Source organism: Phyllopteryx taeniolatus, chromosome 16, assembly GCF_024500385.1.
Source record: "Phyllopteryx taeniolatus isolate TA_2022b chromosome 16, UOR_Ptae_1.2, whole genome shotgun sequence".
Taxonomy (NCBI): Eukaryota; Metazoa; Chordata; class Actinopteri; order Syngnathiformes; family Syngnathidae; genus Phyllopteryx; species Phyllopteryx taeniolatus.
Genome location: NC_084517.1, coordinates 20,683,329 through 20,826,740, shown reverse-complemented (window position 1 = coordinate 20,826,740; position 143,412 = coordinate 20,683,329). Strand labels below are relative to the sequence as shown.

The 143,412-nt window shown below is 42.1% G+C and overlaps 6 protein-coding genes and 1 long non-coding RNA gene across 25 annotated transcripts; 3 read left to right on the top strand and 4 right to left on the bottom strand.

Annotated features, from left to right (window-relative positions):
* Positions 1-381: 381 nt before the first annotated feature.
* LOC133466501 (uncharacterized) lies at positions 382-44,323 on the bottom strand. Of its 3 annotated transcripts, none has more exons than XM_061750288.1 (15): positions 44,150-44,323; positions 43,558-43,758; positions 42,596-42,772; positions 40,751-41,855; positions 40,543-40,664; positions 40,194-40,338; positions 40,014-40,123; positions 39,812-39,928; positions 39,076-39,177; positions 38,880-38,996; positions 37,683-37,756; positions 37,488-37,553; positions 37,276-37,332; positions 36,518-36,605; positions 382-844 (listed from the first exon to the last, which is right to left on the bottom strand). In XM_061750288.1, exons 2-14 carry the CDS (start codon positions 43,702-43,704, stop codon positions 36,521-36,523), a joined length of 2,424 nt encoding a protein of 807 aa, XP_061606272.1. In that variant the 5' UTR covers positions 43,705-43,758; positions 44,150-44,323; the 3' UTR covers positions 382-844; positions 36,518-36,520. The 3 variants fall into 3 exon arrangements, with proteins under 3 accessions (XP_061606272.1, XP_061606271.1, XP_061606269.1); XM_061750287.1 differs by lacking the exon at positions 382-844 and adding an exon at positions 34,716-35,174; XM_061750285.1 differs by lacking the exon at positions 382-844 and having other exon boundaries at positions 34,716-36,605.
* Positions 44,324-46,576: 2,253 nt separating this feature from the next.
* Positions 46,577-52,026, bottom strand: LOC133465973 (uncharacterized). 2 transcript variants are annotated; one of them, XM_061749206.1, is made up of 4 exons: positions 51,794-52,026; positions 50,031-50,644; positions 49,815-49,958; positions 46,577-49,529 (listed from the first exon to the last, which is right to left on the bottom strand). In XM_061749206.1, exons 2-4 carry the CDS (start codon positions 50,628-50,630, stop codon positions 48,633-48,635), a joined length of 1,641 nt encoding a protein of 546 aa, XP_061605190.1. In that variant the 5' UTR covers positions 50,631-50,644; positions 51,794-52,026; the 3' UTR covers positions 46,577-48,632. The 2 variants fall into 2 exon arrangements, with proteins under 2 accessions (XP_061605190.1, XP_061605191.1); XM_061749207.1 differs by having other exon boundaries at positions 50,031-50,640.
* On the top strand, positions 51,914-56,261 carry LOC133465974 (RNA-binding protein with serine-rich domain 1-like). Of its 3 annotated transcripts, none has more exons than XM_061749210.1 (7): positions 51,914-52,029; positions 52,916-53,062; positions 53,798-53,956; positions 54,035-54,158; positions 54,246-54,399; positions 55,620-55,761; positions 55,931-56,261. In XM_061749210.1, exons 1-7 carry the CDS (start codon positions 51,929-51,931, stop codon positions 56,034-56,036), a joined length of 933 nt encoding a protein of 310 aa, XP_061605194.1. In that variant the 5' UTR covers positions 51,914-51,928; the 3' UTR covers positions 56,037-56,261. The 3 variants fall into 3 exon arrangements, with proteins under 3 accessions (XP_061605194.1, XP_061605193.1, XP_061605192.1); XM_061749209.1 differs by having other exon boundaries at positions 53,795-53,956; XM_061749208.1 differs by having other exon boundaries at positions 53,771-53,956.
* A 604-nt stretch (positions 56,262-56,865) lies between these two features.
* Positions 56,866-64,086, top strand: LOC133466123 (arf-GAP with dual PH domain-containing protein 1-like). Of its 2 annotated transcripts, XM_061749506.1 has the most exons (11): positions 56,866-57,063; positions 57,787-57,917; positions 58,071-58,162; positions 58,942-59,024; positions 60,302-60,414; positions 61,081-61,227; positions 62,077-62,160; positions 62,300-62,362; positions 62,434-62,505; positions 62,573-62,801; positions 63,405-64,083. In XM_061749506.1, exons 1-11 carry the CDS (start codon positions 56,973-56,975, stop codon positions 63,431-63,433), a joined length of 1,134 nt encoding a protein of 377 aa, XP_061605490.1. In that variant the 5' UTR covers positions 56,866-56,972; the 3' UTR covers positions 63,434-64,083. The 2 variants fall into 2 exon arrangements, with proteins under 2 accessions (XP_061605490.1, XP_061605491.1); XM_061749507.1 differs by lacking the exon at positions 62,077-62,160 and having other exon boundaries at positions 63,405-64,086.
* A 34-nt stretch (positions 64,087-64,120) lies between these two features.
* LOC133466124 (ras-related protein Rab-26-like) lies at positions 64,121-86,531 on the bottom strand. 11 transcript variants are annotated; one of them, XM_061749508.1, is made up of 9 exons: positions 83,219-83,895; positions 81,662-81,772; positions 73,397-73,438; positions 71,450-71,516; positions 71,261-71,313; positions 66,117-66,182; positions 65,283-65,339; positions 64,789-64,865; positions 64,121-64,705 (listed from the first exon to the last, which is right to left on the bottom strand). In XM_061749508.1, exons 1-9 carry the CDS (start codon positions 83,384-83,386, stop codon positions 64,606-64,608), a joined length of 741 nt encoding a protein of 246 aa, XP_061605492.1. In that variant the 5' UTR covers positions 83,387-83,895; the 3' UTR covers positions 64,121-64,605. The 11 variants fall into 11 exon arrangements, 9 of the variants coding, with proteins under 9 accessions (XP_061605492.1, XP_061605495.1, XP_061605497.1 ...); XM_061749512.1 differs by having other exon boundaries at positions 64,586-64,705; positions 64,785-64,865; positions 83,219-83,907; XR_009784850.1 differs by having other exon boundaries at positions 64,643-64,705; positions 65,283-65,497; positions 83,219-86,513.
* A 1,512-nt stretch (positions 86,532-88,043) lies between these two features.
* Positions 88,044-124,978, bottom strand: LOC133466591 (uncharacterized). Of its 3 annotated transcripts, none has more exons than XR_009784973.1 (5): positions 124,806-124,977; positions 124,467-124,558; positions 123,775-123,994; positions 92,576-92,715; positions 88,044-91,405 (listed from the first exon to the last, which is right to left on the bottom strand). It is a non-coding gene; the product is annotated as an uncharacterized LOC133466591 (long non-coding RNA). The 3 variants fall into 3 exon arrangements; XR_009784974.1 differs by lacking the exons at positions 88,044-91,405; positions 92,576-92,715 and adding exons at positions 104,138-104,647; positions 104,739-104,789 and having other exon boundaries at positions 124,806-124,978; XR_009784972.1 differs by lacking the exon at positions 92,576-92,715 and having other exon boundaries at positions 88,044-91,409; positions 124,806-124,973.
* Positions 124,979-130,170: 5,192 nt separating this feature from the next.
* On the top strand, positions 130,171-136,249 carry sox8a (SRY-box transcription factor 8a). Its single transcript, XM_061749803.1, has 3 exons — positions 130,171-130,874; positions 131,476-131,765; positions 132,591-136,249. Exons 1-3 carry the CDS (start codon positions 130,456-130,458, stop codon positions 133,280-133,282), a joined length of 1,401 nt encoding a protein of 466 aa, XP_061605787.1. The 5' UTR covers positions 130,171-130,455; the 3' UTR covers positions 133,283-136,249.
* The last annotated feature ends 7,163 nt before the right edge of the window (positions 136,250-143,412 follow it).

The window sequence follows — 143,412 nt, the reverse complement described above, 5'->3', positions numbered from 1 at the left end:
TGTTAATTTACATTCATTAACTGAATCTCACACGTTGTCAAATATTTATGCCCGATGATAGCTGGGATAGTCTCCAGCACGCCCGCGACCCTAGTGAGAAGAAGCGGCTCAGAAAATGGATGGATGGATATTAGTATAAAAATAATAACATAACATAGTGATAAGATAAACAATAACAATGGAATGAAGTTATGTTCATTCATTCAAAAAAAAAAATCGCTAACTGTGCCTTTGAGTCCCTATTAAATTGATCAGAATCGGGCTTTGTTTTGAAAGCTGTAGAGCTGATGTGGTATGCTTTGGACCACGAGTTGGTTCCTTTCCATAGCTAGACAGAGTCGCTCGATAGATGACGGATGATGTGGTATGCTTGGGATCATGAGCCGGTTCCTATAGCTAGCTAGCTAGCTAGCTATCTAGCTATCAAGCTATCTATCTAGGTAGATAGATAGATAGATAGATAGATAGATAGATAGATCTCATTGATCCTATTTACAGCCTTAAAATTCCATCACACACGATCTATGCAATCCGGGGGGAGGGAGAGAAAAAGAACTCACAAAAATGTCAACATTTTGTAAAACACGAGCAAGTGGGATAATGTGTTTCTTTGTAATTCGGGTGAAGTGACCCTTTCACCTTGTAAACAGCCCGAGACGTTTTTCTGCCCGAAGCCCCCAAAGCGACAGCGTTTCCTCCTCGGTGATGAAGAGCGAGTGGCGAGGCGGGTCGAGGAAAGACAAGCGGTATGTTTTTTAGCGGGCGAGAGGTTCACAGGTCGCCGAACACAAGCGGCGTGACCGTGCGAGCTCCGCAGGTCTTGTTTTGATTCAGCACGCAGCACCTGTTGAGGAAGGACCGTTGGACATTTGATACAACTCAAACAAAACCTCATGCAGAATAGCTTCCAATTCTCATCGGAAAATACCCCTTTTCCTTTCGCTAATGTGTTTACCACCGGAGGGTTTTCGAGAAGCGTGGGCTATTCCGTTTGTCCAAAGTACAGAACTGTGAGCGTAAAGCTGTCAACAAGTGGAATCGGTGGCGGAACACAGACTCGCCCGTCCCCACAGAAACTTCAGAGGAATGTCTAACATTGCGTCCCCCAGAACCACCTAAACATGTCTGTCCTCTGTATCAACTTGGCCAGGCTGTCTAATATTCAGGCTCCACGGTCTCAACTCTGAGCCCTCAAGAAAATCTATCCAGAGGTCAGTTGAACTGCTAAGGGATAGTCGTGGTGTTTATGTGGCGCTCAAGAATGACCTTTTTCTGCCATGTGCACAAGATGGGACGGGCCGCCCTGTTTTGCCCTGACATTGACGTGTCTTTGATGTGCGACGGAGATCTTGAAGCAATGAACTCACAACGCTTGACAAGCTGTATCGCCTAATACAAGACTTGTGGGAGGGGAGCATAGTTTGGAAACAACATCATTGAGCCTTCCGAGGCTTTGTGATCAACCCTTGGGGGATTTCACAAACTGGGAAAGATGGGGTCAGGTAGAAACTGTTTGGAAAAGGGCAATAATTCTGTCCATCACATCTACTGCAGACCTAACAGATCAACAAGTAGCCAGTCAGGGGATCAGTGAATACATTCTTTCCATTCATAAATGTCTTTTTTTGTTGTTTTTTTGGCTCTTTGTTTAATGAGAAAATGTTGTCCAGCTGCTGTATAAGGTTTTATTTTATTAGTAGTAGTATTAATAATTAATTATTATTATTATTATTACTTTTTTTTTTTTAACCAGCCATAGTCGTGTTACTAGTTAAAGAACAAAGCAAAATTCCCCAATAAACTCAATTATATTTGGAATTCGAATTTCTTCTGGAGTCTTCCAGTGGACATTCTTGTTGTCTCCTTTCAGAAAAAAAAAGTGTCTCAAAAAGCCACCAAAAGCCAAAAGAAAAGATAAAACATAGATGCAGGGTCAATCCTTTGACACTGGCTAACATGAGGTCAAGTCAGGTACATATGCTGAGCTGTTGTTTGATGACAGTTTGAGATCCAAAAATTGTTTCAGTTTAGGCACCTTTTTCCACCACAATTTTGCTCAAACTCCAAATTGCTCAACTTCTGGGGTATTCAACTTCAAGGCACCATGTACTTCCACAAGGTTAGGTGGTTCCCTAGCAGGTAGGCAGCGATCCACAGATAAATGATGCTGTCAGCGATGCAGGATTATTCGCTCAGATCAGCATTAGGCACGCATAGGGATTTGGACGTAAGAAAAACCAACCGGTGTTTAGTGGATTTGAAAGCGGGAAAACCACTCAAACGTTACCTTGGGTGGGCACAAGCTAATCCTTTCGGATTTCCCCGACGATTACTTACTGAGAGATAGGAAATTTAGTAGGGCTGCCTTTTTACACCCTGCATAGCGCAATCAAAGCAACAATCACACTACGCTGGAAGTCCAATCACACCCCAATGGCATGTGATAGCATCACGGGCGCTCTCTTGAAACGTTAGCATCCGAAGCGTCTCGGGCTTAAGCCGCTGTATCAACATGGAAATCGGCCAGAAGCCGCCAGTGCAGCTACGCTGGTTCGGTTGCACTTTGTTCTGCTACTACATTCACTCTCCTGTATTTATTTTCCTGCTTGATACTCTCACTTTAAAGTGGAGTGACACACAAGCTGGATTTTCCAGCACAGGTTTCCTGTGTTTGAAAAAGGGGGAGGCCGCGATATAAAAACAGAGCAAAGGGTGAGAAGGTCACACGGAAAGAGGGGAAAGAGGCTGGAAAGTGTGGAGGTTAATTGAAAGGTAACGCCGCGGAGAGACCTTTGTAGTCAGGATTTTACAGACTGAGTTGCCGACAAGAGAAGGACCAGCGGCAGAGATGTTAAAGTTGGGAATTTAAATGGAAATCTCACAAGACGTGACACGCAAGCGGGTTCAGACGAAGAGTAAGCCGGGTAACGCTCGCTGTAACGTGACCCCCAAATAGCAAGACAACTCAGCCGTTAACTCACGCTCTATCAGCTATCCCACAGACTACACAAGCACGATAGTACCCGGTTTATCTCCGCCAGAGCACCACAACACTGTGGAGTGTGGTTGCCGACATCATCGGCTCGAGATGAACGATATGACACCTCGACGGGAGAGATTAAAGCCGCCTGACTTGTGAAAAGTGCCGAGGCGTCGCGGGCGGCGCAAGGGAGAGCACACAAAAGGCCTCTCTGTTGCAAGTCAATCAAGGCGAAAACTGAGAATAGTGTCCACCATTGGACTAATTTTTGGACCTCATGGTAATCATTTGTACTGTTTCCAGGCTCAAACTAACCGCGTGACTTGACGTTCTACCTCCCAAAGTGTTGGTAAAAGATGATGACTGAGAGTTACTTCATGATGAAAGCTAGCCGAATGGTACGGCAATCTTGATCTGGAACCAGTATTAGTCACAACCCAAATGTCTGGCAATACACTGCCTTCTGTTGGTCAGGAATAGTATGCAATTGTCCATATTATATTATGAACTACGGTGGCATGTCTGCCTCACAGTCGAAGACATTGGTTTTCAATGTCAGCAGTTCTCCGTTGAAATTGCATGTTTCCCCTACTGCTTGCTTCTCTTGGTAATCCGGTATCTGGTTAATTGGAGACTCTAAATTGCACATGGGTGTGAACTGTGAGAATGAATGGTTGTTTGTCGATGTGTGCCGTGCGATTAATTTTGGTCAGTCCCTCTCTTGCCCAGAATCAGCTGGGGTAGACTCCAGCTCACCAATCCCTGAACAGGATAAGGAGTAGAGAAAATAGATGGATGGATTGGATGAACCGCTGTGGACCCTTGATAGTTCACCACAATCCACTCTGTGGAAGAGAATGTTTGACATTCGTGTTATTCTTATTTCAAATAGATTTTTTCCTGAAGAAGTAAAGGAAATAGAGTCCAGGAAGTTATCAGTTTATGATGGTCCCAACCTATGAAGCTCTATGGTTAAGAATGGCGTGCAATGAACAATGAAGAAGCCAACCACCAAACAAATACTGTAATTACAACTTTACTACTGTCTTAGCCTATTGTAGGTTTGTGATAGAGACTACGTGTGAACAAAATGGGGATTACGTTGGTGGAACACTGTCATAAACCCCCCAGTAATCCAGTAGCGTAGGAATATATGGTCACGCGGCACAAGAAGGCACGCTCAGTTACACTTGTACTTAGTGTTTTTCTTTTGATTGTTTGAAAGCTTTCTTTGAAGTGTTACTTTAATTATGACTTTACAACTGTGTTAGTGTAGGTTAGTGATAGATTACGATGCGTTCTGACTTAGGCGGGTTGAGTGGCCGCTGTTAGGATGTAACTCCTTGGTACACCGAGGACCCCCTGTGCTGTCCAGGTTAGGCAACTATAACGAAACAAAACGAGAACCGAGAACCGTTCCTGTAATGTCCATCTTTTTCGGCAGTGTTACTTTGAAGATAAAACATTGTTGTTGCTTTTATCCATGTTGACCCCCTGAAAAGCGTAAGAAAATCCAGTGGAAAAATACAATTAGAAGGCTTGTGTTCCATAATTTTGATCGACTCCTGGATCAAACATTTGTTTACATTTCATGCTGAATTTCGAGCCAAAACGAGTTCCGGGCATAACAAACAAAGAGAGCGAGAGAGTAAATCCTCATCTGGTTTCAATGCCTCTTAGCGAATACGAGAAACAGACACCTGGTGTTGTGAGTCTGTACAGTCAAGTGGTCTTTGCTGTGATTTCCTGAATTACATCTGCAGATTTCAGCACTCAGAGATTATGACAGCATCAAATTAAAACACAATTAAACAGAAAACATTTTAGTGTTTCCTTCGGTAGACGGTTGTCGGACGCACTGGGGGCATCAAGGGAAAGTGATGCATTTGTGCCCTTATGTCTAGCAAAGAGGTCTAATAACTGTGTGGCCTCAGAGCGCTTCCATTAGTCTTCAAATGTCAAAACACAGAAGGGTATAACGTTACCACCCTCCACATCCACAAGCAGGACAACCGTAGACGCACCCCCGCTTCCTTTCACACCGGCGTCCTTTATCATTTTAACAGTCACATTACATGATCTCTTACACCCTCCCTGCTCCCCACTTGTTCCATGTTGTCTGGCTGTTTCCCATTTATTTCCACGTGTTGTGCTTATTGAGTAAAAGCTGGTTGCGCCCTTAAAAGCAGTCACGACACCACTGCCAAGTCATTTCTCAGGTCTTCGTCCGCCTTCTTTGCAGCTTTTGTTAGTTAACCTGACACACCAGATGGTTTGTCTCTTGGATTAATCTGGGAAACAGTTGAGAGAAACAGTTTGGAAAAGGATAGTGACTTCTGTCTGTCACGTTCATTAGCGTCCAAACGGCATCGAACTCAAAAGAACGCCTACCTTTTCCCAACATCAGGAAAAAACAGTTAGTAACTGTAATTACCGCCATTGTTGACACACTGACATGAGGTTACTGCTGAGGCAATTTGAGTTCAGTTGCTAACCAAAACAGCAACACCGACCAAGGCAGGTAAACAGTTTCTCAGTTTATTTAAATTGTAAGGATTTACCACAAGTTCCCTGCAAAGTAATATTATATATGAGCTTACATTGTATCTGTATCTGGGTATCTGCTATTACAAAATCCCACGCAGTCTGTATTTTCTTTTGCGTTAAATACTGTTCCTCCACAATGGCTTGCACGTCGATGTTTATGTTCCAGGGACCTACACGACTTATTGGTGCTGACCGGTTTGCATTGATTAGAGTTCTGGTGGACTCTGACATATGGTCGCTCCACAATTTGACGGTGCGCGTGTGTGTGTGTGTGTGTGCGTGCGTGCATGATAATCTCTTCAAGGGTTTCGTTCGTTTCCAGGCTTGTTGAGTGTTCTTGCTCTTTGAACATTTTAAAGCTCCCCTCTCTAAGCATGCTGAGTGGCCCGATCATTTTTCCGAGTGGCTTTGCAAGACGACATACCTCTCCAGCCTCCTTGCAAGATCGAATGCCTTTTCCCACCACTTTGACAGGAAGGAAAGCAACAAGAGTTGTTGGATACGGACAAGTAACCCGCTGACCTTCCCTGTGAGACACAGGCGGAAAGCAGACATGCTGAGGAATGTCATAACTTTGCAAGAAACCTGCTCCAAGATCGTCACTCACAAGTGCACACATAGAGTACAGATGAGCCGTTGCACATGCCGGCTTCACGAGGGCATTTTGATGAAAAAGGCCTTAAAAAGTGTCCCAGCTGTGGATATTAATTGTGTCTGAATGGCTGATTGATTTCAGATGGAAGGCTTGTGCCGACGCGTTGTTGCTTGAGCCTTGTGCTGACAGACATAAACATTGCCCGGGGCTTAGCTCATAGAAGAAAGGTGTCGTCCCACTTTGTGCCTTGAGATCATTTGGTGAAAGAAATAAAGAGAAGAAGAACGGTTTCAATAAGTTGAAATTAAACACGCATGATGTTCCCACTAACGTTACATTAAACACGTGCCTTTTCGAAACAGATGCGCTCCAAGACACACAAGCTCACACCACCAAACTTTTTGCGGTATGGTTTGGCCGGGCCTCCGCCGCGCATTCCCCTTCTGGCTGCAATTCGCCATGAGAGAGGATGTGCCGCAGACGAAGACGAGCCTCCAACCGTTTTCGCTTCCATCTCAATTCAGGCAGAGAAAGAAAATAAAATCACATCTGCATTCGAGATACACGGGCCAGACCCCGAAGAATTCCAGCATTCAGTTTGAATCGAGAGTTCAAACGTGAACTGCGTACTACCGTATTACCTTCAAGGTACTCAGGATACTTTTACAGTGTTGTCTCATTCACACTGCGATGATGGCATATGAAGAAAGACCGTCCTTTCGTTCTCTGGACTGAGTCTTCTGGTTTTCCATTCATAGCCAGTGTCAAATCTGCATTTGTATTTGTGCTGCCCAACCTGTGATCTGTAGTCCTGGGTCTCTTGCAACCATCCAGTAATGAGTCTTTTCTTTTTTCTTTCTTTTTTTTTACCCTTAAGGACCACTTTACTTCTTGTTTGGATTTGGCGATGCTAAAGGTAATAGGGAGCAATAAGTATACACACACCTGCTCGGCGCCTCTCACCGTGGCTAACTTAAACTGTCAGGTAATTGTAACGGATTTCAAAAGCAGGATAAAGTAGCCTAAATTCCATCACTCACATTCGCGTTCTACGACGCGGAGGGAAAAGTAAACCCCTCGTTAGGGGAAAACGCTCTATCAACGAAAATAAACTGCGAGAGAACGCCGTTCACACACGCCAGAATAAGCGTGCACGGGCACGGCTTTTTGACATGGCGGATTTCGATTTATTTATTTATTTATCTTTAATATCCAGAACAATCAGTGTTTGGGAGTGACGAGTGAGGCTTCATTGATTTCTGAAACAAAATATGGACAATCCGTAACATTAGACACCTCTGTATGATACCAAGTTGGGTAAAGATGGGCATACATTGTAATAGGATTGGTTATAGGGTTAATGTTAAGATATGCTGGGTTTGGTTTAGGGATAAGGTTAGAGTTAACGAGTTAGTCTAACCCTAACCCAACCCTAGGATTATATTATTATATTATATTATATTATATTATATTATATTATATTATATTATATTATATTATATTATATTCAAGATTATCAGGGTAAGGAGTTAGGGTTCGATTTAGTAGTTAAGGATAAAACTAGGGGTGGGTTTTAATGTTAGGATCAGGATTAGAAATGTGGGTTAGTATTTTAGCATTACGGAGATCGGAAGGAGGAGAACAACCAGCAATTGTTCAATTGTGCAAGATTAACCTAACCCTAAACAACAAGCCTTCATTTTCGGGATGACCACTAAACCACCCGAGTCAAGCCGCCCTGCAGTGCGTGTGACGGAGTGTCAGCGAGCTGTGACCGACACAGAAAGACAAGAAGAAGAAGTGGGAATATGATAGCGGTGATAGCATCGGATCCCGGCAGAAACGGGCTTGACAAGCACACAACAAACTGAGGTGGACAGCCTAACCTTTACACTAACCCAAATATTTAAAAAAGGGGAACTTAGTAATGAAGACTCAAACATCAAATGCTAACACGTTAGTGGGGCATCTTCTAGCTTAGTTGACAATCATCATGTCACACGGCACTTGGCAGTGTCTGCTCTGTCTGCTCGGAATTGTTTACAGTTGTCCGGATAACATCATGAAAAACAACAGTGTACTCACGCCACTGCCCTGGAGCACCTCCCCCTCCCCCTCTCTCAGTCTCTGTCATGGTGTAAATAAAAAAACTACCTTCTTACATAACGCAAAAATCACGCATTTTGATTCAGATCTTCTGTGAATGGGATCTTGCATACGAGTCCATCTGGAGAAGAGGGAGCACTGAGTGAAGATGTAAACTGCTACATTAGCTCCTCACGCTAGCTAGCTGCCATATGCGTGTCACTTGCGATCAAAAGGTAGAGTGCCGCTCCAGTTTCAAAGTTTATTTTGAGAATTCCTGTACTGTACTCCTTAATCTTGAATCCTGGTTCCTCCTTAAAAAAACGTTTCACTCAAATTTTTTATCTCTTTCATCCCGTCAGCACTCGCTTTGCGTCCAGCTATGACATAGCGCCCTCAGCTCTTCGTCTGTCTGCACCTTGTCTGCATGTGGAGAGGACCACCAACCCCACCACCCCCACCTCACATTTTTTTACCTGAATTATTTTCACATGCACGGGTTGGACATGTTTCCGAGATGAAAGCGACGCAGCTGGGTGTGTGCGATCAGTTTGTGTGTGCATGCGCTTTTCATCTGACTTTTGGATAAGACCCAGGTCCATCCTAAGTCCTTTTTCTTTCTGCCTCCGCCAAAAGGCAAGGCCTTGTTTTGATCTACTTTCATGGGTTGGTGTGCTAGTCTGATAGAAAAACTACAATATGTAGCAGATTTCCAAGAAATAGCCGCCTTGCTAACTAACAAACCGGCTAAGAGACTAAAACACAGTGCTACAAGATTTTTTTCACTTTTATTAGAGGAATTGTTTCTCTTTTTGCCATATGAATCCTGATGAAACCAAGTGCCCGACCTGAGAATCTGAAATAGTACAGTCCTTTAGTCATTCTCCACAAATCAGGAAGTAGCCTACTAGCTAACAGACAGCCTAGCAAACTGATATATGGCACACTGTGATTTGTTTTCACTTTTTGACAAAATTATTATTATTTTGACTCACTAAAGGACTCTCTGTGAACCAGGTAGGAGCCTGCTAGCTAAGTAACAAATAGACTAAAATACTGTAATAATGTTGCTACCGAATTGGAACCACGCATACTAGACAGTTGAGTAAGCCAATCGGGAGAATTTTGGTGACTAGCCGTAAACTACGTAAGTCTTCGTAACTCAGCTCCACAAGGTCAGAATTTGTTTCAGTTAGCAACATGAAATTTGGTTGACTTGACAACATTGAGCAGAACCACAAAAAGTCTCAAGAGGCCATGCCCGAAATTACACAGGAAATCTGCCATTTTGGTTTGGAGCCATTTTAGAGTCATCTTGGCCATTTCCAAAGGGTTCTCCAATGACAAAGTTGTCTGGGAGATTTTGTCCAATGGCTAGCAAGTATAAACGATGTGTGCTAGACAGGCGAGTGACGTTAAAATTGTGTAAATGTGTCATTTTTCTCATTGAATGTGGGTGCGGCATGGTGTCCGTGTTGGCTGACTCGCCACAGAAACGTAGAGCTTGATCAAACATGCAATCAAATGCTACGACTGCGCTCCTGATGCTCCGATTTTCTTCCGACTTTGCACACTCACATCACACCTCACAACTTTTGCTGCACCACTGAGAGGAATCCTGTGCCAGCCTTTAGCTCATTGCCCTATCAGTCCCTTTGTTTGTACTCCTCTACGCCCCCGTTCCCCCTCATGCCTGAATGTGCTGTAATGATTATCTGTCGGTGCGTCTGAGCCCCGGGCCCGGTCCAGAGGCAGTAAAGGCCTGTTATTCTTTCCTCCCTGCTGTCTGGCATGTGTGGAGAATCGGGGAGAGATTTGGAGGCAGGCTGCGCCGCCTGTAATTTCAGCCCCTCCGTTCCATCTGAGCCGGCGAGTATGCGATAAATGCTGGAATGGGGGGAACAGGGAGGGGAGGGTTCGCCCCCCCACCACACACACACTTTGTTGTGCGTAACAGAGCGACTGACCACACCAAAGCCGAAATTTTGAACCCAAACTGTATGCCCTCACAGTGTGGTTTGGATGAATAGTGATGAAATGGGTGCTGAACGGCTGCGGCTGCAAGTGTATTTATGACCCCTGTGTGTGCGTGTGTGTGTGTGTGTGAGCGTGTGTGTTCCTCATTAATGTAGTACCGCGGTGCATGAATTATGATAGCAGTCACCTGCAGGTGTTATACAATATTTCTGGCTCAAGATATTGCCTTTTGCAAACGTTTCGGAAAGCAATCTGGGAGAACTGGATCAGGGCTGTGTTTGCGTCGTCCAAAGATGACGTTTGTTGAGTGCTGCTTTCACTGAAGACACAAAGTCACTTTCAATTCGAGAATAAGTCTTTGATGACTTGTACAAATCAAATTCGCCACGGCAATGAATGAATGAATGAATGAATAAATCAATATATATTCTTGGGAATGTGATCTAAAAAGTCCAAAGAATAAAATACATTAAAAAATACATTTAAAACATTTAATTATCCATCCATCCATTTTCTGAGCCGCTTCTCCTCACGCGGGTCGCGGGCGATAGCCCATCCCAGCTATCATCGGGCAGGAGGCGGGGTACACCCTGAACTGCTGGCCAGCCAATCGCAGCCTTTCATTATTATCATTTAATATGCATAAGACATTGATAAATAAATTGCAAAAATATGCAAATATATTAAAAGAAAAAAACAAAAAATCCACTGTAAAAAAAAGTAATTAAATAAATAAATATAAAACACAATACTATTATTGCTTGCTCTTCCTTGAAGTAGTACTGCAGACACATTTCCAATTAGATTTAGGTCTAGGCTCCCGGTGAAAGCCACTCCCTTGTCGACAGCTTAGCCTTTTTACTGCGGCGCGTTCGCTTTCTATACTGTACGCCCTGCAGAGGCGTTGAACTTGTAGCGTGACGAATGGATGCCATTTGCGCAAAACGCTAATCACGCCCTCCAGCCATTTTGCTTCTTGAGGTGTCAAAAAGCTCACAATCAAAGCAAATGTTCATGTACAGTGGAAACGCTTGGAGATGCCATCTGCACTGCGCAGCCAGCCCCCAAGCGTGGACGCACAAATTTAACATGTGGGCACGGGCGTTTAAACCATTAGTGCAGGTGTGAACGTGGCGCGAAACCTCGGATTCTGTCAGATCAAACAAGAATTGGAGCTCCGAAAGAGGCCCAGCCAGGCACAGGTGTGTGTGTGTGTGTGTGTGTGTTGGGCTCGGGGGCTGAGTTTAGCCTTTGGATGGTTGCCAGCGTCAACCGTCCACACTGAGCCTGCATGTGCGTATACAGTAACGCAAGCAGACTCATGCATGGTGCTGGATTACAACAAGGATTAGGATATTTGGACTAAGATTACATGTAGATTTAGGGATTAAGATCTCTTTTTCTTATAGTATGGATGTAACATACCAGATATACAGTATGCATCTCAATACATTTAAATATGGTGTAACAATTCATTTATTTCAGTGTGAAATTCAAAAAGCAAAGCTCAAACGACAGCATAGATTCATTAAACACACGGGAAACTATTTTTTCAGAAGGCGGATTCCTACCTATTTTTTGTATTAGAACTTTGTTGAAATTGTGAATTATAAAAATATTTCACTGCGTGATTCTCTTTGTTTGATGTTTAGTTTGACAATCATCATCTTGAAGCCTCTTTTCTGTTAAGCATTGTTCACTAGCTGCCAAAGTGCTGCTTGTTGTGAAATGAGTTGGGTTCACTGCTACAGTGCTCGTATCTAAAAACAAAAAAAATCAAAAAAGAAAATAAAAACACAGTGTGGTCTAAGTTCCTGACCATACATTTCCGAAACGTTGCATTGTACGAATGCAGAGCGACAAGCCGCAAAATGTTTGCTATCAAGAAGAAACTGAAAACAGTGGAGAAATGTGTTCTCGTCACTTTGAAGCGAGCGCAAGAAAGCACCTCCGCCTGCTCGACCTGGAATGCGTTGTTGGCACAGCGCCTCAAAACATCAAATGCGCACGTTTTTTTTTTTGTGTTTTTTTTTTGGGGGGAGATGATTAACCTCTGCGTTTTTGTCATCAACATGACATAAAAGCACCAGCGGGCTCCGTGTAACACCTCGCTGATCCCTGCTCCGTTTACTTTTCCACTTTAAAAAAAAAAAAGTTACATATATGTATACACCGAGGGGTATTGTATGGCAAACCTGGGTTTTTCCCCCTTTTTTACACAAGCGCTGCAGTGGAACATTGGAAGAAAAAAAAAAGAGCAGCTGAAAGGTGCATTGTGTACATTATTCTTCTGGGAGTTTCAGTCTAATAATGTTCCTTTCTTGTGTGGTTTGTTTTCTAACGAGGAAATCAAGGGGTATTAATCACAGAGCCGTGTAACCCCGTCACGCTGGAATAACTTCACTTGTGGTCACAAAGCATTTTTTTTTTTTTACGTCCGACTCTCTTGGAATCCCTCGTGGACTCACATCCGCGCAAAAAAAAAACACCAGTGTGTACATTTCGAACGCTACAAGATAGCAACAGGTAGACTCGTGTTCCCAAAGGCCCGAGGACCGGAGTTACAGAATCACTGTGAATGGAGCTTTGTGACACTTTTCCCTTCAGGATTTTGGAGGGATTTTGTATTTTTTCTATATTTTTTGGGGGGGGCGGGCGGTGCTTATTTACACATGCTGTCACCTCGTAGTCGGAAGGTACGGCGGAAGCCTCTAAAGTCGCACAAAAGTCACACGATACTTCAGCAATTCTCCAAATCACTGGTTTTCAAATGTTTTACATAATTACAACTTCCAAAAATACTTTATAAGCCACTACAACATTAAGCACAGTTTGAACATTAACACTGCAACAACAAACAAAAAAACTGTACTTCAATAATTATTGAGTGAAAATGTACTGCACATAAAAGTTAAATCAAAACTGTACCTAAATAAATGTTTGAAAACACTTCTAAAAGATGAAGTGCAATTTTATCGTACTAAAAAATCAAAACTTCAAGTCACTACAACATAATGCACAGTTTGATCATTTAAATCAGTAATTCTGTAACATACCACTAGAGGGAGCCTGCATACTACCAGTGGTACGCGTACAACACTTTGAGAATCTGAGGGATTCACAGTGAAGCCGAGTCACAGGTAGGTGACTTTTTCTAGCCGAAAAAACCCACGTAAGCAAACAGAGTTCGAACCCAGATCCAAGGAACAGTGAGCCAGACATGCTAATCACTTGTCAACCATGCTACCCATGTGTATACCCAACATTGTGCATTTACAGTGTATTGGATGAGAATGCTAGAAGCTAGAGTACCCAAAGAAAACCCACACAAGCACGACTGAGATCGAGCAAACGAGATTCAAATCCAGAACCTCTAGACTGTGAGGCAGACGTGCTAACCACTAGCGCACCATGTTGAGGGCGCAGCGCTCTGATAGCTAAATTGACGAGTCGCGAAGGAACAAAGAAGCCATGATAAGTGATTTCCCTTTTGCGCGGCCGCGCTCCAAATCATGACGCGGCGTCGGCCTCGAGTTTGTGTTTATTGTCGAGCCGTGACGTTTCCGCCCGGCCGGCCCGAGCCCGGCCGGCCGAGCCAGACGTGTCGGCCGCGGCCGCAGGCTCCACGGCCGGACAAGAGGGCTGCAATTATAGCTCACTTCAAAGACGGCCGTCAGTCAAAGACGGCATTCATGCATTTATTTTGGCAAACCCACCCCCCCTCTGCCTCGTCACCTTTACTGCCCCCCTTTTTCCTCTTCTTCCTCCTTTCCCACTGGCTTGTTTAGATGAGCCATTAAGCAGAGAAACAAGTGCAAAGCGGGTTTAGCTTGGCTCCGCTCGCTATTGACACAGCGCTCACAGAAATATCTGCACCGCGCAATTTTCCTCTCACCTAAATATGGATGTGGTGCGTGTCGGCGAAAGATGAGGGGAGGGAACAGAAAGGCTTTTTAGACCCCCGGTTGGGGCGCAGTATCATCAACATCATCATTATCGTCATCATCATCATCATCAAGGCTCTAGAGGAAGGAAAGAAATGTTTCACCTCCGGAGTGCGAGGTATTAGATGTTCAATTAACACGGTAAAGCATTTAGTTTTGCCCCCAAATATCCGTCCACCCCCACCCCCAAAAAACCCTTCACAGCACCTCTCAGAAAACCACAAAGTAGGCCAACGTTAACTGTTAAAGACAAATTTAGAGCCGTGTTGATTCGCTGTCCACTTCAATTTCTACCAGGGAACGGTGCATGAGAAAGCAGTGTGTTCAATACATCCACCATGCGAGGATACTTCCTACAATTGTTTTTTTGTTTTTTTTGGAGGGGGGGGGGGGGGGGGCGGGGTATGTGAATGGGCAGACTGGCATTTAAATTGTGTATCTCAATTGAAGTTGAAACTAACGATTATTTTGATAATCGATTAATCTGTCGATTATTTTTTTGGGATTAATCGATTAAAAAACAATTTCCTTCATTCAAAAACAGGACATCATTTCAAATTGATAGAAAATGCACAAACATACATTGATTACATCTCAGAAAATCAGCAACTATGTTGATCGTTGTTTCCCAAAGCAGATGTTTGCAAATGTCTTATTTTACTTAAACGCAAAAGTTTTTTGCTTTCATGGACGACTAAAGAAATAGGAGAATATTAACTGTTGAGAAGCTGAAATCCCGACGATTTGGCCAATTTCTAGTTAAACAAAGCTCTCGAAACGATGAATCAATGATCAAAATCGGTGTCATTTGATAATCGATTAATTGTGGCACCTCCAATTTGAATGGAACGAAAATTTGATTTGAGGGGGGCACAGCATTTGTTTGAGGGAGCCGTGCCCCCTCTTGCCCACGTATAGCCGGGCCTGGTTGCCTGTTACAATCGTGTGCTGATACTTGAATTTCACGGAGGACGACGGATGTCTTTGCAGCTAAAAATGTGCGTGACCGCCACCAACAATACCCACTCAACGAAACGAATTTACGAGCGGGTGACTCGTTCTTTTAAGAAAGGAATTTTTTCATGTCCGACTCCACACAAGCGCCTCTTTGTGACAGGCATTGTTACCGCGGGTGTACAAATGCCGCCAGGTGCGTGCGACAAATTTGACAGTAGTGATTTAGCACAGTATTAACGAGCCCGAGCGACCTGCCTAAATGGATGGAGAAGCCGGACCTATAGAAGGGGCTCCAGACCCAGAGACGGCGTATGGCGGGTAGTAGTTGTCCAGGTTCTCCGGGGGACAGGTCTCCGGTGTGACGAATGAGACACTGGAGCCAAACTGTAACACCGGCAGCGCGGTGGGTCCCGAGCCCCCGCCTTCCCCCGAATCATTCCGCCGGCGCGGCCTCCAGGATCGGGTTTCAGATTCCTTGGGGGAGGTTATGGGGCGGGTGTCTGGTTCACTTTAACAACCAAACTGGTGAACATACCACACGCGGCCTGGCGACACGCATAGTCGCATTAATAATGGAGTCGATTTGCTTTTTTTTTTTTTTTTAAACCTAGGTCTCGTTATGGTCACAGGTGAGACAAGATTCGAATCCCATAGCTCCGAAAAAAAAAATGTTAAAGTAGCTAAAAAAAAAACCAAAAAAAAAACCACCTTACTTGTATGTGGATTTTTTTCCCAGTTTAGGCAGACAATGTTTAAATACCAGAAGCTTGTGGTTTGTAGGCTGGCACATGACACAACACATTCACCCGAATCATTCTTCTTGCCAAACTTGTCAAACAATTGTCTTAAAAAAGACCATGGACGGGGACTATCTTGCGTCTCTGAATCTGTTGCTGTCATCGTTAATGTTTTTTCCCCCCTTATAAAGTGGCTTTCACAGCGCACTTGTTTTGCACGGAGTTGCCGGTCGCCAAGCAACTGAGCAAGAAGTAGCCAGCTGCCTTTTCCCACTTGTTTGCACGTGAAGTAGGCTGCAGCTCAGCGATATGGTTTTGTCACCGTTTCAACAAAAAGCCCCGAGGTCATCTAATTATAAAGGCACGGCAGGATCTTGGGGGAGGTCAGGCCCGTCCGTGCGCTATGGCTATTTGAAGACGGCTTTGGCGTGTAACTTAAGGAAACCTGTGTATCTGTGCTTTTTTTAACTTGGTGACCATCCCACCGCCCGCGACGCCAATATATCAATCAATCAATCAATGAAGACCTCAAATAAGGTTGACTCTACCTCTCTCTATCTGCATCTTTTTTATGTTGTGTTGTCATCCGCACAGGTTGAAAAAAATCCTACTTTGACACAGTAAGTTGTAGAAAGTACACGTACTGTATCAATGTAGGCAATACAAGTAAAAAAGTGGTCAGAAAAATAAATATTCAAATAAAGTACATATACCTGAAAATTATGCTTAAATACAGCAACGAAGTATTTCTACTTTCGGTAAGTCATTGGCCCTTCGTGCCTGGAGGCGTCGTCGTGTTGCATACAAGGGAGTGTGTACGACACGCACACACACGAAATAGCAGTCGAAGAAACATGATGCGGCGGGGCAGACACCTAGGTGGTCCGCGTAGAGATGGAGGGGAGACGCGGGAGTGGACGGGGAGGACAGGAGTTATGTGGGAGGCAGCCTGTCAGCTTGTCCGTGTCAACAATAAGGGAATAATTGGCCTCTCGGAGCCTGAGGAGAGGTGCGGGGGGACAGGAGAGGGTGGGGCATGACACTGGCATTACATACAATTAGGCCAACAAGGGGGTCAAATGGGGAGGCAGGGAAGGGAGGTTCCAGCCTTGTCATTCAGGAGAGGTGGGAGTGTCCAGCCCGAGCAGATCACACAACTTCAAGTCAGGCTGCAGATTAAAGAGGAGGAGAGCGGCTACTGGACATAAAGTTGATGAAGGTGCTCGCAACAAAGCGCCATTCACTCTCTGCCTAAATTTACAGCTGGGCAGGTTCTGGATAGCGTCACTGGAAAGACCCCCTTTCATGGGAGCACACCCCCAGCCCCTCCGCTTTGACCTCTCCCTAATTTGATAAACATTCCCAATCAATGGAGGAAACAGGGTGGAAGTGTGGCCGGGATGTGAACGTGACCTGGCGGCGGGCTTCAAACAGGCCGCTGATTTTGTGTTTACGCCCACGCTGCACTTTCATCTTGTCGTCTCATACCAATACGAAGCCATGAAAAATATAAGTTACAATTATATAATCTATACAAACATCCAAAATATTTTTTTTTAATTGCGTTACTAATAAACATGCAATGTTTTCAGGCGGACGGTAGAATTCTTAAAATATATTTTATAATTATATTATTCATTAATTATTATTTATTATAATTTATTTTATTTTATAATTTTAACAAATCTTAATATACACATGACACAATACAGAAAGAAATATATATAATATTGTACCTTTTATTTATTATGTTTATATTCTTTGTACTTTTTCTTTTATTATTTTAATGGCTGCATTTCGATTCAGTTTTCCATTTTTGAAGCGCGGACTATATACATATATATATCTTGACAAAAAATAAATTAATAAAAACTGATCTCCCAAAATAATTACATTTTATCATTTAAAATATAAAATATAACTCAACAGAATATGTAAATACATCATATCTATTTATAAATGTTTATACATTAATATACACTTCATATAATAAAAATAATTATTTTTGTTAATATTGTTTATATGTGAATATTCTTTAAATTCACCAATGTTTTGTAATTTTAAATTTTTTTCTATTATTTTATTGATCAAAGTTTGAGTTTTCAGGAAGGAGGGACCAATTGGCAAAATATATTTATAGATGATTTAATATATTAAAAAATATCTAATTATTAGACCTAGGATATAAAATTATACATTTGATTTATAAATTTAGAGCACTTTAAAATGTATTTAATTCTTTTATTTTTTCACCAATATGCTATCATATTGGCCCCTTCTTCAAAATCTTTTTTCTTTTTTTTTTTTAAATACATAAAAGTCAAATGCCCTATTAACTCAAGGAATGTTTTTCGTTGGCTTTTTCCAAAAGACGGCCTCAACTGGGGTTCTGGTGTTATTTCTTATTGATACCTTGTTTAAAATGGACAAGCATCTCAGAACGAGTCCGGTTGGAACTCGGAGGTTTCCGCTGTACAAGAAGGCCGGGCGCTAAAGAAGACCCTAAGTATTTGAAAAGAAGATAGCGACGTAAGCCACCCTGCCTGTCGCCCCGCAGGAATTCACGGCTGGACGTAACAAAATATACGTCCGGCTTCTCCCGTTACTGTGCGCCCTTTCTCCGCTTCAGCTCGCAGCGGGTGCGGAAGCTACGGCCCGGGGGCCACATACGGCCCGTGAGAGGATTTAATGCGTCCGCCATGTAATCTAAAAACAAATGAACCCTCAGAGGAACTCATATAAAAGCCCCCGCCCACTCCCGACATTAAGAAACTAGCCCGTGATAGGAAAAAGCTGCCGTCAACACAGGGGTCTCTGGGGACCAGACGGGGTTGGGGCCCCTGAGGAGCAGGCAGTGCCGTCGAGACGAAGAGGGGCTCGGGTTTTGTCAACCAGCATCAATCTCTCTTGTCTCTCAGCCCCTTTAAGCTCAAAGTCTTGCCCCCTGACCCCCTCCACCCCTACCCACACCATCCCAACTAAATGAATCCTCAATTAACACATTTCACCTCTTTCATCCTTTTTATTGCTTTTCTTGGAGCCTCTTGACTGCATTCTCTGTTATCTGCGGCTCCTATCGGTTCATTTACGCACGCTGTCTTTCTTCCTCTCTCTCTCTCGCTCTCTCTCTCTCTCTCCAAGGTACAAAGTGTCTTCATCCGGCTCCCTCGCCGTGACTGAGTGATCTGTCAATGAGCGACCTCTCTGAAATGAAGGATGGGTCGGTGGTCCAACAAAGAGGCCCACTTGTTGCGCCTCACATGTGTCGTACTAAAAAGGATCGGAGCCAGTCAGTCAGACACACTCTAAAGCGTTTCGTCTTGCCCCCCTGCCCAAAAGCCAGGACATATGAAAAATACGGGAGATTGTTGTAACATGTAGGGCACATCCAGTTGCTGCAGGCCTCTTTGCAACCTTTTCGACCAGTTTCATTCTTGTCTTTTTGGAGGGATGTCTTGTTCCAATGAATGTTTTCCCACCCTGCGCGATAACCCAGACGTTAAGAATAATACGGAAGCTTGCTGTCACGTTTAGGACACAGCTACCAATTGCCAGAAAGCCCTTTAACGTTTCTGTGGGCCTCCCTAACTTTCTTCGTGACACACACACGTCTTGCCACCCTACCCCATAAGCCGGTTGTATGCAGAATACGGGAGATTGTTGTCACATGTAGGACATAACCACTACTCGCCAGAAATTCCTGCAGCTCCTGTAATGTTAGTGTATGCCTCTTAATAGGTTCCATGTTTACTCCTCATCTTTCCTTTCTTTTTGTATTGTTAAAACGTAGCCGGAGGCTTTTTTGTCACGGGCTCCAAACAGAAGGCAAGACGGAGTACGTCCAGCATACTGGGGTGGGGGGAATGCTGATGAACAACAGCTGGCATGCTCCCCTTCAAGGTATTTCGCTTTATCTTGCGTCCCCTCCCACTTCCTCACGTCATCCTTCACTGTCCTTTATCCATCAGCGTCCTGCGGCGCTCCGATTAAAGGGAATATCTCTTCTTTTTTTTAACCCGCTCCCTCATCCCATCTCACTCCATCTTCATCCATCCTCTTTTTTGTATGTCTGCGCGGCGTGCTCAAACTTAGTCTTCATCGGCCTATTTAGATTTCCCTCGACACACAGAAGTTCAAATCTGATTGGACAAAAAAAAAAAAAAAAAAATCAATCAAGATCCACATACACGTACTGGAAGCAGTGAAATCAAGAGAAACACTATGAACTGTCTGTTGGGAATAAATTAAATTAGCCAGTTTAATGGAACAAATATTCGAATTTAGGTTGTAAATGTCGTTCAAATCTTCTGATAGTGCTTAGGACAGCAGAGACCAGGATTTAAAAATTCTAGTAACATTTCAATCAAGATTCCTTCCTTGGTTGACACCTGCTTAACCCAACCTTTTTGCGTCTCGGCTGACATCAGCGCCACCGCGGCACTTAACCAAAGCCGCCAATCAAAAGCGGGGTTGAGCCAGCATAGCGGTGCTTTGAAGCAAGACGGGGGAGGACCTTCCCCCTACCCTCATGCAGGGCACATCATCCCATCACTCAATCAACACCGGTGGCTTTGATGTGCCATCATTTAAAGGCCCATTGTGGCGGCGGGGCCCATTCAACGGCACCTGGGCCTGCGGGCACTGCTGGTTCATCAAAAACAAGAGCGTGAATGTCAACAAGTTATTGAAATCCACTTCTGACAGAGAGAAAGCAAAATACAAATAATGGACACACACAGTCCCATCCAACGAGAACCCGAAGCGATGGGAAACCTGGTTGAAGAGTGCACCCGTGGGCAGGCAGTGGGCAAGACACGCTGGCACCGCCGCTTTGAGAGCAGCCTAGCTGAGGTCTCGTCGTCGGCCGGCAGCCGGCGTGTCCCCTGAGTGCCTCCTCACCTCTGTGTGGCTCATGAGGGCGAAGGACACAACCTCCCTTCATCACCTGCGTGCAAGGATGGCACCAGCGCCCGTGGAGCCCGTGCCCGGCCAAGTCCGGCCCATGCGGAGCTGCGCCGCAAATGGGCCGTCTCCTGTATGTGATAAGATCCTGAGGAAAGTGCGTGTAAACATTTGTTCTGGCCTAGAAAAATGATTTTTATGAGATAAAAAAACAAACAAACAAAAAAAAAACCTACAGTTTACAAATGGTACCTCGATGTACAAGTTTACTTCACCCTGTGCCCTTGTTCACCCAACAAATTCAACTCGTAAGTAGCTTTGTAGTAGTATTGAAAAACATAACACACAAGACAGTCATTCTACTAGTGCGCCCAAGTCGTTCCGTGTCGTACTAGTACACTCATTGTCCTCACTAGTAAAACAATTGGCATACTAGTAGGCCAAAAGTGGCACTAGTAGTGGGAATAATCTAAATCAATCAGTTGTTCTACCAGGGTCCTAGTTGTTCTACGAGTGCGCTGAATTGTCTTACTGGTGAGGACAGAAAGCGCGCTCGTACATGGAGGCTAAAGTGGATATTTGGAATAAATGCTGAAAGGGCTTTCCATAGTGAATGCTGGTCTCTCAGCATTCACGCCATCTCGGAGACTTTGCTGTTTGCCCTCACGTCGCTCCGTCTAAAAACGGGGGCGAGCACGAGAGCAGCTCTTGGCCTCGGCGTCTTTGATGCGCCGTCGTTGCGCCGCTCGTCTCCTCGGCCGCGGGTCACGGCTGTCCGTGTAACCACCGCAGTCTTTAGCTCGCGTCAATATTAGCTTTGGGATTATTTCTGGAAGGATGAAATCCCTTATGGGATTACCGAGTGTGGCGACATAAAATAATGAGGAAGAATGTGAGGAACTGTCGAGGAGACATTAATGAATATTTAGTATTTGCTGGGTAAATAAAGGTGATTTAACAACTCGGGCATGGTGCGGAACAGCTAAATTAGGACCAAACCTCAGCCCAGAATAGCACAGCTGTCTTTTTTTTTCGTCTATCCGGGGGGGAAGATCTTTTGGATTTTGTCAGCCAAGATTGAACCGGGGGGTCCCGATGCTGGCTGGGTGGTCAAAAAAAAAAAACGAGATTGGGGGGTAAACTCTGTAGCTGTAATTCCATGATCTCGCAATTATTATTCCCAGGTGGAAGGACCTGGCTCCGAGCGGGGGACTTTCTGATTGCTTTGAAGCGCTCCCGTTTTTTGTTTTTTTTACCGGATAAATGACCACAAGTGCATCTCGAACATATCTTCTTTTTCCAACCACGGAAAGGGATGTCCAGGGATGTCCAAACTATGGCCTGGGAGCCATTTGCAACCCGCCGTCCATTTTTTTAGTGACCTAAGACTTATTTGTACACTTATGCATTTGGTTAAACCACACTTAGTATGCAACTAATCTCTTGCTCATCTGGATTTTGGCCTGTTTTACTTCCGTTTCTCCTCTCTCCTCCACGCCTCCTGGCCTGCTCGGAGTGGGGACGAGGTGGCATTGAGAGGCTGCTGTTGTGAAGATTCTGCATCGATCGAACGGTAAAAGATCGTAGGAGGACCACTTCCCTGGAGACATTTCTGAGGAGGATTCTGCATTCACTCACCGGGACAGGTCCTGAGGACAACCATTTCCTCGGAGGCGTCTACCTGCGATTCTCATGATGTTTAACTACAAACAAATTTGACCTGACTTGACATTGATACAACGGACACACAAATCCTAAATCTCAAGACTTTATCAAAGTATTGAATCCATCGCAACTGGACTGTTCTAGTTGTCTTAGAAGCCTCGCCTAGGCTAGTGCTGTCCTAACTAAGCCTTTTTGCATCAACTGATGAAACCTGCTTGGATGAGAGGCGAAACATCTTCTAAGACAACTAGGACAGTCCAGTTGAGAACGATTCAACTCCCTGAGAATGAAAGGACGTGGATGAATAAGAATATTCACAGGCATGAATCTCAAGACAAACAAAACCAAAGCTCCCAAAAGAAGAAAGAGAGCTGAAATCTTGAATCTTGGCAAGTGGAATGAGGTCATTTTCTCTGTGTTTATAAAAACATAGTTGTAAGCGTCACTGTGTGCTGATCTGGAAATGATGTATTCATTTGCACTTGGGTTTCACTGTGTTTTATGTCCACACATGGTGTCAGATGGCACCAATCTGCAAAGCACCCATCTGAAAACATCTTGCCCGTTCATTGACGTGGACTGAGAAGGTAGTGCTACACCCTGTAAGAAAGGGACGCAACGAGTAGAAAACAGGACAGGACAGGACAGGACAGGACAGGACAGAGGTAGTTAGCCAGGCCGTGCTACAGGTGTGTGGTGGGAGTGGCGCCTAAACACCCGTAGAAACTTTAATTGCAAATGAGAGGAGCCCCCCTCTTTTCTCAGGGGAGTGTCGAGCAAAGTCAGGTAAACTTCAGTTCAAAAGTAAGCCTGCAGGTCACCGAGCTTCCTTTCTTCATCACAGAGCGATAATTTTAATGAACAATGGACTAAAAGCGTCTGGGGATTCGTTGACTCTGGCTGCATCGGCTTCTTTGATATGGGATCAGGGCTGTAATTAATGAACTGCTTCCTGTGTATATCCATTTATAAATATCACGGTTACTTAAGTGTGTCTTCCTTTGAAGCCCTTTAGGGAGGACATGCTGATGAATTACTCTGTTTGTAAAAGCCAGTGAATGAAACAGTGAAAGAATGAATGGAGTGAGGCAACTAAGTCAACTTTCCCAGGTAAGGCGTTGCAGGTGAATGGAATGTGTCGCTGAAGTTCAGAAGTTCACGTGACATTTACTGTTCCTGTCTAGCAGCATGGAGGTTAGCGCGTCGGGTTCACGGTTCCGAGTTTGAATCTCGGCTCCGGTCGTGTGCTCGTGTAGCTTTTCCCAGGGTACTCAATCCTGTACCGTAATCTTGAGCATACACAACTACATAACAATTACCTTTGTTCAATTATCTCAAATTGGGAGATGACATCTTTATCGCTGATTAGTTTTCCAGTAGACTCTTACATGTTGTCACTCCACAATGTTGTGGTTTATTTGCAGCAAAACCACACAACCACAAAACAACCACTTCATTTCAATTATCTCACTTAAGGAAACGGCATCGCTAACAGCCAGTGAGCGTTCCAGCACACTCGGACATGGTGCTCGCTCCACAATGTTTTGTCTAGGCAGCATCCTTTTTAATAAGACAAAGAGACACAACAGGATAATGGCACCTGGACTCCTTCAGGACATTGAACTGCACGTGTCTCCACTATCCTTAAAGCACCTCAGGGCCAACGCTTGTCCTTTTACACACTATCCGTCTACTGTGCGGCAGAGTGGAAAAGTCCAAATGGAGAAGTTGGAAAGTACAACCACAAGGATCCAATGCACAGGACACTTATTCATAGACTTTGTCTCTCATACACATATGGAGGTGGTGGTGGTGGAAGGGGGGTGGGGGGTGGGTGGGTATGGGGGTACAAGAGAGGCAGAAGCAGTAAATTGGTACAGGCGTCCGTCAGAAGCCCCATGAGTCACCGGTTGGAAAACTCTCACAAGCCAAAGTCGATATCCATCAAATGTGATTGCGGCGGGGTGCGAGGCCCTTGCGAAAACACAGTGAGATACACACACACGCACACACAAGCATGTGCGTACTCACACACATTGTAATTACAGTGCATGCACGCCAAGAACGAAAACGAGTGTGTATGCATGTGCGTGTGTGGCGGGATAACGGCGTGCAGTGTGGAGAGCCTCAACGAGCCGTCCGTGTCCATTCATGAGGATTTATTTGGGGGGGAGAAAAGTTTACCTGCCACCTGACAGGGTAAACACCGACTCCTTAAATCTCTCCTCTAATCTTTCAACAATCTCTTTGTAAATTCAAAACCGCAGGGAGCTAACACCTGCATAGGAACAGTCTGCGCACATGGAAAGAAATGGCCCAGTTGAGTTACGACTGCTTCCTTTCAGCAAAGACGAGCTCCGGACATTCGCCTTCATGTGTGGCGTTTCCATGTTCTTCGCCTGTTCTTGGATGGGTTCTCTTGTTGCAGTCTACAAAAGGACCCAACATTTTTGTCACATCCATTCATCCATCTTCTTCAGGTTGCGGGGGCAGCAGTTCTAACAGGGAAGCCCAGACTTGCCTCTCCCAGCAACTTCGTCCAGCTCCTCCGGTGGGATCCCGAGGCGCTCCCAGGTCAGCCGGGAGACATAGTCTCTCCAGCGAGTCCTGGGTCGTCCCTGGGGTCTCCTCCCAGTGGGACGTGCCTGGACCACCTTACTAGGGAGGCATTCAGGAGGCATCCTAACAAGATGCCCGAGCCCCCTCATCTGGCTCCTCTCTATGCCGAGGAGAAGGGGCTCGACTCTTCGAGCTGCTCGCCCTTTCTCTAAGGGAGAGCCTGGACACCCTGCGGAGGAAACTCATTTAGGCTCATTTCATTTTTGTATCATTCTTTCAGTCACGACCCACAGCTTGTGACTATAGTTGAGGGTAGGAACATAGATCGACCGGTAAATTCAGAGCATTGCCTTTTGGCATCAGAATCAGAATCAGAATCGGAATCATCTTTATTTGCCAAGTATGTCCAAAAAACACACAAGGAATTTGTCTCCGGTAATTGGAGCCGCTCTAGTACGACAACAGACAGACAAACACTTTTGAGAAATAAAGACATTGAGAAAAACAGTCACTGAGCAATAAAGGGTTGCTAGTTATCTGGTAATGCCGGTAAAAAAAATTTTTGGGACAATTGTGCATAAAGATGCACAGTCCTCCAGCACTTAGAGCGGTTCGAATGACTAATATTGCAATAGTCCGGTGCAATGACCATTGTGCAAAGGGCGCCGAGACTTCAAGCGAATAGTACGATAGTCTGGGACAATGTTGATTGTGCAAATGTTGCAGATACTCCTCAGTCAGTGTGCAAATGGAGCAGATGAGTGGCCAGTATTGGTCAACAACAGATATGCAAATAGTGCAGCGTGGTGAGACTACTACAGTGAGTGCACAAGTAATATATAATTGGCCCAACAGAAATGTGACAACAAACTCAAGACAAAAAGACAAACAATTGCCAGCATGATGCAATGGAATTGTAGGTTAGGTGTTTAAGAAGTTGATTGCAAGAGGGAAAGTCCTTCTTCACCACAACAGACCGATACAGAGTCCGCATCACTGCAGACGCTGCACTGATGCGGCTGTAGATCTCCGGCTGCATACTTGGTGAACAGAATCTAAGATACTTGAAGTTTTGGCAGGATCGCATGAAGAGGACATGCCACCCTTTTCCGACTGAGTACCATGGTCTCCTATTTGGAGGTGCTGATTCTCACCCAAACCGCGTGAAGCGCTCCAGTGAGAGTTGAAGATCACGGCTTGATAAAGCCAACAGAGAGGAAACCTTAGGTTGACCGAGGACACTAACTACATCACAGGCGTGAACGTGAACGTGAACATGAACGGATGTCGGTCCAGGGTGTAGACTGCAACTCTTTGACGAGATGAAAGTAAGTACTAGAATGCAACTTTAGAGATGCACTGTACATGACTTGCAGTGTATGTGATTTGTTTTGGCATGCGCAGGGTGCGTTTCATTGAATTGTGCGCACGGAAAGTGTATGAAAAGAAAAAGGACGAAATGTGAATGCGATGATTCACTGTTGTCGTCAAATCAAAAACTGCACTTTGTAATCTTCCTCTGTGTTCTTGTTGCTTCAATCGGAGTTGTTAGGAAGTCTTCCCCGATGACTTATTGTGCGTCTTTTTTTTCTGAATGCAAAGCTTCTGTGTTTGCTCGCATTGGCAGGTGGATTCCTACTTACGTTATGTGGGTGTTGGAGCATTTGTAGTCGTAAGCGAGTACAATTTGTCCCCGAAGGCCCACACACACACACACACACACACACACACACACACCTGCAGTAGATCTGCAGAGAGCATCTGGAGAGGTGATAACACGTAGAAAGAAGAAAGAAGACAAGATGAAACGGCAAGCAGGACTCTCTCACTCGGCCTCCAGACGTTGTTGTTTCATGCTTTTCCCATCATATTGAGGAGGAGGAGGAGGAGGAGGAGGAGGAGGAGGCCAAAAACGCAGCACATACTCTCACAGGGAGAACGGCACAGTCAGCTCTTTTAGCGAGCCGAGAAGGAAAAGGGAGGAGGGGAAAAGAAAATCAAAGAAGGAGGGATGAGTGAAAGCTATTTCACGAGTATGATGCAAAACATGCATCGACATGATCTGAGCATGAGGCCGCTTTTTGAACTCACTCGTTAGGTTTTTTTCTTCCATACTTTGGAAGAGGTGTGTACAGTAGTGTGCAAAAGCATGAGCACACCCACCAGCGTCATTCAGTGTTCCTCTCACAGTCTCCCATGACAAACAGCCAATCTCTCAGCCAATCACGTTGTACTCGCCACAGTAATACCATATTTATGGCCTTGTTGATGATACAATCAGTGTCAAAGTTTTGCAGCGTTATAAATAAAATATTATAAAACTACAACACGAACCAGTGAGAGTTCGGCCTTAACATGTTTGCCTGTTCCTGTCCTCGTGGCTCTGGAGGGTTCTGCGTCAAGGTCAGCAAGGTGTGAGTTTCCCTGTTTGTATTCTCAGTGAATCGTGGATTAAGACATTCACTGCCAGCCCTCCCAGTTAACATGGATATTTGACTTCTAAAGCCGTCAATGGCAGTGAGTGTCTAAAATCATGATTCACTGAAAACAGAAACGGAGAAACTTTTCAAAAGTGAAATCTGAGCATTTCCTGACCTGCTATATGAGGACCGCGGACCATTGCAACACCTTGGTCAAAGACAAAGCCATCTTCAAAGCCTGACCCTCTCGACTGTGAAGTCTGAAGTTGACTTCCCTAGACCCGGGCTTTGAAGTGATCTGTCACAGTTGAGGTTAAATTGATTATTAGAATCCTTTTCAACTTTTACAGTGGTTCGGTGTTTTGCACTTGGGTCCTTCACCACATTCGCCCCATGTCAGTCCCCATTCAATTTTATTCAGGATTTTCATTATTTACAATGAAGGGGGAAAAAAACATTTAAATTAATTTTTAAAAGGCCTGCTTGTTGCATAAATTAATATTTTTCAATGTATAATATTTTTGGTTTTTTTTCAAAACTGTGTGTACTTTTATATTTTAATGCAAATGTTCTGCATTTTGTCTAACATTTACATGTTCTTTATTTCAAAAAACTACATTCTATTTTTTTCTAATATGAGTGTATTTTTCAATTATTATTTTTGTTTTTTGTGTGGTTTTTTTAAATATAAATTTGCTTTATCTCTCCCAACACCAACCCCCCCTCCAAATTTTTGTTATTTTCCTCATTCACATTCCCTGCCTGACCAACATACACACATCTGGTATTGTTTAGCCAACGGAAATGCACCAATAAGGTGGCCTGATACATCCGTACCGTACGTTTGTGGTACATAGTTGCGTAGCAGCTACAGTTGTACGTGCACATTCCTTGTGCACGTGTGTCTGTTAGTGTGACTACACAGCAATGGAGACACCAGGACACATGGCACCGCACTGACGTGACCCCCCCAGACACACAGTTGACCCCGCGAGCAACAGTGGCATGAAAGATGATGCACGGAAAGGAACAGCAACACGGAGACACAAGACCAGTTTAGCTTGTTGCTGTGTGAGCATTCTGAAGAAAACAATTTTTTTTCCCACTCTGTTTTTAAGACCATTTCATGTTAATTAAAACCAGGTAGCAACAGATGAATGGCGGTAATAGTGCAATAGACAAGAAGGAACTTGACACATGTCTATCAAAACGATGTGTTGGCACAGGCGATTATAGGCAAGAAGCCAGTGACCGGCTTGTGTTGCATTCGGACGCCCTCTACAGGACAGAAACGTATTGCAACGGCCTTTACCAAATCTTTGAAGCCAGTCTTTCCCAAACTTGTGTGTGAGGGGTGGAACCCCGCCTGAAAAGAGTTATTAAACGGTGCAGGAACTGAGGGCAGGTCGAGGGATGCAGCTCAGCCACATGTTAACAATTCGGGCGGGCTGCACCGGTACATCAAATATTGATGCTAACCTGCGGGCTCTCGTTTTTTGGACTGAGGATCTTCTCCACGCGCGCATTAACGAAAGACCGCATCTCTCAGCTTTGACCGACGGTGCCATTACCTGTTCAGTTTTCCGCAAGGTTCCCATGCAACCACCCTCCAGGGGAAAAAAAAACAGAAAAGGAAGTGCGGAATGCGGTTTTAGTCAGCTGCTCTTCCTCAAAGTCTTGTTCTGTTTGTGAAGAAAGCCTGCAGGAGGATCCGAAACACTGCCGCTCTTTAGTGCCACTGTCAGAGAGGAGATCCCACATTCCGATTTAACGTTATTATGTTTGCACTCGTCCGAAAAGTGAAAATCATCGCGCAGACACCCAAGGATGGAAATAGAGAAGAGATCGATAGTGTGATGCGTCATGTACACTGTGAACGCGCTACGGGGGAAAAGGCAATCTTATTTTGCATCGCTCACTCATGTTTGCCACTTAAAGACCTGCAAAGTCAAATCATAGAACTGTTTCTAAATACATTATACATATTCGAAGATAATTGCTGAGAACGTGCAAAGACTGAGAACTATGTTGCGGAGCCTTTAACGTTTTTTTACCATTTGCGATTTCCTGATTTTGTTTCCGCCGTGACTAAATGTATGAGTCCCTACTGCATATAAGAAATGAACGTTAGCATCAGTGGCTATCCGACTCAGTTGCGAGTTAGAATTACTCCGCCCATTCCGACCACTATAGCGTGGAGGCAACGGCGCGGACGCCACTGTTAGCGCACAAGCTAACTGCCGGTTAGCGCACAAGCTAACTGCCGGCTAGCGCCTCTCGTCACGTCGTGGAAAGAATTCAATTGTATTGCAACCGTAGAAAAATATTTCATCGAAATGTACTGTATTACCATAAATGAATCCAAAATTTGAAGTGCTGTAAGTTTGAAACCATTAAAACACGTGTATGATGAGGAAAAAACACAAGAAACATTCAATAACTTATCTTCCGCCCCCAGTAGGTCGTACAAGTTGCTGAACTGCTCCCTTCTTCATTTCCATTCCCCTTTTGCGCCTTCAATGAGCACTCTATCTACTTAATATCGCTCCAGCTGTTTAAAATAGCCCTAATAGACGGTACATAGCAAATGTAGCGTGTATGTTTGTGTTGTATTTCGGTGTGTCCGTGAGGAAAATGGTGGCTCCTCTGTAAGATTTAATACTTCCTCAACACACACACGGAAAGTTGGAAATAAACACAAACACGGCCCATTAAACGAGGATTTTTCTAAGAAGTCTTTTGTGTGCTTATTCAGCAGTTGAACGTTCCATATGCCATCATTTTGTGACCTCCACCTACACACAAGCGCGAATGAATTCAATTTGTTTTCAGTGTAAATGACAAGAGGCATGAATGGTCCTCTCAAATATTTGGCTAGTTTCAAAACGTCCACGGCCCTTTTAAGACTGTTTGGAAATACGCGGATTAAGCGTGCCGGTGCGGTGGGCGACTGGTTAGCACATCTGCCTCACAGTTCTGGGGACCGGGGTTCAAATCCCGGCCCCGCCCGTGTGGAGTGAGTGAGTGAGTGTGAGTGCGAATGGTTGTTTGTTTATATGTGCCCTGCGATTGGCTGGCGACCGGTCCAGGGTGTACCCTGCCTCTCGCCCGAAGAGAGCTGGGATAGGCTCCAGCAGCCCGCGACCCTAGTGAGGAGAAGCGGTAAAGAAAATGGAAGGATGAATTAAATGTCTTTTAATAGCTTTCAAACCGCATCACATAACAGGAGGAAGGAAAAAAAAAAACTTTTCTTGCCATTCCTGCACTTCATCAAGCCAAAAATGCAACTTCATAAATCAGCCGAAGTTAATATACTGTCGCGACATCTTGATTCAATGAAAATCAGTGGGGATCTTGCCATGACATTGGCTTTTAATTCATGATTACGACTGTTGGAAAACGATTACTTCAATGAAAGCAAACATTTCCAGCAAAAATAAATGGTACTGCTGTGAGGAAAAATAAGTCACAAAATGATTATTATTTTAGGTGTAAAAATGGTCATCTTACATGAATACAACTTTACTTTTTCAAGAAAAATAATTTGTTAAAAAATTCATTCATGAATATGACAATGAAATGTATTGCTTTACTACAATAAATAAAATTTAGGAAGGAAAAATATGTAATCTTACAAGAGAATAATTATAATTTAGAAAATAAATAAATAATAAATTATTTGATGAGTGAAAAAAGAATTAACTGAGTAGAATTGCAAATATATGATAATATTTCAGGAGGAAAAAAGATGTAATTTTACAAGACTAAATTCATTCTTTCATGTGGAAAAAAATATAATTTCTAAAAAATATATATTTTTAAATATTTTCAAAATTGTAAATTTGTATTTTACAATAAATCATTTTAACAGGAGAAAATCATTTTAGGAGTATAAAAAAATAGATCACTAAATTTGGAACTTGAGAAAAAGTACAATTAAAATTTACAAGAAAATTGTAATTATGAAAAGATTATTATTATTTAATGAGGGGAACAAAATGTAATTGCACATGCATAAAATTGTAATTTACAAGAAATACTATGATAAACATTAAAGAGGTGTAATTCGACATGAATAATATAATTTTAATAAGAAAACATAATTTATAAGAAACAATGAGCAATTTTATTTCAATTAAATCAAAATTTGAAATACGGTTATGAGAAAAAAAAGTTGGGGTGGTTTATCACTCTAATGCTCAAATCAAATCAATAAAGTCTAGTACAGAATGTTTCAAAAAACATTACTGTGCGAACTAAAACGAAGCAACATTTAATGGGCAGTAACCAAAGCGACATTCTTAATAATAGACGTACACGATTGATGGTTAAACAAACGTGTGACTGTCTATTTTGTTTCCAAAGCTGGCTGGAGGGAACCGGAACTCCACAGCACCTGTTCCTCTCTCTGTTTTCCCTTCACACTCCGCAGATCAGAATTGAAATATAATATTATATTATAATAAGAATATTAAGGTTGAGGTCTCAGAAATACAATGAATTAAATTTCAACTCCATGGGAAAAAAAACAACAACTAACCCTATCATTAGCTTTACTAGCATATAGCATAAAGCATAAGCCTTAATGACTACCAATAAATGTCCCGCATTGAATTCAAATTGGTATTTAAACAGTTCTCTTCATATTTCGACATCGGGAGACCGAGACCGCGACGACACCGAACAATCGCTAGCTTAGACTGTCCGCAGCAAGTTGCAACAGAGAGACTGGAAGAGTCACAGAAAGGCATAGAGGTGGACGTTCATGGTAATTTTGAGGTCAAGGTCGAATTAAGTTCACCGGGAAAATGCAGTTTCGGGTCATCCCAATATTTGCGTACATGTTTGTGAGTAGTGTGTATTTGACAGATGGGTGACTCCAAATAAACCACTGAGAACGGGAGAGGAATTCCTCCATTTTTAACTAAAGTGCAAAGATGAACAGAGAAAAGTCACATATTTCAGAAAGGAAGACTTAATTCCAATTTTGAGAAACAGGCGGCAGTCCATAATTGCACCTTTCCTGATTCTTCAGTGCAGCACCGTGCCAACTCCCATTTCCAAGATGGCCGCACCCGTGAATGTTATTTCTAATCTTTCATGAAATATTGATAGATATGAAGGATGTTTGGACCACTATGGCACTAAACTGTTTTTTTTATTTGTTTATTATTATCTTAGTTTCTTTCTTTCTTTCTTTCTTTTACTTAAGTTATACTGACTGGGATTCAAACTACGAGACTGAAGATGATGACAGCACCTCATCTCTCTCACTCTCTTGCAAAATAGCAAAAAAAAAAAAAAAAAAAAATGGAGCTACTCCACTCTTGTTGTCAGTGTCTCAAATAGAAATATCCCTCAAATTGTGCCTGGCGTGAAAACGACAGTTCTGTGGGGTGTCACGTTGAGAGGGAAGAAGAGAGCAAAAGAAAAAAAGTTTGATGTGGGAAGCGAGGGAGGGGATGGAAGAAGAGCTGCGAGAAAAGGCGACAGTGTTCTCGTTCCCAGAATCCCGCAGGACGCAGTCGTGAGAGCGCTTCGGCCGGCGCCGTCAACATCGGGAAGAAGAGTGCTTGCCCTTCTCAGTCTGGTTAATACTTTGTTTCCTATTCAATGAATGTATTATTATTTTTTTTTTTTTAGGCTTTTGGCACATTTTCTGTTGTTTAAAACAGTGGCTCTCCAACTTTTTTTCACAGTACTCATCAAAAAAAATATATATATATTTTTTTTTTTAAATGGACAGCAGTATTTAATATTACTGTAAGACACTGTAACATTCGGCACATCAACGCTGCTCTTTAAAGCGAGGGGAAAATATTTACTGTACTTTATTCATATAATGATTCAATTAAACTGCATAGCACATAAAAGTTAAATAAAAATGGTACCTAAATAAATGCTTGAAAACAAACACGTCAAATAGATTTATCGAGAAGAAAATCTGGCTATGTAGAAATGATTACAATGGACTCAACTGGAAAAAAAAACTACACGGTCAAGATCCAAGTTTTTATCTCGGAAAATACAACTTGATAAAAGGAATTACAATTTATATCTGGAATTTTAAGAAATGTCCTAATCTAAAAAAATACAACTTTTTAATTTAGAAAACATATGACTTTTTAGTTTGAAAAATAAGACTAGTACAAACTTCTCTCACAAATTCTGCATTTATCTTGAAAAATAAGACTAGCGAGAAAAACAAGACTTATATTCCAATTTATATTATACTGTTTCTTGAAAATAAATAGGACTTTTTCATCTCGGAGAAAATATTTTTTTAGGAAAGAAAATATACATTAATCTCTTTTAAAATTAATTTAAAAATGTTTCCAATTTCTAAATATACTGCACATTTTCTATATAGATATAACATATTATTTTTTCCATTTAATTAAATTATTTTATTTATTTATGATTATTATTTTTTAGATCTGTTGAAGTTTCTTTTTTTTCCCCCCTTTATTATTATTTTTTTTAACTAAGTGTGCTGTGAACAACGCCATTTCAGATCCTGTATTTTCTGCATGGCATTATGTGACAAAAAAGCTGACTTTTGATCACAGTGTAAAACAAAACGTTTGTTATTGGTGCCTTTGGTCTGTTTGGTTGCTAAGGAGAAGTTTGTGTAAAAAAAATAAAAAAATAGAGTAGTGTTACCCGGCCTGGAAGGACCAGCGATGAGAGACGGAAGGCGGAGTGGCGGTCACGTATGAACGGGAGAAACTGCAGGGACGAGGTGGAGCGGCACCTCGTGCCATCCGTCACGCAGCATCCCTGCCTTTTATGGTCCCCGAGTGGAGGGCGAGACAAAAGGAGGGAAGGAGCCACAGAAGAACAGACACAGGGTGTGTTCCCAAGCGGATCGCTTGTGTTTGGTTACCGGGTAACGAATGAAGATCACAATCTCCCGACTCATTCCCTGCGTGTCGAGTGGAGCATCACGTGCGACGCTCATTTATTCGGCAAGAGACAGTGTTGAAGTACAAGACGTACAACTCAAGATTTAAAAAATAAATATATATATATATATATATATATATATATATATATATATATAAATACGCCATTAAAGCCGTAGAAAAGACAACTCAGTGAACATCTATAGGATTAACTCCCCAAGTGTGTTTTTTATGACGCTAGCAGAAAAGGGTGCCCATGATGGCAAAGACGGAAAAGTGTAACCGAATTTGAAATGACATTAGAAGCAAAAGGAGGGTACTAAAGTCAGAAAAGGTTTCGGTCACTCGGCTCGTCATAAAACAAGAAAGCCCAACAAATCATCCCGTTCCTCGTCACCTTTTGCTTCACGTGCGGCAAAAAAATTACTTTTGTAACTTATTTCCTATTCAATTTCATCATTTATTGTGGTCATAGAAAATATATCAAATTGACAGTTGAAATGAAAAAAAATAAAAATTAAAAAAGCAATTTCAGTAGGCGAACAACATCATCACAGCACAAACGTGTGTTAAATGCATGTGATATATTTACCGGTACGTGTACTTAAATATTTGTTTAGATGTAAGAGTGGGGCCTACAAATGTCTATTCATATCAAGACCCTGTTACATTTTGGTACAGATGCCTTCATACACATTTTCAGTTAATAATGCATAAATATTAATCCCAAAATTCAAGCATATGCAATAAGTGGGTACTGTATCTATGAGGCTGCTTTATGATTGTTTTGTTGTTGTTGTTGTCTTTTCCTCTGGAAAGGGGCATTAAGGCCACATACTCAAGAAAAAAGTTGAAATATTCCAAGAATAAAGTTGCAGCTTTGCAAGAAAGTCATAAAATTCTAAAAAAAAAAAACAAAAAAAAGAAAATCAAATACAATATTAACGAGGAAAAAAGTCATTACTTATATAGGAATACGGTTCTAATACTTTATTTACTACTTTTTTTACCCCCCCCATTCCTACTCCACGACCGAAATGTTGGGCTGTTTGACTCCACCGTACTGTAATAATGACGCTGCAATAAAGTGTAGGTGTGCCAGTATGTAAACAAATACATTCAGATTTCATGTAGTGTAAACTGAAGACCAAATATATGCATTAATAAAAGGCCATTTCAATACCATTAAAAAAAAAAAAAAAAAAGAAACAAACGCACACTCAAAGCCCTTAAAACGCTTGACAATTGAAGCAACTTGCATTACACATGGTGCGCCGCGTCACTGTTGCGCGTCTACTTCCAGCGCTGGATGATGTGAACACTACTGTACTGTATCTACTGTACAGTATGCATGTCCGAATAAAGGCATTGTTCTTGAGGCACACTTCCAACGGGATTTATGAAGTAACTTCCTTGCACCGTTGCACGTTATGTCTTTTGTTCGATACCACACTTATTGAAATATTTGGAGATGTCATTTTAAAACCTATAAATGTGTTCAATATATTATTAAAGTTGCCATGGTGAATAATATATGTATATGTTTTCTATTTTATTTTATTACATTTAATTAATTAGAGTGATACCTCGACTTATGAGTGTCCCGACTTACGGGTTTTTCTGTCCCTCGGCCGTTTTTTTGGTTTTGTGTATAATATGCACCATGCTCAAAACACGAAGTATTATCCATATTTTTCAGGTTTTTCAAAGAAACGTTCTGCTCCGTGTGCACGCTCGCGTCGCTTCCTCACCACGAATTTCTACTCAAGTTTTCATATTAATTTTCCTTATACCTATTTGTAATATTGACTTTTGATGATTTTTTTTTTTTTTTAAAGAAAATAAATGCATATTATACACGAGAAATTATGGTAAGCACAAACTGTTTGAGTCTTTAGATTCTACTTAATTATCTGATTACATCACATTTTAATTTGGTGGCGTTTTTTGGGGGCGCTGGAACGAATTGATGACATTTCCATTCATTTCAATAGAGAAGGATTATTTGAGATACAAGTCTTTTGAATTGCGAGCGTGGTCGGGGAACAAATTCAACTCGTAAGTCAAGGCACCACTGAATATCTTTCAGAAAATTATTATTACAACATTCAGCGGGGGGATTCACAATGTTCTACTCTACCAAATATGGTCCTCGAGGGAAACATCAGTGCTAAATAAACTTAGTGGTTAATGTAACATTCTAAAAAAAAATAAAAAAAAGATGTTAAGGGATGTGTTTGCCACCTGTCAGCCCAGAGAGTGCTGCTTCTTCAGGTTCTTCAGGTTGTCCGTGCGCTTCACTCTCGCTTCGGGGGTCTTTTTGTACCAGCTCCTGACAGGACACCACACAGACCAAGAATCAGTGTCTGCTAAATAAATGAAGTTGGACAAGCACGACTCTGGTCGATTTGTGGTCTAGACACACAATGGTACTCCAAAATCTCCTAGTTCTGGAATAAAGTTCCTGCAGTCGAAATGCACTATTTATCGAGGAGTAAAGTTGTAAAATACGTTATGCCGCCCCTTGCGCAAATGTTCATCTAAAATGCTTTGTTCCAATCATTTTATCTCTTTGCAGAAGTTCTTTTTCCATTCTTATTTTCTTTTCTTAATTTCCCACTGTGATGGATTATTATTACATTGATGTGTTGTATTATTTTAATTATTAGAATTGAACTCCATTAACCTTGCATTCAACCTCATGTGAACTAATGCAAATCGAAATCAACAAAATGCTAAATCCAAACTAAAATCCATCAAGTAATACGACGGGGGGGGGGGGGGGGGGGGGGGGCTGTGCGCAAGGAATGCCACCCAAATCTGACGTATTTGGGTCTGTCAAATTTCAAGTGTAAACATTGTGGAATGATTAACGTGTTATTACATCACCAGAAGCTGGCATTCATCATGGCGGTCGCCACTCTACTGGGCTACTTTTTCTATCCACTGTAGCATGGCAGCCAACAGTTAAGTACTGCACAGTGAATGAGACGTGAACTCACCCCTGGCGGTTGAGCTGGCTCGGGACACATTTTTGGACTTGGCTGGACTTTTGAACTCTGGGAAAGGAATAAATCAGTGCAGATTTCTAGGCATGAGGAAACAATAATAAAGAGCAGAACTGGGAAAGACAATAGTGAAAAGGCCGAGTATGCTCAAAGATCTGAGCAGTTGGAGTGAAAAGGCTTCTTTTGTGACCCAACCTTTCCAGTACCTGATGGGAGTGGGACTTTTGGGCTTCTGCATCACCTTTCGAGCCTGCCCCGGTGACTCCCCCTCCCTGAAAGCGAGAGCCCACGGTGATGTCACCACGCTGGATCGCATTACTAACATAAACAATTGGGGGAAAATCTCCCATTCAGAGTGATTTTTTATTTTTTTTTCTTCCTTTCTTCGCTCCGTACATTACCTCTTTTTTCGGTCCAGAGATCTTTGTGTGGCAGCAGACAGGACCGCTCTCTCCTTTTCCTTCTTGGCTTTCTCCTTCACAATGGATACACTCAGTACATGAATAGGTCAGGTTTATAACAAGGCACACTGGTGTTAATGGTGAAAGGCATAATTGACAAGTGGATTTGTGTCACGTTTTACAAGACACAAAGGAATTCATTGTCTCATTTGCTATTTGGGATTGCTGTGAGAAATTTGAATCAAAAGCAACAAGCGGTCCTTGCTTATTTATTTCACCACAGCGCCACTTTACTGAAGACCTTTTATGTTCAGCAGCCTATTTCGTCCAGCACATTAAGCTTTAACATTTCAAGTCAAACATATCAATGCAGTCAAGGGCATAGCCAGTCAATTTTGATATCTTTATTCCCCCCCCCCCCCCCCCCCCGCCTCCCAAGCACAAGACTTGTGTTACAAATTTCAGGTCAAAAGAAACAAATAGTCGTTGATATTTGTGAATGTTCGTCGCTATCGCATTTCTTATTTACGGTTCATAACCATGTTAAAATTTCTGTGGTTCGACAGCCTGTTTTGCCAAACACACTAAGTTGGCGTGAGGGGCCTTTCACATTTTATAACTTTGGGACTTGATAAATGAAAAAGGGCCTTTGGGTTAATTTGCTTTTTTTTTCAAGCTGTTCTTGTGTACAAATGTTCAGGTTTTTAGAGTTAATGATACGATGATACCGAATTAACTATTTAGGGTTTCATAGCTTTGTTGAAAACGTTTCTGGTTCAATAGTCTATTTTGTCACACACATTTTGCTGGACTTCTGTCACAAATTGCAAGTAGAATGCAAAAAAATGGCGTAAATGTGGGGCTTAACAATAGCACCACCATGTGGAAAACCTTTGTGGTTCAACTGACATTTTGTTGAGCACAGAACTTTAACAAATCACCTTTGCTGATGTTTTATTCACTATTTGGGCTTAATAGTGCAAACATTTTAGGGTTCCTTAGGCTTTTTCATCAAGCACATTAAGTTAGAAACTTTTCTCAATTCACTGCCATTCGAATAGCAAAGCAAGTACCTGATGGGAGTTGGCCTGCCCGATTATTTCGACTGTGTGGGAGTCGCCCAACGAAATGTACCGCGAATGCTAACAATGATAACGGCTAGCATGCTAGAAACGTGCATAGACGCATGTTGCTTACCATGTCTCGTTGCCTCTTCTCAGCACAGAGCTCCCTGTCCTGCTGCAGCAGCGCCAATCGATCCTCCAGAGGTATTTCAAAGAAGATTTCGTGAATGTCGTAGAGGGCCGCGCGTAACTGAGAAGGGCAAACGTACGTGTCACCCGTCAACGGAAGAGAACAAAGTTGCCGACTGCCGCTTACGGCGCATTCGTACGTGGGCTTGAACTCTGTCCTGCAGGGAGAGATCCTGTGCGGAGAAAGTGCTTCTCTTCTGTGGACCTTCTGTTTTGAAGGAACTAATGAACTCTTGTGTGTCCTGTCAGGACACAAAAAAAACACAATCCTTAACACATTTTGCCCCAGGCTATCCATGCCAATTCATTTTGGAATGTGATTTTTTTTTTTTTTTTCCTCTTTTGATCTTTGTGAGAGCTTTCACGTCAAACGCATTCATGACTGAAATAGCCTACGACTGAACCCGTTTCCGCAGCACACTGGTGCGGTGTGGATCTGTGCAAAAGTTCTGATCCAGGAGTTTCTTTTATTTATTCGGGAATTTTGTTGCCATTTTCCCACGACTAGATTCCTGAAAGACACTTGAACTCTACTGACAAAATTGCACACACAAAAAAAAAAAAATTGCAATTCATGTTTCTCCCTTTTTTCTCGATGATGTTAGTGACTTGTGTGACAAAATTTTAAGTCAGGCACACTTGACTAAAATACGACCACACTGATTCATTGGTCTTAAATTCTTACTGAAAAGCCAAACCAAATTCTGGTCTTTGTAGATGTGGTTACTTAAGAAATTAGTGTTTCTATTTTCTTCCTCAATGTTAGTGAACTGTACACGAAATTCCAACACATAACTACTGAACTTCTGATTTTGGTTGGCAAGAGTCTTGACTCAAGCGTGCGCTCATGTCGTGAGCGTTTCCTTTAGGCCTCACCGTGACGGTCTGACGCAGATGCTGAACCTTGTGCGTTTTGAGGAGTCTGCGCGTGAGGAAGCCACGGGCAATTGCGCTGATTCGACACAACGCTCTCTGTTCTTCTGCTTTCAGAACCTGAGAACAAACCACGCTACTGTACACATCTGAACATTGATCGGGCTCGGCAAAATGTTTTACCGGTGATCATACAGGTCCTCACCTGACTTAGCCTCGCTTGAGGTTTGTGAGCTGCCCAAGTGGGCTCTCGTAAGTACACGGGGGACTGGGCAGAGGGAGAGGTCACAGTAGAACTAATTGGACTAGGGAAACCTGGAAAAAGAGAACGGTAAGCGGTGAGGCATCCAAATAAGTGTTAGGAGTGAGCATACTGATGCGGCACCTATACTGTGTCCCGGCGTGGAGGCGGACGGGCTCTCAGCTGGAAGTCCGTCATTCACAGACGCGCGCTTCCACTGAGAAGTATCCGAGGTCTGGAGTTTCTCACACTCCTGCTCCCTCAGTCTTCGTTCAGTCTCTTCGAGCTCCTTTCGCAGGACAAACACAGTTGGGAGTTATGCGAGAAAATATTCCATTTGAGAAGGTCCTCGGTTTACGTACAACATGCGACGTCTCAACGGAACACAGTGAACTAGTCTGCATGTTCGACTTGCGGGCAAGTTCAGGTTACGTCAGAACTCTGGCCCTCCGTATGCTATACATTCACAAAGACGGTAATGTCACATGCTCACCAGACGGAGGCGCTGTTGCTCTTTCTCCTGCTCAGCCAGAAGCAGTGACATCTGTAAGGCATGTTCCTCCTCCAGACGCCTTTGCATGTCCTCCAGAATTTGCGCTCGCCTCTGGATCTCCCCTGCGTGCCAAAACGTGACCGTAAAACTTTGACACAGCTTTTCAAACTATTTGTACTTGGTCATCCTTGATCAAACGATCACACACCTGTGTTATTGGCATGTGCGTCTGCAGCATTTCTGAGGGCAGTCGGTGAGGTTTCATCACGAGGCTCATCGGGCTCCGTCCTGAGCTTGACTTGAGGGCAAACGTGAGGCCTCCGCAGATGCGGCGATGGATTCTCTACCTTGCACGACTTGTTCATTGGGGCAGCCGAGTTGTGCCGACTTGCGGTGCACATCGTGACTCCCGCCATGAAGCGAGGCGTTCTTTCTTGACTGCGGTCAATGTGAAGGGATCCAGCTTGGTCAGTGTGCAGCTGACTGTCGAAGGTGTGACAGCGCCGGCGGAACGCTGATGACAGTTGGTCATGTTGCCCAATCGGGCTAGGCAACGAGGGGCTCACTGGGCTATGGGTTTCTCGCATTGGACTGATGGCGCAACGAACAGATCGATGACTTCCGCGCCTGTTTAGAACGCCCGCGCCATTGCTCGACACGGAGCTCCAGTGATCCGGGGACCACGCGGCTCCGGAGAGAGCTTCTTCCCAGTCCGACCGACAGGCTCCTTCCCACGGCATCCCTGGGAACACGATTTGGATGTTCCCCGTGGAGAACGGCCGTGGTTTACGTCTCTGCGTCCGAGGGCTTAAACTGGACTCTGGGCTGGGCTGCCGAATGTACTGATCGGGAAGACTAGGCGATACGGGCTGTTCAGGATCGGGATCATACATATTTTGATGGAAGGGAATCTTCGGAGGGCCGATGGGACTGCGATGCAAACTAAAGCCAAACTCGACACGGCTTTTTGGACTACATATCGCGTTCTCTGAGGCGGCCTCCGGCGAATGTGTCGGAATGACAACTTTGAACCCGTCCTTACTCTGCTCCTTGCTGACATTCTCTTTTGTTTGCTTGAAAAGGCTGTCCATACTCATATCGTCCTCATCGCTCTTCTCTTCTGTCCCAAACTTCAACTCATCCCCAGTAACGAGACCATTGAGGACAGGGCTTGTTGGCTGATTGCTGGTTTGAACGCCAATTCCTGGGTCTTTTGGAAGTCCGGGGGAGTCAGTGATCAGTTTGTAATCACTGAGTCTTGTTGCTCTGGGACTCGGTGACTTACCAGCCTCGCCGCACAGTACTTGACGTGTCTGTTTCGGGATTCAAATTTCAGATGAATTATCTTTGTAACAACCTGCGATCAGTCCGACGTGTTCACACTGCACAGGACAAGAGGTAGAAAATGGCTGGATGGATTCTTTGATAAACAAAGCCTGCGAAAGACCATTTTAAACCACGTTCCGAGAAACCGCTCTCAGCAGCCAGAAAACCAACCAGTACATACTTAAGCAAACAAGGTCCACTTCCACAATTTGGTTCCCTATTTTCAAGTTGAATGTTAACCGAGACCTGAAATTCCAGTTTGCTTTTTACTGCCGTATCCGTCATGTCACTGTCAAATAATCGATAGCCGTGCAGTCTGAACGGACAGAGACGACCTGTTTTCTACTTCCAGACTGATTGAAGTAACTGCACAGGCCTAACAAGCAAACTACACGATTTCAGTAGAGTGGACAAAACAGAGCAATCATCAGGTTAAAAATAAAACGAGATCAACGTCGGGTGGGGGAAATCTGGAGTCGGTGACTACCTTTAGTGAAGTCTGCAAATGTCTTAAAGGGATTCTGGCACACACTGTGTTTGTGCTACATTCTGCACATTTAAAACTACACTTTAAGGAAGTTTGAGATTCATTATCTTTTTCTTTTTTTTTGATAGTATACACATCCATCCACTCTAAACCACTTGTCCTGCTCAGCCGGAGCATATCCAAGGTGACTGTGGACTGAACGAATACATTTGTGACAGCGTTGGAGTGCATTGAATGTACCTCGCAAGCCGGTTTGTTGCCGTCTTTTGTTGCAGACCCCGTGCGTCCCTGCGCCTGCACCGTACACCTCGCGGGGACGTCTCCAACTTTGTTCCTCTGCCGGTTCCGTCGGTCCGTTTCCAGCTGGACCGCCGTCCGCCTGAGGTCGCGCATCTGTTGCCGCTGCTCTCCACTCAACTGCAAAAAAGAAAACACACAATTTCACAATTTGATTGATTGATTGATTGATTGATTGATTGATTGTGAAGAATTCTGTCCATTGTGCGGACTTGATTGTTGAAAAATAAATAAATCACATATTGAAGCAAAGCAGTTTGCTATCGGTATTTTATTTTGTTTTAGGTGCCATGCACTTTTAATGTGACGCGGTTTAATTGGAAGTCAGTCTTGACTGTCAGTAATTTATGTTTTCTTTTATAACTAAAACATATTTTTGAAACAGGAATGGAAGAGAATGCCACTTTTTGTGGCATTAGGCCAGTTAGGGTTTGGGGTCTAAGGTTTTGGTGAGTGTTGGGGGTAAGGTTTAGGGTTAGGGATTCAGGTTTAGGGTTGGGGTTTGGACTTAACTTTCAGGTTTGGGGTTAAGGTTGTGGGTAATAGATTAGGGTTTTCAGTTATAGGGTTCTGGGTTAAATTCTGGTACCGGGTTTTGGTGAGGGTTAAAGGTCATCAATAATAAAGTGTTAGTTCTGTCCCCCAGACACACAAAAAAAAAAAAAAAGGCAGAAAATGCCACTTTTTTTCAAGAGGCTTCCTTGTCCTGTCGTGATAGAGAAGACAAACTTGATGTTCCTTATCAACGGCTGCTCTTTCATTCCCTGCCAACCGCTTATCTGATTAAGAATCCCGAGGTCACGTGTCCCGCAAGGCTTTGCTGTGCCTCTATATGTTCGATTCATTGAAATGCGTGTCAGATAGGCATTGACATAGCAACTGTGAAGCTCTCGCCTGCGTCTTACCAGTGGGGACAGGACAGCTTTCCCACAGAAGAGGACGACAGACGAGTACGCCGCGACGGGCTCACGCGTCGCTCTCTTCGAGTTGGCCTCCTCCTGCAGTGTGGCCGCACTCCGTAAGGAGAATTCCTCATAGCTTTCCATCCGCATTTCTTCTGTTGGATCCGAATGTCGAGTCGAACGCACGCTTGTGTCAATATGTGACTGCGGGCACAGGGTTAACAAAGGGAGGCTCTGTCTGCTTTTGGTTGTTTTCATCACACTCATCAAATTCCTGCCGTTCCTTGCCTGACTCATCTCACATACAGAAACAGTCTGCCAACAACTATCTGAATTATTTATTTATCTTTAACCCTTTTTTTTTTTTTAGAAATGAACATTCACAGTGACCAAGGTCAATGACACTCTTTGGTGTGTCACTCGGTCAAGCTATAATTAATCCAAAGCGGAGTCCCACTGAGCCATATTTCAATTTTATCACATATAAATGGGTAAAATAAGAAGTATGAAATATCTGAGTGCAGCTATTTCGGGATGCTGTAGTACAGATGTGCACGCACAGATGACACAGCTGATCCACCCATCCCATTCATACCCATGCTGCGATGAAACCGCGACGTTTCTCCTCCTTTCCGGTCCTCTTTTGCTCTTCGGTGACAATACACCTCCGGGGTGTGTTTGTAAAAAAAACGATACAGCCACGGCAGGCATTAAAAACCTCGCTTTTGTCCTGGTATTCCCGGTTTTCCCATCACCGCCGCCGTCGACGTCCCTCTTCCGGGCTACAACAGCGCCTCCTAGCAACAGGGCGCAGGCCGCGTTCCAATATGCTTCGCGGAAACACTGGTCGCCTCGCGACATTCAACATTTCTCTTTCAGTGTAATTGAAATAATTAAAAAAATAAATACAAGACTACTTTATATTAGTAAAGAGTAAATTTGTGTCATGGTCAACATTTAAACAAACATAAGAGGAATAGAAGATAGTACAGGAGGTACATCCGAGGTAAATGGAACGAGCTCTTTTTGTTACCTTATCTGCTCGTGCCATTGAACAGCAACACTGAGCTTTGCATGCTTCAATATTAAGAAGTGACTATAATAACGATAATGGAAATAACAACAATAATCTGTTTACCACATGACGACTGTATAAGAGTTAAATAATCCTGAGCTGATTTTATGATTAGCATATTATTATAAATAATATTAACATGGCTGCAAAACCAACAACGGTCCTCAAACATCGTATATAAATATTTTACATGTCCATTATAGTTATTCTGGCTCTTGTGTAAATTAAGCCCAAATGGTAATATCCAGGTGTAAATAAAGGAGTCTTACTTCATTTTTTTTTTGTGCATACTTTATTTATTTCCCCACGAAATCTGTTTTATAAAAGTTGCAAAATACATCCATAATATAAAACATACTGAGGATCAATGGCTGCCATGACGACGGAGGTTCTACTCTTCTTTTCACAAGTCATCTTTTGAAGCGAAATGTACCGGCTGAGCGATGCTTACGTTTCCCTTGCGGCCTCGGAGAAGAGCCTCAACGTGGTCGTCCGTGAACGGGATTTTGGAATCCTGTGATAGGAACAAAAGAACACCGACGCGTCAGCACTTTTCTCCGTATCCTGTATACATTTAGGAGAATTGAAATTACAGCCATGTGATATCACGTTATTATTGTCCAGGCAATAACAGTATGGATTTGGCACCATTTGGTGACATCTCGGTGCCGAGGAAGTACAGTGAAGTGAGTTGAGGAGTTTCATTGAGACATAAGTCGTGCTTTGCCGTCATTTTGCAGCATCTCGGCGGGGAGTCAATTGTGGATATTCACTGTATATTACTGTGTAGCATGGTTGCAAGCAGGAACATAGTGGACAAAATATGCCTGAAAAGCCAAACAAAACGGAGCACAGCCGACCTCGTTTGACCCCGACGCACCCTGTGCACTTCTCGTAGCAAAGCAAGTGCGGTTTGCGACTCAGCAGAGCTGCGTGGAACTGCTCGTAGTGGGAATCCGAACAGCGCAGTAATGCCCAATATGCGAATGGATGAGCGTCCGACCGAACGGCGAGCTCACCTAAGAGTTGCGTGCAAGCGGAGGCCAGCTTGTCAGTCGCACACCTCGCCGGTCGTCCACAAGCGCCTGGTGGCTTTCGACGGGAGCCTCTTGCAGTTCTTTCGCAAACTCTAAAGGGCAGACTATCGCTATCGTGAAGAAAAATTGCATGTTGTTGGATCCTCCGTTATGCGCTTAAAAACGCCGCTCCTCGCTATTTTGTGCCAAGCAACTACGTTGAAGGGAGTTGAGGAGCTTCAGTTTGACCAAAGTATTGCTTTGGCGCCATCTTGGTGCCAAGTAACTACGTTGAAGTGAGTTGAGGAGCTTCATTTAGACAGACGTATCGCTTTGGCACCATATTGGTGCCAAGTAACTACGTTGAAGTGAGTTGAGGAGCTTCATTTAGACAGAAGTATCGCTTTGGCGACATCTTGGTGCCAAATAACTACGTTGAAGTGAGGTGAGGAGCTTCGTTTCGACCAAAGTGTTGCTTTGGCACCATCTTGGTGTCAAGTATGTTGAAGTGAGGTGAGGAGCTTCAGTTTGATCGGAGTATTACTTTGGTCTCATGTTGGTGCCAAAAAAACTACGGTGTGTTGAAGTGTGGTGAGGAGCTCGGTTTTGAGCTTGACATCGCTTGTGGTCACGTGAGCTCACAAGACAATAGGGTCGCATCGTATGTATCTTATTTAATAATTAGTTAATTGATTTATTGTGAATAGAAATTGGTGAACTTATTTCACAATTATATTTACAAATCCCATTTTACTGAAATACAATTATAAATATATTCACAATTTTCATAAATGGTTAATTAATGAGAATCAAAATAATTACAGTTTGAAAGAATGAATTATTAAAATATGCTATTTCGCATAGAGATTTTGACAAGGTTTGCAACAAGCTGAAGTGTTCGTGGACAAGCTTCTCAAAACAAATACAGTACTTACACGTTCATCCAAACCATTTATTTTGCTTTAGTTATATAGATTTTTAAAAACGACCCCAGAACGGTCTATGCTACATAGAGTTTTTCATCAAACCATGACTCTGTTGCAGTTTCCATTCTTCTGGCGATTGGCATCTACAGTACAGTGGAACCTCTAAAGGCCTTGCGTGTTTTGCTTTTTCTTTGGCACAGACGGGTACCAAGGAAGGCAAACAGAGGGCGGATGAGGAGACGACCACGCAGCTGTAAACTTTCCACTGCAAAGCTTAACATTACAGCGGAAAATTTGGGTGACGGGGGGAAACACGCCACAGTGAACGCATCGCTTGGAACGCCAACAATCTTTAAACCTTGGCATGTGGCTGTTTTCCACGGTAAGGACACTAAGGGCCAGCTGCATTAAAGCGGAGACTGTGGAGTGTCATACTGCAGCGTCCAGAGGTAAGGCACACCAACTGGGTAAGCTATCACTAAACTCTGCAACGTTTGCATCAAGGTAACTGGGCCGTTGTTGTTTGTCGCCTTTATTCGACCTTTGCCGATGACCACGACCTGGATGACTGAGATCTACACAGATACTGTATACTACCATCAACACGCACGCTTAGTGAAAAAGGAACATTATTAAGATGTAGGGGCTACTTAGTACAATATGGCGGAAGTAGGTTACACACATAATCAGGCCAAATTGAGGCATTTTGCTTCCCTTTCCGTTAAAGTCAGCAAAGCCCCAATTGCTGGATGCTTTTAAAAGATTATCCTGAGTGACTAACCCCCGGTGTTGAGGTAACCATTTGAAAAAATATATCTCTCTCCACTTATAAAATGTCTTCTGTTAATAATAACATCATATAATGTTTTGTGTAAGTGCGAGGATAAGAAAGTAGACCCCCCCCCCTTCTCTCTCTTATATTTTATTATCACTTTGCTGTGACAAGGCAAGATGTCAGTGGTTGGGGGGCAGTTGCACGAGGCAGATGATAACTGCACGTTAATGTCTATATATGACCTTGGCTAGGGAAAAAATGGGCAGACACTTCTTAGAGCCATCGGGTCTCCTAGCATGCCAGTTTGTATTAAAGCGTACGTCTTATTATTCTCAACAGTGCTTGTCTTGTCACTTGTCTACTGAAGGGTTCATACTTTGACAAGATGTGCCAAGAGTGATTTTTCCCTCACAATCGAGGCCGATATAAAAAAAAAAAAAAAAATTAAAATTAAAATAAAAAAAAAAGTTAAACCTGTTCAACATTTCCGATGGCAAATGCTTATGGGTGAGGTCAACACCGAATCGGTGCTGAAAATGTAAAACTGAACGAAAGCCAATCAGGAAGCCACTTGATTCTTGCGCTGTTGGCATACACAAATAAAGGAGAAAACGGCGAGGTGAATTTTTGTTTGGGTTAACATCATTCAGAAAAATAAAATGAAATCAAATAAAGGTTTGCAACTGCAATGTATTAACAGATGAGCTAACAGTTAGCCTAGCGTCCTTGATTTGCGTTTCTTTGTATTGTTCTAAAATACTGCCTCTCATAGTTCATTGCTGGTACTACAGCAGACATCTGGTTTAAGGGAGGAGGCACGCGATTATTGGTGGAGCTTTTGTGTGCGTGGTGTGCTATGTTAGTCATCTTGAGTACGCCACACACTATAAGAGCAGTACGCACGGCACAATTTTTTTTCTTGTCTTTTGTGATCTCTCCCATTGTAAAAATCGGTTAAGATGTTCAAAATCAGTAAGTGTGTACTCCGCTTTCATCTGCATTCATAATAGCACAGAAATGCCTTTTTGTGAAGACTGTGAAAACCAAATCAAGAGAGAGTAACTTACACTTGTCGAGTTAAGAATGTAAAAATGGTATTGAGAATATTTCCAGTTTTACAGTGGCCACAGTTCGAGATGCCGGAATGGACCGATTCCATTTCCTGTATTCCTTTTGTGATTACTTTTTTTCCCTGAACGAATTGGCGGTCGAGGTGCCACTGTACTTAGGAAATAAATATGTTGTTAAAAAAAATCTAATAAAGGCTGAAATATGCTACGATAAGTCTAGGGTCCTTCCACTTTGATAATATTGAGGTTTTGATCCTGCGTCGACATGCTGCAGTCCTGAACATTCCTGCCGGAGCAGCTGCTCTCGAAATCCGTCATCTTACTTCCCGCCTCTCTGAACGGCTGAGGATGCGAGCGGTCGTACGCAGGCACGTAAGGCTGGCCGTAGGGCGCCAAGAGAGTCTGACAGTTTTGCTGCGGGTATGCGCCCGCGTAGGGTTGCTGAGTCTGCGGAGGGGTGTGAGTGAGCGGGAGGTTCTCGGTGCCGCTACACGGCGGGAAGCCGTTCATGCCATCGGGGTTCAGGACGGGGAGTTTAAAGGCCTCGACGGGTTCCAGACTCTCGAGCGGGTTGTAGGCTACTTCGTTTTGGCTGCACTGGCTGAAGGCGACTTGGCTGAAGTCGAAGGTGTCTTGGCCGAACGAGGACGAGGCGGCGGGCAAACAGGAAGGGGACGGAGTTTTGTTCCGCGCTTGCCGAGCGTTGCCGCAAGGTCCCGCTCGGGACGCGAGGCTCTGGAGAGTGCTGAGGATCTGCTTCTGGATGTGCGTCTGCTGCACCTGCTCCCTTTCCAAGCGGCTCTGCTGCTCCGCCAGCATCTTCACGGCCAGGCCCAGGCTGCGCACCTCGCACCCCAGCGTCTGCATCTGATCCTGCAGACCGCCCCTGGCCGCGCCGCTCTGGGTCGGCTCGCCGCGGGTCGGCCCCGGCCCGCCCGAGCTCTGCATGTGAATGACGGCGCCCCCGGGAGCCGAGGATGCTAAAGTAGCCGGTGGACGGTTGGGAAGCCGGATTCCACCTCGAGGTAGCGAGTGGAGGGAGCGCACGGACAGTCCGGGTCTCTGTGGGACAAACCGCCTGGTTGTGTTGGCTCCACCATCTTCCAGTCCAGTCTGCGGAACGAGGATGAAAACATACACTTCATGTTATAGCAATACCTTCACTGTGTCTATCTATCAAAAGCAAGAGCTGAGATTCCAAAGCATAACACATCATGATCCAAATCAGACTAGCTCATGTGTCATCTAAGCTATACGATATACGGAAAGGAAGACCTCATGATCCAAAGCAGACCACATCCTGTGTCATCCATTCATTTATTTATTTACCTAGCTATGGAAAGGTTAAGATGCTCATAATCCAAAGCATTGCACATCATGCATCATCCGTTTCCTCACCTTTTCTGTGGTCAGATCATAATGTGTTGATGCTGCTGAAGATGATGATGATGAAGATGATGGTGGCTGCTGTTGTTGTTGTGACATTGCAGCTACATCGGATCTTTGGACATTTGCGTGATCTCGCCTCAACAACGACGCCACCTGGTGGATCGAAATCAAAATAAGTCGACTCATTTTTCCGATTGTGACAGGCAAGAACGCCAACGATCAGACCTTCATCCTGTGTGTCAAGGCTTTATCCAGAATCCGTTTACGGGCTGCCAGCATGGAACTGGTGGCGGGGGAGGGGGTCACTCTCCTCTTGGTGAAGGCCACAGACGCTGTTCCCAGAGAAGACGTGGCACTCGTCTCCGCTCTTTGCTGACTCTGCGCAAGAGAGGTGACGCTCACAATCTGGACGTCGTTATCGTCCGCACACTGCTGCTGGTCCGGCCGGCTCTCGGCGCTGACTTCCCCACACCCGGATGCTTTCGCATTTCCGTCTGCTTCCGCGGAAGCCTGCTTGGCGACCTTGGTGAAGCCGGCGTGGTGGGACGTGCCTCGTAGCAAGTGTTGCAGACGTATACTGCTCCAGCTCTCCTGCAGCCCACCGACTAGATTGTGTACGTGCGACGGCGTCGCGTTGCCCCCGGCCTCCAGGGGCCTGACCCTGCCCGGCCGCCTGCCTTGGAACTCCCGGAGGAACAGGTAGATGGCCTGCGCCGACACCTTGATGTTCTCCAACTCCAGCACGGCCTTGATTTTGCGGAAACTCAAGCCGGCTTTTCTCAGCTCCACCACTTTGCGCTTGGCGGCGTCGTCCAGGCGACCCATGGCGTGGTTTCTATCTACGGAAAAGAACACCTCATGATCCAATAAGGCAGTATAAGGGATTATGGGTGACATCTCTCTGTGGCAGTGGTTCTCAAAACTTTTTACAGCAAGTACTGCCTCAAAAATACTTAATAAGCTCTTCAAGCTTTCCTGAGGAGTATATCTAATAAAAAATTTATACAATTTGTACTTAAATACATGTATGAAAACAAACAGTTCTGAAAGAGTAAATGCAAGTGGATTGTACTTAAAAATGAAATACAACTGGATTGTACTTAAATGCAGTGAACTGGATGAAAAAAAAAAAAAAAAAAAAAAGCTTACGCCACTGTATCATTATGCACAGTTTGAAAATTTTATTCAGCGATTCTTTTGCATACCACTAGAGGACACACACTACTCGCACTACAATTTGAGAATCAATTGATCTATGGGGAAGGCACAGTTCATGATCCAAAGCCCACCACATCATGAGTCATTTATTCAGGTGCATCTCAATAAATGACAATACTGTCAGACAGGTCCTTGTATTCCAGCATTGCAAACTATTTTTTAGTTTTACTTTTGGAATTATACAGATTCATTTGACACACACAAAAAAATACTTTTCAGAAGGCCAATTCCAACTTAATGTCCATATTAAAAAATCTGTTTCTTATGTAACATTCGGTTTTCTTGGAAATGGGAAAATTCTAATTTGCTAATTTTCGTTAGCTGTAAGATACCATCATCAAAAAAATACATCCAATCATAAAAGTTTACTCTGTGCAGTCAATCTATGAAATATCTGAGTCTTTGAATTAAACTACAAAAATAAATAAGGTTTCCTCATTTATTTTTTTATCTAATTTATAGAGCTGTCTATTTGTGGTAAGGAACTGCTCATGATTCAAAGCAACTTCATCAGAAAACACACCGATAAGCTACATTCACACAAGAGACTGTTGACTTGAACACCAAAGCCACCCCAAAATGTATCATATATTATCACCATAGATTACACACTTAAAGGAAAAACAAAGAACACACAAGATACACATTTACTGCAAAAGCCGTGGAGTCTTAACAGGTTTTACCCTCAAACCCTGCTTTGAGATACAAACAGGGGGGGGAAAAAAGACTGGTTTGCGTCGACAAATACAAAAACACAGTCGATCGATTACCTGGTGAAAGCAAGAGATACTTGGTGACATTCGAGACGGCCTGGGTTCGAAATCGCTCCGTCGACAAGCTAACGATAGATTTCTTTTTTTTTTTTTTTTTATCGAGGAGAGCATAAATAAACAAATGAGTCGTAAATGGCGCTCGGTAGTGACGATGTTCCGGTCCGCAACGTCATCAGCCAGCGACTCTTGAGGCCCGCAGTCGCCCCGGATTGTACAACCTGTAACAAAAACATGTAAGTTGACTATTTTATTTAATAGTTACAATTGAGAACATGATTTTATTTGCTACTTTTTATTACATGCAACGATTTGCCGTGTAGAGGAATGTCATATATACTTAATATATTGAGCATTTCTATGATTTAATAATAGCCCCGTGGTTTCCGTGTCTGCCTGAGTTGAATCGGCCTGAACGAAATTCAATGGCGGCTTTTTCCCCCCCCGCCATTGTATTTTATTTCAATCGATTGCCACTTTTTATTGTTCTAACTTAATCACGTCCTCGTGTTGACCTCTTTAAATCCACATCAATCGTAAGATTATTATTTTTTTTCTCCCAGAAGTTACACTGCAACCGAATTTTGAAACGATTTGCGGTCATGTGTGAAGCTAACAAGCTAGCACACGCACGCACACACACACACACCACGACATTCATTAATATTAACGCCACTTCTAAATTAATTCAAAACACAAGCGCTGTACTTAAACTATAATAAGTTTTGCTTGAGACTACCATCCTTTTATGGATTCAACAATGTTATATTATTGCGTGCACTGTGGATCATGCTAAAGTGTTTCTAATATTTTGGTTTTCGCACTTTGGATCGATAGATACTTTATTCATCCAAACGGACATTTCACCGTATCTGTTGTCTCCAGACACACAATGAAAACAACAAGGCAAACCAGACATGCTGAATAACTAATATTATTAAAGGTATAGAAATAAGTGTTACTGTTGCCTATCAATAATAATATTTTTTTTGGGGGGGGGGGGGGCAAATCCCAGAAGGAAAAAAAAAAGTTTTTTCCACAAGTGGGGGGGTGGGTTGGTTGGACACTTAAAATCGGATTTGTGTGAAAAATAATTGAAACCTGTTTTTGTGTGTGTGTAAGGGCTCCATCACCTACTAAGCGGAAGGAAGAGGAGAAAACTAAAGACCGAGCCAAGGAGAAGTCTGCCGTCAAGGATGGCGAAAAGGACAGAGGGCGGGAGAAAGCCAGGAAACGCCGCAGCGCGTCCACCGGCAGCAGCAGCAGCAGGTCCGGACTCCACAATCCCAAGTGATCGATTCCTAAAACATGCAACATTAAAAAAAATACAAAATAAAACATACATTGGCATTGTCTTACAGCCGTACAGCAAGCGCAAATATGTGCTCGTCTTAATGCGGCAGGTGTTGACGGAAACAAACAGAGAACGAAATGATTCCAGCCTCAACAAAATTATGATAATCACACATTCATGTGCCAGCTGCTACAGGCAACACTGATGCCCGGGCACTTCAAGGTACTCAGACTGGCTAACGGTTAGCCAGTTAACAGCCAGCCACTAACCTGAGCTCACGACAGCCAACTGTACACTCTCATTGGCTGATGCCCACGTAACTTGTCAGGCCAGGCCCCGCCTTTTAAAGCCACAAGCACGCTGCTTCAGTTATTATGCCTGAACCTTTCCTATGTCACCCTTCTATTTGCTGCTCTTTGGTTAACACATTTTTTCCTCTTTGCCATCCCTGGCGCTCTTCTAAACAAAGACCAAATCAAAACGCACTTGTGAAGTTAGTAAGTTTTTCGATGCGCATTGAGGCGAAGTCTCGAGAGATTGGCCGCCGTCACCAGCACGATGAGTTTTGTGCCATATCCTCCCAGAAACTTCTGCTCGAAATCCAAATGGTACCGCTTTTGGGGTATTCGGCACGACATGACTCTGAAGGGAGCTTAATGCTGACAGGTCACGTTTACAATCAGGTCCCGATCGAGCTCCTCTTCCAGCAGCAGCTCCGGTTCCAGCTCGGGCTCGTCCAGCGGCTCCAGCTCCTCCGGTAGCAGCCACTCGGGGTCCTCCAGCTCGCGGTCGTCCTCCTCTTCCAGCTCCTCGGGATCGCCCAGCCCGAGCCGCCGGCGCCACGACAACCGCCGCCGCTCCCGCTCGGCGTAAGTCCTTGTTAATATTCAGTCGTCGCTCGGGCTTATTTGGCACGATGATCACTGTTGTCGTTCGTCATCGTGCAGGTCCAAAACACAGAAGAGGGGGGACGATAAGGATAAAGATAAGGATAAGGAGAGGAGGAAAAGAACTCCCAGCCCCAAACCGACCAAGGTTCACTTAGGACGACTGACCAGGAATGTCACTAAGGTCTGCATTTTTAACAACAACAGTTCCTCTGAGCTTTTACAGCTGTTCCTGGGAAGAAGAAAAAAAATAAATTCTTCTTGTGCACAGGACCACATCCATGAGATCTTTGCCACGTACGGGAAAATCAAGTCGGTGGAGATGCCGATGGAGAGGCAGGTCCCGCACATGTCCAAGGGCTTCGCTTACGTGGAGTACGAGAGCCACGAGGAGGCCCAGAAGGCGCTCAAGTACATGGATGGAGGTCGGAGATTGTTGGGTTCTGTGTGTCAAACCCGTGTACGGGGTTCTTCGCCGTACAACCGTTCCAGGTTACAAATGTGTTTGCGTAGCAGCGTAATCATCAGGTTCGGGTTACTTTATTCGGACCGGTAAGTGGATGGCTTTTGCAGCAACAGTTGATTCTCTAGAACTGTTTTCATACAAATATTGACTGCAATTATGACTGAGCTACGATATTACAACTATTTTGATAATTAGTTCATCGTTTAGAGGTCTTGTTTATCTTCAAATTGTCAAAATCCTCAGGATTTTCAGCCTCTCAACAGTAAATAGTCCTCTGTGAAAGCAGACTGGTCACATTTGTTTAAAATGAAAAGGAGATTTTTGCAAACATGTCCTGTTTTTGAATAAAGGGATGGAAATTAAACAAAATTTTATCTGATTAGTTGAAAAAAAAAAAAAGACGGATTAATCTGTGATTAAAATAACGGTTCGTTTCAGCCCTACTTGTAAGTTTATTTTTTACATTTTTCTTGGTGTGGAAGATTAGGACTCTTTGTCAATATATTTATCCTTTTAATGATAAGACTTCCTCTAAAGATTCTGACTTTATTATACAACCCCCATTCCAACGACGTTGTGTTAAACATAAATAAAAAGAGAATACAATGATTTGCAAATTCAACCTATATTTAATTGAATACACCACAAAGACAAGATATTTAATGTTCAAACTGATCAACTTTAGTGTTCTGAGCAAATAATGATTAACTTGGAATTTTATGGCTGCAACACGTTCCCAAAAAGCTGGGACAGGCTCATGTTTACCACATTACCTTTTCTTTTAACAACTAGGTTGAACATGATTTGCAAATCATTGTATTGTTTTGTATTGTATTGTTTAACAACATCCCAACTTCATTGGAATTGGGGTTGTAATTTGTCACTTTTTTTTTTTTTTTTTTTTTTTTTGTGTGTAAGATTCCGACTTTTTTCTCACAAACTGGGGATTCTTTGAAAGGATTTTGACATTTTATCCTTGTATGATTGTTTCTCTTGTAAGGTTATCATTTTTTTCTTGTGGAAATGGAGCATCATTCTCACTTGTACTTTGTACATTTAGGTGATATCGTCGGCGTAGGAACAGAACTGTTGTAAACCGAGGACCCCCTGTACCTAACGTTCTGGCCAGTGAGCGTGCGCCCTCTTTGATGCTAAACGCATTTCAACTTGCGTTCGTAGGTCAGATCGACGGACAGGAGATCACGGCGGCCGCCGTGCTGCCCCAGAGGGTCCGTCCTCCCCCTCGTCGCCTGTCTCCCCCTCGCAGAATGCCCCCGCCGCCGCCCATGTGGCGACGCAGCCCCCCGCGCATGAGGAGGAGGTCGGTCTTCCTTTAAAATATAATAAGTTTCCCGCTCGGTGGCCAATCAGATGCTCTCACTGGCTGTATATGGTTACTTGCTGCCATTAAAAAATAAAAATTTCCCCGTTTAGTGGAAATTAGTTTAGTTTAGTGGAATAACTTTGTATTCTTTTTGTTGTCGCTTCAGGTCCCGCTCCCCGAGGAGGCGTTCGCCCGTACGCCGCCGCTCTCGTTCCAGATCTCCCGGCCGCAGGCGTCACCGCTCTCGCTCCAGCTCAAACTCGTCCAGATAAACAAGTTTTCTGCTTCCAGCGGAATTTCAAGTTACTTTTTATTACTCCAAAATTACAAAAAAACATGTTGCCCTCATGTAGATTTTCTTTTTTTTGTGAATTTCAAAGTGAGTTTCTTGTAATTTTTGTTATGTTGATCCTGACGAGTACAAGCTGAAATTGTGAGCCTTTCTACTCTGTATTGTCTTATTGACAGTTTGAAGAATAAAACTTGTGAAACGTCAACAGCATCAAGCTGGTTTTGTTCATGATTGTATTATTTATTTTTAGGTTGTTTGTAAAATGTTGTTGAAGCACTGTCATATAGTAGTTGAGAGGCAGAATATGACACTAATCCATTTTCTGTGGCGATTGACCCAGATTCAAACCTCGAACCTCATAACTTCGAGGCAGATGTTAACCACTTCTTCACTGTGCTCCTAATGTTACAGCTAAATTAGATTTTACTAAACTGAGGAAACGGTTAAGAATGTATTATTTAGGAAACACATGAGCGCCATGTCACATTTATTAGTGCCACACAATAGAAAGGTATTTTTTAAAATGGTCATTAATGTGACTACCCCATTTATTTTTATAATAGCTTTTTGGCAATCTGGATTGTAAGTCATTCACAGTTACTGACGTACTTAATGTTGTTTCAATTATTTATTTGTGTTATAGTCATGTTTTTCAATACAATAAAATATTTTGTGTCCCGACTTTACGTCGGCGTCGTAGGAATGAAATTCCGTCGTAAAGCAGGCGACTCCATTGTTGATGTAATACCCGACAATGTCGCTGGGGGTCGCCCCGCTCAATACAGGCTTACTTTCGCTATTGCCAGAAACCAGTTCCGAGTTGTCGCCGTCCTTGCCATCCTCACTCGTCCTCGCACCGAGTTCGTGTCGCACGGGAGTTTGAAACTTTGAGCAGCCGAGCGGAGTCGTCTTGAAGATGTTTTCAGAGCGACAAAACAACAGAAAGAGGGTGATGGAACTTATGGACAAACCGGAAAATAAAAACTGCGCCGACTGCGGAGCGGCAGGTAGACTCTCGGGGCGATATTCAATATGCTATGCACACCTATTATGTTACTCTTTTTTAATGACACTCATAAATAAATGTATTTTTTTTTTAATTTTTATTTTAGTGTAGATTTGGTTGTATCTCCCAAAAGAGTTTTGGGATGAAATAAATACATTTCATGAAGCTAACAGAATCCAATATATGTATGTGTGTAACATTCCCAAGCTTAATTGATTTGCATGAGACCATAGCTTTATCAAAAAGAGCTTGGAAAGACGATTCCAGTGAGTGTTATTTTCCCGTGTCAAATATGAAGAAAGTTCGGACTTTTTAAATCACACATCAAAAAAAAAAAGAAAAAAAAGAAAAGAAAAGCACAGTTTTCTAGGTCAGTGTCTTAATTTAACGTCAGTGCGGGTTGAGATTTTAGGTGTGACCGTTTTATTTTTTGAATCCGAAGGTTCAACTTTTGGTAATTTTCTACAACCTATTTTCATAAGAGCCGGTGTCATTGGAAAACTTGCAAAACGCAGAAACAGACAATTATAATAATAATGATGAACTTAAAGTAACTATAGAAAGCCAAGGGCCCAAGTTCACAAAAACAAAGAAAGTAATGCTCAAGAGCCAAACGCAGTTTGCAGATGGCGGTCAGGTGACGTGTGAAGATTTGAGTTTTGACACCTGTCACCTAGACCTACCGGACAGAGGTCACAACGTTACATGTGTGTGTGTTTTGTAGATCCCGAGTGGGCATCGTACACGCTGGGTGTGTTTGTGTGCCACAGTTGCTCAGGCCTCCATCGAAACATCGCCCAGATCAGCAAGGTCAAGTCTCTCCTGCTGGACCCGTGGACCATGGCACAATTGGAGGTAGAATTTGTTTTTGTGTTAGGGTTAGTTTTTTTTTTTGTTTTTTTTCCTCCAGCCCCTCTGAAGAGCGCCTGACCACAAAGGCAAGCTATGCGTGCACCAAGATTGCGTATCGCTCGCAAACATCACGTTTGTCTTCCTTCCCTCCTGCAGTTGATGGAGTCTGTGGGCAACCACGTGGCCAAGGCCAAATACGAGCAGACCGTGCCCGCCTTCTACTACCGGCCCGCTCACAAAGACTGCGCGTAAGTAGCGCACCACAAGTTTTGTCAACGGCAGCTAGACTCCTGCGTACAGAAACTTTCTGCACGTGACAAATTCAAGGTGCAGATACTATATGTAAAATTAAAATGATAATAAAGCAAAATTGCAAAGTGGTGCCCTGAGATACAAGTTCAATTCATTCGCAAACACTCAAATGACTTTTCCCTATTGAAGTGAATGGGAATGCCATTAATCTGTTCCAGCCCCCCCCCCCCCAAAAAAAAAAATCCAACAAGAAACCTAGTTTTTTAATAAGAAGAATATCATCCAATAATATTTTTAAAACATGCATTTACTGGCATAATCAAATATAATGTAAAGAACCTAAACAGTTTTTGCATCAATTGAATGGACATTGTGCTGCTCCTCCTGGTGTACGTGCTCCGGCCTCTTGGCGGCAGTATAGAACAGACATTTCGAGACAAACACGAAGAAGAGTTTCACAGCTGACTCAACGAGCTGCAGTAATAATTACTCATTTGTCCGTCATCTACCAAGTGCTAATATTAATAAAAAGTTAATTACTTACAAGAAATATATTGCAATGTTACATGAAATGTACATCTAAGCTAAAGTTGATTGACTTCTGCTTGTTACAATCATTGTGATTGTACAATATTATGTATAAATGTATATTTATGTCTTTTTAAAGTTACTAAGGTGAAATCAAAGTACTGATTTATTGATGGCTTTTAGTGTACTACAATAATGTTGTGATGTACTTGAAGACGTTGACGGTGTCGCTTTTGTTGCCGTGCAGGCTCCTGCGTGAGCAGTGGATCCGCGCCAAGTACGAGAGGAAGGAGTTCGTGCCCGGCGGGACGCAGGAATCCTACTCGGCAGGTAAAACGGTATCGTATCACTTTGCTCTTGGTTTAATCGGAAATAAATGGAAATACTCGTTCCATTCATTCCGTGACCACGGAAAAACATACAATACTCACGTAATGAAATGGAATGTAAAGAATGAAACACCATTGGCACCATTTTGCTTCATTTCAATGGACATTGTGCTGCTCCTTCTGGTGTGTGCATCTTGGCCACCTGGGGGCAGTATGATATTGACATAAGTCAAAACATGGAGACAGTCACGCTTCGGTAAGCTGCAGTAATATTAGTGGTTCTTCACAGAGGATAAAGAATATATGCCGGTGACGATTGTTGTTTTATCTGTCTACGTGTTGCTCAACCGTTTGTGTTCAAATATCCGTTTCTTAAAGGTTTATAACACCGCGGTACAGATGCCATTCATTAGCCCCTCTATGGCGTTTTGCTTTGTTTGTTAGCATTAAGCTAAACGGACTTTCCTACGGGAAAGCTACGCGGGTCTTAACTATACAACATGTAATTCTCTTTGTTTTATGTTTAGTTTGACAGTAACGTTCAAGTGGGTGTGGCAATAAGAGGCTGGAAGCCTTTTTTTCTTTTTTTTCCTTTTTGGGAAGAACTGTTCTCTATCTGCCAAAGGGCTGCTTGATGTGATGTGACGTGCTGATTGCTTGCAAGTCAAAGCAAACATCCCAAAATAATCAACAACAAAAAAAACAATTGTCCAAATGACGGCTCGCGTTGTTGAGTTATTTGACATCCCGCAACATCATTTCAGATGCTGGCAAGTGTATTTCAGTGCTGCAGTTGCTCAATCTTCTTTTTGTTCTTGTTGCATTTGACCTTAAAAGATGCCATCACTCTTTACGGAAATGCTTCCCTTGTATTTTTTCCTCAAGGGGAGTGCATTATCACTTATTTTATGACTATTACTGGCAGCATCGCATTGCTATTTAAAAAAAAAAAAAAAAAAAGAAGTGCATGACAGTGTTGGTTTTGTCTTTTTATTCTGTGTGAGCATGTGGATGTGTTTTTGTGGTTTCAGTGTGTGTGTGTGTGTGTGTGTTAGGCAATGATAACGCACATCTTCCTGCAGCGCAATTTCTGGTTTGCTCACACTCCGAGTGTTAGTAACACAAAATAAGCGAATAAAAAAAAAAAAAAAAAAAAAAAAAAATGCAGTTGATTTCATTGAGGACACACAATGAGTTGAAATATGGAGCTGTACCTAATGTTGCGACTCTTTGGAAATAATCCCACGCTGTCTTTTTTCGCACGTCACCGTGCGACAGGCTACCGGGAGGGGTTTCTATGGAAACGAGGCCGAGACAACGGCCAGTACCTCAGCCGAAAATTCATCCTGTCCGAAAAAGAGGGCGTGCTCAAGTATTTCAACAAGCAGGATGTGAGTGACGAAGATACGCAATATGAGGGTTTTTTTTCGAATCAGATTATTTCGGTACACTAGAGAGCACAAATATTAAAAATACATCACAATATGAAGCAATGCAGCTCTTATATTGGATCTGACAATTGTAACGGTGTACCTAATGAACTGTCCTGTGACTGGACATACGACAGGAATACCTGTTTCTCAACTTTTTTTTTTTTTTTTTTTGTGCCTGAAATATCTTATATGAAGATGAAAAAAAGTTACATTTGGACAACAACAAAGAAATTATAATGTTTTTTTACAATTACTTGGTTGGACTATTCGGTCTTAATTGCTATTTGTATATATTTTTGTCCGTTTTCTGAAAACGTGCATACCCACTGTTCCAAGTTAGTTGTGGGTTCAAGGTTCACCTCGAGGGAACATGTGAGTGACTTTCAACGGTCATGCATAATGTAATGATTAAAGATTTACAGTACATTCCCCAATGTGTGGATTATTATTTTTTGAAAAATAAAAACATTACATATCCTCCCTGCGGTTGACTGGCAACCAGGCACAGAGCCACCAGTTTAACAAATAAACTCCACCCATATAACAACAAATTTGGTATGCAGTAAGTAACTATACATTAAGGTTCAAAGAATGCTATAATGTTTTGTTATTTCTTTTGTGTAGGGGAGAGAGCCTAAAGCGATAATGAGCGTCGGGACGCTGAACGCTAGTTTCCAGCCGGCTAAAATCGGCACAGCCCACGGGCTTCAGATAACCTACTTGAAGGACAACAGCACCCGCAACATCTTCGTTTACCACAAGGATGGCAAGGTGAGGAGGAGCCGTGCGACGTGACGCCGTTATTGCAGCAATACATTTAGTCGCCAAAATTCACAATTTCACCCATTCGTCCGACCGTCTAGTACGCACAATTCAAATTTGGTAACAAATGGAAAAAAACGGCTTGGACTAGTTTGGCGAGAAATGGCCAAAAAGGATTCTTGAAATCAAAATTGCAGACTAGTTCATCGTTGAAGGGGGCCCCCTGGTGTTACAATTTGTTACGCTTACTGACAGGAACAGTGAGCCAACCAAGACAGAAAGAAACCAGGGAACTAAATACAAGCAAACTGACGAGACAACGAGGCACACCTGGACAAGACACGAGTGGCTGGAGGGAGCTGATTGGTTGACACGAGGCAGAGGGCTGACGAGAACAGGTGGAGACGAAAGCCAAACGAGCAGGCGGGACGTGAACGCGCGACACAGGAAAACTTGACACAACACGAAACAAACCAAATGGAATCAAAACCAAGTCGTGACACCTGGAAAATGGATCCTTCAAATCAAAATAGCCGTTTTACGGTGTCTTTTCGGGCATCGGTTCTTGAGATTTTCCATGATATACAAATTTCGTATATCGCTAATTTCGTAGCGATGAGATGAACTCTCGAGGACGGTCTCTTCTTTGAAGAACACCCAGAAATGACCAAATGGAGTCTTTGAACAATAAATGGTTTGAGGGACCGGCGTCTTGACACTTTGTTTTGTGGCTCTACGCACAATAGACATGCCTCACCAAATGTCACGTTGCGAAGCGAAACTAGCTTCGGGTCTCCATCCAGCGGGTGTTGTTAAATGCTTCGAGTCGCTTAGCAACCAAAGTGTCCTTTTCTGAAGGAAATGGTAGACTGGTTCAACGCCATCCGAGCAGGCAGATTTCGCTACCTGCAGGTGGCTTTCCCCGGAGCTCCCGCAGCTGATGTAAGTCTCTCCTACTATTACGACTAAAAGTGGTCCAATTTGGACTTGAACCCAAATGCAAAGTAACATTGAACGCGTCATTATCAATCTTCGTGAGCCTCCAAAACTAAAGAGGAACTTGCGTTGCTGTTTTTTCCAGTTGTTGCCCATGGTAACCAGGGACTACGTAAAGCAGGGCTTCATGGAGAAGACCGGTCCCAAGGTGACGTCTGCCGTTGCGGTCCGCGGTATGAAGTTTGAAATGTAAAGTCATCGTGCTTATCTCACGTACAGCACACGGAGGGTTTTAGGAAGAGGTGGTTCGCCATGGATGACAGGAGGCTCATGTACTTCAAAGATCCACTGGTGGGTACCTGACAAAGGGCTTCATGGCGATTTCCCGTCCGCTAACGCGTCTCCGTTGCGTCGCAAGGATGCCTACGCACGAGGCGAAGTGTTCATCGGCGCTAAGGAAAACGGCTACAGCGTCCTGCCGGGCCTCCCGTCGGGCGTTCAGAGCTCCCACTGGCAGTTCGGGATCACCGTAGCGACGCCGGACAGGAAGTTCGTTCTAGTGTGCGAGAGCGAGCGGGATCGGACGGACTGGATGGAGACGTTTCAGACGGTCGTCGGCAGGCCGATGCTACCTCAAGAGTACGCGGGTACGTTCGATCTGCAGCCGGGTTGCCTCATTGTTAGTTTTAGTCATCTGTGTTTGAGTAGTTCAACTTTATTTTGGGTGAATTTTATTACACAGTGGTTAGCTTCCCTTGGTGAGGTATTCGCGTCATCATCATAGCAGACTTGAAACTTTGTTTTATCGTTTTTTTTCTCTAGATTTGCTCACGATACGCAATTCTACCAAATTTCATGTCACTAAATCATTTGGTATCAATTCTTGAGGACAAAGTAGGTCAACAAATGGCCAACTTGATCGCAAAATGGCCGCTTCGAAGAAAAATGGCCGACTTGCCGTCTCTTTTCCGGTATGGCTTCTTGAGTCTTTTTTGTAGGTCCACTCGTAATAGTCATACCTCCCAAATTTCGTGTTGCTATGTGAAACTGACGCCCACGTGCGGCGAAGAAAACTACGAAACATTCTCACAGTTTACGGTCACCCTTTTGTTGGGTTATGTGAATCCATATTTGGTAGTAATCGGACAAAGTCTAGTAGTCGTTGGTCTCTGGAGTGTGTGCCCATTGCTTTGTAAAATGGTGTAATTGTAAAATTCAAGTGGTGTTTTGAACTCCCTCTCATTCCACAGTGGAGGCCAATTTTAAGCACAAACGGTGACTTTTCGGTTCCTTGAAGAAGGACTTGTGTCGCCGGACGAGGAGACGAACTCGAGGAGCCGTCGAAGGAGCAATTCTTCCCTTCTTCGCACTCGACGTTCGCACTATGAGCAACAAAATGCGTGAGAACAAGATGTTCCCGATCGGGCAACTCCAATACAGACTCGCTTATTTTTTACACGCTTGCTATTTGGATTTTACTATTTGATGTCAGTGTAATTACAAAAAAAATACAAATAAAAATCTAATTCTTGTACCGATCCAGTAGGGGGAGACAGAGTACAAGTTTGAAATGTTCTCACGTTGGCTTCACTCGTTATTGTTGCCATGGTAAATGATTTTCTAATTTTGTACAAATCTGCTAGCGCTAATTTGCATTTAGAGGCCCCATCTCCACATAATTTTCAAAACTGTGCTGCACAGGGAACTGGTTCACAACATGCAGTCAGTCCCCACACTTAACCTGTGCCTCTGTAGTGTTGCCCTTTTGGTTAGCAACAGAGTTCAAATGGGCTCAGCGATTATAGCAACTTGTTAATGAGTGCATCTTTGGGTCTAAGTATTTATTTGTTCAAGGGGGGTGGGTATTATTTGAATATTTAATATGCTGGCTCCCATTTGAAGTGAAAGCGTTAACCTCGCGCTCCTGTTCATGATGTTTCTCCGTCTGGAATGATACATAATACAATACTGTCTTCTGTTTTTATTGTATTGTACAAACTTGGTTACACACTCCAAAGTGGACAATCCCCAAACATTAGCAATGAACACTGACAGAAACCGAATGTGACCATTATTATTTTCATATCTTCTATGACTAAAGCCAACATTATACAAAAAAGTCTTAACACTTAATTCAACAGAATACAGGCATTACTGAAAACAAATGCTTGGCACTACTACTCAATTTACAACAAAATACAACAAATTATACACAGCCATATACACATTCTTGTTGTTTTAATACTTCACATTGTAAACACTCTTGTTTATCCGAACATTTGTACATGCAGTATTTACACCTTTAATCAAATTTATCCATAAAGATGTCATACATTATTGTTAGCATTAATCATATCTTTCCAAAGTCTGCTTTCCTCCGTGAGTAGATAATTGGTTCCCCCTGTAACTACAAATAAAATCCAATTTTTGGGGGGGGGGGCTTGGCCGCTTTTAAGATCTGCAGCAGCTGGCGCTCTTAACCTCACTGTTCACAAATTCTTGTAGCTTAAAGTTCTCGCAGGGATCCTTCGCACAACGATGCTTGAGCTCCCTGAGACATGAGAAACACACATTATGAACCTTTTAAGAGCTGAAATGTAAGCGGACTGGATGAACGTACTGCGTATTACCTACATGGCAACAGCAGTGAAGGCCAACTCTACGTTGAGACCTGACCTGGCGCTGGTCTCCATGAAGGGGACCCCAAACTCCTGCACCATCACCAAAAACAAAACAGGTCCATTTTATACGCTGTAATCATATATATTTTTACGGGAAATGAAGGTAATTATCAAAAAAAAAAAGACAAAAAAAAGATTGTTTATTAGAGGTGTCTATTAGTGGGGAGAGCTTTTCTTTATACATATAATAATTGTAAACCCGAACCCCAATTTAACACCCTTACCCTTGCTCAAGGATTAACCCTGACCCTTAACCCTCAGTCACAACCTTAACCTTAACATAAAACCTCAACCCTCATTTAAAACCTTAACCCTAACTGGAAACCCGTGAAAATCCTAACTATAACTTTGAACCCTAACCCAAATTTGCAACCCTTCCCTTGGCTTGAAACCCTAACGCTAATTAAGGCCTGACTTTTTACGCAAGCTGGCTGGCAAATTCCTCACCTTCGCGAGCCTCTCGCCGTCCTCTCTCTTCACCGCCCGCTCGTGAGTGGCATCGGCCTGGCGGAGACAACACGGACGTCACTGGACATGCCGCACGCGGCATATGCGCAGCCGCCAGCCGCCTGCACCCGCTTGCCCTTTACATGGCGGCTGTTGTTGGCGTTCAGGTAATAAATAGTGAATTTAAGTGGCCGACGGGGACGTTTGCTAACCATCTGTTCTGAAATATGCAAATGAGCTGGTGAGTTGACAGAGCAGGTGGGAGGTGTGTGTGTGTGCTAGAAAATAAATTCCTACGTCTGGGAATACAGTAATCCCCTGCAAAACCGTGAATTAGTGGAAAACCGAGTAATTGACACCCCTTAAAAATAAGAACAATTGCCTATATTAATCGTTTGAAATGTCAAAATACCACAAATTCTGATCCCAAAACAGTTTCGAATGATTTGTAACTCATCTTATAACATTACCCTTAAAAATAGACAGATGATTTGATTAAAAAAAACAAAAAAAAACAATGGACTGACATTACACTGTACTCCTGCCTGACACACAAAGCTTGTCTCTTAGTCAAGATGTATCACTTCAACATGCTCCCTTGACAATAATTCCTATTCCGACAGCGCAATCTTGTGGTATCTTAGTGTGTGATAGAAACAGCAAAAAAATAAACGTGAATAGGTTACTTTTAGGAATTTCTCAGCGAAAAGAGGAGAATTGTTTTCGATTACTGTCTAATTAAATCTGAGACAATAGCCACTGTGGGAAAGTCCTAATTTGAGTGTTAATGACGTGAATCACAAGTCAACGAAACACGTAAGTATAGATTCTTGCCTTGTTTCCGAGCAGCATGAGCACCACGTCCTGTTGGGCGTACTCGTGGATCTCAGTCAGCCAAGCCTGGAGATGAAACCGAGGCGCGTATGTGACCAGCGTTTATATTTGGCTTTTTGCAAAGTTTCATATAAAACCTTCAAAGCGGCTCTGCGACAAAATCGTCAGGCCAGTAGTTGCCGATATGACTTGGTGACGTTGAACCCTAACCTGAAAAACTAACTCCAAACCCTTGCGGGCCATAAATATACTGTAAAACAATCAAATGAAAAACAATAAGTATTAATATAATTCAATTAAGCTGTATTTTCTCGAAAGAAAATAAAAGTCACAATAAACTATTTTACATTGATTAAGTTGTATTTACTTGAGATAAAATTAGCAATTTTAAGAGAATAAAGTCACAGTTTTGCGAGAAAATAGTTACAATCTGATGCATATTTCTTCGATGTACATTTTAACCATAATGAAGTATTTTTATTTATTTATTTTCAATTTTATTATATTGTATAATTCACCAATTAATTATTGTTGTTGTTTTTTTTTTTTTAAATTAATGGTCAAGTATTTCACATTTCACCACAGCCTTTTGCAAATCCTTTGAAATATGCAATCCTCTTTGGAGCATCTGCCGTCTACTCTTGTGACTTCAAAAAAGAATATTTTGTCAAACTAAAAAAATAAATAAATAAATAAAATAAAAAGTGCAGCTTTAGCGGCGTATCTCGTCACATCACCTGTGTTCCACACGTGTCGGGGGGATTGGCTGAGAATGACTGAGAGCTTTGATCGAAGTATTAGAGGGAGGAAGACCGGGGACGGAAAGAGGCTGAGATTTCCCACAGGAGCCGGGAGAAAAAGTAGGACTTCTCCCATGAGATGAGCTTGAAGCTTCGCAACAGTGACGCTCTTTGATAGACAAAACATTCACGCTCTGGCCTGGCTGGAACAAAATGTACAGGACCATTTACAGATATATGTACTTAACACATTCACTGCCATTGACGGCTATAGAAGTCAAATACCCATGTTAACTGGGAATGCTGGCAGTGGATGAGTTAAGCGGCGTACACACATACTGATAAGTTGTAAATTTTCCTCCCGTCTGATGAAAGTCGGCAAAGACGAGGCTAGTGGATCCTGTGGTGTGGGATGTGTCGAAAGTGATTTTTCTTCCCGCATTTGTACGGAAAGCAGTTTGGTCTAACTATTGTAAATGTTAAACCTGTTTATTATTTACGTAAGCAAACCGGTTGTGTTTATTGTTAGTATGACAAGTTATTCAACACATTAAAAAGGAAAACGAGAACAGTTTTGAGCCGCAGTGTAGTTTAGTTACCAGACAAGCTAACAGTTAGCCTAGCTTCTTGTATTTCTTCCTCTACTGCTACTGCACTATTTTTTTTTGCGGTCCAGTTGCCCTGTGGCAACTTGGTACTTGTCAAATTTTAAAAAAATCATTGAAGATGTTAATAGTTGGTGTGTGTGTGTGTGTGTGTACCCTGCTTTGGAGATACTTTCTCCTAAGACATGAATGTACTAAAAACACATCAGGAAAATAGGACTGCTGGATTTCTGTTTGCTTGTATGACTACATTGTGTGGCGGTAATCAGCGTTTTGTGTACAAAAGGCTCATTAAAACCTTCTTCTGCCTGTCATCATCAAAAAAAACAACAACAACAAGAATAACAACAGTGACAGCTTTGTGAGCAGATTTGCAGTGGCAAAGTGTGTGACGCATGTCTGGATGACTGATGGGCTTTGAAATTCTGCACTCGGCCGTGTATAATAAAAGTTCACTCGCGGTCTTCCTTCACTTTCTACAGCCTCCAATTTATTTTGTGAGGAAAAGGCTCTTTCGGAGAAGGTTTTTCTTTTGCTTACTACTATGTCAGTACAACGGTGCCTTGACTTACAAGTTGAATTCCTTTCATGGCCACGCTCTTAACTCAACAAGCATATCTCAAATCATCTTGCCTCACTGATATGAACGGAAATGCAATTATTCCATTCCAGCCCCTCATTGTGCTCCTTTGGTGTGCGCGCCTGCCCACCAGGGGGCAGTATAATACAGCTAAACAGACACAAACATTGAAGAGTTTCACAACTACTCTCAGTGACTCAGTAAGCTGCAGTAATATTAGTCACTTCATACTAGCAGTTCATTTCATACTTGTGCTTCAGCACCCGCAAATTCACCTATTTGTGGATTATCCATTTTTGAAAGTTTTTTTTCCCCAATTAATTTTTTTACCTTAACTTATTTTTTTTCCATTTTTTCTTTTTCTTTTTGTGGGGCACAAACAATACCTTAAATGCTTAGTGACAGTTTAATCCCCGCTTATTGAAGAATTTTATGAGTTTAAAAAATATATACTTTTTAAACTACTCTCGATATTTCAAAAAATATTTGTTTCTTAAACTAAGTGCTCTTGAGCCAAATTTCCCCCCCCCACACAATGGCGACAGCAAAACGTCCTCGCAATTTAGCGTCCTCCATCTCCAATTTCCAATTTGGTGGCGATTGGACAAAAAGTCCAGGGGTCATCCGTCCTTGAAGGACCCTTGAAAAAGGAGCTTAAAATGTCAGACTTCCCATGGCTTCTTGGGAACCTTTATGTGGCTCTACCAATGTTTGACGTGGCTACCAAATTTCATGATGTTAAGTGAAACTGCCGTCAGGGGCACACTGCAAATTGGTGAGTTTTCGGTCATCCTGGAGCCCCCCCCCAAATTATTATTATCATTATTATTTTTTTTTTAGATTTCTGGTTAGCTTTTAAGCATATTTTTTTTATACTTTTATACTTTAACGAGCAATGACTCCAGGGATCGCTAAATATGCCCGTTCCATAATGAGACTAATAAGTAGATAGATGATGATGTCACACAAGCTTGCACAGCTTCGAGTACAAATGAATATAAATAGACATTATAAGATCGCAATAAATGTTATGACAGACATCCAAAGGCCAAAAGAGTCCAAAGCTTCAATGCGGTCGTTCGTCCTGTTAATGTTCTGTTCGCACCCAATCTGTCTTGTTATAAAGGAAATCAAATACTCGGCCGTCGTGAATGCTTTTGGCTGTTATTACCTCCATTCTTCATCTCGGAACGTGTTTGTCACAAACCCCACAAGCGGAACGAGCGCTTGCTAAATTTCAGGAGGTAAAAGTGTGTGTGGGCAAGCACATTTAATAGGATTTTAGTAGTCAAACTGGCATCGTTACGAGGCTAATTGGAATTCGTCATTGTGGTTTTTTTCTTGTCAGCTAGTTCCACACATTTGTATGTTTGCGAGCTAAACACACGCTCAATACAAAACACTAATAAAGCCTACAAATTTAAAATGAAACATGAAGTAAATGATATTAAATATTTTCTAATATGTTGGATTTTGTATTTATGTCTTTTGTTTAGTATTTTCTATGTAATTCTTTATTGTGCAATATTCTTGTATTATTACTTTTTTTATGGAGCTAATATTTTGGGATTTTGTTCCAGTTGTATTTTTGATGTAATATTTTTAAATATTCTGTCTATTTTTTATGTTTATTTTCATTGTAATATTTTGAAAATATTTTTGTAAATGTCCAAAGTATTTGTTCTAATAGTAGTATATATAAAGTGCTTCGCCTTGTACTTTTCAAAATGTTCCAATATTTTGGGAATTTTTATTATTAACTGCATAAAAGAAAAATGAAAAAACAAAAACCTTACATTTTATTTTCTAAAACGGCCTCAAATATCTTAAAAAAAAAAAAACACACAATAACACACAATAAACAATATAGCAAAATTTTAGTATTGGGATATAAGCTGGAGTCCATATCACCTACTCCAAGTGGTCATATTTTTATATTTATGTATTGTATTTTAAAGGAGATTTAAGGATTACGTGACATGATGAAGGATAACAAAGGCCTGAATTTCAAATGATAATCCAATTGAAGACTTTTTCCGGATTCGCAGACACTCTGTTATAAAGGTAAAATATACAATAGTCGCGTTCGAATCTAACTTTTTCGATGAGAACTCTGCGTGACGGATCCTTGAGAGACGGTCAAAGACGGCGATTAAGTCGCCAGAAGCGTCGGCGCAAACTACGACGCATAATTCACGCCGACTTCTTGGCGATGACTAATGAGGACACGCGTCTGACTTCAGATTTTCCATCGAGACGGAGAACAGCCCAGCGGGGTCAACTTCGCTCGCATTTTATCGTCTGACTGACTGACGGCAGAGCCGAGCCATGTTGATGGACGCTAATGGAAAAAGTCTGTCTGCTCTATTCATAATATTCATAATAATAATTTTAAAAAAGAACATTGAGATTCCTCAAGCTCAATTTGGTGTTCGTTTTTCTTTTTGGTTGAGTATGTAAGTGATATAGTCTAATATTTTTGTATTTTGTTTTGTGTTTTATTTTTTCAAGACGTATTTTTCATCAAATCATTTTCATTTTGTCGAATAGTTTTGCATTTTTGACTCTCGTACTTTTTTTTATTTTGGCATTTTCCAAGTAATATTTTTGCATTATTTTCTGCTGCTTCTTTTTATCTAATATTGTTGAATTATTTTCTAGTACCTTTTGTAATTTTGTATTTGAATATACTTTGTCAATTTGTATTTTCTAATAGTTTGTCAATTTTGTCTTCTATTAATTTTTTTTTCAGTTTTTCATTTTTGTAATTGAATGATTTAGATTAGTCTTTTTGTCTAATAAAGCTTCTTCCTAATACTTGTCTATTTTTGCCTAATACCTCTATCGTTTGTTTATAATTTATTTTCTGTAGTATTTCATATTCATGTGATAATTGCTATTTTGAAACTTATTGTGTATATTTTGTAAATATTGTATTTCATTTTTTTTATTTTATTTTGTATTTTCTTCTACATTATTTTTACATTTATAGATTTTATTTTTGTTTTTGTTACTTTTGCCTGATATTCACACATTTTTGTAAAATGATTTACTTTTCGGATAATGTGTATTATTCAACTACTATTTTTTGTAAAATGTATTCTCTTCAAATATTTTTCTCATCACATATTTTTTAAATATTTGAATATATTTTCTGAGCAAATCGTTGCCGTTTTATCGCAAACGCTCACACAAGCGCGATGACCGTCATCGACTCACCTGAATGTTGTCGAAGGATGTTTTGTTGGTGACGTCGTAGAGCAGAAGCAAAGCTAAAATGAAGACATACAAACAATGCACATCTTTTCAAAATTGGGATGAACGAATTGCAATTCAATACTTCGCCTGAATATTTCATCGCAAAATCGGCTTTCCTGCACATTTACATGGTCACATAGTTAGTCTGACCGTGGGCGTCGCGGTAGTAAGCGTGGGTGACGCTGCGGAACCTCTCCTGGCCGGCTGTGTCCCAGATCTGCAAAGAACACAATGAGCGATGGCGATAACGAAGCTTTCTGTCTTCTCTTAATTGACTTCTTTTTTTTTCTCTCTTGGTGCAGTGTGCAGTGAGATTCACTTAAAGATGAGCCTAAGATGAGCGCAGCCAGGGAAATTGCTCTTTGCTGTTGACAACGGACGTCATTTCGTGACGTCATTTCTCTTAAGAGTTGCTGGAGAGTGTAGCGGTGATCATTTTCAATCACATATCAAGCAAATGCCGGCACGGCGGATGACCGGTTAGCACATCTGCCTCACGTTCTGGGGACCGGGGTTTTTTTTAATTGGCAAGTGAATCCTTAATTTTGTCACATGTCTAATATTTTTTTCAATGTTTTGTCCCATAAATCTGTATAATTTTTGTGTATATTTTCTATTATTCTGTCTAATATTTGCTTTTTATTACCTTTTCCAAATACAATATTGTTATTGTCAAATGTTTTGTTTAATCTTTTGCTATTTTAAAATTTTGACTAAATATCTTTGTATGTTTTTCTAAAATGTTTCTATTTTTCATGCAACATTTTTAAATGGTTTCAAAAATTATTGGATTTCTATTTGTTGTTTTTATGATTTGTATTTTTTTCCAATATTCATCTAATATATTAGATATTTGTGTTTTATATTTGATATTGTTTTATATTTGTAAATACACACACAGTATATATATAGCATTGAATGCATTTTTTTTCATTAGGAAGTGTCAGAATTGGACTAACGTTCCTTTCCTCTGCTGTAACCGTACATACAGTACAGTATTTATTTTTTATTTGTTCACTTTCTATCGGCGGTTGTCCACACCCACGGGATGTGCTGTTAACAATGACGGAAAATTAAAAACGAGGGGGGTGGAAAAAAACAGCAATTCTCCTTCTGAAGTGATGGAGAGCCAATTAAAACGCATAATAGAGCGCTCACACCAACACACACACACACACACATACAGAACAGTCCGGTACTGTACAGTCCTCCTTCAGCCGCCAAACAAAATCATTCAGTTAATGAATTGCTGTTGGAAATATTGAGCATGTAAAACAATGATGTGATGTCATCCGAAAGAGCGGCAGAGTGCCGTAAAAGGGGTGGGGGCTATTCTAAATATCTTTAAGGGCCTTTTGTGGAAAGATCAACGTCTGCAGTCACTCAATAGATCGTCATCAGCATTTTTAGTAACAGCATGCAAAAACTCTATGTGGTTTGGGGCGATATTTTCTCAAGTCATTTAATACAACCACATACAGTAAGTAGCTTTGCCTTAGTAAAGTCTGTTTAGCTTGATGCTAAAAAGCGATGCAAAAACCCCTAAACAGGCTAACAAATAGCACCTATGCGGAGGCGGAAAAAGTTTTGAAGCAACGGATATTTAAACACAAATGGTGCATCAACATATGTAGACAGATGATAAAACAATATTCACAGGCATCTTCTGCGAAGAGCGACTAATATTACTGCATTGTACTGTGTCACTTGTGAAACTCTTCGTCGTTTGTGTCTGCCGTGTTGTGCCCACCCGAAGGAGCCGCATGAATTAATGCACAACCCGTTTCATTCTTTACATTATATTTAATTGTTGTATAACTGTATGTTTTATAAAGTAAAATATTATAGAGTGCTATTGTCCTTATTTTAAAAAATGTAGCGTTTCCATTAATTTCAACGTGGAAAGACGATTTATGATACATGTGTGGTCACGGAACAAATTAAGTCTTATCTCAAGGCACCACTGCATAAAACCACTTTGCACAGGGAGCCACATGCTGCTTCCCCGAATTCAATTTCGTATTTGACTGACATCTGTCTACTAGCCGACGCAGCGACGTCATGTTCCGGATGACGGTGGAAAAGAAAAGGTCTTACCTGCAGCTTCACCTTGACTCCGTCGATACTGAGGACTTTATTCTGGAAATGAGAGCGGGACAAATCATTAACATGAGTCGGAGCTCTCCAGCCCGTCATGAATAATTCATGTCTTCATCTCACGTTGGCCCAGCTTGATAAGGCCCCCCCCCCCCCCACTCGACCCTCGCTGGAGCGTTGCCCCTCCCTCTTTCCCGAGTAAGGAGGAGACAATCCTCTCCTTAGATGAACCGCGGCTTTCAAAAACACGGGTCGGGGCTGCGCTCGGTCCCGAGAGGAGACGCCTCAAAGGTTAAACCACCAGACGGCAAATTGACTTGACACACAACACGAGAGCTGGATCAAAGGAGTCCCGCTACCTGATTTTGTGCCTTCGGGGCGAAATCCCAAGTCGGAGTCCGTCAAAGTACGAGCTCTGGAAATGGGCCCCAAAATGGCTGATTCAAACCAAAATGGCCGACTTCCTGTTCAGTTTCAGGCATGGGTCCTTGGGACTTTTTCATGTGTCCTGTCATGATAGACATGTACACCATATTTGGTTTTGATAGGTTAAACTATTTTTATTCTAACTTCAACTGTTTTTTTTTTACACTGAGACTTTTGACCTCAAAATTTGACTCCAAGCTCCGCCCATATTAAACGGCACAGACGAGAAAGCGTGGCAATTTAGCGTCCTCCATCTGTTTAGTACTTCTGATGTACCATCGAATTGCTTAATCTGAAGGCATTTTAATTGACCTTAAGCGTTTCTGGGTTTAAAACCCAGGGGGCAAAAAAATCTAGTCAATCCAAAATTGGCAGCCTGGCGCTCCATTGTGCACGTGTGGCGCTGACTCACGTCGCAGACTGCACAACAAGCTGTTGGAAAGAACTCTAACATTAACTCTGTTTTATTTATTTATTTTTTTTATTATTGAAGCTTTTTTTCCAGGGAAAAATACATTAATCTCATGATATTGCATCTTTTTTTGTGAAAAATAGTCACTTGTAATATTAAAACCATTTTCTTGAAAAGACATTGTTCTCCACATTAGCATAAGAAATGTTTCTGCTTTTAGGGGTACACATTTATCGCTGCATTTATAGCTTCTTTTTTTTTTGTCACTCTCCATTTTTCACTTTACAACCGTTCACTTAGCCAGCCTTCCCGCACCTCGTTTAAATATTCATGCTGGGTGACATTTGGCTCGCAGTGGGCCAGCTGCTTTCCATTTATTACGACGCAGATGAGCCCCTGTTGGACACACCAGCGTTTTTATACCTATTTCACACTGACAACAACTTTAAAAAAAAATACTTCAAGATGCTTGATATATTAATATTAAGTGTCGGACTTACATGATTTTATAATTTATGTAAATACAATTCAGTTTTACTTTGAGTTGCTGCATGATTCACTTTGAATCGAAAGCTCCCATTAAACGTCGTCAGGCTGGCGAGTGGATAATGGAGAACTCAGCAAGGATCAATGTATTATTGGGGCTACCTTTAAAACATTAAATGCTATTTATTGTTATAGTAGCAGAAACGTGTTGCTTAGCATGGTGCTAACGGCTAGGATGACTAGGAAACAAAAACAAAAAAACTTTTTTTTTTCAACTTTTCTTGAAAAACTTTTTTCTCGATAATATATAAAAACATGACTTTGAAATCATAAATTACAACAATTCTCTAAAAAAATAAATCATACTAATTTTATAACATTTTGCCTTTGTCTCGAAAAAAAATAAGACTTACACACACAAAAAAAAACAACCTTTTCCCTCATGATATTACTTCACTGAGCAATTGACTAAGTGCTGCTTAGACCCAAACACTAATTTGTGCATCCAACTTTTTGACTTTACTGTCGTGTTTTAACCCTTCACATCCAGACTGCAAGTCAATGGCGCTTGTGCTAAGCCACCACTGGCAAATTTAACATGATGAATTTCACACTTTATGAGTCCTCAGGCACTATTTGTATACTGTATGTATCCTCATTAGGGTCGCAGGTGACTTTGGGTGAGAGGCGGGGGACACCCTGGACAGGTTGCCTCCAAATCGCAAGGCAGATGTAGTCAAACAACCGTTCACACGCACACCTATCTGCCTGCAGAGAAATTTTGAACTGAAGAAGCCAAAACCAGTCCTCCATTGAACCTTTTGCAGATCTGATTTGTGTAACAAACTGTCGTTGGCGTCATTCGCCGATGACTAACGGGCACTTGATACAGAATATGAAATGTCAGCCGCCATCGTTTGCGTACACAAGACGCGAGGGCGGTTAAGGAGAGCTAACAGCGAGCGTCGGTGGGCGTAAAGTTTAACAAGTGAGTGTCAAGAGGTGATTCATCGCCAAGGCCGGACCGACTCGGAGGGAAACGGGCTCATTGGGTTTGCACGCGTGGGAACGCGGCGCTCGTAACGATTCCCGGCTTATTCGCTCCACCGGTGCCGAGTGAGCGACGACCGCAACGGGAAGTTGTCGTCGAGGTGCAGTGGCGAAACAGAATAAACCGCAAGGGACCGCGTGATGGATCGCACGTCTCTCCAGGAGCTGTGATTGGCTCCCCGTGATGGGGGGTCAGAGGTCACAAAGGAGATCAATGTTTACAACCCTGTGCGGATAGGACAAAGATGATCCGCTTTCGCATCAAAATTGAAATCGGTCTAGTTTCGGCCACATATGTTGCTTCAATTCAATGGAAACTGTGCTGCTCCTCTGGTGTGTGGACTTTGGCCACCTGGGGGCGGTATCGTACAGGCATACAGATATACACAGCTCCTCAGTAAGCCGCAGTAATATTAGTTGTTCTTTGCAGACGATAAAGAATACTGTATATGCTTGTGAGTATTGTTACATTAGCAGTGTGTTGCTACGCAATTTGTGCTCAATATTGGTCGCTTTAAAGGTTATAAACACTGCACTTGCACTGTTTTACACTCGCTCGGTTTTACACTCGCTCGGTTTAGAATATTATCCTATGTGCACATAGTTAACGATGCTAAAAAAAAAATAAAAAAAAATGCAGCTTGAACATAATGTCATGTTCAACATTTTCTGCTGTTTACTAGAGCTTTGATTCTTGTGAGATTATTTTTTATAAAAGGGTTCCATCCAATCGGCATGACTTGGTTTTTTGACTGATGAATCAGGATCAGCACGATCTTTGCTTGACTTCCTCTGGAAAATCTGTCAGCGCCAAAACCATTTCCATTTTTCTTCCTGATATAATGAGAACATACTTGAGCCAAAGAGTCCCGGGATGCGTTGAAATATTCATCCCACACCCCATCATGACCTCCCACATCCACGGAGACTCATCCCGAGACGATGTTCCATCGACTGTTTCCGATGCGGGTCGATATTGGTTACGATCACGTCAAGGCAGCGTATTGAGCAACGCATGATGGAGACGCTCGGCATGAATCTCAAAAAAGCAAAAAAACAAACAAAAGCCGACGCCGCATCCCTTTGCCTGACTCGCCCGCATATACATACTGAGTGCACCCAAAAATAACATCAGAAGAGAAGAGAGGGAAATTAGCATAAAATGGACTGACTGTTATTCAGGAAACTCTTGTTGTGTGCACATAATACGTGGAAACTTGTTCATTTCCATGTATAAATGTCACTTCACTGCTGATGTTTATTTCACCCTAAGGTGTTTTTTTTTTTTTTTATTTACGTGTTTTTTTTTTTTTTTTTTTTGCTACCTACAATATTGCTGACTATTTTTGCTGCTTACAGATTCATTCACTGTACGTATATATAGTGTCTATTTTTATTTTCAATGTTCAATTTACAACTGCATATGCGTTATTGATGTTGCCACTTTGCTACTGTAAAAGCAGAATTTCCCCATTGCGGCAATAATACAAATGATTCAGTTGTATTCTGTAAGCCAGTGAATGCTAATACAAGTGGAGCTATTTGACATTTTGCTCACACATTTCAAAGGAGCGCGAGGCAGGGGAGGCGGTCCCCCGGGTCAAGGCCGCTCGTGCATTTCAATGCGGGAGGCTGACGCTCCCATTCCCTCACACTGTCAAGTATTGCACGTGAAGGTCGCTGTTTCCCACGAGAAATTTTGTCCCATTTTATACAGACAAAAGTATTGATTTTCATAACACAATGACAATAGAGGATGTTTGCAAACGACTGAAGGGCTAACGTTCTCGTCGCTATTGTTAATGACAACGCGAACAACAAAACAATGTGCTTTCCTATATACTTCTTATTCTTTGATTTTGAGGAAGAGTCTTATACACTGAATGATTTCCGAAACAAGATTTTCAACTGATTTCTTCATTGTGGAACTGGCATGCTAATGCTAACGACAATGATAACAACAAAGGCATGTGCTTTGATCTTAGAGAGGGAATCCTGTGCATTTTTAATGACGTCCCAAATGAGAGTTTTAAGTGATTTCATCATTGTGGAGTCAGAATACTAATGCTAAAAGAAATGCTAAAGCGACCGACGTGCTACCCTTACTTCGAGTGCTTTGACCTGAGCAACAGAATCCTATAATATTTGATGACATCCTAAACAAGATTTTCATCTGATTTCTTCATTTTGGAATTGGAAGGCTAATGCTAACAACAATGCTAACGAACAACAGAACAATGTGCTTCTTTTACTTTTTTTCGTCGACATTTTTCATGGTGTCCTGAAGATTTTCAACTTATTTCCTCACACTTTAAAGGATGATGGTTTTCGTTTTCAAAGCAAGACTCTTATTGGTTTCCCCTGATGTCCGGATATTGATTTGTGTGGCAGACACGCTAACCGCTAGTCCTCTACGTTGCCTCTATTGATTTAAAACGCATTATTTTCAATGTCCAAAATAAATGATTTGGGGAATAAAGATGATGACAATGATCAGTCTTCTTCTTTGGATGATTGCTTTTCACCACTTCACCTTGAGTTTATGAAACCTGCTAAAACTAGTTCATCAAAATGCGAAAAGGTCATAAAAAGGAAAAGTTATATAAAAAAAAGGAAAATAAACACTCAATCTCAGTTTGGTGTTATCGGTGACAAAACCAAACGTAACTAGAATTAGTGTGACATCAAACATCTTTGATTTACAAAAAAAAAGGGTGATATCTTGTAACATTCACCCTAAAAATGTTTTAAATCAAAAAGTGATCTTAAAATATTCAACTTTATTTCCAATTGAAAAAAAATGCTGAATTTTCATAAAACCTTTTTTTTTTACATTAAAAAAACTAATTTAAGATAAAAGTATAGTCTTTTTTGTTCTGTCTTTCAACAGTGGAATTTTTTTGTCACAACCATTTGATGTGGGCTGTTCCTCATTTTATGATGAGAATATCTCACATAGCTATCGAGAATGGATGCATGGATTTTCCAGATTGTTTTTTTTTTTACTTGAGTTTGAAAAGTAAACTTGAATATATTCCACTGAACATATTTGGGGATGAATGTTTCCTTGCGATGGGAGGAAGGAAAACACGTGGTTACATAAGAGCCCCCGAGGGCGGCTGTCTGTCACTGGAGGTGAGAAGTGCTGCTTGCTCCTCACAGAAGAAGAAGAATCAATGCATCGAGGGAATTGACACTCAAGTCTTTCTGAAGGAGCTTTTTGTCATCGCTCCTCTTTTTTTTTTTTTATTGTCATTGACTTCCTTAATCTTTTATTCCTAAGGACTTATATTGTTAATTCCTGGGGATAAAGTGAAGCAAATTCCCACTTAAGATGAAAGCAATATTGTGTGTGTGTGTTTTTTTTTTTTTAAATGACCTAAATAAGATTTGGGACTCATTTCAACAACAACAACAACACCACATTAGGTGACAAGCTGCTTTCCCTCAAAAGTCAATTTACGCTGCAGGTAAAGACACCCAAGTTGATTCAAAATATCGGAGAATTCTACAGAATGTAAAAAGTCCAACAATTTGGAATGGGACGCACATTTTCGGGAAAGCTCGACCTCAATTTGAGCCAGGCAAAACCTTGCAGCGCCAACAGATTATCGGAATGAAAACATTCCGCACGTCCACGATGACAGAAACGACTCTCCCACACAGTCGCGACGTGACCCTGGCCTGCTGTGACTGATAAACATTTCCACTAAGCGAAGTACTGTGATCCAATGTCAGAGTGTACGGACAAAAATAGGGAATGAAAAGAAACCCTTGTCCTGGCGAAATCTGATTGACCGTAAACGACAAAAATGGAGCACGAAGAAGCCGTCAGTCAGCTTCCCCCCCCCCCCCCCGAGTGCGACCGTTTACGACCTAAAACCTCTCGTACGTGTCGTGACCTCGCGATGGAAGCATAAAGAGAAGCGTGGGCGTGCTTCACAATCAGCTTTGGCCCTGCGCTCAGCCCCCAGCACCTGCGTCGCCGTGGCAACCGGCCAGCTGGTCTCGTCTCGTCTCGTCGACACGCTCGCCGCTAAAGTCGTAAACGAACGCCTGCATACACAACATTTTTTTTCTTCTTCTCCAAAATATACATTTGACACGCTTGGCAAAAATAAAGATGATTCTGATTCTGATATAACACGAAAAAAAGAAACCGAAATGCAATTGCTGGTAAGAATCGAGCATTCAGAATAAAATGCTCAAAATGTAATGAAAAGGATTTAGGAAAAGTACATATGGTGTTATATGGTGAAAAATCTTGAGTCATTTGAAATACAAACGAGATGAGATACGGAAAACAGATGAAAAACACTGTTTAGCGGATAGTCGACTTCAAGCTTTAAACGTCGATTAGTCGACTAATCCGTTCAACCCTATGCAGAGTTTATTTGCACAGCGTCTGGTCTCACTGTGCATGAAGCTTCCCCAAAGAATTTATTTGGCATTTCAAGTCGACAACATCGACGTGCTGTGTGTGTGTGTGTGTGTTTTATATTTACAAACAATTACAGGAATGAAGGGAAAGCAGTTTGTACAGTATTTCCCGTAATGCGGCGCACATGCTGAGGCTTTAACGAGACCAGACGACAACAAACGAGCTTGCCGCGCTTTTGAAGTGGGAACCGAGACAAATCCCGAGAAGACGCACGCACGCACACACACACACACACACACACACACACACACACACAAAGCTTCGCACTCTCGCTGGGGTAAAAAGACTCATCCAGAGTCTAGGAGAGACGTGTGCACTACAACAGAAAAGTGTATAGTCACAGCCATTGAATTATCCTAATTAGCACAACACCAATATTTACAAGTCTGTTAATTACTGTCACACACACGCGCGCACGAATAAGAGTTTCCAAAAAACGGAAGCATTCCAAGAAGAAGCCAGGCAGAAGCAAACAGGAGCCCAGAGGAAGGATGAAAATATTCACGTCAAACCGCGCTGAGTAATTGAATCAATAAAGCAAGCTGGCGTAAAAGCAGGCCAAAGGGGAGGACTTTTTGGGTTGGCCTTGTCGTTAGCTTAAAAAAAAAAAAACAGAAGCAAAAGATGACAAATGAAAGTGTGACCCTTTGAAAATACAAAGACCACTCGCACAATATCATACTGAGAGCTGTTGCTAATATTTGAGTTCGCTCAGGCAATTACATTCCAGAGTCCAAAACATTCAAAAGTGGAAAATATTGCTACTCGCTACTTTGCACAATTTGTACGATTACTGAGGATTGATTAATAAATACATTTTGCCACTTTTTTTGGTTCAATTCAATGGACATTGTGCTGCTCCTTCTGGTATGTGCGCCTCGGCCACCTGATGGCAGTACAATACGGACATGGAGACGGTCAAAACTCCTCAGTAAGCCGCAGCAATATCGGTCGTTGGTCGCAGCACATAAAGAATATATCCCTGTGATATTATTTGTCTACATGTGCTGTTCCAGCATTTGCGTGTATAACATTACTCGTGGTTTTACGCACACAACGTGGAATCCTCTTCATGTTTCGTTCCACAGTAAACAAGCTAAATCAACCCCGCAAATCATGTGGTGGTCAAATTATTTCGAATTGCTCCATTGATGTTTTTGGGGTTGAGCTAGCTTGGGTCAAAGGTGCAATCGTTAGGTGCCAGGTCAAAGCAATCACGTGACTGATTGCAACCAATAAGAGGATGGACGGCTCCTTTCCAACTTGCCTAGCGGGACCATTAGGACGACATCAGGAGGAGCCTCAAATGTAAAGCATGTCGAACTAATTTAAGAAATCAATACACGCTGCTAATAGGGAGTGGACGGAGACTTTGTATCCCAGGGGTGCATCTGGCCTTGTTTTATCAATCCTGAAGGGAGTTGTGGAGGAGGGTGGGCGGGGGACGTACCCGGAAGTCGATGCCCACCGTGGAGATGAAGCTGCCGGCCAGGAACGCGCCGTCCTTGAAGCGCACCAGCAGGCAGGTTTTGCCCACACCGGAGTCTCCGACCAGCATCACCTGCACACCGGAAGATCGAGCTGAGGATTTGCAAAAACACATCGGATGGAGCCGAGGCCGGCTTAGGGATCTGAGATTTCGCTTGAGGGTTGGCGTTAGTGCTGTTTTTTGTTTGTGACAGTCGTATTTATGTGATTTGTGAGTCCAATTTCTGGCTTCTCGGGGGCAATGAAAGAAGGCGACTGAAGGAATGCGACGCTGCTTCCAAATGCTCTTGATCTACCCCTATAAATAGTTGACTTTTATGCATGCAGAGGTTCGCCGCTTGCTTTAAAGCCGCCGCCAGCTCGATCAAAGACGCAGAACAAGAACGGTGTCTCGCTATTACTGATGGACATAAAAATAAAATGAAGAACTCGACGACTGATGATGCTAAATTGATGTTATGAAAGCCCCTCTATTTTTGTCTAAATGAAACTCCTACACGCACTTCAACATAGCTCCATGCCACCACGATACCACAAGATGGCAGGAAAGCACTACTTTTTTTTTAAAGCTCCACAATTCACTTCAACATGCAGTAGTTCCTTGGCATCAAAATGTGGCAAAGATGGCGGCAAAGTATTCCTTTTTTTCTAAGTGAAGCTTCTCAACTCACTTCAACATACATTGTTTCTTGGCAACCTAGATGGTGGCAAAGCACTACTTTTGTCTGAATGAAGCTCTTCAACTCACCTCAACATAGTGCCGTGACACCAAGAAGCCAGGGGATGGCAGCAAAGCACTACATTTGACTAAATGAAGCTCCTCCACTCACTTCAACATACATAGTTTCTTAACAACTGGATGGTGGCAAAGCACTACGTTTGTCTCAATGAAGCTCTTCAACTCACCTCAACATAGTTCCTTGGCACCGAGACGCCACAAGACAGCAGCAAAGCACTACTTTTATCTAAATGAAGCTCCTCTTGACTTCGAAAAAAATCAGGGAACAGCGAATAACTAAAAAGGACCTGTTTCGTTTGTTGAATGATATTGGAACATTTGATGTCTTCTCACATTCACACAGACATGCAGGTGGCACGGGTCCCTGAGGTCCCTGGAGACTGTTTCCGTCGCTGCTGGGAGAAGTTGGATTTTTTTGTTTTTTTTTTCTTTCCCCGTCGTGAAAGACGGCGACACCTTTTTGTTGTTGCGACTCGGGCGATTGGACTCATCGGGGTCAAGGCACAGCTTGCGCTCGCAACTGTGCAGCGTAGTGTTGATTGCGCGCGTTATCGATCGTCTATTGACACAGCTGGCGGCACGACTAAAAGGTGCTTGGTGAAATTACATTTAAAAAAAAACAAAAAAACAAAAACAAGGGAAGACTGGCAAAACGAGAGCGGGGTGAAAACGTATGTACGTACGTACGTACGTAATGTATTCATAAAAAAAGTCATAATAATATTACTAATAATAATATAGTCATAATAATGAAAGAAAGGTTACAAATATAAAGTGTACCTTAAAAGCAATGTCGTAAAACTCGCCGCTGCAGCTGATGGCGGGTCCGCTGGGATGGACCACCCCGTTCAAGTGCACCATGGCCGGGCTGCTCCTCGCACCTTTGCCGCTGCCCTTCCCGGAGGGGCTGCCCGTGCTTTTGCCCCTGGTAGCCTTCTTGCGAGACATGTCCTCAAAAACAAAAGAACTTCAGCAAAACAACTTCCAAAACCTTCTATAGCTCTTGAAAAGATTGCAAAAGTTGAATGAAGCGCCCCCCCTCCCCCTACAAAAGAAGAGACTCTTGATGTAGTCGAGCTGGATGTCTAAAATGTGTGTTTTTCTTCCTCCTCGCGGTAGCTTTTGCTCCGTGTGAGCCGCAAACATACACACGCTGTGCTGAGGCAAGTGAACGCACCTTCAACACTTACAGCAATACCGCGATAGAGGGCGCTGTTACTCAACACTGGGGAAAACGTCATCAGATGTGATTTCAATGCAGCTCCACAAGAGGGCAACACAAGAACAACTTTATGACCCAATGAGCTGCCCCCCCCCAAATTCAACACTATTTTTTTTAACCAGTAAACCATGTTATTTCAACCTATTCACTATATTCTTTTTCACAGTTTAACATGTTCTTTTTTTTTTTTTACCAATTCAGTATTTCTTTTTTACATTTATTTATTTACCATTTTAATGACTTTTTTTTTTTTTTTTTTTTACCATTTAACCATGTTTTTAAAAATCAGTTTACCATGTTTTTTTCAACCAATTAAACTGTTTTATTTTTAACAGTTCATCTTTACCATTCTTTACCATTCTCAAGTTAACAATTTACTTTTTACTGGTTAACCATGTGTGTGTGTGTGTGTGTGCGTGTGTGTTAACGTGTTATTTTAATTACTTTTTTAACTTTATCACGTTTTTTTTTTTTTTTTACCAGCTTGAAAACGGCCGCTTGTCAGGCCTCATTAGCGGCCTGATAAGAGCTCAAATCCCAGGAGGAGGTTTGCTGATATGTCAACATTACATTAGCTAAAATGAACAGTCAGCTTCAAAGTCGTAGATGAAGAGTTCTCCGCAGCTCTGGCGAGGCCTCAGTCTTTTCCCCCCGATCGCATCCCCAAATTGAAGCGTTCTAGTTCCGCTTGATTGACGAAGCCCAAAAGTTGGAGAGTTCGCAGTGGCAGAAGCCGACTAGCTTTTTCGCCGCAGCAACAATATCCCGCCTTCGCTCGAACTCGTCCGGTAACCTCTGCAGCGCATTCCGGCGGACAGCTGAGATTGGTTCTGCTCGCCCGGGCAGCTGTCACCACGGCAACAGCTGGACATTTAGGAGGGAATACGGCACTGACGAACCTTTGGCTCTCTTACGTTCTTGTCAATAACTGTGAGTAATGTACAAATAGCTTATTTAAGATTAATAACATTTCGCATTTATCATTTAACTTTTTTTTTTTTTTTTTGGTAAAATAAAAAATCTGCACTTAATAGATTAAAAACTTACCTACAACATAGATAAAAATTCTACCTAAATAAATACAATAAATTCTTAAAGATTAAATACAAATATATTGAACTTAAATGTTAAATACAACTCAAGTGTGCTTAAGCAGTGATTCTTTTGTGTACCACTAGAGGGAGTCCAGTGTACCACTGACTTTGGCAATTATGCTATTAGGCAAACACTATTTAAAATAATGCATCACATTTTCTACAATCGTACACGATGTCCATGTGCAAAGATGTTGTTTTGAGCCACACGTGTGTGTCTGCGTGTTAATATTGGTGTGTGTGGCCTTCAACCGTCGCCATTTGTCCGTTTCCGCGGGGTCAGGTGCCCAAAAATGTTGGACGTGGTGGCGTGCAGCCGTCTGACCACTCGCTCAAAACCCATCCCGGCAACTGTTGATCTATTTATTTATCTATTTCGCTTGCTCCTTCAGCTGTGTGTGTGTGTGTGTGTGTGTGTGTGCGCGTGTGCCTGTGTGTGTTTGTGTGTGAGTGTGTGCACTGCCAGCCAGCCGGCACCCCCTGTTTGTTGGGCCTTGGCAAGAGCAGCCATTGCTGGACTGGTACTGCCAGGCGCTTATTCGCTCCCTGAGGCATCATAAAATGTGCGTGCGTGCGTGCGTGTGTGTGTGTGCGTGTGTGCGAGTGTGTCTGTTTGTGTGTATGTGAGAGAGACAAAGACTGTAGGATGTATGAGCATAAAAAATACATTTTGTGGTTTAGGAAAGTGATTCTCAAATTGTGTTGGGTAATCCAATACATTACATTTTTTAAATTACAGTTCAGTTGTATTTAACTTTGAAGTGAAAGTTACGAGAATGAAGTAAAACATTTTTGCAACACTTATTTCAAGACAAGTGCCAAAATGGAAAGAAATACAGTTAAAGTACATTAAACAAAATGTGATTTTTATGAAAATCAAGTTGTAATTTGAACGTTTTGATTTTTCTTTGGCTTTTGGTGTCTTTTTTTAAATTACATTTACATCAAAAGAAGTTCCAGACTGGAAAGAAAAACAAAATGAAATTTTAATTTGATTATATTTAACTTTTTGTTTGGCTTTTTATAGATTTTTTGCGGGGACACTTATTACATGTAAAAGATGGGCCTGAATTAAAATAAAAGTCGTAAGGTTACGTGAGAAAAAAAGTTATATTTATATGAGAATGAAGTCCAATTTTTGTGCTTTTTCTTTGTTTATTTTTATGGCCTTCTCTTGTGACACCCGTTTCAAAGCTGCTGCTGGAAAGACCAATTTATCTAAAAATGACCAAAATGTCATATTTTACAAGAATAAAGTTAATGGAACATTTATTTGGATTTTTACCACTTTTTGGAGACCCTTATTTGGGATGGGAACACTTTCACACTGAAAAGAAAAAAAAACAGTAAAGTGTTGTCAAGCAAGATGCTTAAATTGTCAAAACATTTACCTCGTCGGCCGTAAGAAAATGGCTTGCATGTAGTTTCAATCTTTTTTAGTCCTTGGAAGTGCCCCAAAGTGGCACGAGAAGCATATTCTTTATCCTGCAACTCACACTCGCCGCCTACAACTTTTCTAAAGCTGTTTAATTTTACTTGCCTATAACACCCGCCATGGCATACTGTACCTATTTCTGCTTAATGTGAGTGAGTGAGTGAGTGAGTGAGTGAGTGGGTGAGTGAGGAACTTCTATCTGGTAGAGACGCGTTTGAATGTGAAGAATTAGCTCTTTTGCTGTTGGTGATGAGTTAGTTGCTGACAGAAAACTAACACAGTGGGGCCATGAAATACAAGTATCCCAGGTTCTAAGTTTTTTTTAAATACGTTTTTATTTTGTTTAAATAACTTTAATAACACCCCCCCAAAAAAATATATATTTTTTTCATTTCAAAATTTTATTTATCTTTTTTTTTGGGGGTGGGGGTGGGGGAGGGGCGGGGGGTGGGGGACCAACCCCGAAAATGCTTATTGGCAGTTTATCCTGGCTTATTCAGTAACTTGTTGTTTTTTTTTTGGGTCACTCGCCGCGATCCAGGCCAGTCAACCCTTGCGAATAGCCTTGGTCCACTGCATACCCTGACGCTGACGCCGACTCTGGGGCCGGGCCAAGGCAGCGGAGCTTCATTTGAGTCTGCGGGGGCTACGTGCTCCAAAGGTGTCCGGCGTCCACATTTCAGCTGTAGAAAGCCTTGATGGACCCGTTCAGAACGTGACAGACTGGGAGGGAACGCAGTGGCATCGGTGGTAAACCGTGTGCCGAAACGATTTTCAGCCTCTGGGACTTCATTACCGCAAGAGATTGTGAGAAAATTTTGCCCGACTTTAATATGGAGGAAAAAAATGGCCCAAATGACCCACAGCATACTACATTTCGGGCAAACGTGGCTGCCGTAGCCGGCGGGAACATAGCGTAAACGTAGCCTTCATGGCAAATTGCTTTGGTGTCCTCCATTTAACCGCGTTCTAATGTCCTCCACCAACAAATCCAAGACCTCAACATTTGTCATCGCTCTGAATTTTCTACTTGTAAAAAGGCGACACGCTTTATTATTCCTTACTTTCCACAAACGTCACCACGGCGTGGCAGCGTTCCACCTCTTTCTCTTAAACACGTTTAATGTCACCGTTCCCCAGCAGGGGGTCCGTCTGCACTATTCTGAAGTGTTGCAAATAATCGTACATGCCCAACTCTCCCTGGAGCCTTTAAACTATCCAGACGTATACGTGTTTGCCAAGGCTCCACTACGGAAATAAGTCAACCGGTTCCATAATCACCACCAAGAGCCCTATTTATCCCCCCAAACACCACCTCCCAGTATTTGCCCCATATTCCAGTCTCGGTCTTAATGTCACCGTGCGACGTGTAGGTTCAATTTAGACTGGAGGAATTAGTTTTACTCAATTGGCTTCTTTCATCCTTGAAATGTTGGATGGTAGAGGAAAGAAAAACAAAACAGTATGACAATGCGAATCCAGGAATATTTATTTGCATTGTTTTGGATTTGTGATTTCCTCTTGTTTGGTCGGCAAGAGCATTCCCACCCTCTAGAGTACTGGAGTGGAACTGCACTTATCCATCTAACCATGCATCCATCCATCCATCCATCCATCTAGTTGCTAGCAGTACTGTATATACAGTATATAATTATTAATTAAAAACATATTTTTACAAAAAAATTCACAAGAGCTACAGCGACTACAGTTGAAACATTGCATGGTTAAATAAAAAAAATATAATAAAACAAATAAAATATAGAATAAAATGAATAGGTATAAATAAAAAATAAAACAATCACGTCTAATAAGTATCTAAAAATGTAAAATTCATTCATTATCCACATTAGCGACCACTGTTTCAAAATGTAATAAATATGTAAACATAATGATATAATTATCATTATTATTAAAAAAACTTCAAAAGAAGAGAATAAATATCAAAATAATTATATGTTTGAAACAAATAATCATACAAATACAAAAATCTTAAAGCGTCCTAAATAAAGTGCTTACAAAAACCAAACAAAATCTTCAAAAACAAAGTTTCTCATGAAAGTCGAGGAGTAACGTGAATAAGCTCTCTACTTGGGGATCCTTTTGAAATGTGTCGGTGACCAAGTTTTTAAAATGTAGTAAATATGCAAAAATAGTACTAAAATCATCATTATTGTTATTTTTTTAAAAGACTCCATTAAATACATAAATAATAATATTTCTAAATAAGTAATATAACAATTAAAAACTTCACTCATCACTCATCTCTAATATGGAATGGTATGAACAGTATATATTATAATTAAGAAAAATATATGGAAAATATATACTGAAAAAAAATGGAGTGTCTCGTGCAATTTGAGAGGCGAGCGCGAATAATCTGTCTAATCTGTGATGCTTCCTGGGAGTGTCGGTGTCGCCGGATTGTGTTGCCGTGGAGATCGGATTTATGACCTCACACATGGTGTTTGCCGGGCGAACAAGAAACATTTGGCGATGTCGCCGAAACACGCGCACAGGCACGCACACACACAAAATCACTGACTCACGCACGCACTCACGCTCTCACGCGCACGGACACACACACACACACGCACACACACACACGCACGCACACAAATTCACTTACTCACTCTCTCACACACACACAAACACACACACACACACACACGCACGCACACACACACGCACGCACACACACACACACGCACACATACAAAATCACTGTCTCACTCTCACGTACACACACTCACTCTCTCTCACACACACACAGACACACACACACACACTAACTCACTCATTCACTCTCTCTCTCTCTCTCTCTCTCTCTCTCTCTCTCACACACACACACACATTCACTCATTCACTCGCTCGCTCACTGTCTCTGTCTCACACACACACACGAACATACAAAGACACACAAATGTGCCGTCGCGAGTGGGCACCAACTGGAGCCGGCCGTTGCGAGCGGGAAAAGGTGTGAGTGGGAAAAGTGCTGTGCACGCGCGCGCGCGCGCGTGTGTGTGTTAGTACGTGTGTGTGTGTGTGTGGGTGAGCGAGTGTGAACGTGTGTGTGTGTCGTGTATTTGTGGAGTTGTTGCAGTTGTGACAGCTGGGATGAAGGAGTGGAGGCGGTGTGTGTGATGGGAGGAGGTGCCAACAAGAGCAAGTGTCTCTTTATTTTCCCATTGCACGTGCGTGTGTTTGTGTTTGTGTTTTTGTGTGTGTGTGCATGTGCGCGCGTGTGACTCTACTGTACATTCGCTTACATTATGTACATCTGTGTTTATCATCTCTTTAGGGTCTAATGTTGTTTAGCACAATACGGAGCGTTGCTATATAAAGTATACAGTATGCAAATGATTCCGTTGTTTATATGACACCGAGTTAATTGGTACTGTATGTGAAGCAAGCCGCTCGCCGAAACACTCAGTGATTCCTCATGAATTTTGCCTTTAACGTACAGAAATGTGCAGAAATGAACGGGCCTAGCTGGCACAATTAACGCTTTTTCATGGCGAATCCTCGAAATGATCATTTTGCCGCCATACTCTTTTCATATTAGATGGTGTATGTAAATAATGCCTTTTTTTTTTTTTTTTAGGATACCTGCTTGCATTGGGCCTCTTTTTGTGCAAATTCCCAAGTACGAGTTCATCAAGCGCTGTAATTGGCTCAAAACGGCTGATTCCAAGATGGCCGACTTCCTGTTCAGTTTTGGGCAGAGTTTCCTTGAGACTTTTTCATGCATCTTGTTATAACAAACGTGTGCGCCGACATTTGTGTGGCTCGGTGAAACTGGTGTGTGGGGCTGATTTTTTCTTTTTTATTTTTAAACTGTCCACAGTACAAAAAGACCCAAAAAACAAAAACACAACTTTGACATCATATTTTGACAGCACGTTCCACCCAGAGGCAAAAAAAAAAAAATCTGTCTGACTTTCTAATTTTGTGCCCTGTAATTTGCCGAAAACGGCTGCTTCGAGCCCGATTGGCCGACTTCCTGAGCTTTTAACTCGCTAAAAGCAAAACGTGTGATCGCAAATGTCAAACAACACGGCAGCAAAGTCTGTCAAAAGGCATGGTGATTGGCAACCCCAAACGGGGTTCCGCCTTGTGCTTCTCCTGAGGCCAAAATCTGAGGTTCTGCTGACCCGCTCAGCCTGGTGCCCAGCTTACTTCCAAATGGGACTTTCGCACCATACATTTAAATGGAGTCCTATTTCCTAATTTGCACTTGTGAAAAAGTCAAAAAGAAATCAATTCCACTCGAAAAGCGCTGTTTTCTGCATTTTAGATTTGTCCAGTCATTTATATTTCTTTACATCTTATGTTACATGGTGCGTGTGAATTTAGTAGGATTTCATACGAAAAGTAATGAACTGTAATTAGAATGACTAAATAATTAATAATAAGTAATGCTTGGTAAAAGAGCTACACATTTTGAAATTTATGATAGTGGGTAAATCGATGAATGTGAAAAAAGTTAATACACTGTACTCTACATATGATGGTATATACAATATATATATATACATGAACCGACCTACTGGACAATTCCCCCCCCGGACAATGGCTCAGTTATGGTTGAGCCCTATGAAGTCTGCCTAGCAACAAGAAATACATCCAGAAATGGCAGTCAGTAAGCTAGTGTATTGTGTTTTCCTAGTACAGCATTTAGCCTACTTAAGTAATTGGTGTATCATTTAAAAAGACGACTGCTGTAAATATGAAAAATGTTCGGGAGATTCGGCTTTCAGCTGAAAATTCAGGATGACCCAAAAAGGCACGATAACCGTTAACTGTTGAATATTTGAGACCAAGACGACGTCTAACAATTTTGAATTGTATTTCCCATACTCGTTACTGTGCACTAGTCGAGCACGTTACGGGCACTTGCCTGGGCATGTTTGCGTACCCCGCTTGTTTAGGTGAGGTCACCCCAGCCATCGAGGCGGGCCGGCCGCGATGACCTCATCGCGGCCGGCAGGATTAAAGCGGCGACAACTGGCGCCGAGGCCGCCGCCAGGGCCGGTCAGGTCGCTTGCGCCCGGGCCGCTCCTCCGGCTCCTCCTCCCGGGCGCCTCGCTTCCGAACTGTTGTCTTTTCATTCGCCGGCTATTGGCTGCGCCCCAGCGTGAGGCTTGCCAGGACCACAGCGTGAAGCCGCAGTTGTTGTCGGGCTGTTTTCACGGGGGGGCCCTTTCACTCCGCGCCTCCTGGCTGGGCGCGCAGAAGAAGACGAAGGAGGAGGAGGAGAAGAAGAAGAAGGGGGGGAAAAGAAGATCGGGTTACACGCTCATTAACTCAATTACGCAACACTTTGAGGATAAATTGAGATAAGTTTGGGATTATTATTCAGACAGATGCCATGTGACCACTGCGCTGTTGCCACATGAGCAGATGGACCAGGACGGCTTCGGAGACATGGAAGGTATTATATGAAAGAGTTTTTACAAGCAATTTGGGGGTCCTGCAGAGGACCCAGACTTTGGAGCGTATGGAGGCGACGCCTTCAAAGGCGGCCCCAAAAGTTGCCAGGAAAGCAGTGGCATGACGCAGACCTTTAATGCGGCTTTTTTTTTTTTTTTTAAACAACCTCCACCATCACATCGCGATTATAGAAACCATCGATACTGTACGAAAACGCAATATAACAGCACACAACTGTCGCTGCCACAGGAACTCAACTTGGAAATAAACTCACAAATCTGGAGATTTTTGGTTTCCATCAGGTGACAACAATATTAATATTTCATGCTGTGGCCAGTGATGAAAATGTCATCCGTACTGCATTGCATCATGTTACAATACGTTACGATATCCATCAATTTCCGATATATTTTATTCGCGGGTGAGCGGGAGCTTATACCAGCTGACTGAGCCAGAGATTGCGTACACCCTGGACTGGGCACATACAAGCCTTTGAGAACGGCTGAACTTTATTTGGAGTTGATTAATCAGAGGCAGGTGTGTGCTGACTGCCATTTAACATGAGTTTAAAATCGATTGGTTCATTCCAAACAAAGCCGCATCCCCAGCTTGTCACTAATTAACTACAAGTGGAACGCACTCATTGTAATTACGTAACTGTGACTAAGAAAATAACTAACGAAATAATTGTAACCCACCATTACAGTAAAAAAATAATAATAATAATAATAACCTGTAACTAAGTAATGAACTGTAACTGCAAGTAACTAAATCAAAAATATCAGTGATGGAAGAGGTTTGGAAATTATTTATATTGGTCTCATTTTACAAAAACCTGGCATTTGAAGAGGGGTGTGGAGACTTTTTATATCATACTTCTTGTTGGGGAAGGCAGCAAAGTGAATAAAATCCTTTTGGCATGTAGTCCAAGCCTAAAACACGGTAAAACAAATAACTTGGTTTCAAGAGGACATCTGTTGAAGGCATAGCGCAGCGACAGGAAGCTGAGATCCGAGGTGATTGAAATTCTTCTTTCGAACATTTTCGGCACGTGACGCTCTCCACCTCCACCTTTTCGCATTAGCACGCTGAAGTACTGCAAATACACACACACACTCATATGGTACACACACAGACGCACACAGCGAGGCCTTCATTAAGTTTCCTCTCATTTCTCGGCGACGCGGGCATAAAACTTAAAACCATTAGCTGCACCGCTGAGACCAATTAGCCTCAAAACACCAGCGGACAAACTTTCTTTTTCTTTTACAGCGTTCTCCCCTCTCTCGCTCTCCGTCCGAGACGCGGAGTTAAAAGTGTCTTTGCGCTCTTCTGGCCCGCAGATGAGTGGATGCATTAAAGAGTGTTTGTGATGTGTTGTAACTGTGGTAATGTCTCTGGACTCAATCATGCCCTTTCAAATCACTTTGAACCTCTGCTCTCACTAGGTGGCGACACCGCTGCAAAGGGGGCGTGACGTAAACTCTCACCAAGAAGGTCGGAATAATTTTCTCGCAACTGTCTTCTTGAAGCGCTCAGGTTTCTTTTGCGACTTTGGGAAGTGGTGGGAGGTGACGAAGTTAAATATATATATATTTTTTTTTATGGACGTTTGGGAATTTGGGGAAAGGGAATCGCTCTTAAAAGGTGGAATGGTCAAGAGATGAGGAAAGGTGAAGGGAATAAGGTAAAATATAGTTTCAATTTGATTTTGAAAACTCAGGAATTTAGAGAACGGGGAATGGAAAAATAATACTAAAATAAATGTGGGAGTTTTAGAATGAAAAGTGTGGATTTTGGGGAAGGTGGGAATTCCTGAATGTGGAAAATATTTTGAACTTGTAACGGTTTGAATACAAGTAGGTCAAGAAATGTTAAAACAGGAGGGAATCGTGTCAAATATCTCTTAAATGCGTGTGGGGAATTGATTGTGTTGCGTTCACGGACACACAAAATGTGCGCCACAATGGCCCCTCACATGTCCACAAGGCTGTAGTGACCACCATGCATCACCTGCTCTGCTGTCCTCATTACAAAAAACAAAAAAACAAACAAAAAAAAAAGATTTGTTTTCCATCACACAGACAGAAACATGGCCGCGTTCACAGGAAGCTTACATCTTCCCGCACACTGCCGCCATCTCTGCACAACATCTAAGCGCGCTCATGACTTGCTCACCTTCTTCTTCTTCATCCACCTTTCCTTAAAGTGCAGCCAAACGCACAACAAAAGCCGTCTCTCGCTAACCAGCCCCAAATGCTCGTCCTGTGAAATTCACGCGATTTCATGCAGACTCAACCCAGAAGCCTGATGTTGGGTTTCCTCCAGCAAGAATGAAATCAGAAAGATATTTAAACGACGTACTGTATGTAGATGTATGAGCAGTCCAAGAAATTGTTATTTGGACGGCGCTGAAACAAACGGAGATAAAAGGGGAACATAAGGTGAGCCTGGAGTCAATATATTTTTGTCTATTTGGGCAGCAAAAGAGAGAGGAGAAAAAAGAGTATCCTTCCTTCCTGGAAGGCATCATGGGACAGGAAGGGCCACCGGGGAAGGGGTGGGGGCTTGGGGAGCCAGGTCACTCGGCTACTTCCTGTCCAGGTCACCAAGGATCATGGGATAAGTACATCCGGGTCATTAGAGGAGCCACCTGTCTGTGATTGTCTTCTTCTGCTTTGGGTAACTGAGTTAACCTCAATGGCAGCCAGGTGGGCTTGTGGGAACTAACTAGAAAAGGTGACCACTGGCCTATCCTAGAATAAACCCTAAACCCTGATCCCGAGATACAGTATATCGTAATCCTGAGGTGTAGCATACCAGAACAATATTTCTGCAAATGTATACACAAAATTGTTTTTATGTTGTAATGTGTGGATTTTCTTTCGGTGAAAATTAAATGTATTCCAATTTGGAAAAAGCCTAACAAAACAAACATTGGAAAAAGAGAAGCGCTGTGAATTATTTTTACATGCACTGTATATTGAATATACCTCGAGGTGTATTCTGGACAGGATATACCCCAGTGCCAAAATGGTGTAGCCCACAATATACGTTAATCCCAGACTAGTGGAGAATACCCCCCAACTCAAATATTGGGTCTTAAATGAGGCTTGTTCAGAAGGTACATTTACAGTGAGGTATATTCTTGACAATCACAGATGAAATCTCGATTTCAACAAATAATCTAGACCACTGGGCTCTTCCAGAATATATTCTGACCCCGGGAAATAAATAGGATTTGCCTTGAGTATTATTCCAATCCTGAAGTATAAATAGGAAAAATGAACATGATATCAGACATGAAACCTGGAGGAAATACTGAACTGTGACAGAATATACACTAACCTATATGAATAAAATAGACCACTTGGATATCTAAGAGAACATATTTTCCTAATCTGAGGTATATCCTAATGCAGGGGTACAGTATATATTACACAATCCCAGGCCATACTTGGGGTATACTGTAAACTTGATTTTTCCAGAATATACTCTAACATGGCAGAATAAATCTGACAAATCCATCATCCCGAGTTACAAATCAGACTAGTCCAGAATATACTCAAATTCTAAAGCTCATAAACGGTTCTCGTTCAGATGGTACACTAATGTTGTGGTACAGTACATACTGGACCATCAGAGAATATACCATAGGGGTAGATACTGGGTTACCTGGGGTAGATACTGGGTTATCCCAGAATATACCCTTATCCCGAGGTACAAACCACCAGACAAGTCCAAAATATACCCAAACTCTAACCTGTCTGTATACTCTGGACCATCACAGAAAATACTCTAACCCAGAGGAAGAAGAATGTTCAAACGGTGACAGGAAGACGTGATCTGGATTCATCAGATCAGTGTGTACGCATTTTTACGTAAGCGTGCATTTGAGTTTCTTTATGATGCAGAATCTCGCCGCAATCCCGAGGTGGGGGACAGGTCAAATAAACCTCACATACATCAACATTTGCAACCCCACCTCCTTCTCCACACATAAGGGGCTTTTTGGGTGGGCGGGAAGACCAGCGCAGCGAGGAAAGTTGTCATCGCAGTCAACTCAGGGGAGATTCGCAGATGTTTGTCTTGTTCCAAAAAAAGAACATCGGAAATTGTTCCATCATGCATCCAAGCTCAAAAGTTCAAACTCATCAAAGTCCACCCCCAAAAAAATCCTGTTTGTAAGCTTTTCATTCAATTATTGTATGAATTTCCATTGTTTCCCCGATTTAAACAACAGCTGGTTTAGGGCAGTCAGTAAATTTGAAATGGTGGCTATACGGTTGGTTACCTTAGTCCCAAGGAATATACCGAACTACCCCTTGATATACCTTAGTGCCAAAATAGACTACACCAGGAAATACCCTAATCTCAAAGAATATACCAGACTATCCCCAAATATACCCCAAATAAGAGGAATAAACAAAACGATCAAGTTTATAGACTGATCCTGGGGTATGGATGGATAAGCGTAGAATATACCCAATCTCTAACAATGAGCCAATAAACATGGCTATCCAATAACTCTGGGGTTCGGTAAATACCCTGATCCCATGGTAAATATCAGATTTATCCAGAATATACTGTACCTAAACTCTAAAATTGGGTTATTAACAGGACTGGTTCCAAAGTTACAATATTTCTGGGCCCATCACAGAATATACCCTAACCAAGGGAATAAACCAGGTTATTATTTATTGGTTCATATATGGATTCAACACCTGTTGTAGTCCTCGCCGGACTAACCCATTGAGTGGGAATGAATTAGTTGAAAATCAGCTATGTGAACCACTACACTTCAAATATACCCTGACCTTAACCCAGTGCTGTAGATTGGATTATCCTTGAATAAACCCACAAGGTTTTCTCCGGCAATTGCGGCCTGGATAATTCGTTTTATTGGCATGAAGTTGACCTATCAACGATGACAGCCCACGGAATGCGCAGAAAGCACATGGTTCATCACCTGTTTGTGCCGTCGCTATATAACCACGGGGAATGTGTCCTGAGCGCTGGCACGCATTCAGGGAATGCAGAGACATTTCCTTCCCAAATCTAATAGTGCCCGGTGCCAGATAATCAAATTAAATTGTCAGTTTGCAGACAAAAAATAAATAAATAAATGAATCAATAAATCTAGTGTGCAGGAACATTTTGGGTGAATATTTGCGCTCGGATGTCTTTTGTGTCATCCTCTGATCACAACAGTCTAGATGATGAAAACATACATTTCAGTTGGAGCTCCAAGAGACTCCACACGATCGTGAAACCAAAGTACAAAACCACAACAGCAACTAAATCCATTCTTTTCCCGTCCTTTCTCGACATGTTCTGTTTTTGCAATCATCATTTAAAGAGTCAACAGCAATTCCCTTACCAACTTACGCTACAGGGCTCGCTCTGGGAAGTATCCGTGTCTCCTGCAAAACACCCCAAAAAGCCGCGGTGTGTTTCCATTACGGCTGTTACACGAGAAGTCTCATTTGGAGGATGGACTGAGTGACAGCGTTGAGTGGTTTTCCACGGCGTGAGCAGGTACAGCGAATGTGAAGCAGCCACACAAAGTGTTCTATTGAGTGCCAGTGAGTGCGGTCGGGCGTATTGCCAGGCACCTTTCGGCACCTCGCACTTGAAGAGGTTTTAGCGAGCTTACGAGCCGTGGCTGTCATTGCCTGCTGTGCTGATACCGCCGGCTATCGCGCTGAATGCGTTTACAGGCGCTTTTGTTTTTGCTTCTGTCGAAATCACTTTACATTGCTACAAAGTCTCCTGCTTGGGTGGAGCAGCAGCAAACTCTGCTAAAGCGGTGTACACCAATACCGACAATCAGACTGAACTAGATCGTTGTCCCTTGCTTGCGATCAAAGTTAGCAAAGGCCCGATCATTGGATGTCTTAATGATTACCATGAGCTATTATCCTGTGGTAAGGGGTGTGTTAAGAAGAAATTTTCCTCCAGGGTCTGCTCAGAAAATGCTCTGGGCCGACGATATTAAATGTTAAACCTCTTCAATATTTACAATCGGCGGCACGGTGACCGACTGGTTAGAGCCTCTGCCTCACAGTTCTGAGGACCGGGGTTTAATCCCCGGCCCTGCCTGTGTGGAGTTTGCATGTTCTCCCCGTCCCTGGGTGGGTTTTCGCCGGGAACTCCGGTTTCCTCCCACATCCCGAAAACATGCATGGTAGGTTAATTGACAACTCTAAATTGCCCGTAGGTGTGAATGTGAGTGCGAATGGCTGTTTGTTTATATGTGCCCTGCGATTGGCTGGCAACCAGTTCAGGGTGTAGCCCGCCTCCTGCCCGATGATAGCAGGATGGGCTCCAGCACGCCGGCGACCCTAGTGAGGAGAAGCGGCTAAGAAAATGGATGGATGGAATATTTACAATCGCAAATCCTTGAGCGAAGTATACACATTCTGACAATCGGAACAAGTTTGGAGTATTGACTTTTCTTCCTGGATCTGCTCAGAAAATCCTTATGGTAAAAGTAATGTTAGCTACAATATAGACTAGCTTCTATTTTTTCTACAACTACTCTTTCTTCTTTGTATTCTCTATCAGTCTGGAAGCCCTGTGGAGGTCAGTGTTGGTACTATGACAGATATCATGTGTGATATACATTTTGTGTTCACCAATCAATGTAACAGCAGTGAGCACAGACACAGATTTCTTATATTTCCCTCCGAGTCGTGTGTGGGGTCACTGACCTTTTAAGATTTTAAAAATCGGTACTTTTGAAACCTTCTTAAAATGGTGACAAGTTTCCGTTGCCCATGTGGCGGTGACCGGCTGTCTCACACCACTCGTTAGCTAAAAGAGCAGTTGCCGTGGTGATAGTGCAGACAATCGCCAACACACGCCGACAAACGAACACCTGCGAGCATTCACAGGAAAAACAGATGTAGCGGAAAGCACAGTCCGACTGGTGGTGGCGATACTTCCCCGGCCGGGTGAGACAACAACAATAGCGTCCATTCTGCACTGTCCCTCCCCTCCACACTTGTGACAAATGACCTCAGGGCAGGGGTGGTTTCGGGGTGATGGTTGGTGGTGATACTTATGTCACTGGAGCGACATAGCAGAAAGTGACTGAACTGGACAATCGCAAAAAAAACCAAAAAAACGACTCATACCCGCACAACAGATGACTGACTCCCGTATATTTGGTTCCATCAGCCCACAATTCCTGCTGTTTATGTACATTACAAGTACATTACAGTCAACCCCCGCATTTTTTTTTTTTTTTGGGGTCAACCATGCTCCATTATTTGCTGAAAAACTCACCTATTCCTCTGGCCAAACCAGTGACGATATTGCTTTGGTGCCGTCTTTTCCTTGGCGCCAACTTTTCCTTGGTGCCAAGGAACAATGTTGCAATGAATTGAGGAGCTTCATTTAGACAAAAGTAGTCCTCTGCTTCCAACTTGTGGCATCTACAGGCAATTACAGTACAATATAAACTTTTTCAGGGTGGTGTCACTTGCAAAATTCGTGACAGGGCTCAGTCCTAATCATGTACACCACGGATGTGTACATGATAGGGTTTGGTGTTTGTGTGGATGAATGTATGTATGTATGAATTTTGATGTTCCTAAATCAAGACCAGGCCAGTTGGAGCAATATATATATATATATATATATATATATATATATATATATTTTTAGTTTATGTATTTCATTCTCAAATATGGGAGTGACTCTTTGACATTATGTTAAAACTTCTTTTCCTTTGGACTTGTCCCTTTAGGGGTCGGCACAGCGCGTCATCCTTTTCCATGTAAGCATCCTTTTCTCCTGCATCCTCCTCCCGAACGCCAACTGCCCTCATGTCTTCCCTCACAACATCCATCAACCTTCTCTTTGGTCTTCCTTTAGCTCTCTTGCCTGGCAGCCCCATCCTCATCATCCTTCTACCAATATACTCACTATTTCTCCTCTGGACGTGTCCAAACCATCGAAGTCTACTCTCTCTAACTTTGTCTCCAAAACATCGAACCTCGGCTGTCCCTCTGATGAGCTCATTTCTAATTTTATCCAACCTGGTCACTCGGAGAGCAAACCTCAACATCTTCATTTCCGCCACCTCCAGCTCTGCTTCCTGTTGTCTCTTCAGTGCCACTGTCTCCAATCCATACATCATGGCTGGCCTCACCACTGTTTTATAAACTTTGCCCTTCATCCTAGCAGAGACTCTTCTGTCACATAACACACCTGACATCTTCCTCCACCCATTCCAACCGGCTTGGACCCGTTTCTTCACTTCCTGACCACACTCACCATTACTCTGGACGGTTGACCCCAAGTACTTCAAGTGCTCCACCGTTGCTATCTCTTCTCCCTGTAGCCTCTGTCTTCCCCCACCACCCCTCTCATTCCTGCACATATATTCTGGCTTACTTTGGCTAATCTTCATTCCTCTGCTTTCCGGTGCATGCCTCCATCTTTCTAACTGTTCCTCCACCTGCTCCCTGCTTTCACTGCAGATCTGCGAACATCATGGTCCACGGGGATTCCAGTCTAACCTAATCTGTCAGCCTATCCATCACCACTGCAAACAGTAAGGGGCTCAGGGCTGATCCCTGGTGCAGTCCCACCTCCACTTAATTGCTGTTAATATTTTAAGGGGGTCCTTCTAAGGATTTCTCACCTGGACCCAAAAACTTTGGGAACCCCTTGCCCTAAACCAAGCATGATTGTCATCATCTTCTTCTTCTTAAGCAATATATATGTCATCCGTGGTTATTAACGCGGCAAGAGTCTCCTTCTGGTCATATCAAAGCAACCGTATCACGTTTCCTTCTGGAATAGCCCAAAAATAGGCCGGACGCAGGAGTGTAATATGACTGTGTGAGGTTAGCGCATGTAGCGCTCAGCTGAGGCTTGGCATGATACCAAACAAGCTCAGTAGAGTGTGTGCAGTGTGTGTGTGTGTGTGTGTGTGTGTGTGTGCGCGCGTGTGTGTGTGTATAGTGCACAGATGTGGAGGCACTGACGGATGTATTATGGACAGATGTACTCTGTGTTTAAGCATCTGCAGCTGTGCAGACACGCACATGTGTGTCCAATGCGTGTTGGGTGTCTGTTGTCAGATGTCCGCGTGTGTGTTTGTGCGTCGTGTGTGTGTGTGTGTGCATGTGTTCACGTGTGTGCGTGTGTTAGCATCACACTGGGCTTCACATATGAGGCAACGAGAGTCATCTCATTATCTTATGGTTCTCCAGCAAGTTTTTGCTAATTTGCAGACATTAAACACAAAAAAAGCACAAATACTAAGCAAAAAAAATAAGTGTGATAAAATAGAATTTAGTAGGAAATCATACTAAAATTTCTGTATATTAGCTTGTCTCCTTATTATGACATCATAGTGTGTGCTGTTACCTTCAGATGGGGGCATTTTTATGTTATTTCTGTTTTTTGTGATATTAAAAATTAGTATTTTTTGATATTATAAATTATTATTTTTTTATTTCATTTAAATTAAGTATGATATAAAAAAATTAACAAAATATGATATTTTGCCATTATTTACAATTGGAGAGAGGTTATGACGCATTATTTTTAGTATTATTTACAAGTAAGATTTTGCACACAATACCAAAAATGTGCTGGTATATTTGGGGTAGCCATAATTAATATTATTTAATTATCTATTTAAAACAGTATTTTTTTTTAACTTAAATAACAATAATAATAATAATAATAAAAATAAACAATTAGCAATACCGTTGTTATTTTTTTCAGAAAATTCAATATTTGTTTTCTATTTTCTTTAACCAGGAGCTTACAAAAAAAAGAAGACATATTTAAAAAAAAAAGAGTCCAAATGAGTGTAAATGTACATTCGAGCAATTGGCAGTAACTGTCGTGCTGTAGTGCCTCCACGAACCTCATGACGAGCTTCATTGCTAACCACTACAATTGGCACTGCAGCCTAATTAAGACCTCGCCTCCACCACGAACAGTTTATGGCCCAACGGAGTGCCACTGAGGAATAGCTGGGCCTCTAATGATGCTTAACAGGCTATGTTTTACAGCTGCATATACAGATTTAAAAAAAAAAAAAAATGTAATGTGAATCACCTATTTTATTTATGTATTCTTTTTTTTTTGTATTTTCGGAGGAGGCGCTTCGACGAGACAGGAATTGATTTTACAGGGCAGGGCCCCCCGCAAGTAATGACCTGGAATCCAGCTCGAGCGATGTAATAAACAATTACTGGGATTACACCGACGTAGAGCCTCATAAACACTCCAAGAGGAGACAACACCTGAAATCTGACTGCAGCCGCTACCTCATCGGACGACAATGTTGGGCCGCTTTTGCGGCGGCGGGAAGTAACCAAGTACAAATACTTTTGTTACTGTACTTAAGTACAATTGTTCACGTTTCTCCACTTGACTTAAGTTTTACTTTCACACTCTGCATTTGAAAACACGTGAGATTTCTTTACCGCTTTTTCCAGACCGAGTACGAATACAGTTTTTACATTTGACTACTACCGATACTTGATAATGCCATTGTGATGAAAATATGCTATTGTTCAAAAACACAAAACACAAACTTTTCTTGAACATGGCATAACTTTCACTCAGATGCTGACTTTTTCGATTAACAAATTGACTTGGAAAAGATAAGAAAACCCTTGTTGATAAAATGTTACATACAAATTGCATTCAATATATGTTTGAGCATGATACCAGTTTGGCCCTGGAATAGGTTGTTGATTCAATTATTTTCATGACATTTTCCACGCATACACACTCGCTAGCATTCATTACCCACAAACCACTGCAACCACCACCGCCAGTATCTTAGCCATCAGTCATTGCCCTGGGGGCTAATCGCTTGAAATAAATCCAATAACACAAAACACAGACGCGAGCATTTAATTACAGCAATTTGGGACACGCGTTTTTTTTTTTTTTTTTTCCGGCAACGTGCATATACTGCTGTCTTTATTGACGGGCATGCTCGGCTAATTGCAGCCTGTGCGATTATGTAATTTAACTGTATTTAACCGCGTTAGCGGAATGGCGGCACTACCCGGAAAGAGCGAGAGAAGAGCATGTGTCCCCCCCGATTGAATCAGCTGATGAGCTGATAAGGAGGAAGACGGAGAAGAGACCTCAACAACATAAGGCAATCGGTTTCCTGCTGAAAGTTTGATTACCTGCAACCGAGACAGCTGACTTTTTTTTTTTTTTTAAATTAAACTTTTTTTTTAACCCAAGCTACTTTAAGCCGTTGTATTGGATATTATTGAAAACAAAACAAAACAAAACGATATTATGCAGGAAAAGGTTCAGTGACCGCAAGCATCATGCTGAGCGCTGAATGCAAACTGATTTGACCCCAACGACCTAAGCCCCTTGTGTCACGTACAATACAAAATGATTCGGTTCTTGACTACATTTCCAAGAGGGTTAATGTGTATAAAAATATATTATGCTGAAAACAAAAATGTTTTCTTGTAAATGTGTTTTTCTGGTGATATTAGACCCAATTCTTGTAGAACTTCATTGAACATGACTGTAAACATTTTATAGTAAATGCCATAATTTGATATTATTAATGCAGTAATTAAATACAAGAGAAATTAAAAAACAACAATTGATAAAATAGGAATATTTTAAAATAAAACAAATGAATACAAATAAATACAATAAAACAAATTATTGTTATGGAATGAAATAAGCACAAAAACTATTATTCCTAAATAAATCAATTATTGCAATATGAAATATATAAATCTCATAAAAAATTAATATGTACATTTTTTTTTTAATTCTAAAAAAAAATTATTAAATCAAGATGTCAAATTTCTCATAATATTAAACTATTCTTGCAAAATGACAACTAATTTATCATTTTATAAACTTTTTAATAGTAAATGCGTGTATTATATTAAGAATAATAAAATACATGATAACAACAATGAATAAAATAGAAATTATGATTATTAAATACAATTATTAAACAAATAGCAAATAAATCACTTACAATAAAAAATATATTATTAATAATAAAATACATGACACATTTAAAGATTAAATGAAATAAATCTTTTAAAATAAAACAAAATACATTAATAGATAACAATTATTACATTATTAATGTCTTTATCAACAACATTCTTAAATTTAAAAAATCTTTCTTGCAGTATAGGATAAGGATCAAATAAACAAACAATACAGTATTAAAAACAATACCATTATTATTGTCAAATAAAGAAATAATTACTATAACCTTAAATAAAACAATACTAAATCAAATATAAAATGACTAAAAATGAAAGTGAATGTATAAAATGAATACAAGACAATGAAATAAATAAGAATATTATTTCTTGATATTTTAATTATCATCAATAGTAGTTAGTTGCAACAAAACAAATAAAAAATGACTGAGAGGATCTAAATGGGAGGAGGAGGAGGATTTTGTTGAAGACGCCAGAGAGAGGAGCAGAGAGGCCATGAGGGCGGAAGTGTGCGTGAGCCGCGAGGAGAGCAGGACATGTGGTCAGGGTCAAGGTTCATCTCACCCCCATTATGTCCCCACCCACCCCAACCCAAGGCCCGTTGCACGCAGGAAGTCCAAACACACACGCGAACATATGAGTGTAACATTCCACGTTGCTCCTTCAGGCTTGAGCCGGTAACAGTCCCGCTGCAGCCCAGCGATGACCTGCTCCAGGAGCCCATAAACTGCAGCCCACCCACCCAGAGAGGGAGAGGAGGGGCGGGTGGGCGTCCTGGAGAAGCGTCTTCTCCTTACAGAGTGCACAGCATCCCGATAAAAGTGAACCCGCGCGCAAATCCATGGCGCTATCTGGTGCGCCGTAGCCAAGATAAATAAAAAGCAGGGGGGATTTGGAGGGCGTCCCATTACCAATAGGCCACAATAGTACAGTAGACTGTTGTAAAATGTATGATCTTCTCATAATAGCTGATATTGAGAAAAAAAACTGCTTGTTGTGGCTGAATAATGTCACTGCAAATTGTGATTGTTCAGGTTTCGCTGGCTGCAAAATTAGAATTTAACATATTTATTTATTGACTTTACAAAAGCTGAAACTTGACCATAGAAGAGTGTTGCTCTGTGATGCACGTTACCTGCTCTTCTGTTTGTTCCTCCTTGGCAAGGTCATGCAAATACGCCGTCGGCTGGAGGAGGAAGTGAGAAACTAGTTTGCACGCTGTTACTTTGCTTGCATGCCAATCACGGCAGGCAAGTTACGGGACAGTTGCACTACACCAGTGTTTCCCAACCCTTTTTTTAAGCAAGGGACATTTTTTTTTTTACATTAGAAAAGATATCACTAAACAAACAAACATGTCACAAAAGGTACATATACTGAAGTGTGAAATTTTGGCCTGTTTAGTTGAACACAAAGCTGTTACAGTTCACCCTCACTATAGCAAAATATTGTGCGTAACAGACACTCCCCTAAAATGGTTTATAATTGCTTATATTAATTATTTAAACTGTAAATACACACAAACTATGATGCCAAAGGACTAATATTATTCTCATCTTACAACATTACCCTTACAAAAGAAATGCCTTACAGAAATAAAACGGAAAGCAAAAACAAACACATGCGGTGATGGTTCAGGCTAAACTAATCTCCTCTCACTGACAAAGATTTTTGAAAAGTTAAGATGTATTACTTCAACATATTTCAACAAGACACAAGTGACTACTTTCCTATAAGCTAGGGCTTGTTGTTACAGAAAGAGCCCAAAGCTACACTGAGATTCCACAAATAGCTGATTGTCTAGCGAATAGCTGAGGATAGGTACCAAAGAAAAAAGCACAAATTGGGAACTTTAGAAATAGAAAACCCTGAAAAGGCGGGGCTTCACTGAACTGTATTCTGTTGCATGAATGGCAACAGGTTGAAAGAAGTGCATTTAATTGTTTTGCCTCTCACTATACGTCGCGGGCATAGTTAGATGAACAAAAAAAATATTCTTTCTATCCATCCATTTTCAATACCGCTTATCCCGGATTCAAACCCTCAACCTCAGCACTGTAATAAAAAAAAATTTTCAGACCAATTCAGTGACATTGGATTATTTCCTGCGGCACATCTGATGATCTTTCAGTGCATGCTAATGTGCCGCGGCACAGCGCTTGTGAATCGGCGCTTGACACAACTAACAAATGTTCCTTTAGCTTAGAAAAATGTTTATAAATGGCCTCCTTTCAGACAAACTGTTTTTTGTTGTTGCGCTTTAGCTATAACAGAGCTCGGCTTATCCGCGGGGATGTGTTTAGTACGGAAAAATGCCTGGCAGCTTGTTGTCGATGGAATAACAGTGTGACGACTGTTCCGAACACCGACCCAGATGCAATTAATGACTGGAGGTCTGGTCATGAACTTGTGGCCTGCCCCTATAATGAATGTGCTGGTGGGCCATTTCGCGTGAAGGGCAACTTGTTGGGCTTTCGACTCTTTTGGCTCCTCCATAGGAGCTTCATTTAGCTTATCAGTGCCTCAGCAGATGTGTGTGAAGGCCAGATGTGTTGGGCACCTGTAGCGTGCTGTCAATACTGAGGAGAAGGCTGACAGGACAGTAGGGCTTGTCCACACAGATGGGTCACACAGGCCCGCCATTGTATACGCACACACACACACCTGGAAGTGGTACTGCGCTAAGGCAGCAGCTGTCTGTCTTGCTCTAACTGACCCACGCGTGCGCTTGGCCGTGAGGCGGCAGGGGTCGAACAACGGACCGCTGACCTTCTGCCGTTCACTTTCCGCCACGAATGGGCTCGCTAATTCAGCTGTTTTTATTTCTTTCTTTATTTTTGTCTTGGGAAGACGAAGTAGTAAATTTTATATGGGGAACTAAGGGGTCTTCCACATCAAACGTATAAACCGGCTTTACGCACTGCTTTGGTCAATCTGGAACAGACAAGTTGAATATCCAAACTGTTCCCATAACATCAAAGTCAGGGGCTACATATTATGGTTTGATAGATAATTGTCCAAAATTGATAAATGAAAACATGAGATTTCAGATTAAAGTTTCAGTGTTTGGGGTTAGGTTTAGGGTTTGGAGTCAATGGCTCGAGATCGGGTCTAGGATTAGGGTTAGGCAAAATTGCACTAAATGTCTTGGTAAAATGATGAATTAAGATTTAGGGTTACAGTTAGGTTTAGGGTTTAGGCAAGGTGGGGCAAGGCAACTTTATTTGTAGAGCACAATTTGTACACCAGGCAATTCAACATGCTTTGCAGCTTCATAAAATAACAAGAAAGAAAATAAAATCATCCAAAAAGCATAAAAATAATCATTAATTAAATCAAAAGTGAGGAGTGCAGATAAATTACTTTCAAATGTCATATGCTAACAACTAAATAGAACTGATTTCAGCCTGGATTTGAACATTTTCAAAGTCAAGGCCTGTCTCACATCTTCTGGAAGACTGTTCCAGATTTTAGGAGCATAACTTTGAACCGCAGCCTCAGTCCAGACTCAAGGCACCAGTATGACACCACTCCCTAAGGTTCTCAGAACCCAAGAAGGTTCATATGACTATAACATATCAGAGGTTTAGGTTTCTGAGTTAGGGTTAGTGCTGAGGTGCTAGGTGTTGGGGTTAGGGTCTAGGATAAGAGTGAAGTTTAGACACAGTTGTAAAAAATGTTGTTGCAAGATGAAAGGTAAGATTTAGGGTAGGTTTTTGAGGCTGGGTGAAGGGTTTATTTTCCAGGGAATAGGGTTAGAGTTGGGGTCTAAGAGTTGGACATTTACACAATTATCCAAAATGTGTTCACAAGGGCGGCACGGTGGCCGACTGGTTAGAGCGTCAGCCTCACAGTTCTGAGGTGCGGGGTTCAATCCCCGTCCCCGCCTGTGTGGAGTTTGCATGTTCTCCCCGTGCCTGCGTGGGTTTTCTCCGGGCACTCCGGTTTCCTCCCACATCCCAAAAACATGCATTAATTGGAGACTCTAAATTGCCCGTAGGCATGACTGTCAGTGTGAATGGTTGTTTGTTTCTATGTGCCCTGCGATTGGCTGGCAACCAGTTCAGGGTGTACCCCGCCTCCAGCCCGATGACAGCTGGGATAGGCTCCAGCACGCCCGCGACCCTAGTGAGGAGAAGCGGCTCAGAAAATGGATGGATGGCGGGTGTTCACAAGGCGAAGAGTTTCGATTTAAGCTTAGGGGGGTTGGGCTCAGGTTTCTGGTTAGGATTCAGCGGCTAGGTGATGGGTTAGCCATAACTGTAAAATGTGGAAGAAAGATTCAGGGTTTGGATTTAGGCTTAGGTTAGACGAACAATTGTCCAACATGTCTTGGGCCTAGGTTCAGGGGTTGGGGTTATGGTCTTGGGTTGGATACTAGGGGATGGGGTTTGGGTCTAGGGTTACAGTAAGACATAAGTGTCAAAAATATCTTGGTAATATGAATGATTTAGATACAGTTTTAGGGGTTGGTGACTAGGGACTGCAAGTCAGGAAGTAAGGCCATCTTCAAAACTGTGTTGGGAAAGTCAAACGTCCTCAGCTCTAGTTTGGAAGTGTTGAAAAAATAAATATATATATATATATATATATATATATATATATATATATATAAAATCCCACGCACAAGGCGATACATCATCAAATCTTGGATGTTTTTCTATGATTTTTTGTTCCAAAACAAGGACCGGTGGAACAAATTGTGTTTGACCTTGGAACTTCAACTGAATACTTCCACATTTTCATATTGTAACAAACATTGTTCAAGTCATCTAGTGGTGACTCAGGACACAACCCAAATCCAGGTCAACAACCTTCAAGTTAAACCTTTCCCATAAATTCTTCTAATCATAAATCGTTAATTTTCTAATCCAAAGTGCCATTTCCTCCGCCAGCTATGTGTTCATAATTAATGTCCACAGGGTAAACAGTCCATAATGGAATTCCTCATCCAAAACCTGACAACAAATAAATCAGCCAAGGTATGTGTGAGGGCTGATTGTTGCGCTGGCAGCCAAGACAGAGATATAGAGCAGATCTGATTAGAGGTCGTCTCACACCATAATTCAACGCAAAATTCTTTGGCCATTGTTGCAATGGCGAGCTGATCCCGAAAACACTCCGCCATGAGGGCAGTAGATTGGAAAATGCAGATGTCAGATAGTCCCCAGGCCCGTCCTCGCCTCCACTCTTGATCTCTCATCTTTTGATTTATTCCTTTTCTGTGTGGTGGCCAGCCAGGCGGGACAATGGCGCCTTTCATAATCGAAGCTGTGTTCCCACTAGCTGTACCCTGGCCCGCGATCCCGGAGCCCCCCATTCTGCACCAGTTTGATTTGACCAAGGCATGAGGACTGCGTCGACAGAAATCACAGCAGTCGGACTGGATACTTTCCCAACTCCGGTTGTTTGTTTGGTAACCAAATATAGTAGTGCCTTGACATACGAGTGACCCGACTTACCAGTTTTTCAAGATACGAGCAGTCCTTCGGAAGATTGTTTTGCTTTTACTTGCTGGCAAAAATTCAATAAGCTATTTAATGCTGCTCCCTGTTGACGTTTACTATTTACTGAGAATTATACATTGTGTATTTAAAACAGCCGCAATGCACAAAAAATACAGAATGCCATTGACGGGATGACGAATACTAACAGGCATACATTCTTTATACTTTGCGAAATAAAAAGACGAGTATTGCTGCAGCTAACGGAGTCCCTACCTGAGGTGGCCATAACATGCACACCAGAAGGAGCAGCACAATGACCAGTGAGTTGAAGCGAATCAATGTGGCAAAAACTGTTTAATTCTTTACATTCTCTTTAATTATGTCATTACTATATGTTTTTATAACGTACAATATTATACATTCATAAAAGAATGTAAAGAAACAAACTGGTTTTATAAAGTGTCATTTCTGTACATTGGGACAAGCCGAAAGTCATGACAACAATGCTGGGCGAGTTACGCAATTTATGTTTATTGAAGCTGTCTACTTGTTTTCCTTTATTGCTTATTGACTCCTTGAATACGTTTTTACACAGTATGTTTTTACAAAATCGCCACAGATCCCTAGCTGCTAGCGGCTGGACAGGCTAGCTAGTTGAAAGGGACACGTTTCCTAGTTATAATTAAAGAAAAAGACGAAACGACTAACCAAAAAACTGATTATCTGAGTCTGAGCAATCTCACCAAAGAAATTTATTTGTTTTTTGACAAATTGCATGACTTTTTGTACAAATTGTACTAAATTGTGGTGAGTATAAGCCGCTGCAGGACATGTTGGAAGTGACTGTTTGCCTCGGTATTAGTCAAGCGAAGGATGAAAATAGTCAACAAAGTGATTTGAACTGGACAATCGTCGGGGTGATCTCACTACAGGAAACAAGGCCGTGTTTTCAGCTGACATGAACTTGAAGCAAAGGGTGTGGGAGGAAGATATGGAATGAGAAAAGAGAGATCTGGGCTGCAGGGAATGAAGGAGGAGTAAAGAGCACAGGCAAATGAGGAAGGGGGGTGTCCAGGGGTCACGTTGTCTCCCCCCACCACCTCCATGTATTCGTCTCAGAGCTGCAGGGAGGCTGACCGCACATCGCCGCATCTTAGAAAGAAGCCCTTTCTTTCCTGCAGGCCCTCGGCTAATGCAATTGAGAGAAATTAGTATAATTATGCGTCATATTGGAGACTGAGGAGGCAATGTGGCCGGTGGGACGGGGAGCGGGGAGGGCGACGCCGCCGTGGGAATTTGCTGACGGGAATAACTAATTCATCGGCTACTTTTCCATTTATTAGAGTACATTCTTGCATTGATGACATTACGGCTAATCGAATAAAGGGCTCCTGGAATGCCAAATCTTTCTCGAAATGTGATTCCGCTAATGCAAAAATGGCCCCTGCCCCGCTGCTGCCTGGTGTACGACTGAAACCGTCGCCCGCCAATATCATTTTCAGCATCGGTGTTCAAAAAGAGTTGCATATACTGTACTGTACTGATGAATATCATTACTGCCCAATAACTGGCACCTATCTCCACATTTTGTTCTTTTATATGAAATAAAAACTCTCATACTGATGCATTAAATGAGTCCATATTGATGCCAAATACTTTGAATAACAATAGAAAACAAGTAAGCTTCAAAACTGAGAACAGGCTCAAGAAAGTTAATCTTTTGGAAAATAATGGAAGCAGGTGAAGTCGAATTGTGCACCAAGGCAAAAAAAAAAAACAAAAAAAAAAAAAAACCTTTAAAACCCAAGACCATAAGTCCACATTTTATCAGTGAGTCAGAAGTATTCGCGCAAATGGCAACGTGAAAAAAAAAAAAAAAAAGTTTAAAGTTACCAAAAAAATTCACAAACATATATACAAAATCTACAAAAGTAGATATACAAGTTGTTTAAATAAAAAAAACTAATTGTCCAAAGTTTTTTCTAAAAGTCCATCTTGAATATTGCATAGCACAGTTTTCGTGTGGAAGCCAAACGTCTTAACTGTTAAATGTATGAAAGTATGTACAGTGTTTGATCGAACAACAAAACTAAATCCAGAGCTTGGACATAGGTGTGCGCACAATGGAGGAAGGAGTTAAGGAAAATGAGTGGCTTGATACATGCGGGGGCCCAAATTTGGGCATTAGTATACTAATTTACCAGATGGAACTAATTAGCATCAAAACAGACTGAGCAAAACCTGTTTAAAAATAATAACTGTATACAAAGTCAAACAAATGGACAGCCCAAATGGGACTCTTACATCCTTGCAACCATTTTGTGCTCATCAGGGTCGCAGGTGAGCCGGACTGATCGCCAGCCAATCGCAGGAACTCTGACTCAAAGCAGAAGTAATGTGTTTAAGATGATGTGTTCAGGGCCCACTAATAGAGTCCTGCATTGAACAGAATTCCGAATGACACAAGAACTTGTTTTCAGCAGGAGACACGACAGTGCACGGTGGAGCCTTGAGGATTCTACAGCATATGATGACATCCAGATGAAGGAAACGATGATGAGGCGACCTTGAGGAAGACAACCTCTTCCTCCCGGACCCCACCCCGCAGGCTTGGAGGGACTGTTTGCACCCCACGGAGGAGCAGGCCTACACATCTACGCTTATATCCTGTTTGGGGAAGGTCGTCTTTTGAAACCCATCTGCTCGACGCTCCCAGTGGCATCATCACACACGCCGATGAGAGCGGAAAATGCAGCGCGAAGAGGCCGGAAAACAACAGTCGCAAAATAAAAGCTGTGTGCAGCCATGAATGGGCTCTCGCAACCCTGTTTTGCTGGTGAATCCTTAAAATAATCAGCATAGCTCGAAACCAGGCTCAGCCCGCATTAGATGGCGTGAGCCAGCGGTTCAAATACATTTGACACCAAGTACCACCTAAAAAAAAAGATCTCAGCCCTCCAAGTACCACCATCATACCCAACATACAATAGGGTCGTGTTCATTTGAAAGCCGCCGGGCCAAATCACACTCGAACGGAAGCTTCAAACCCAAACAGCAGGTTTTCTGTCATTTCCAGCATGGCATCCTGAGACTTTTTTTGTGGGTCTACAGCAGTGATTTCCAACCTTTATGGAGCCAAGTCACATATTTGACAAGTGGAAAAATCTCACGAACCACCATCAAAAAATGTCACAAAAACTGGATACATTAATTACTGTATTTACTTGCTGCCACGGCGGCACGGTGGACGACTGGTTAGAGCGTCTGCCTCACAGTTCTGAGGACTGGGGTTCAATCCCCTGCCCCGCCTGTGTGGAGTTTGCATGTTTTCCCCGTGCCTGCGTGGGTTTTCTCCGGGCACTCTGGTTTCCTCCCACATCCCCAAAAAAACATGCATGCTAGGTTAATTGAAGACTCTAAATTGCCCGTAGGTGTGAATGTGAGTGCGAATGGTTGTTTGTTTATGCGTGGCCTGCGATCACCCGCCTCCTGCCCGATGATAGCTGGGATGGGCTCCAGCGCTCCCGCGACCCTTGTGAGGATAAATGGATGGATGGACGGACTTCCTGCCATCTAATAGAAGAACATTTATTTGTTCTGTCTGTCACCATGCTTCACTGGCATACATAGATGAACCGAGATACATTATTTCTTTTTTTGAGCAATTAAGTAAAATTTGATCATTTCACACGGCGCACCTGAAAAGCGCTCACGGTTGGGAATCACTGGTCTATAGTCACGATAGATGTCCTCACCAAATTTCATGTTGTGAACTAAATGTGGCTTCAGGGGCTGAATGTTCAAGACATTCTGGGTGGGACCTTCATCACACAACGCAACGCTTTTGTGAATTATGGTGAGTCATTAAATTTGGTTGCCATGCTCCACCCACACACAATGCGAAAACAAATGTTTCACAATTTAGTGTCACCCAACTGTAGAACTTGAAGGTTTCGATTTGGTAGCAATTGGACACAATCTTTAAAACAGGTTTGTTACATGCCCCTAAAATGGATGTTTTAAACCAAAATGTCCGACTTCATGTGTCTATTTTGGCAGGCCTTCTAAAGACTTTTTAGGTAGGTCTAATCATGATAGACGTACTAACCAAATTACATGTTGCTAAGTGAATCTGGCGCCAGGCAATGGTCACAACAAACCAAAATGAAAGATTTTTTTTCCCCCTTCCGGCCATAGTGTCTTGAGATTTTTGTGACTCCTCATGAGACACGCAAACAGTTTTTTTTTTGTGTGTTTTTTTTTTTTTTACAATTATGTAAAATGTAAAATGTAATTTTACATTAAAAATGTAAAAAAAAAAAAAAAAAAAAAAAAAAAAGGACACTACAAAACACAATGTAATTAAGTGTTTAACTTATTTTTTTTACACTCGTTAAAGGTTTGACAAATTGTCTATTTTTATCATTTCCAATCGGGAAGATTTGAAATCCCAATTTTTTTCTCTCCCATTGCTATTTTCTTCATCTTACTAAAACGGATAACAATAATTGCGCAACTTCTTTTATTTGCAATGTGATGCAATTCTTTAAAAATCAAATGCTGGAAAATATGACCTTTAAAAAATATATAAATATATATTTTAAAAAAATCAACAGTAGGGCAAATGAAAGCGTGTTTGACACTTCTGCATGTGGCACAGTCTGCGCAGGCTTTCCTGCAAAAAACTAAAACAGATGACTATTACATTTATATGGCAGCTGTGCCATGCATGCGGCGAAAACATGGCACTCCTAATAATCGTTAAATCATATTAATAAACAGAAAAAAAGGGACTTATTGCTACACAAAGTAAATACACAAGAGATTTGCGGTGGGGCTGTGTAATAAAAAAAAGTTAGGGGACTAAAAAGGAGGGGAAAAAAAAGATTGTCAAGGTTGTCGAGAAACCGTATGTTGGCCGTTAATCAGTCATTGGGAGGAGAGGCAGCTCCCTCAGGAAGCAATTAGCCCTGTTGGACCAGTTGCTCATAAAACACTTGGGTTACAAGCTACCCACCAACCAATCGTGGTATTGTGTGTGTGTGTGTGTGTGTGTGTGTAGAAGTGACTAGTACAGCAGGTCAGGTTGTTTGAGTGATCTTTCATCCACAAAACCAATTGTTTGGTGCATCAGTTACCATATGAAGCGATAATTGGGTATAAAGATTGCCGTCAATTAGCTCAGTTACGCTAGTTTTTTTTTTAATCTAATGTGAGGTCTGCAACATCAATCCAAAAAAAAAAAAAAAAAAAAGTGACCACCTAACCTAACAACATTTGGAAAAGTGATGATACGTGAATATATGATTGGATAAAAGTTCCGCAATTGTTATTGTGGCTAATCTAATCGTCAAGTAGGCATGCCAAAGAAAAAAGTGCAGAAAAAGGGATTTTTGACAACAGAAAACCAAATGAAATGCGGCTGCTAACGTGAAAAGTGAAAACGAGCGGCTAAACCTCGGGCTAAATTGTATTTTTAAAACCACATTTTTTTGTATTGCGAAAAGTGCATTTACGCTAGTTAGTTTTTAGCAGCAATAAAAGTCAAATTTAGAAAACATTTTCAGGAAAACAATGCGAAGGAGACTTCCCCCAAAAGAAAAAAAACAAATCAGGTGGCTCATACAAAAAGTGTAAATACTTTGCATCTAAGATAAACAGTTTCAACCCATTTTCTACAAATTTGCCAACATCTCCTGAAAGGATGCTGACCGTTCGGCTCAGTTTTTGATGGACCCTAATTGTATTTTTAATACAGTACAGTTTACAGTGGTGAAGTTTCCATTAAACTTGAGGTTGCAAAAACTTGAATGATTTTTAAAGACACACAGAGAAGCGTCAACAGACTATATAACATGTCCAATCTAATCATTTTTTTTCCCATAATCATTTTTGAATTTGCCTGCTAAATGCAATTATTCACATTCGACATGCATACGAAAAAAAGGAGTTTCTATAATCTAATCTTTGAGTGACTGAAGTCTCTTCATTCAATCAAATTAGATAATTAAAGTCTAGAGTCTAAGACAATTCATTGTCTGTTGACTTCCAACATTGAAGTATTAATAGAAGTCGAAACACTCCGTGCGAGGACTACTCTTTTATTATTGGCTAAATTATTATTATCTGTACCAACAATATTTCACACAACATTTTTGCCAGTAAGTTACGCAAAATCATCTTTTGATGCTTCGCAGAAAGGCTTCACTTTATGCATCTTACGTAACGTAACATTACTAAGTTGTATGCGATGTAAAAACAAAATTCCATTTTTGGTTCTCCGGTCGCCGTGGTGTTTTTTGTGAGATTTGGAATGATTAAATAGAAAGCCAAAGAAAATCAAAACTCATCTCAACGAAGTGCGACATGCTGTGAGGTAATGCATTAAAGCACGACAATATTTCGCAATGAGAATTCCGAATCATTAGGTTCAACTTCACTGTTTGCACCCAAAAATTGGTAACATTCCAACGGACAAGCTCCACTTTCAAGCTACTTCACCTTGAATCGAGTCTTGATCTTGCTGACCGTTCTGAGTTTGGAAAAAAATGTTTTTGACTCATATGCAAAATGCTCTGGCATTGTGTGAACTCTTTTGGAAGGCGTTATTCAGAGTTATGTAAAACTCTTGAGCCTTCAAGCGACTCCAGCTTTAATTGAACACTTTCTTGTGGCTTGGCAGCGTGTTAGCCTCATGCTAATAAAGCTGGTGACTGCAGACACACAAACAGTCACGTGTTCAGAGACTCCCAAGGGGATTGGTTTGCATCTTACAACCATGATGCGACGCACTTTATGTGCGGAAGCCTCCAATGTGTGTCTCACATGAGACTCGAGGTGTGTCTTCGGAGCCGATTTACACACTGTGTGGTCCGGCCTCGAGAAGTCCAGAGAAGAACCTCACCCTTGGTCAACACAAGCGGAGAAGCAAAGAATCTCGACGGAGAAGGTTTTCCCAAAGAATGACTCATGGCAGTAAGAAAGACAGGAGGAGGAGGGAAAGCAGGCTCGATATTTGGATGAAAAAAATGAGTCAGCATTTTTATTTTTAAGTTTTATAACCTCTGCAGAGCACAAGGCAGAAGGTTCTGTTCTGCGTAACTTATAGTACACCAACAAAATGTTGTGGATGCTGCATTGGCCCCAGATCCAAGCAAAGGCAGCAGACATTGCGGACCTCTTCAAAAAGTCAAATCTCCTAACCTTTATATCACCTTTCCTTAACCTGTGTGGAACACATCATCGGGTTGCGGCGAGATAAAAAGACGCTTCCTTTCGAACATAGGAAAAGACAGCACTGTATAAAAATGAATTTGATTCCACTTTCCTTACCGACGTATTTAAATCAACAGGCCATCAACAAAGTTTACAGACTCTAAGCAAAGACACTCAAGCATAAGAAGCAAAGAGAAGAAAACCCAAGGCGATGGAGAAAAAGCGACAGATCATGACTAAGTTACCGTTATGCTACGAAACAATAACTTGCAATGTTAAAATTAGACATCACAGTAGTTTTTTTTATAGCCCATAATTTAAGCCATAAGACAATGAAATGCTGACTTTGAATTTAAGGAAGACTACTGGGGGCAGTGAGTTGTAAGTTGTAAGTGAAGTTAAGCCTCTTTAAGTAGCTCTCGGCAAAAATGACTTTCGTAAAGGATGATGGGTAAACATGCAGTATCTTCTTTCATAAAGGGTGGTCAGGTGTAAACTATGCTAAATGTTGCATCGAGGCACCGTTCATAAAAATGTCCTTCAGGCTCATCTCGCTTAGGAAAAGAAAGAACAAATACCAGAATCCTTCTGTTGCTTAAAACTTGTCACCCACTTGCAATACATAATACTGCCACCTATAGAAATGGAGTGGAACAGTTTCAACCACCACTTTTTACAGCTACTGCTATTTGTTTTAGGATTGCTTTTGTTTATCTTTAACAAATGTCTTCTTATGTACAGTAACACTCTTCATGCAGTGATCCTGCCAAAATAGCTTCATCACAGCTGTAAGTTAAAATAGAGTGAACTATGTGGGTGAATCCAGCAGGGGCACTGTTGATTTAGTCTCATCTAGTTTGCTGTTTAAGTAAAACAACATGACATCAGCTTTGGGAAACAGAGCAATTCTCCTACTCCTTTAAAAAGTAGCTAGTCCAGCACGGACAAAAAAGTAGCACCAAAAACATCCTTCAGGGCCGTGAATTAAGTTTTTTACATCCAAAATAGTTTCAATGTTGACCTTTTCCCAAACTATTAAAGATGGTGTTTAAAAGCGACCGAGTCCAAAATGAGTGAGGAGACAATAACTCTAGCAATCATCGGATGACTTCATAAGAAAAACACTGCAAAATGGTTTGATGTCCAAAGAGGAGCGAGAGAGGCGTGTCAGGGAAAGACCGAAGGAGCGGTGAAAGGCGTGGGAATAATCCAAGGAATTCTCCATCCACACGCTGCTGCTGTTTTTTATGATTATGATCATTATTATTTTTTATGAAGTCAGTCCAGGCCAGTTCAGGTCAGTTCAGTCTCACCCCGCCGCCCCTCCCACCCCCCACCGTTCCTCCTGGCCTGAGGGTCTCGCCCCTTGCTCACATGCTGTTATCCAGCGATTAGCCAGGCCCTCGCAATGGACAGGTGCACCGTCACGCTTCCAACATGCCACTTGAACACCAAACAATACAATTATTATGTTCTGCGAGTCTAGTTATACCCGAGGATTATATTCTGGGTTAGTCTGGTGTATAATCTGGAATCAAGGTATTTTTGGCTAGTCCATTTTGGGACTACAGTATAATCAGCCCAGTATACAACTCAGAATGAGTTAGGGTCGGGGTATATTCCAGTAGATTCGATTTGAAAGCAATTTATCCACTGAGCAGTTTAATAAACACTGGTTCTGAGAATTGCTTCACATCTGTGTTGCATGGAGTCCACCAACATCTGGCACCTATGAATCGCTCTTGCCGCCCTGGACTATTGGACTACATTTCACATTTTTATTGGCTATTGTTTGCCAGGTAGTCAAGTGGGACCGAGGGACATTAATTCAAGCTATATTTCATTATAGTATTAGCATGACTTTACTGATTAACTTTTTTTCTTTTCTTTCCACTTTCTATGTAATGTTGGAGGTAAAATGTGTTTTATTAGTTTTTTTTTAACATTTATAGACGTCAACCATGGCTTACCTAGACCTTTTTTTTTGGGGGTTTTCAAATGGCACAACTACAGACAGTATGTGTGATGGCAGGGTAAATAGAAATCGGATATCTTCAGATTAGAATCAACTTCCAAAGATACAAAACGTATCAGATGCCAATGGGGGGGCAGAGTCGCATATACCCCATCAATGCGAGTCGGACGTCATCAAAACACATCGATCGGCGAAGTTGACACACCCTCGTCAGCCTAAACACAAATAAACACTTTCTGAACTACAGTGAAAGAATAGACTGGTCTAGATATACTACATTAAAGGTGCATCCATCATTAAATCATTACAATAATAGCGCAATGTGGAGGTTACCCTCAATTAAATCAAGAGGAGAAAGAGTGATAGTGATGTCACTTCCCCAAATTGATGCTTTTGGGGTTTGAAGCAATTTGGCCATCTCGAGCATGCAGGTTGTTTCATGTGTTACATCAACGTCAACGCAGCCATTCGGTTCATTTGAAATGTACATCGACCCAAAACACAACAAAAGCGGAAATTGGGCACTTGGACCTGCAGTTTAAATCCAGCCCAAATGACCATGTATGTGGCGCCACATTCAAATTAAATTGTGGACAGACCGCACAATAATAATAATGTGCCAGATCTGCGAAAGCTGAAAGTGTTTTCATTTTTCTCCCATCTTTAATTGCCTGTAATTACCTTCAGTCAAGTCCCAGTGAAATCAAACTTGGGTTTTTACAGTTGCCAGCACTTAAGGAAAATTATATTCTTGGCATGTGAAGTTCAACCGCCCAAGACATATATGAGTATGGCTAGAGAATGCTAACCAAACATTGGTCTTGGTCTGCAAAAGTAAATTGAAAAAGTCAACCAAAGACCAGTGATGTGACCTCAAACACACAAAAAAAACAAACAAAAGAAATACTGTAAAATGCAAACAATCAGTTTTGCATCTTATTTTCCTTCTCAAATGTCTGCATGGAGAGTGGCTGCGTTTGCATAAACAAATACCCATCCTGGGATCCATTTTCAGTGCGGACAAATCGGTTTTCGGATGCAAAGCGCTCGATGGCTATCAGCGTCCACATTCCGCCGTGGTTGGCAGACAAAAAAGGGAAATGACGGGCGCAAATGTGACAGTTACACCGACACGCTTTACTTCCCTGTTTGCCGCCAGTTCTGTTTGGTTGTTTGCATGTTTTCCTTATAGGTCATGCTCTGTATGCATGGTCACAAGAAAAGACGAACAAGACGGTCAATCTGGCGTCCTCATTGAATACATTATGTGACAAAATATTGAATTCATTTCGTCCAAAATGACAAATTGCAATGGAAAGTGCTGGTCAAGCAACAGCAAGGCTTTCAAATGACATGACTAAATGAGGTTGATGGCAGATGGATTTAGGACCATCTTTCAGTCAAGGTCAGTCACCACTAAAACCAAAGAGCTGAGCCATTAATCAATTTCCTTTCGGTCTTTATATGTAAAAGTACACACACAAAAATGTTACAATATTGATTTCTTTACATTTTCTTCTATTACTGGAATTAGGTACTGGAAAGGATCAATGACATTTGAAATAATTTCAACGGGCAAAATTGATTTGAGATACAAGAAAACTGACTTATAAGTCAAAGCAACACTGTATTGAAAAAAAAAAAAGATCACAGATGTGGAAAGCACTCATCAAGAGTTTTAATATGAGGTATGACTCGATAGTGTTTGTCGCAAACCGATTTTCTAACTTCTAACATGTTAAAAACCAATCGACAAATACGGACCTCCACCGCAGTTTGGAGACAGCGTTACATGGAAACTTTCTCTAACCCAATACAAACATCCAAATAGCCACGTGCAAAGCCTGTGTCTTGTTGTCTCACCACAACATCCTCTGCGAACCAAACAAACCAAGCTCCTCAGAGAGCACTCTCAACTTCTCAACACATCCTCAGCACTACCCTTTGAAAAAGAAACGAGCACAAACGCGCACGCGCGCACACGAAAAACATCCCACTCTGGCCTCACATGTGCACACACATGGCGGGTTCGCTCCGCTGGGAGCCCTCGCCGAGACTTCCCCGCCGCTGCTCCAGGAAGCAGATGTGAGGAATGGCGGCGAGCGGGGCGTGGATGGAGACGGTGACTCGCTTGTCGGTCTCGAGCGCTGGTTCTCAAACCGACATTCTAACCAACATTAAAATATAGCAGTAGGGCTAACTGTTCATCAAAAACAAACAAAAAAAAAAGATAATGAATTAATTCTTCAATTAAAAGTCAGACAAAAACTGCAACTAAATAAAAAAAATGAAATGAAAAAATATGAAAAAAAAAAGAAATGTAAATAAACCGAACACCAAAGTTAAATATAACTGAGCTGTACTTCAGCAGTCATTCCACAAGTGGTATGCAGAGCACACTTTGAGCATCACTGCTCCAGGGCAACATGACAACTTTGGAAATATATATACCAAAATAAAAGTTTAAAAATAAACAGTTTTTAAACATTAAATGCAATTGTACTGTACTTAAAGGTTAAACACAACAGAACTGTACTTGGGCAGTGATTCTTTGGAGTTCCACAAAAGGGAGCCTGCGTATGTGCACCACACTGGTCTCAGCATGATGTGGCTGAAGTTGCTTAAGGATGACACAGCAGCAAAAAGGCAAAACACTTTGCCCTGGCACCGTGGCAACAACATCTGGCTTCATTTTGGGAGTAACAACGAAGGGTAATTTAACATGATAGATGAAATGATTTACAGTCAAGGAACATAAATGGCAGTAATGGCAAATTACTCTTGGGGGGTAAAAAAAAAAAAAAAGGAGGAGGAGGGGAAAAGTACTTAATAACTTTCACACACCCACAAATGAGTGCAGAGTTGATATGTTTAATAGTTTGACTCACTCTTAAAAAAAAAAGAAAAAGGATCCACATGACACATGAAGGATCCACCTTCTACCGAGTGATTGGAGAACCTCAGATGACCCTCAATGTGGATCAGATGAACCACAGTGACAGATAAGAACATGAATAATAACCCAGAGCGCAGCATGACATATGGAAGCCTTTGTTTTTCCTACGGGTGTGTGAGAGCGTGTGAGATATCACCCTGTGTCAACAAAAAGATACACAGGAACACTAAGTCTGCTGGCTGTGAAATGAATGACAAACAGATGATTGGCGTGGTATTTATACCGTTAACATTTCACCTAGTGACCATAAAGTATCAACTAAAAAAAAAAAAAAAAAAGGAAATTGGAGTCGAGAAGGCGAATGCAGTTATGCTCGTTTTCACTGGAGGTGTCAGAAATCGGTCCAATGTCAGCAAAACAAATAAAGAGTATCGGACCACACTGGATCTAAAATCTCTGATTTTATCACTCTTATGCAAGCAGTTCATTCCATGTTCCGCTCCAGCAGCAGCATGCAGAGCCCACGTGATCACAACAACAGGTTGCTGAGGTGCTACCACAGTAGCAAGCAGTAAGAGCGAATGTTGTTTGCTTGAAGTCGTTTATTGACACACCAGTTGAAGTTCACGGTAAAACTAAATAAACACATAACAAAAGAATGACACCTATTAAATGTTCAAATACATCACAGCAATGAATAAAAAAATACAAATAAAAAATCTTCGAGAGACGATAACGAGTGAAAATAGGAAAAATTCATTGGATTAGGCAGATTTAGTTAAAAATGAATAGTTGAAATGCTTTGTTTCCGAAGGACGTCCGTCAGCCACATAGCTCTGTGGCTGACGGACGTCCTTTGCGTGCACATTCATTTCTACTTATTAGATAACCTGTTCACCTCATCGTTTTTTGTATCGCATCATTCATGGCAATTTCCTCAAAGGTTTTGGAGATTTCAGGATTCCACCAGACAGCGACAATATGGTTAGGGTTAGGATCAGGTTTGGATTGGATTCAATATCTTAGCGTTTGGGTTAGGTGGTTGGCCAAAATACCGTATGATTAGGGTTAGGTTTAGCTTTAATACCAGACGGTTTGGGTGTGATGGGTATGTTTACGGTTGGGTTCGTCAAAATACTGTAAAGTTGATGATTCATCATCATCTCATATTTGTAACATTCGAGACTACAACTAAATGCAAAAATGGGCACTAAAAGTCATGTTTACCCGATTACGCCACATATATCTGCACTGCTGAAATTGTCTGTTTTTGTTTTGCCTTTCTCAGAGAAATGTGTCTCTTTATCGTAACCAACAGCCACATGTAGAGAAGTAAAATGCAGTAGATCCTTGTCTCGTCCATTGTTCTAATGTTCCAAATTATGGGTTCAATGTGGTGTTGTTTTCAAAATTTCCCCCCAGTGCTCTTTGAATGACAAAAACAACCCAAAGACGAGGCGAGAAGAGATGTTCAGAAATGAGTCGAATCGTGTCGGTACGGTGCAGTGAAAAAGTGACCAGGTGGGTAACACTGTTGCCCCAAAGCAAGATTTTAAGTTTAAGTTTCGAATCTCCACGCAGCAGTCTAAGGGCGCCGCGGATCAGTTATTTTCGTATCCTTACCGCGTTTAACAACAGAAAAGCAAATGATTGCATCGCAATGGCCGCATCGTAATACTTGGTGTGGGTGGGCCAGACAGTGGGTTCTTTCAAAGTGTGAATACATTGGGAGGCACAGAAGGAGGAATTGCTGCACACACGGTGGGTGGGGTGAGGGTTAGGGAGTGTTGTGGGGGAGTGTGCCATGTGCGTCAAAACTCCAAGTCAGGACGTCAGTCAAGAAAAACATATTTTATGCAGCTGATGGCGGCTTTGAACTCTTCCAACTCCTTCGCATCAGATTAGCATATGACTTTTGTGATTATCAAAAGAATTGAAAATGTCGTCCATATCTCTGCTGCCTGTTCCCATGGAGTATGCACATGTTGAACAAAAGTCGCTTCTCTGCAGATGATTAGGATGGAGATGAGCCACGCACCCCTTTCAACATCCCAACAGAGATGGCGCACCCACGCTCTGCAAAAATCCCAATTAGGACTATTCGGCCTTGGCAGAGGTCTGCTAATAGTGTGGTAGAATTTGATTTTGTTTGTCAGGACGTAGCGTTGCACAAAGCGTACTAAAGTGATTTCAACAAAACATTGAACACATTAAAACTGCATGGCTCCTGGTACATGTACTATTGAGTAAAAAGGTCAACGCTAATGACGCTAACACAGCTAGATGTATACACAATTCATCAGTGAATCCATGAGCATTTCCACAATGTAAATACAATACAACAGAAACAAATAAATGGCTCATGAACTAGCTTAGCTGGCCTTCAAGTGAATGACTAAAGCAGCTGTTTTAAAACACTTTTTTTTTTCTTTTCTTTGAAATACAGTGAACGTCTTTATATGCCTTTTCAATCCACAAGAAATGTGATGGTTCACAAAGGTGCCTCATAACATTAACAACAAACAATATTACATGAATTAAGGGAGAATTACCATTGCCACTTTGCAACCCATCAAAACAACAATTTCTACTACTAACATTTTTTTTCTCTGTATCTTTAGTTGGGCACTTACTTTACCTTATGTTGAGCAGCTAGCTGTTACCCGCTGATCAGCGCTGCCACTAGCGATTGGGACCGTTCTTCGCAAGAGATGTTTTCTCTGGCGTCAAAGCCACAAAGAGCCTGGCTTGTCTGTCTGACCTCTACTGGAATCTTGCTACATGCTGCTGTTTTCTGTCAAGATGGCTGGCAAATCGGCTGGTGGCCAAAGCTAGCTAGGCCTCTGCTAGCATGGTGCCTATAGAGCAGAAAGTGAAAATGGGTGAGTGTTTCAGGACAATGTTGTTAGGTTCCACAGGAAAACAAAGGGAATAAATAGGTGGGTGTTTACTGTATTTACAAACTAAAAAAATCTATTAAATTATGATGAGTTTTATGAATAGCAGTGAAATTTCTTCTTCTTCTTCTTCCCATGAATTGACTGGACAGGTGCCTTACTAAATTAACAAACTAAAGAGCATATTCTATTAAATAAAAGTGAGAGGTTTCGACAAACAGAACAGCGAAATAATTTATTTTGTATTTTTCCCAAAGGAGTCTTCTATTATGTTTACGGTGAACTTGCTGATTCCTTAACTGAACAGGTTAACAGGTGCTTGACTTTTTAGGGACATGTTGAGTTATACTGTACAACGGTTAGGGGCCATTACAGACAGAGGAGCTTCGTAAGACCACAAACTTTCATAATAACGAGGTCGTTAATCACCAACCTTTTCTAAAGGTGCCTTCCGTGAAGCGCACTGTGAACTTCCTGATTGCTCTTCAATCCACAAGGACCCTGGCTGCTCGCAGAGGTGCCTGACTAAATAAACCACAAACTGACATTTTTATGAACTTTTATATTAAGTTTGTAAGAATACTAATGAACATTTCGGTGTATCTAATAAGCAGGTAATTCAAGTAGTGGCTCCATGGATATGCATGCTTGTTTTAAACCTAAATGTGCATATTTTTCACTCCTGTATAGACTGGCACACTTCTTCGAATGGTCAGTATAATACTTTTGATGCAGCTAGATGTTTGTGCATACATGTTTGTGTGTTACATACGTGTTTGTGGGTCAAGCGGGTGTTTGGAGGTGGCGGTCGAGGCCCGACTCTGCTGCAGCCTGATATTCTGGGAACGGCCCGAGCGGGGTTGTTGACCCACCTGCTCCCTTCTCTCTTCAGCTGGATCTAGTCAGATTTCAGCAGCTGCATCCCGCCTCACAAAGCGCCTCTTTGTAATCTTCCCGAGGCGCGCGCATACGATTGATGCACAGAGATAGAGGAGGAGGGAAGATGCGCAGTGGCGAAGACACGGGGAGAAAAAAAAATACCTTTTTCTACTCAATTATGTCAAGTCATGATTACTCAAATATGTAGATCGTTCATTTTTTTTGCTCAGGATAAAGATTTGTTTAGTCATTATTAGTGGCTACGGTAGAAAACCTGTTGAAAACAAAATATCAAATAACAATAATAATGTATTGATTTATATAGTGCCTGGCTAACCTCACAAATGAATGCTCAGGTGTGGAAATTCATTTGTGATAATGAATTTTTGGTAATAATACTTTAGTGGAAGTCCCGCGCACATTTCTGAGCCAAAACATCAGCGGCAATGCTAGTGCAAATGGTGTCCTGGCTGGTCCGCCAAGGTCACCTTTTAATCGGCAAAGACATGTCGTACTTGCACTTAAATGCACGACTGAGTTCTAATACACACTATGACAGTTATATCTTTTTTTTTTTTTTTTTATAAAATCTGCCTGATGGGGGGGGAAGGTTGCCCAGGCCAGCTGTAACCACTCTTTAATGTATTTAAATAAGCAGGCTGAAAAGGTCTATGCAAAGAGGATTTGCAAATCACTGACATATATTGAAGAGAGAGAAAGAGAGAGAGAGAGAGAGAGAACAGGATCATGTTCACAGTTAGAAAGTGACAAACACAGTGAAAATAGTAACAAAACCCCTGTAGGCATGCAGCACGCATGTCAGTCTGTATTCGGTCCCTGTGGCCCCAACCCAGACTGACTGGTGACTGGCAGAGAAAAAGTCATTAGACCCGTGAAGTGCAGCGAGCGAGCAAGCAAGCGCATTTACGGCCGCTATAAATACACGTACCTGAGGTGCGGCTCATTAATGCACGTGTTCACATAAAATGCCAAGGCTGGGGAGGGTTTTGGCCTCGGTTCTGATTAAGGCAAGGATCAGTGTCTGAAAAATATTTGGTAAGTGATCCAAGGTGTACTCCACCTTTCGCCCTCGGTCTGCTAGTGTAATGGTTCACATAGCTGACAGAGCTTTTGTTCCTTTCCACAGCGCTAGTCAATCCCCCCCCCCCCAATGAATGAAGAGGTCCACTTTTGCGCTTCACTGACTCAGACTCTTTAAGCCCTTCACGCTACTCAAGTACTTCCATGTAATCTTTTGTCCCTGACCGCGGACTCCCACGCTGTGTAACATCACTACGCTCCGCACCGGTCACGGCTTCTGGGGGCCAATAAGCAGCAGCGTAACACGAAAAAAACAGTTTGTGTTGCCGGAGCGCAGTGATTTGTCTGCGTGTTCGGCACCCGCAGGCCGTTCTTTCGCATCAGTTGAAGAATAGCGAAGTATTTACACGCAGAACAGCAGACTTCCTGATTTTGACGCCCGAGGGCAAGAGAGCACGTGATGTCGAGTGGACGCGACCCTGCCAAGTGTTGCACTTACATGGGTTACAATCACATTTTGGATCTCATTTGAAATTAGGCTGTATTTTCATTGAGGGTCTTTAAATATCATTAGCCAAATAGCACAATTACCCGAGTCATTTTTCCGTTTTCGGAAAACAGGCCAAAACACAACAAACGAAGAGTGTAGTTGCCTCCATTCAACTTTTGCGGATTGCACGAGCGCGAATCTACACAGGCATAAAGAAAAGAAAACACAATTTTTAGCAAGCACTTTTTTAATTGATATTGTCACGGTAAGGTAAAAATTATTTAGGCGATTAAGCTATTAGGCTAGCGATATTTTACTCATTAACCTAAAGTTTTTGTCTTTATTATTCTTGCTATTAATAATCATATTATTATGTTATTGTAAATCAAAAGTTACTTTGAAATTATTTATTTAAAAAAATACATTTAATACAACTAAAATTATTTCCTTATGAAAAAATGGTATAAAGTTATATTTTTTTCATAATACCAAATGAAAGAGTAAAACAATTTAAAAAATATATATATAATCATAATCCATACATTAATTTTCAATTACAATGATTCTTTTTAAAAAGTGTTTTATATAAATGTGATTGTTACATACTCTGAAGAATATTACAATAATTAAAAGCTAAATAATTTCAAAATATATGAATGAATTGTTATATATTATTAAAATACAATATATATATATTTTTAAATATACTGACCATAAATACTGTATAAAGGCAGACTTTTTTTGCTCCCATTGGTCACAAGGTGAACTCAAAGATCTAAGACTTTTTCTCCGTACATAAAACAGCAATTTCTCTCAAATAATCTGTCTAACGCTGTGTTAGTGAGCGCCTCTCCTTTGCCGAGATAATCCATCCACTTTACAGCTGCGGCGTATTATAGGAGTGCCTTAGGCTGCCCACGATAAAAGGCCACTCTATTTGCTACACTTTTTTGGGGGATGAAAATATGCAATGTTGTAGTTTGACATGTGAATTGAACAATCCGGCATTGAATCATCTTGTCACAATAAGCCAAAATGAGCAAACCCTGGCCATGTTGGGCTTTTTGTGGCTCCCCTTCCCGTAACACGTCTATATGTGCCCCACCATCAAATTCACATTCACATGAAGGAGGCCATTACGTGAATGAGGGGGGAAAAAAAACACACACCAAAAAAAAAACGAGCATACCACAAGTTTTATTCTGAGCATATGCTGTGAAGATGAGAGGGTGGTGAGACAAGTTTAGAAGACGGGCGGGGGGCTCGTTGGGGGATGTGTTTTGTAGATTGGAGAGGATAGAAAACACACGCCCACGCTCCTTTGGGATAACTCGGGGACAAGGTACACCATGGGAAGTGTCGTCCTGAGCGTTTTGTGTCTGCTTTCCAGACGGACAATAAGCAGAACCAACTGCACTTGGCTTCAAAAGTATTGGAACAGCGTGGTCAGTTCCTTTAAGTTTTTCTGCAGACTGAAAACATTTGGGTTTGACATCAAAAGATGAATATGGAGTATGAGATCAACAGTTTAGCTTTACATCTGGATCAGACACACAACTTACGTTTGTTAATAGTGAGATACTTTTCCAGGCTTTGTTGTTTGTTTGTTGGGTTACTCCCTAAAATGTGTGTTTAAGTCTGCCGACTGACTCAATCAGTCTAAAAGCTTCCATGTCTTGCCCCGTATCAATTCGTCTGTTGTTTTGGCTGTGTAACTAACTATATAACTAAAGATGGGAGAAAACAGCCCTAACTGTATCAAGAAATACTTGAAAATGTGATCTAACGAACCGACTAATGGGGTAAAATGGGGTAAACAACATATCGAACTAATTCACCAAACAAATGACCAGTCAACAAACCAACTAACAAATGAACTAGTGAAAATAAGCCAGAACAATCATTCTAACTCAAAACAATAACAATCATTTGGTAAAAGCAAGAAACAATACATTTCACATTTTACTGATTTACGTTGTACGACTAACCAACCAATGAGCTAACAGCCGGCCAAACGAACTAACCAATTAACGAGCAAAAACAATACCGCTAACTATCTAACTAACAGGTAAAAAACAACAAATAAATAAAGTATCTGTTAGTCTCTTTAGTCATTGTGGAGGTCAATAACAATTAACTACCTAACAAACAAATGAACAAAGTATTAGGGGGAGTATACATTTTGATTTCAAGCAACGTTCCAACACACTTTGAAGAGTTGGAGGTCACTAGTTTTCCGACTTCTCAGTTTCCTGGAAGGCAGCATCACAAACAAATCAACAAACGGCAAAGATATTATCTTGACTTGAGGTACTGGGCGAGTCGGAATCCTGACACCGAGCTGCATTCAAACAAACTTTTCCGAGTCGGAGGTTGCCGGTTTTCCGACTTCTCAATTTCCTGGAGGGCAGCGCAACTAGCAAACCGACGCACGGCGATGACAGTGCCTTTCGCCCTTGTGCTTTCATGCTTGGCAGAGGTAAAAAAGAACATCAGCAAGTGATCTTCCCGCCCGTGTAGCGCTGAGACACCTGACATTGAGCAGATCTCGTATTCCTGGAGGCGAACCGAGCGAGCTGCTACTAAAACAGCTTCCAAAACCTTGTTGTTCATCCGTCCTAATTCAAACGAACACGCGGAACTATCGCCAGAAAGAAAGAGTTGAGAAATGGCAGAAAATAATCTGGAAACACTTGAGCTCTTTTACGCTTTTGACATTAAAAAAAAAAAAAAAAAAAAAAAAAAACGAGCGTGGCTGAAGGCCAAAAAAAGACCCTCAGACATTTTGGACTAATTGTTTCCTTCAGTCTGCCCCGATCCGTTCGGTAGTCCCTTCCACCTCTGCACGCCGGCTAATAGGTTTAAATAAAACCCGCAATTGGTCCAGTAAAGCGCTCATTAAGGCGTTTTAATAGCAGACGTTTTGGGCGGGTGCAGGGGTGAAGGGTCAACAGGAGGTCCCGGCACATGGCGGCCGTCACCGGCGATAGCGGCCGTGATTAAAACCAGCGGCGTCAGACATCATTCGGGTCCTCGACCTCGCTAAGTAGGCGACCTGGAATAAGCGTTGGCGGCGCTCCAAAGTGGGGGGATTGTCCAACGGTGAATTTCCACACGGGAGAGCTGGAAAATTCTCACCTAAAGATTCGGTATTGACACACTCCACTGCGACCGAAATGCTTTTTGGCGTTATTAATCGTACGCCAAATAAATTGACTTTCCAGGGCTTTCATTTGGGGGGAATTTTGGTTTTCAGCTCTAAAACGTTGACTCAGTAGCTGGCTATCACAATAATATATAGATTTTTTTTGTTTTTATTTCTTTTGGGGGAGGGCCGGCGGGGGGGGGGGGGGGGGGGAAATCAACCCCAACAGCTACTTTTAGGTGCATCACATTGTATTTTGGTAGGCAAGTATATCACCCAAAAAAAAAAAAAGTCGAAAGGAGCCATTCCCGAAAACACACAGGAAGTGGGACATTTTTGTTTGAAGCAGCCATTTTAAATATATATATATATATATATAAAATGAAGTCAAATTCAATGAAACGTGTGCTGCCTATATGATTAAATTACACAGAACTCATTATTTTGCAAGCCAGTTAAACTGTGTCACATGATAGTCACAACGTGTGCGCTTAATTAAAATTGTAAAAAAAAAAAAAAAAGATGGGTGGAGAGAGGGAACCAAAAGTGTAAATGAATCGTAACCAATGGGAGGGCCGAGTGGTTTGGTTTGTCGCGGCCAATCGCAGGCGGAAGGCGGGAGTGGGCGACGGCGTGAAACCTCGGAGTCAAGTTGCGCAAACGCGAAGCGCGCAGCTCACACAGAGGAGGTCCGCTCGCACGACCGAATGCCTCCGGGGTGGCAGCCTCGGATGAATGAAAACGAACACTAAGTGCGGAAGATTGCTGCAAGGGAGGATTGGACTTTTTACGCAGCGTGCGTAAAAGGCGCACCGGCCAGCCTGCTCTCTTTTGTCGGGTCGAAGTGTCGAATTCGAGGTGAGAAGAATGCTGAAAATGACCGAGGAGCACGACAAGTGCGTGGGCGACCAACCGTGCAGCCCCGCGGGCACCAGCAGCTCCATGTCCCAAGATGAGTCCGACTCGGACGCGCCGTCGTCGCCCGCCGGCTCCGACGGCCACGCCGCATCGCTGCTCGCCGGCTTGGGCAAGAAGTTGGACTCGGAGGACGACGAGCGCTTCCCGGCTTGCATCCGGGACGCCGTGTCGCAGGTGCTGAAGGGCTACGACTGGTCCCTGGTGCCCATGCCGGTGCGAGGCAACGGCTCGCTGAAGAGCAAGCCGCACGTCAAGAGGCCCATGAACGCCTTCATGGTTTGGGCACAGGCGGCCCGCAGGAAGCTGGCCGACCAGTACCCGCACCTGCACAACGCCGAACTGAGCAAGACTCTGGGGAAACTCTGGCGGTAAGGAAAGGAATTTTGCTGATGTTTGAGCTTACGATTTATTCAGATCACGCAAAGGGTCAATTGACTTTTGTCAGAGCCGTGCACAAAAGTCATCATTTGGAGCAGTTCACCGAATTCATAGTTGGGATTCATTGAATTTTGGCACCCTCAAGGACAAAGCAGTTAGTTGGACAAAAGAGAAATAATCAACTAACTGTCGTAACTAATCGTGAATGCAACAACGTGTTCTGAGTTCGTTTGTGATCAATTCAATCACAGGTGTCAAACTGGTGGCCCGGGGGGCCAGATCTGGCCCGCCACATCATTTTATGTGCAAATCAAAATTGCTAATTGCGTTCTGTTGTAATAACGTTGAAATATCGCGAGCATTTTTTTGTTACCAACCCCCCTTTGGAAAGAAATGTACTAGTTGAGAAAAATGTTTTATAGGCTTCTGAATTTAAAAGTAGTTATTCATCAATTTGTCGTGTAATTATATGAGGTGATATTTCCTTTATATGGGTTCACAGTCATAACGGTCCCCATAATTACGATGTGGTCTGTGACAAAAATGAGTTTGACACCCCTGAATTTTTTTTGTTCTGTTTTGTGGAAATAGTTTGCTTTCCGAGAGCGAAAAGAGGCCGTTTGTGGACGAGGCAGAGCGCCTGAGGGTTCAGCACAAGAAGGACCACCCGGACTACAAATACCAGCCCAGGCGGAGGAAGAACATCAAGCCCGGCCAGAGCGACTCGGACTCCGGTGCCGAGCTGGCGCAACATCAACAACAACAACAGCAGCAGCAGCAGCAACATCATCATCATCATCATCACCACATGTACAAAGCGGAACCGGGGATGGCGGGACTCGGCGGGATGGGCGACGGACACCACCATCCTGAACACGCAGGTCAGCGCCATCTTTAAAAAGTGCTTCCGTCGGTAATATTTCAAGCGGTGCTAAATAAAGTCTTTTAAATGCATTCAAAACTTACCCGAGAGCGCCCCCTGGAAAGCTAGAAAAAAAACGATCAACACGACATTGTGTGGACATGTCTGTCGTCCTAGGAGGCACGGAACACATGGCTGAAATTCAGCAGGAAGAAGAAGAAGAAGTTGTCCAATTTGGTTTGAGGCAACCATTTTGGGCAAAAAGCAGCCTTTGTTTTGGGGGAATTCCCGCGCTCGAACTTTTAAAGGAATTCTCCTAAGTGAGCCCCAATCAGAAGCTGGTATGCTAAACTGATAGGCTGTGTTAAATTGCCAAGCGTTTTTTTTTTTGTTTTTTTTTTCTGCGCCCTCTCATGTGGAGAGAGCAAGGCATCAATGGCGTTCGTCCAACTTTTCAAACCTTGAAAAGTTAGAAAAGAAATCAGCCGCTGACACCAGTTTCCCCGACCAACACCCAATTTGGGGGACGTGTCTATCGTGACAGGACGCATGAAAAAGTCTCAAGGACCCATGCTTGAAATTGTAGACAAAGGTGGTCATTTTGGTTTGAAGCAGCCAAATACTGGGCTTGTACTTTGACTGAGTCCTGAGGGAATTCACCCAAAATGAGCCCCCATTGGAAACAACCATCCTAATTTGTAATTTTGAGGATTTGTCGTGGCAAAAGGGGTGCGACGGCCACACCGTCGCTGCTCGTTGTTTTTATCATTGCGGGATCAAATGTTCAAGAGCCTCTGTTCTGTCTGTGCTTCAATTCTGATTATTGGTATATATATCTTTTCAGGACAGCCCCACGGTCCACCGACACCGCCCACCACCCCGAAAACGGACGCGCACCACGGCGCCAAGCAGGACCTGAAGCACGAAGGCCACCGTCTGGCCGACAGCGGCAGGCAGAACATCGACTTCAGCAACGTGGACATCTCCGAGCTGAGCACGGACGTCATCAGCAACATGGAGGCCTTCGACGTGCACGAGTTCGACCAGTACCTCCCCTTGAACGGCCACATCGCCACTTCCTCCTCCGCCTCGGTCGCCGCCGTCTCCTCGGAGCAGGCCTCTTACGGCGCCCCCTACGGCGGCTCTGCGTGGAATCGCAAGAGCGCCGTGACCTCGTCGTCCCCCGAGGTGGCCCAGCAGCGCCTCCACATCAAAACGGAGCAGCTGAGCCCGAGCCACTACAGCGAGCGCTCCCCCTCGCACCCCGACTACGGCACCTACAACAGCCAAGCCTGCGTCACCCCCTCAGCGGCGCCTTTCCCCGCCTCGCAGTGTGACTATACCGACCTGCAGAGCTCCAACTACTACAACCCTTACTCGGGCTACCCCTCCAGCCTCTACCAGTACCCTTACTTCCACTCGCCCAGGCGGCCCTACGGCAGCCCCATCCTCAACAGCCTGTCCGTGGCGCCTGCTCACAGCCCCACCGCCTCCAGTTGGGACCAGCCCGTCTACACCACGCTGACCCGACCTTGATGGGCGGGAGAGATGCGTTCCGGTCAAGCACTACTAACGAAGGAAGCGAGGAGCACAACAAGCAAAAGATTTAAAAAAAAAAAAAAAAAAAAGTGCCTGCTGATTTTCTACAAAATACTCTATATCTTTGCAACACTTGACTTTTTACACCAAGAGAACTATTGGTGGTGCCTCCGTGAGGACGTATTATCTCCCGAAACCCTGTACATTTACCCCGTTATTTTTTTTTTTAATATGTTTTTTTTAGAGCATGCACTTATAGGTGAAACACTAGCCTCTTTCACACAGAGATCCTGCAAAACAGCTGCATCAGAGAGGTAATAGAAAATCCAGCGTTAAGGGTCCTGTAAAGTGAAACTAAATTTCTTCAAAAGTGTTCTTAACAACCTTGGATAAGTGAAAAAAAAAATCGTGAAGAATCAAGCCGTTGTCTCCGCGGTGGGCGTGTCTCCTGAATGCGTGAAACCATGCCCCACTGAAAAAATGGATGCTACTTCATCTAGCAATTTATGCATTCATAAGCCATGATACTATACTAAACTAAAAGCCTCCAGTGGCTACAATACTTCCCACAGTGGAAAGCCCTGCAACGTGAAGCGCTGGCCACTAGCTAGCTTGAGCGCTAACAGGCTTCCGGGGCTCCCTGCGGCCGGCGGACTCATTTGGGAATTTTAAATAACGACACACAGCTGTTCCAATAATTCTGGTATCCAGGGAAGATTAATCTTCAGGGTGTAGATAATGGTCACTGCAAAAACTCAAAATCTTACCAAGAATAGTTGTCTTATTTCTAGTCAAAAGTCTCAAAACTTTTAGGTGATGAGTCTTATTTGAAGTGTAATCAGATTAGTTTTGAGACTTTTGAGTAGAAACAAGACAAATATTCTTGGTAAGATTTTGAGTTTTTGCATTGTAGGCTTCTACAGTGGGTTAGGGAGGGACTCATGTGGGATGCCCAAGTGCATTACTGGGCTCTGTTTTAGCCACGCCCCAAAAATCAGGAAAATCGGTTATCTTCAAAATTCAGCACTACATAATTCTGTTTTCTCACATTATCAGCAATAATCTTCATACATGTCAAATGCATTTAGAAAAAAAAACATTCTGAATTCATTTTACAGGGTCTTTAAGTCATCTTTTTTTCACGCAGAACCCAGGGAAGGTGGGATTTTGCCACTTTCTCACGGTACTCCCTTAAACAAGCCGCTTTCACACAGAGAGCCTGCAAAATTGTTCCTTATGAGCCATTCAAGTAAATTCCACATTAATCTGCCATTTCCTTTTGCACAGAATTCAGCAAAGATAGAATATTGCTGCAACATTCACACAGCGAGCAAACGTATTGGTGTTTGGGAAGTAGTTTGTCTGACAGCATATTTTACTTTTAACACAACAGAGCAGGAGAAGGAAGTGTCAGGTGTGAAACGTGACCTCTGTTTCAGAATTCTCCAACTTATTTCACGCATTGGTCCTGCAAAAAAGCCAAAACGGGTGGCCTCTTTCACGCACAAATCAGAGCCGTAAAAGTTAACGGAGCATTTCACACAGACTGAAGCTAAGTGGTAAATTACTGCAAATGTGTGGACATTCACACAGCGACACACTGTCCCGAAATCAGTAAATAGGATGACTCTAAATTGAAATATTTTGCCGGACACTGATAATTGCTTTTAACACAACAGGGCAGGAGACGTGAGTGTCGCGTGTGAAACTTTTTATTGCCTTTTAAGCTGCTTCTTGGACAGAAATCCCATCAGAGACGCTACTCCAAGCGATTATCAACCTTTGCTGTTCACACAATCAGATAATTAGATGATGATGATGACCAAGAGGATTAATTGATTATCAAAATAGTTGTTCCATCCAAATAAGACATTTGAAGACATCTGCTTCTACTTTCAAAGACAACGATCAACATTTTTGATGATTTTATAACATGGTACAATCCAAACCAGTGATTGAATCATAATTTATTTTAATGTCCTGTTTTGTTTTTTTCAATAAAGGGATCAAAAGAATTTTTTTATCCGATTAATTGAAGAAAAATAATCAACAGATTAACCGATTATTAAAAGAATCGTTAGTTGCAGCCCTAGAAAACGCGGATACATTCAGGCTTGAAAGATGCTGTGTGAAAAGGGATACTGACTAATTTCTGGGACGTGAGAGGTGTACACATTAAGAAATGTTTTTAGTTTCCCTGCATCAAAGTCTTAACAAAAGCGACTGGTATGAATCTTACAGTGTAAAAGTCTTATATATATATATATATATATATATATATTTATGTTCTTACATTATTGGTTTCTCTCATACACACATGAAATGTTTTTTTTTTATTATTATTACTATTTTTGCTTTGTTTAAAACACCTAAAGGAAAGACATCATTCCGATTAAGACAGAATTCCAGGGGGGAAAAAAAACAAAAAAAAAAACATTCCTTGCGACAGAACAGGTGTCGGCGAGCTATGTCCGGCAAATTGCGATTAGTCATGACGGAGGGCTGAAGGAAATGGGATAAAATAACACGGCCTGCTCTGAGTGACGCGTCAGCTGGACGACACATGGGTGTGTGTATGTGTGCGCGTGCATGTTCGATATGTAAATGTTTGAGTCCATCCCCAGAGTGAGGTTTTTTTTTTTCCTCCTCCCGTTTTTATCTTAGCAGCCATCAAGTGCCGACGACGCGTTTCCGTCTGGCACAAAACGTCTTTGTGCCTTTTTGAAAAATATACTGTCAGTATTTCCCGTTAAATCTTGACTTTTCTTAATCATTCCTTACCGCTCTTAAAATTTCTCCAATTTTCTTTTGTACATTATTATGAGTGTGTCATTTTGAGGACAAAGGTTGTGAAAATGATTGTTCTATTAACTCGAGTTTTTCCCATTCAAACACTTGCGAAGCTAACCCATGTGCTGGCTGATATTTTTGGGTGTTTTTTAAATAAAATACATGTTCCTTATATCTCTTATATTGTCTTTTTTTACTCACGTATGCATGTCGTCACACCATATATCATAGCCCAGACCTATGCAGAAGAAGGGAGATTGTTGTCACGCGTATGATGTGGCCAGTACTTGCCAAAGATTCCTGCAGTTCCTTCAAAGTGCTGGCTGATTTGTTTGGGTTTTAAAATAGCACATGTATTACCAACCTGCAGCATAGTCCAGGCATATTAAGAATACTGGAGATTTTTGTCACATGTAGGACACAACCAGTACTTCCATAAAATTCCTCCTTTAATTTTGACGATGGGTTTTTGTTTTTGTTTTTGTTTCATTCCCATGTACTGTATGTCTTGCCACCCTAAGCCATAGCCAAGACCTAAAAATATGGGAAAGTGTTGCCACACATAGGAGAAAGCCAGTACTGGCCAAAAGTTCCTGCAGCATTTTTTATGTGCTGACCGATTTATTTATTTATTTTTCAAAAAGGCCGATTTTTTATTTTTTATTTTTTATTTTTTTATGTTTGTGTGTGTGTGTGGTTGGCAAGACTTCCATCTTGCGGAGATTTTTGTCACATGTAGGACACATCTGGTATTTGCGTGGGAAATGTTTGTCACCTGTAAGACAAAGCTAGTACTGGTCAAAAAATGTTGTGTCTTTAATGTGCTGGTGAATTTTGTATGTTTGTTTTTTGTTTGTTTTTTTAAATACATGCATATGTCTTGCCATTGGCCAAATGCTCTTACCACCTGAAGTCATCACCCTGACATATTAAGAATCCAGGAGATTGTTGGCACATGTAGGTCACATCCAGTACTTGCCTGAAATTTCTTCTGTAATGTGCTGGCTTTTTTTCTCTCGTGTGTGTGTGTGTGTGTGTGTGTGTGTTGGTGTGTTTTTATTAATTCCCACATCTTGCCATGCTACCACATGGCACATACATATCAACAATACAGGAGATTGACGGCACATGTAGCACACAGCCAGCACATTGTTTGACTCTTTTTTGATAATTTTTTTTAAACAGAGTTGGAAATAATAAATAAACAAAACAAATTGATTATAATGATGCTTAGTTGCTGACGAGCAGTCATTTTTACCCCAAAATGAGTGACACTCTCCCGACCCCGTCGAAGTTCCGTAGGAAGAGCAGCGCTCAATTCTTCCTTTTTAGAAAGCGAAGACGGGAGAAGAATGGAGTGGAGAGACCGTCCCGCTTTGAGCGAGTCGGGGTTGGCATGCATGTCAAGCCGAGTGCCAGGGCCGCACTGCTGAATTTTAATGATTCATTATGCCGCGGAGGGGCCTCATTGTGTCCCTTTATCCGGAGAGCGAGAAAGGAATTAATTGGACAGAAAATGGAAGGGCAAGGGGAACTGACGAGCCATTAAGAGGGTCCTGAATGGACAATTAGATGCACACGGAGAAAGATTTTCTCCCTCCGTTCTCTCACTGTCTCATATTTATAAATTAAAAAAAAACACAAACTGTAGAATCATATCAGCGCACATAATCTGTGGATAATAAAAGAAGATAATACCACAGCAGATGGGGTGTGGGTGGATCAAGAACGAGTTGTTTTTCTTCCCTCAAAGTCCTGTTTTTTTTTTTTTTTTTTTTTTTTTTTTGCACTAGTGTTTGCCAAATACTTTCAGGAGGAACTCTTGAGAAAGAACAGGAGTGAATAAAAGTGAGGGGAAAAGGCTCTTCAGGGTGCTTGGGTCCAGTTTCCCTGGAACTTGTCCACTTGTTTCTTATGGGGAAGGCCTTCTTGAAAGGGCCGCTGTAAATACAGTGGATTTAAAAAGTCTACACACCCTGAAGAAAATGTAAGGTTTTAGTGATGATGTGAAAAGAAAGAGGAGGGAAATCGTTAGATTTTGACCTTTCAGAGTTAAAAACTCCAACCTCGGTTTTATCACACCATAAATATTTTTCCACATGCTTTTAGGAGAATTCTTGTATGCTTCTGCCACATTTATTTTGGGTGTTTTGTACTTACACCTTGTCACCATATAAGGAAGAAGGAGTTTTAATACAAAACCAATTTAAAAAAAAAAAAAAAAAAAAAAGTCTATGTCCGATTACAAAGTGCAGGTATAGGTCTTTGTTTTTGTTTTTTCGTGGTTGTTTTCTTTTATTTTCATGAATATTCAGGATACTGATGATACTGACATAATAATTTGTAGTAGTGCACCTAGCAATAACATCTATAACATGTATTATCTTACTTATTATTATAGTCCTGTACTATGTTGATGTTCATATAACGTAATAGTTATATAGAATCATAAGGAAGTAGAGATGAGGGTATGAGTAAATATATTTTTACTTTTTCCTGCTCCTATTTGATTATGTGAAATTCAACTTGATTTGTAAGTCATTTCTTTTTAATATTTTTCAATTGTCTGATTCAAAGAAAGAATTCAATTCAAATTCAGTTGTACCCTGTAAGGCAGACATATGAAGAATATGGGAGATTGTTGTCAAGTGTAGTACACAGCCAGTTGAGAAAGGTTGTGAAACTTGGTTTTCTTATTCACACTCAAAAAAATACAAAAATAAAAATCCCACATGCGTTTGTGAAATTTCAAGGGTGCTTTTGCAAATGTTCTAAACATAATTTTCCTAGCTGTTGACTGTGACTGTGACTGTTGTCACATGTAGGGCACAGCCAGTACTTGCCAGAAATTGCTGCATGCCACTGCATAGTCTCACTTAACCTTGTCATTTGGGGAAACGCTTGTGCATGCAAAGATAAACCAGGTGTTGGCTGATTGGTGTGTATTTGTTTGTTTTTAATAAAATACATGTTCTTCATAACCGTGACTCTTATGGTCCTGATTTTGGCCCAAAAATTCAAGGTTGAATTCATGGGACCAAATCACATTCCCCACATGCTTCTGGGAGACTTCATGTATCTTTTGCAACATTTAACTTCATTTCGTAAGAAAGGCTTCTTTCTTGCCAGCATAATCCCACCGACTAGACATGAAGAATATGGGAGATCGTTGTCACATTTAGCCAGCACTTGCCAGAAATTCCTGAATATCTTTTAACGTTTCTGTTGAGGTGAAGATAATGATTTGGGGGTGAATGTCGGCTTGTCACGTCGATTATGAGGGAGAGAAATGCCAACATTTTGGAAGTCGGACAAGTTTAGGCACTCTCGAACAGATTATGTATATGTATGGTTAAAATAGTTTATGTGTCGTGGTAGGTAGGAGAGAGTACAGGTATGTCTGGCGATCGTGAGAAAAGATGACGCAGTTCATGGAGTGAATGGTGTCGTGCGGTGAGTCAGCGTCGCTCACGCCGTGTTTCATAGTTCTATATCTGTACATCATTATTATTTTGCCATCAAAAGCCCTTTCTCAGCCTGGTTTTGGTTTTCTAGAATAATATTCCGTGGGTGGTGAAACATCAGTCAAAATGCTCTAAAATGGCTGGCAGCGTGAGGAGCTCTGCAAGTTTGGCTAGCCGACTGTAGGCCCAGACACTTGGGGAACACGGGCGATTGCTGTCATGTGTAGGACACAGCCAGTATTTGCCATGGATTCAGTTGTACGGGTTAGAGTTCATATTCAATTCTGAAACGATACATCTCGGTCTCATTTCTTGCATGATAAAAAGGGGTGTGTGGATGTTTTATATCCACTGCAGCTTGTAATAAAATTTGGATGGGAATTTGGGGGAACTTCCATGTGAGTGAAGGAATGGAGGAAGGAAAGTTACAAATGGACAGAAATATCTTGGAATATGTAATGATTGTACCGAGGTTACATCCCAAAGGACACGCGTGGGGAAATTGGTGCTTCCACCACCTGACCACATCCCATTGGTTTTTCTTTTTGGTTTTTTTTCACCCCCAAGTGGGTTAGCTCGCCCGCTAGCGTAGCCTCATCCTGACTAACGAGCCTGGCTGACTCAGGGCATGTTTCAGAGGATAAAAAAGGAAAAAAACAAAAAGAAATAAGAGGGAGATTGTGAGGCTGATTTAAAGGCAGAACGAAGTGGATAGGAAGAATATTTCTTCATCTCCCCGAATCTTGCTGGCTGCTTTCCACTTGGATTTCTTGTGTTGGCATCCACAAATTTAATTGGCTCTTGTGTGAAAGCACAATGCTGATTGTACTTTCAGTTTATTTCTAACCAATAATGCTGAATTATTGTTCTTCATTCAAATTGATTAACTGATTAAAAAATAGTATCACCAAGATATTATGACCACTGCCATGAGTACAGATGCAATATGAACGGTGAACTGGCTGGTTTTAGACCAGTGATACCCCAAGTACAGTTCAGTTGTATTTAACTTTTAGTAAGTACATTTGCATTTTAGGTACAGATTCTTATTTTATTATTGCATATTTGATTTTCTCATATTACGTATATAATAATATATATTACATTTGTACAAATAAAGGCCTTGACATTAGTGTGCCAAGCTGCTCCACCTATGCTGGCTCAGTTTTTATTTTTTTCTCCCCCTTTTCAATGCCCTTACACTGGGCTCCTGCACCAAATAAAAAGTCTCCAGTATTTCATTTATTGACGTCTGCTGTGTGTTTGCAGCGGCAGGCCAAACATAACAGGGTGGCAGACAGAATGAACATTCACCTCCGCAAAGGAAGGCCGGCGGCCAGCGAGCGCTGGCTCTCCAACGTCGCCTAATTGACGCCGGCTCCAGCGCGCCGCCCTACGCCGACTTCTCGGCTACCTCCGTCCGTTATTTCCCACGAGGACCTTGTGTGAACTTCCTGAACATGTCTAGTGGATGCAGATCCAAACCATAATAGTGAGTTCCGGGTAAAAAAAAAAAAAAAACCATTGAATTAATAAAAGAAATCTATCAGGCATGGAAAAAAGGAACAAATTAGTTTTGAATCAAATGTACCCTAATGGTGATAATGATCGCATTTAGCAAAAGCGATTTGCAAATAATTCGTCGGGGCTGTTTTAACTTTCCCCGGCGCACCAGATGGGGGTGAAAAGATTAATTCAGACAGTGTTTCTACTTCTTTTAAGAAAAAAATAGCACTGTCTACTGCTCATGCATTTCCCATTATTGTCGAATTCGTGCATTTCATTGTGTTAATGGTGTATTAAAATGCCGCTTTTGTACTCAGCACAGATTGAATGTCTTTCATTTAATACAAACAAAAAATAAAGTAAAGTGGAGAGGAAGGGAAAAAAATGCAGCAACAAATTGACATCTGGTCACGTTGTGTTTCTCTGAACAGTTGTCCACAGTCTTTCACTTTGTCTTTTTCCTTTCACTTCGGCTTGGCACGTGTGACTTGCGAACGGGGTGGCAACGGCGCTGCTCATCTTCTATCCACAGCTTTTCAATACTTGAGTATTTCGCTGCCCATTGATGCGTTTTGATTCTCCTCATCTTTACTTTGTTGCTTACTGTCATTTCTCATTAATGCTAGCGTACCAGAATGAAACCGCTTCAACGGCAGTCAAGGTGGAGGGAATTATGAACAGTTCCATCGAACATCTGAAGAGGGCGGCGCACAGGAAATGTCCTCAAAATCTGACACTTTTGGAGCATTTTTGGAAAAAAATTCATATTTCGACTCTGCAACAAAGTCCACCTTTGAGGGTGTGCTTACTTATGCAACCAGGTTATTGCACATTTAAAAAATAATAATAATAATTCTTCCCCTTAAAACTTTTTTTTCATTGTACAGGTTAAAAGTCACATTTAAGGTGGAGAACGTTTCAAAATGATTTATCAGTTGCATTTTTTACATCACTAAAACCTGGCATTCGAACAGGGGTGTGTAGACTTTTTATATCCCGTGTATATAGAGAGCAGAGCACAGGTTGGTTAACTGCGAGTTAAACCCTTAGGAGATTCGAACTCGGTCGCTAACCAAAAGAGCAGCACCCAATGCCGCATGTAAACAGTCTCTTGAGTGAATTCAAGTTAACGATCGGTTTTCAAGGTGCGGAAATTTGGATCATCAGTTAATTCCCTTACATTTCTCCGTAATAAATAAACAATGAATTATTCCATCCACATCGAACTGGAATTTGATCAAGAGTTAACGCCCCCCCTGACCCCCCACCAAAAAGTTTTGTGGAAATGGTCAGCATAGTTTTTGCGTAATCCTGCTAACTAACGAAGCGCAGTCAAAACAACACCGCTGGTCTTTGCGCTCGGCAGAGGTAATAAACGCCGTGTCAACAAGGGAAACGCTCATCTTGCCAAAGTAATTAATGATCTCCAATTAGCATAATGCCCCCCCCCCCACACACACACACTCCTCTTCCTCTTGCAACACACTCACTATCGCTCCAACACAAGTTGCACTCCTCTGTCAGCAGCCAGCCAGTGGAGAGTGAGAGCGAGCCACCAGCATGTGGGATCCCATAGGAGACCGGAATGTGGAGTGTGGGAGGAACAAATCTTTGACGCTCGCGATGTGCCCGAGTGGCCGAAAGAGAAAAGACAAAAGAGAGAGAAGGATGGAGCACTGAGTGAACTTGAGAGGAGTAATGATTAAGTCCCATCAAACTCAATTCCGCCCCTCGTGCAGCCTGTACACACCACAAGTTCTTTTTTTTTTTTGTTTTACACGCGACCGCAACATACAGTATGAGGTGACCATTTTTTTTTTTTTTTTTTTTTTTATTAGCTTGATGCCGCTGTGATCAGCAACACATGTCCAGCCGCTTGCAAACGATATCTTTTTGCGGTATGTGACGAAGAGCAGGGTATGTTCTTGCAGTGTGGTTCCGGCCCATTCTGGAGGACCTGGAGCCCTGCCAGTCTCGCCCCGCTCCTGCCTTCGATTTGGACGGCCTTCCTTATGTAACTCAATCTATTGTCGCACAGGGAAACAATGTGGGGGCAACATGGCTGTGTGTATGTGTGTGCAAGTGTGTGCGCGTATGTGCATGTGTGTGAGAGAGAAAGCTGGGCCTCATGCAACATGAAAAACTAGTATGTACATGTGCATGTTTACATGGTGGTCCACACGAGTGTCTTTCAGAAAGTCGTGTATATGTGCATCCAGTATGTACATTGTGGTGGTGTGTGTGTGTGTGTGTGTTTGTGTTGGTACCCAGACAACATAAAAACTAGTGGGCATGTTTGAGGGGGGGCGGGGGGGGGGGGGGGGGGGGGGGGTGACTGGTGGGCATGCATGTTTACATGGTTGTCCA

Coding starts and splice junctions, on each gene's coding strand:
- LOC133466501 (XM_061750288.1), bottom strand. CDS start 43,704: ATGCGGATGGAAAGCTATGAGGAATTCTCCTTACGGAGTGCGGCCACA. Junction 39,929..40,013: donor CTCAAGCGAGGCTAAGTCAG/GTGAGGACCTGT, acceptor GTTTGTTCTCAG/GTTCTGAAAGCAGAAGAACA. Junction 37,554..37,682: donor TCTCTGGACCGAAAAAAGAG/GTAATGTACGGA, acceptor TCTCGCTTTCAG/GGAGGGGGAGTCACCGGGGC.
- LOC133465973 (XM_061749206.1), bottom strand. CDS start 50,630: ATGGGTCGCCTGGACGACGCCGCCAAGCGCAAAGTGGTGGAGCTGAGA. Junction 49,959..50,030: donor CCTTGACACACAGGATGAAG/GTCTGATCGTTG, acceptor TCGATCCACCAG/GTGGCGTCGTTGTTGAGGCG. Junction 49,530..49,814: donor ATGATCTGACCACAGAAAAG/GTGAGGAAACGG, acceptor CTCGTTCCGCAG/ACTGGACTGGAAGATGGTGG.
- LOC133465974 (XM_061749208.1), top strand. CDS start 51,929: ATGGCGCTCGGTAGTGACGATGTTCCGGTCCGCAACGTCATCAGCCAG. Junction 52,030..52,915: donor ACAACCTGTAACAAAAACAT/GTAAGTTGACTA, acceptor TGTGTGTGTAAG/GGCTCCATCACCTACTAAGC. Junction 55,762..55,930: donor CCCCCGCGCATGAGGAGGAG/GTCGGTCTTCCT, acceptor TTGTCGCTTCAG/GTCCCGCTCCCCGAGGAGGC.
- LOC133466123 (XM_061749506.1), top strand. CDS start 56,973: ATGTTTTCAGAGCGACAAAACAACAGAAAGAGGGTGATGGAACTTATG. Junction 59,025..60,301: donor GCAGGAATCCTACTCGGCAG/GTAAAACGGTAT, acceptor ACCGTGCGACAG/GCTACCGGGAGGGGTTTCTA. Junction 62,506..62,572: donor TGTACTTCAAAGATCCACTG/GTGGGTACCTGA, acceptor TTGCGTCGCAAG/GATGCCTACGCACGAGGCGA.
- LOC133466124 (XM_061749508.1), bottom strand. CDS start 83,386: ATGTCTCGCAAGAAGGCTACCAGGGGCAAAAGCACGGGCAGCCCCTCC. Junction 64,866..65,282: donor ACGGCGAGAGGCTCGCGAAG/GTGAGGAATTTG, acceptor GTGATGGTGCAG/GAGTTTGGGGTCCCCTTCAT. Junction 64,706..64,788: donor GCCTTCACTGCTGTTGCCAT/GTAGGTAATACG, acceptor CTCATGTCTCAG/GGAGCTCAAGCATCGTTGTG.
- sox8a (XM_061749803.1), top strand. CDS start 130,456: ATGCTGAAAATGACCGAGGAGCACGACAAGTGCGTGGGCGACCAACCG. Junction 130,875..131,475: donor ACTCTGGGGAAACTCTGGCG/GTAAGGAAAGGA, acceptor TTGTGGAAATAG/TTTGCTTTCCGAGAGCGAAA. Junction 131,766..132,590: donor CCACCATCCTGAACACGCAG/GTCAGCGCCATC, acceptor ATATCTTTTCAG/GACAGCCCCACGGTCCACCG.